Source organism: Plecotus auritus (genome assembly GCF_963455305.1).
Source record: "Plecotus auritus genome assembly, chromosome: 9".
NCBI classification, from domain to species: Eukaryota; Metazoa; Chordata; class Mammalia; order Chiroptera; family Vespertilionidae; genus Plecotus; species Plecotus auritus.
Genome location: NC_137783.1, coordinates 151789960 through 151913338, shown reverse-complemented (window position 1 = coordinate 151913338; position 123379 = coordinate 151789960). Strand labels below are relative to the sequence as shown.

At 45.1% G+C, this 123379-nt stretch overlaps 3 protein-coding genes and 1 pseudogene across 7 annotated transcripts; 1 reads left to right on the top strand and 3 right to left on the bottom strand.

The window, feature by feature from the left end:
- Nucleotides 1–9427: 9427 nt before the first annotated feature.
- Nucleotides 9428–42135, bottom strand: ATL3 (atlastin GTPase 3). The gene is made up of 13 exons (XM_080641096.1): nucleotides 41821–42135; nucleotides 31289–31503; nucleotides 31006–31149; nucleotides 25304–25408; nucleotides 24771–24821; nucleotides 20146–20202; nucleotides 19372–19464; nucleotides 18082–18220; nucleotides 14571–14698; nucleotides 13927–13983; nucleotides 12150–12221; nucleotides 11123–11554; nucleotides 9428–10270 (listed from the first exon to the last, which is right to left on the bottom strand). The coding sequence occupies exons 1-13, from the start codon at nucleotides 41864–41866 to the stop codon at nucleotides 10184–10186; spliced, it is 1626 nt and encodes a 541-aa protein (XP_080497222.1). The 5' UTR covers nucleotides 41867–42135; the 3' UTR covers nucleotides 9428–10183.
- LOC308257770 (large ribosomal subunit protein eL34-like) lies at nucleotides 35917–36254 on the bottom strand (annotated as a pseudogene). The gene has a single exon. The product of its transcript is annotated as a large ribosomal subunit protein eL34-like (transcript).
- A 9913-nt stretch (nucleotides 42136–52048) lies between the features above and the next one.
- Nucleotides 52049–98748, top strand: RTN3 (reticulon 3). Of its 3 annotated transcripts, XM_080641470.1 has the most exons (9): nucleotides 52132–52416; nucleotides 60705–60761; nucleotides 72880–75237; nucleotides 90887–91094; nucleotides 94265–94403; nucleotides 94819–94888; nucleotides 95310–95356; nucleotides 96175–96233; nucleotides 97774–98748. In XM_080641470.1, the coding sequence occupies exons 1-9, from the start codon at nucleotides 52275–52277 to the stop codon at nucleotides 97817–97819; spliced, it is 3126 nt and encodes a 1041-aa protein (XP_080497596.1). In that variant the 5' UTR covers nucleotides 52132–52274; the 3' UTR covers nucleotides 97820–98748. The 3 variants fall into 3 exon arrangements, with proteins under 3 accessions (XP_080497597.1, XP_080497596.1, XP_080497598.1); XM_080641471.1 differs by lacking the exons at nucleotides 60705–60761; nucleotides 72880–75237 and having other exon boundaries at nucleotides 52049–52416; XM_080641472.1 differs by lacking the exons at nucleotides 60705–60761; nucleotides 72880–75237; nucleotides 96175–96233 and having other exon boundaries at nucleotides 52135–52416.
- A 2012-nt stretch (nucleotides 98749–100760) lies between these two features.
- Nucleotides 100761–108521, bottom strand: ZFTA (zinc finger translocation associated). Of its 2 annotated transcripts, XM_080641468.1 has the most exons (5): nucleotides 107966–108521; nucleotides 105392–105889; nucleotides 104507–104893; nucleotides 103777–104313; nucleotides 100761–103556 (listed from the first exon to the last, which is right to left on the bottom strand). In XM_080641468.1, the coding sequence occupies exons 1-5, from the start codon at nucleotides 108102–108104 to the stop codon at nucleotides 103093–103095; spliced, it is 2025 nt and encodes a 674-aa protein (XP_080497594.1). In that variant the 5' UTR covers nucleotides 108105–108521; the 3' UTR covers nucleotides 100761–103092. The 2 variants fall into 2 exon arrangements, with proteins under 2 accessions (XP_080497594.1, XP_080497595.1); XM_080641469.1 differs by lacking the exons at nucleotides 103777–104313; nucleotides 104507–104893.
- Nucleotides 108522–123379: the final 14858 nt, after the last annotated feature.

Here is a 123379-nt window from a genome sequence, read left to right as displayed (position 1 = left end):
ATCACACCGGAATGTAAGCAATTTACCTCCTCCACTAGAGCAGGCTTATAGTTTAAACCTATATTGAATTTTAAAGCAACGATCAGACCGGCAAACCTCAGAGGGAAGGTAGGGGAGGGTGGGGGTAAGGGGGAGAGATCAACCAAAGGACTTGTATGCATGGACACAGACAAGGGGGGTGAGGGAATGGGTAGGGGGGCGGGTAATGGGGGGATAAGGACACATGTAATACCTTAATCAATAAAGAAATTTTTAAAAAGATATTTAAAAAAAATATTAAAAGACAAGGGTCTAGCAGAGAGAAAGTACTTTTAACTATTGGGTCTTAAATCACCAGATATACCCTCAAACCTGGCACATAGTAGGCATCCTATGAATGAATGAATGAATGAATGAATGAACTGAATAACCAAACATAGGTCCTTTCTCACACTGGGCTGTGCCTCCACAAGAACAGAACCAGCTCCTGTCCATCTCCATGTTACCACCATCACTCCCCACTCCCAGCCTTGGAATCAGGATGCTTGGGCCAAACCCTGGCCCTGCCACTTGCTAGCTATAGGATCCAGGCACCTTCCCTCTCCGAGCCTCAGTTTGTTCATCTGTAAAATGGAGGGATGATGATCCTGTAAGATAATATATAAAACTACATTCCCCAGAGGGAGAGCAACAAATGGAATGATGCTTATAAAGTGCCAGACACGTGGCAAATCATGTTATTAACATGAGGTAAGGTATATGCTCATCAGCTTTACACGTTATTCACCAGCTTCCGGGCAGGGAGAGTCAGAGGCAACATAAATACCAGAGCTTTCTGTACGTTACCACCCACCCAAGTGCTGTGCTCGTGGAGCGAGGGAGCAGCTGAAAGGCAGCCCAGACCCAGCGTGCAGAGGTTCGGTTGGGAGGAAACCAGACTGCTTTCTGCCTCTCCTTACTCTCTGCTTCCAGAGTTGCTCAAACGTCATATCCCTCTTTTTTTTTTTTTTTCCTGTCCTATTCCTGCGCCAAGAAAAAACGAAAAACACGGGAGGGGCAGGGACGCCAGGGTTCTATAATATTGCTTTCCAAGCAGCTCTCCAAGGAGCAGCTCTGTAGGGAAGGCCCCAGGCGATGCCAGCAGCGCCAGCAGGACCGTCCTCCACCCCATTCCCCATGGTGAGCACCGAACAGGTGGACGGCCACGCCAGGATCCAGCTGTCACCTGCCTCCGGGCTTCTCGGCACCAGAGCTATGGGCCCTGCGGAGGCACCTGTTACTTCTGAATTATTCGCCATCTCTCCCAGTTGTTTTGGGGAGTCTCCGAGGAAGGAATAGCTGAGAAGTAGGAGAAAATGGCATAAGGCTGAATACTGTGTGGGGATTCTTTTTTTTTTTTTTTCACTTGTGAGCATTTAATGAACTTCCATGTGGCTTCAAGCTACCAGCATGCTGGCCCCCCCAACACCCTGTCTTCTCAGTCTTCGGCTGACGAACTTGGCCTTCACCACGACAGGCTGCTGGGGGAGCCATCCCTTCCCCAAACTCTGTAGTAGCCCGACCGCACCACGTCACTGACAGGAGCAGCTACCGTCTCGTCTTTGGCAGCATTTACCTGTCTGCTCACTGCCCGAGGTCCCCAGGTGACCAAGGTTGACAGTGGGGAAAAAGTCTGGGTCCCTTTAAGTGGCCATGACTCACTCCAACTTCCCCAAAGGAACCTGGCATATCTGTGGAAGCTGATCTTGTGATGATGCAAGTCACCAGCATGAGCTCGGCCCCGGGTGCTTGCCGACGTGGCCAGGGCTGTGGCTCACGTGGCCCCGAAGTTTCCGGGTCTTCCTTAGTCTGGCTGGCATGCCCATGGCCGAGATGCCCCGTGTGGGGATTCTGAGCAGGTAGGTAGGAGAGGAAGTGAGGCCAGGGCTGAGGAAAGGGGGTGGGGGTGAGGGGCAGGCAACTGCATTCACGGGAAGCTGTTTGCGATGCTTCCTCACACAAAAGGAACAGAAGCATGGGTCGTTTTGTGATAACGTGAGGGTTTGTGTTGCTAACAGCAACTCCCACAGTGGGAGCTCCTCGGGCAAGGCGCTCGTCAGCCACCTGTGCAGCTCTTTACACCCCCACAGGCGGCTCTGCCAGGGCTCTGAGCGTACCCCAGTTTTGACCGTTTGCTCCGAACAGAAAAGTCGGGGTTTTCTGAAAGAAAAGGAAGATGAAATAGAACTTCCTCCTGAAACCCCTCAGGTCCTACTGAAGCGACGAATCCCTGAGACCCTGAGAGCTTCCGCTGCATGTGTGCAGTCTAACCAGGCCCACTGGCCCTTAAAGGAACACCCCGGAACATCCCAGGCTCTCATTCCCGTGGTGAACGGCCAGTCCGGGGAACGGGGACTGTTGTGGACACTCGTCTGTCTGTCCAGCCGTCTTCACTGGGTGACTGTGGGGTTCTGGTGGGGCTGCCTCTCACAGTACCCCATCACCCCGACTAGAGAACATGTGACGTTGGTCTGGCTGGTTATTGTGCCCCAGCCCCAGACTAGGGATTGGCCCTGCAAGGAGCATATGCCCTGAGCCAGACCCATCAGCAGCTTTCTGTAGGGTGGAGCTATATATACACACATTTCTAAATAGGCAGTGGGTCAAAAAAAAGTCTCCTTCCTCCAGGGATATAAAAGGGGATGATGTAAGCCGGGAACCATTCGCGCCTGCCCTCCCCTGCAGCCGGAAGGAAACCCTTCTGCGAACAGATAATCTGGCTACTGCGACGAGAAAATAGCCTGTTGGCCTGTGAATTCTTCCAGTGCCTGATGTCACTTTCACTCCGTTGACAGCCAGTTTTCCCAGGCACCATTCCTTTTTTATGTTTATTAGGGTTGTCTTATTACTTTACTATTTAAAAATATTTTTATGACATGTACACATAAGGAACTGTTGGACATTGAAACAGGGACTCAGAACTGTTGGACATTGAAATTGGGACTCAAACATTTTTTGTTATTATATGTTTATTTCTAGTCTGCAGAGGCAAGATTTTTTAAAGGAAAGAAATGGGGGGGGGAAATAGATACAGAGGCAAAGAAGCATTGAACAGACTGTCAAACTACAGCGGGAAGGCAGGGGAGGTTGCGGGGGGGGGGGGGGGCGCTGTAAGAGATCAACCGAAGGACTCATACGCATACATATAAGCATAACCAATGGATACAAGACACTGGGCGGGGGGGCAGGTAAAGGCATGTACTGGGGGGTAGGTGAGGCCGGCGGGGGGAGGTCAATGGGGAAAAAAAAAAAAAAGGAGACATATGTACTACTATTTGTAATACTTCAAACAATTAAAAAAAAAGAATTTAAGGAAAAAATAAAAAAATAAAAATAAAAATATTTTTAATTACAGTTGACATACAGAATTGTATTATTTTCAGGTGTACAACATAGTGATTAGACATTTATATAACTTACGAAGTGATCTAGTTAGATCTATCTAACCCTGATAGATCTAGTCCTCATGACACCAGGCGTAGTTATTACGGTATTATTCACTATATTCCCTGTGCTGTACTTTACATCCCAGTCTACCTTTCCGTTTTTTAAAATCTAATGAAGTTGGCTTGATCTTTGGCAAACTGATATATGCTAATCCAAGGCAAGAATGTCAGTGTGCCCAAAGCAAGCCAGTTGGCTGGACTCCGCCCACCCGCCATGGCCCCTTCCCCAGCGTGGCCCTTCCTTCTCCCAGCTTAGAGTGAGGCAGCATCAACACCTGGCCAAGGTCCACAGGTGATCAAGGCTGACAGTGGGGAGCGCCCAAGTTTTCACCATATTCTTCAAGTCATACCAACTTGTGGGTTTGCCCCTTCCCTACTAACCTGTGATGAGCTCAGTGTCGCCCCTAGCCTGACACCTGACATAGGACCATCACTGGGGGCGGATGGATGGATGGATGGATGGAGGCTACTGACCCGACCCAGTGTTTCGAACTAGGGAGCCCTGTTTTACTGCAGGGCTAAGTAGCGCATATCTACTTAGTCAAGATATGGGAGGGTCAATGCAACCTCCCCACTGCGTCCAAGGTGGCCGATGAAAGGGAAAGCTTTCAGTAGAACTTGACCTCACCCCACCCCAAAGAGGAACCATTTAATTTAACCAGATGGGCCCAGATGGGACAACCACATGAAAGTGCCACAAATTCTGCCAAAACCGGTTTGGCTCAGTGGATAGAGCGTCGGCCTGCGGACTGAAGGGTCCCGGGTTCGATTCCGGTCAAGGGCATGTACCTTGGTTGCGGGCACATCCCCAGTGGGAGGTGTGCAGGAGGCAGCTGATCGATGCTTCTCTCTCATCGATGTTTCTAGCTCTCTATCCCTCTCCCTTCCTCTCTGTAAAATATCAATAAAATATATTAAAAAAAATAAAAAAGAAAGTGCCACATATTCAAGGGTCATCAGTCCATGTTACTATAAATAAAACTTGTATTGGGTTATAAGCAACACCACCAAAGGCACAGCCTTCTCCAGCCCGATGCCAGTGAGATACTGTTTTGCAGGACAGAGAAAGCTAACTCAGTCAAACCACATTATTACTCCATTTGACACCAAGTTGCTCATCCTCTGAGATATCCTGTTCACTTTGCCCAGCCCAAACCTGTTTTGCAGATCTTCCCACATTAAAGAGAAAAACACAAAGACAACATGAGGCTGTGATCTTTATTCCATTAAATGACTTACAGAAACAGAAACATGCTTTTAATGTACTAACAGCATCATCTCCTCCTATTGCACTTTTTAAAGTATATTAAATTTTAAAGCCATTTTTAAAGGGTGTAAGAGAAAAGTACTTTCAACAAATCATTGAAAAGAAATCTGAGAAGAAAAACTGTATATGTTCAAGATTATATCCACTCCTTTAAGGCTTTAGTCTATGACAGCATTTTTCATCTAAATTGGAAAGTTTTGGGAGTCAAAGTCCACCTTCCCTTAGTCACAAGAACACCACATTTAAATTTGTTCTGGCACATGAAATTCTTCCCAAGAAATAAGTATTTTTAATCTTTCTACTCCTAGATTTTGAAAAGTTCCGGATATGGGTTACTTTTGTTGCTAATTTTCAAAGTTATGGTCATCTCCTGTCTTTTTGTTCATTACTTTTATTTATGGTTTAAGGTTTTCTGTGTATGAGTTAGGGGTTCAAGTCACAGTGCTGAATTTTGTTTTTTAAAAGAAATACAACTTTTACCCTGGCCAGGTGGTTCAGTTAATTAGAGCGTCTCCCATACACCAAAAGATTGCTGGTTCGATCCCTGAACAGGGCATATACAGGAAGCAACCGATCAATGTTTCTCTCTCTCTAAAAATCAATGGAAACATATTCTTGGGTGAGAATTAAAAAAAAAAAAAAAAAAAAGCCCTAGCCGGTTTGGCTCAGTGGATAGAGCGTTGGCCTGCGGACGAAAGAGTCCCAGGTTCGATTCCGGTCAAGGGCACATGCCTGGGTTGCGGGCTCAGTCCAACGTGCAGGAGGCAGCCAATCAATGATTCCCTCTCGACATTGATGTTTCTATCTCTTCCTCTCCTTTCCTCTCTGAAATAAATAAAAGTATTTTTTTAAATATATTTTATTGATATTTCACAGAGAGGAAGGGAGAAGGATAGAGAGCTAGAAACATCGATGAGAGAGAAACATCGATCAGCTGCCTCCTGCACAGCCCCCACTGGGGATGTGCCCGCAACCAAGGTACATGCCCTTGACCGGAATCGAACCCAGGACCCTTCAGTCCGCAGGCCGACGCTCTATCCACTGAGCCAAACCGGTTTCGGCCAATAATAAAAATATTTTTTTAAAAACACACAACTTTCAAGTTTTTTTTAATCCTAATTACACCTGCTACAAGACAGGACACTTGTACATTCCTTTTTCGGAGAAGGCACTGTGACATCCTAATTTTGGGAAACAGCTTTAAGGAGCTTAGCTAACCCTCCGTTACAGGCACCTTCCTGTCTGAACTCTGCGCACTCTCCGTGACTGCATCTGGCAGGCCACCTCATCGGAGCTGCAGGGAAAAGCCATCCGCTGCCGCCAGGCCACCCTCAATTGCACCTGCCCACCGTGCAGTGCAGTCTGTCACTGCCGTCTGAGGCCGTGCAGTGCTGTATACAAAAACTGATTCTGGGCCCCAGACCAGACCAACTGAGGCAACCCCTGGGTAGAAAGCTGGTAATGTGAACTTTTTAAACAAGAGTTCCAGGTAAGTCTTATGTACTCCAAGATAGGTAAGAGCCAATACTCAAAACATAGCTACAGTATGATTTAACAAGGAAAACTATCCACTTGCAAATGGTCTTTTACAATGGGGACCTTAATGTTTTAAAAAACCACTTAAACAAACAGTTTGTACTTTCATAACTGAAGCTTGTCTTCATCCCTTAACTAAAATTTTGCTGGATCTAAATGTAAGCCGGAATGATATAGCCCATGTTGGCTACTTCAGTGGTAGCTATCCTAAATTACCCTAAATTAAATTTCAATAGTTCTATGGGGTAAAAAAAAAAAAGTTCCATGAAGCCGAGACAGGGTGACTCAATTGGTTGGAGTGTCGTCCAGCACACGAAAAAGGTTTCAGGTTCAATTCCTGGTCAGGGCACATACCCAGGTTGTAGGCTGTATCCCCGGTCGGGGCCCATATGGGGGGTAACAGATTAATGTTACTCTCACTCTCTCCTCACCTTCTCTCTCTCTAAAAAATCAATAAACATATACTCAGGTGAAAATTAAAAAGAAATAAGTTCCATGACGACTTCCATATAAACTATTTAAAAAAAAAAAAAAAAAAAACCTCTAGGAAAAATATAAAACCTTTTCACATCAATTTACTCAGCTTCTCTATAATTCATACATACATACTCTATCTGAGACACCCTTTTTATAACCACGAGAATGGTGGATATGATGCTAAAGAAACACACTGCCAGCACAAAGCAGTTTGTTTGCCTAAAGCATTTAACTTTATGTAAGAGAAAGAAGAAAAATAACAGGTAAAGCAAAAACAACATTCCCAGGCGATTTCACCACGTGTTATTACATAGCCCTCCATGGGACAGAGTTCTCAGGAGGCTGCTAATAAGGACTGAGTCTGAAGATGTTGCATCATCACACATAATAACATGACAGTCTGCCCTCAGTCTGTCTACAAACCAATCTAGAAAGACTTCTCCATGAAAGAATCAAAACTTTTATTCTATTATTTTTACTCTAAGCTTATTGGAAGTATTAAAAGACAACAAAAAACCTTAACATTTAACTTCTCCTGAAAAGAGTTCTTTTAAGAGGGAAGTTTGGAAGCCTCCTTCGGTAACAGGAGTCCCCACACACTGTTAGGAATGTGTAAGTAAACAATGCTGTGCGGAAAGGCGGGCCAGGAGTGCCAGAGCAACAAACACTAAGCAAACCATCTGAACTCCTAACGTCCCTGACCCACAAAGTAAAGGCCGAGGGAAGTTCCGAGGTAAAACACTTTCTTTCCAACCCGGTTATCAATCTCCCCAAGACTATTCGGGCCAGCAATGAGAACACATCTTTCATTGAAAAAGGTGATGTAAAGTCATCAGTTCACTGTTAAAGGAGAAGAGAGGTCAAAGAAAACTCGTAAGCATCCTCACTGAGAGAACTTTATGAACACTTTTCAGAGGCAGAACATGTTAACGAATAAAGACCCCAAAAACAAGGTTTCCCCCTCGGTAATTAAACCAAGTTATTCTTTTAAGATCAAAACAAAAATGGTGAATTTAAACAGTAAATCAATCCTAAGATTTCATTAAATCATACATTATCGTGTTTATTTTAAAAAATCTAATACTTTAGAATTAAAATAAGTTTTTTTAAAGTGGTTTCTTAAACCACTAAAAGGAGAAGGACCAATCTAGACAATTATTCTGAAATCTATAAATATGCTTATAAAATGCAGTGAGGCGCTTTTTTTTAGCAAAAAGTAAAGCATGTAAATAGTAGGTTTATTAAACCCAATATCATCAATTTAGTTCTAGCGAAACATCATCCATCACACTGATGTTTCAATCTGAACTATAGTGATTCTGTAGGTTTGTTTTTTGTTACTGTCTGTAAGGCCTTTCGCTGAGAAGGATGAGCCTGAAAGGAAGATGAGAGGCCCCTGAAAATGCACTAACTTTTCAAAGCTAAGCTTTCCATTTAACATTCAAAACTAAGCATCAATGATAAGCAAGGGAACGGTTTTTAGAACAACCTGGAATTTTTCTAAATCTGACAGCAAGTGAATAAAATAGCAAGAACTTTAGGGCAAGATAGCATGTAAATATGAAAAAATATATAAAATGCTTGGGATTAATTCAGGCCTTATAAAAATACTTAAATGGTTAAGTGTTAAAGTAGTAAAAAAAAATCTTTAATAGATTGTATGCCAGAAGAAACTTTGTTTTCCCACCTTCCACTCATACCTCATACAAATAGAATTTTCCCAGATTTTTCCTCAGCCTTCCTTACCACCCTCCTACAAAAATGAAATTATCTTAAGAATTAAGGCTCACATACCTGAATGTTTATATAAATATTTGCAGGCAAATTTTAGGTTTAAAATCCATAATAATTCACCATTATAAACCAAAGAAAAAGGCAACTACAGATAAAAATTTTTATCATACAATCAAGGTATATAAAGAAGAATTATTAGGTACTTGTGGGTATTGTCCATATTTGGATGGGGCTTTGGTCCTTACTAAGCCAAAGCTATTTCAAAGCTACCAGACAAGTCAAGTCGAGTTAAATAAAGGAAGAATCACTAAATAAAACGGACAGTTTAAGCTCCATTAGGAAAAATATCAAACAGTGCATAGGAGATAAGACCTGGTTCACTGCTAAGCCATGTGCAATAGGACATCACTTAAAGGCCATAATGTTTGGTACGGTTTTTCCTCTAATTAGTAATAAAGTTTTGTTCTTATGCAGAACTTTCAAAAACAAAACCTCTGAAATGACAACTGTGTGAGGGTAGTGTATAATACGTATACCAATATAATAAAGCCCTAATATGCATATTGTATTGACCGAACGGCAGAACGACCAGTCGCTATGACGCACACTGAACACCAGGGGGCAGACACTCCACCCAGGAGCTGCCCCTAGTGGTCAGTGCGCTCCCAGAGGGGGAGCGCCGCGAAGCCAGGTTCACGGCTGGCGAGCACAGCGTCGGTGGCGGGAGCCTCTCCGGCCTCCGCTGCAGGCAGAGCAGTAAGGAGCAAGGAGTCCCGGACTGCAAGAGGGCGCAAGCCAGGCTGAGGGACACCCCCCTTCCAGTGCACAAACTTCATGCACGGGCCTCTACTACCAACATAAACCTACAAACAGTGAATCTGGCCAAGGCACAAGTTCAAGTGACTTATCAGAGGTCACATGGTTCATTTAAACTCTAGCTTTTTTTCTTAAATTATCAAGTTCATTTCTTTTATTATGAGGCTCTGGCTTTTCAAGGCATATTTGCTCTTTTCTAGGAAGAAGGTATAGGAATAAAGGCAAAAGGAAAGAATATGTTCCAACAAAACGGACAGCCTGTCAGGTAACAGACCTTACAGTTCAGTGGATGGTAGATTTAAACGTGACAGTGGTTTTCCACACTACTGGCAGACAGGATTCTCTAATATTATAAGACTTTACGTAATGGCATCATTTCAGTCTTTAGTTCTAAAGCTTTTGCCAGTTTTGTAAACTTTTTAAAAAGGAATCCTTCTCAATAGAGTAAGGTACAAAGGAACTGGCAAGTTTCCCCCCAAACAGAACCTTTCTTCCTGAGGCTTCCTCGGTCCCTCCTATCATGCCTGCACAAGCACTGGTTCTATCTTAAAAGGCACTAAGTGGCGCATAAAGGACTTAAAACGGCATCTCCATTTCCTCCTTCCGCTTCCCCCGTAAAGTGCACAGAGCAGAGAGCAATAAGAAAACAGACACAGCTTGGATCTCTAGCATCAGCAAGGAAAAGAAACGCTTCCAACCGAAATGGAAGTGTGTCGAAGAGTTTGAAACCACAGGAAAGGTCTGTCTATTCATTTATTGGTGCCATGTGTCAGCTCTTCCTGGGTGGTCCCACATCTACATTCCTCTGGGCCTGTACCTGTGGCTACAGCAGAAACGCAGAAATCAGAAGGGGCTGGTTGGGTTCTTGTTGGATCCTCTTGTTAAGATGCTATTGAGCTTTTTTATCCATAGGGTGTCTCCCAACAACTGCATCCCTCACAGCAGCCTGAGTGGAATTGCCAATGTGAGAAGCAGCCTGCAAAAGTCCATGCGTCAACATGTAAGTTAACAAAATACAGCCCAGCATCAAGAAAATACGTCCTTGGAGATCAACTTTCAAAAATTTCTGTCTATATCATCAGTATGTTACAGAAAATAGGGGAATGAAAATGTGGGGGAGGGGAGCCTGTGACAGCAGCTGCCTCCCAGGAGCGTTAGCTGACCCTTTGCTTTGTTATTGCGTTATCAGAGGCTTGCCAAATGTTTATTCCTTTAGTAGAAAAAGTATCTTCACTTCAGGAAGCTAGAGTTTGGGATTGACATTGTAAAAATAATTTGTTTCCCTTCACAAGCCTCTAAGTTAACTGATCTGTTCAAGCAACTCAGAAAGAGAAACCACAGTCTCAAGGATCTATAAACCTAGAGATCATGTCAATGTCAAAAGCCACTGGCTTTTTGGAAGATTTTAAGGGGAAAAAATGCCATCCATTAATAAGATTCAAAACAAAAAAATTTTGTTACGTTCAGATTTTTCAAAGCTCTTGATTTTTAATAAAGCAAATTAATCTTGGATGAGGGAAAGAATCACACAGGAATTGTGTCTGACGAGCATATAGTTAAACGTTTCCCGCAAGGAACACAATTATGTCTAAGTTGAAAAACTTTTTGCTTTGAAGGGTAATCATTAGGCGTGAACACAAAATACCAAAATTAAACATTAAAATCCTAATAAAGGATAATAAACATAATGCTCATCAGAAAAAAAATAGTCAAGGAAATGTTCTCATGCCTTCTTTCACCAGGTGGCTCTTCCACGTGGAGATATCTTACAACAGAAACACAGCATCTGTCCACTGCCAAGCCTCCCACGCCCAGGGGCAGCACTTACCTGCTCTAGTACATACGCGGCTCCAGAATCGATAGCTCCGCCCAGCTCACGATACTGCCCAGAATACCGGATGTACCCCCAAGTGAGAAGCGCGATCAATAGCAGTCCAACTATACAGCTGAACAGCTGGGCCACGACCTCCAGACCAATAAAGCCGGTGAGGCCCGACGCTATGTACAAAGCCACGATGCCCGCGAAGAGCACCGCGGGGGTCCGGAAGGTGCTGAAGATGTTCTTGCTACTGTTGTGCTTGCAGAAGTTCTCGTAGAGTTCCCTGATCTCCTCCTCCAGCTCCTGCTGGTAGCGGAGGCTAAAATCCTTCCCGCCCATCTTCTTGGTCTTCTTAAACTGGTCCAGAGCAAGTTGTCTGAGCTCACAGTGCTTCTCCTCTAGAATGTCTGGAGACAAGTAAGGTTTCTCTCCCCCACACACCTAAAAAATAAAGAGTAAAGAGGCAATGTGGTGAAGACCCCTTTAAAAACAGGTGACAAGCCCTGACCGGTGTGGCTCAGTGGATAGAGCGTCGGCCTGCGGACTGAAGGGTCCCAGGTTCGATTCCGGTCAAGGGCATGTACCTGGGTTGCAGGCACATCCCCAGTAGGGGGTGTGCAGGAGGCAACTGATCAATGTTTCTCTCATTGATGTTTCTAACTCTCTATCCCTCTCCCTTCCTCTCAGTAAAAAAACAATAAAAAAAAAACAGGTGACAAATGAAATTTATAAAGTGAAAACGCTGAAAAGCTTCGACTATTTTGGTTAGAAATTAACGTTCCACGCTGACCTAGACCAACAGAGCTCAGCTGGCTGCCTCCGAAAGGACACTGAAGGGCCATGTTGCTCGGGGAGAGCAGTGACACAGCGACGCCTTGGCTGCAAACCTGGCAGCAGGCCCTCATCGCCAGGGGCTTGAGCACAGCTGTGTTGCCTCAGTGTCTTAAGACAGTCAAAGGATCAAGTTTGGGCTTCTACAGTCGGCTGCCATGTCCAGGTTACAGATATTTCAGAGTAAGACGTTCACCCAACATACCTCTTCCATGTTGTTGTAATAAATGTCCTTGGCAGAGGCTGCAGCTGCTAAATTGTTGGCTTCGGCGGTGGCCTTTTAAGAAAGGAAAGCGTAAGCTGTAAGTCCTTCCTCTTTAACATTCTTCTACAAATAACCACGTAACATTGTCCTCACCCCTTACTCACCATTCTTTCTTTCTTATTATGCTTCTGCTATTTTTTAAATTTCCATATAGCCCAGTTTATTAAATAAAATACATCTTTTCTGCCAAAAATGTTCCCATACAGAAGAATCTTTATCATAAATTAAACCTCTCAAAAGTCATTTCCTTTACTTCGATTTTTACTCACTGATTTTAGAGAAAGGGAGAGAGTGTGTGAAAAACATCAATGTGTTGTTCCACTTATACATGTATTCGCTGGTTGATTCTTGTATGTGCCCTGACGGGAGATCGAACCCAAAACCTTGGTTATCAGGACAATGCTCGAACGAACTGAGCTACCTAGCCAGGGCCCTTTGCTTTCATTTTAAATGTTAAAAAACAGATGTAAGTCAAAAAAGAAGGGAAACAGCCCAGCCAGCGTGGCTCACTGGTTGAGCGTCGACCCATGAACCTCGAGGTCATGGTTTGATTCCTAGCAAGGGCATATGCCCAGGTTGCTGGCTCAATCACTGGGGGGGGGGGGGAGGGGGGAGATGCGTGCAGAAGGTGGCCGATCCATGATTCTCTCTCATCATTGATGTTTCTCTCTCGCGCGCGCCCTTCCTCTCGGAAATCAATAAAAACGTATTTATTTTTTAAAAGAAGAAAGGAAGCCGAAACCGGTTTGGCTCAGTGGATAGAGCGTCGGCCTGCGGACTGAAAGGTCCCGGGTTCGATTCTGGTCAAGGGCATGTACCTTGGTTGTGGGCACATCCCCAGTGGGGGGTGTGCAGGAGGCAGCTGATCGATGTTACTCTCTCATCGATGTTTCTAACTCTCTATCCCTCTCCCTTCCTCTCTGTAAAAAATCAATAAAATATATTTTAAAAAGAAGAAGAAAGGAAACAAATTATCTTTATAATGTCAATCCCAAACTCTAGCTTCCTAAGTGAAAACACTTTTCTACCAAAGGAATAAGCATTTGGCAATAAATGGCCTTATGTTCAGCACATGAAAATCAGAATCATGTTTTAACAAAACAACACTTTGAAAATACCAAAATGTTGAAAATAAAACTCATTGGAAATTAAACGTTGGCTCATCGGTAAGCAGACACATGAGGGCATGTTCCAGTAAAGCAGACAGCAGGTAACAGAAAAACGGCCTGTCCGCATCGCTGGGGGTGTCTCCCTGGGGATAAGAAGGCGGCGGTTCCACACTATGTTTGGTGGGAAGACCAGGCCCAGGGAGAGGCCGTGCTGTTTAAGCTGAAGCACCACCAATACAGGTAAGAAAACCAGGGGCAACCACACTGCTGGAATGTGCTGGAAATTAAAAGCTCAGCATAATGGGAAAGGAGAGCAACAGCACCGTCTTCTTAAAGGACTCTGCTTACTGGATCCGGATCAACTTACGAAATCGAAGCTATCGCTTAGGCCAGGGGTGGGCAAACTTTTTGACTCGAGGGCCACAATGGGTTCTTAAACTGGACCGGAGGGCCGGAACAAAAGCATGGATGGAGTGTTTGTGTGAACTAATATAAATTCAAAGTAAAGGAGCGGAGGGGAGAGCAAGAGAACCGGATAGAACAGCCGGATCCGGCCCGCGGGCCGTAGTTTGCCCAAGGCTGGCTTAGGCTGTCCAACAACTGCATACCTGAAGCATGGATTTGGGGTGAGGCAGATCTTCTCCTTGGTAAATTTTAATATATGCCTAAAAATATAAACATAAAAATAATTACCAAAAATGTTATTCTGTCATAGCTAATCATACGTGGAATTGTAGAAGCAGTAACCAAACAACTGAATTTTCCTAAAGAGCTAGGTCACACCCAGGAATTAGCAAAAACACAACACAGCTGGTGCACGTTAGCATTTTTAGTTCACGAGCCGACCCAGGCTAAGGTTCCCGCCAGACTCCCCGTGCACTGGCCTCGCCACTACCTGTGGGCAGAGAGACCATCCGCCGTGAGGTAGCCATGTCACATCTAGGTGCCGTCTCCTACTCACAGCCACTTCCTAACCACCTCCTGTCCACACCATCTTCCTTGAGGAACCATCTTCCTTTAGCCACAGTCATCACTCCTCTGAGAGAGTGCAAAGAACATCCATTTGGTTCTTAGACCGACACTGCCACCCAGTGGCCCATTCCTGGAAGGACACTGAAGTCTGGAAATGCCTCTCATCATTTCCCCCATGAAGCTTTTCCCTAAGCTTTAAAATACTGAAATTCAAGTTAGCTTAAACCTAGACCAGTTTTACCAAAAGCCAAACATTTTAATAATTAAAACCCATAATTACCTTAAAATACTCCAACAGCCCCCGACAGGTGACTTTTGAGCCATTGATCTCCTTTTCCATTAAGTTCGCTGGGTTTAATATATACGGTATCAGGATCTGTAACTGCTCTTTGAATTCACTGGCAATATCTGTTCACAGGACCATGAAGAAGGAAACAATAAGCCAAACAGGCTTCACCACGGTAAGCACAAACACGGTCTTCAGGGCTGTTTTAACATATGCCAGGCAAGGTGGAGGGCAGGGCCCAGGGCAGGGGTCTGACACTTCCGGCTCTGACCACACAGCGGTCTGTTCTTACGTGCCTTGGCTGACCCTTCCCTCCTGCAGTGTTAAGTCCTCCCCAGTCGAGGAGAGAACATGCAGCACATCCTTGCCCTGGTTTTCATTCTGGGAGGCTCAGGTCTACTCCCTAGCCTTTCAAGAAATTTCACTTTTTTCAATCCTCACCAGAGGATATTTTTCCGTTTATTTTTTTTAGAGAGAGTGAAAGGGAGGGAAGAGGGGGAGAGAGAGAATCATTGATGTGAGAGACACACAGATTGGTTGCCTCCCACATGCACCCTGACTAGAGCCTGGGATCAAGTCTGCAACCGAGGTACATGCCCTTGACTAGAAATCAAACGCGAGACTCTCTGGCCTGAGGGCCAATGTTCTAACCACTGAGCAACTGGCCAGGGCAAGAAATTTCATTTTTTTAAGTGTTTCATTAACAAGGTCTTCAAAAGATCAATTATCAACCCCTCAAGTTCGCTCAGACAGGCCCTTGCTACACCCTCGTGCCCCCCGTACTTTTCTAGCAATCACTACTCACCCACTTCCTTGTTTTGTTCATTTTTTCCTGGTAAAAGGAGTAGAGCGCCTGTACTTCATATTTATTTCCCGGCACCCCCTCAGAGAGGCGCTCCGGGCCACCCCAGAGGGAAAAGCCGACTGTCTCGGAAAGGTGACAGCGTCTCTGCATTTCTACAAAGTTCCCCCAGAGGACTCGGGAGAGCCATTAAACGAGCTCTTTCCTCCAGGTGAGGACTAGCTGGTCCAACCATGAAGACACAAGGAACCTGATTTACATCTCCTGTCATCTTCCTGGGTTTCCAACTGACTCACACTATCAGCTGCAAAGAAAGTGCGTAGAAACCCACATCAAGGTAAGAACTCTTCAACACTCCATAACCCTAATTTATAAAATTGAAGTGTTCCTATTTCATTTATTGATTCAATGGTTTTTGAGCACCTTTTTGTGGCAGGCATTGTGCAAGAGTTGGGGATAGAGCAGTGAATAAAACAAAAGTGGTTTCTAAATTTTTCCAAATTACAAATATCTTTATAAAAATCTCTGTAAAGCCCTAGCTGGTGTGGCTCAGTGAATGGAGCGTCAGCCTGCGGACTGAAGGGTCCCAAGTTTGATTCCGATCAGGGAACAGGCCCAGTTTCGGGGCTCAATCCCATAGGTGGCGTGCAAGAGGCAGCCAGTCAATGTTTCCTTCTCCCCTTGAAGTTCCACTCTCACAATGTTTCTCTCTATCCCGCTCCCTTCCTCTCTCTCTCAAAATCAACCCATTAGCCAATCAATAATGAAAGAATTCCACTGAACAACTTCCCTACCGGTGAGGAACAAAGCCAGAGTGTAGGTCTGGGAAAAGTATGTCTAATAGTGGAGTGCTATAACCCTAAAAGACACATCACCTACACACTCAACTTCCTTTCCATACTCAACTCTGAAAAGTCGATCACAACTGCTTTTTATGGTAAAAAAAAAAAAAAAAATTGTAGTTCCAGTGTCGCCTAAGCAGATTTCTCTCCAAAGCCAGGCCACACACTTGGACTTCTGAGACGCCTTCCAAAGGCTCCGGAAGTCTGCTCAGGAAAGCTGCCACTACATAACAGTATCATACAGGTGGCAAATAGAAGGGGAAGGTGGGTCTCTCAAACGCAGTTTCTTTTGTATAAATCTTAAGCAAGTACATTAACTTGCTTGTATCAACTGAGTCAAGTTCTCTTGGTAACTAAGCAATATATGTCATCTCAATTGCTTCCCCAATGTAACAGAGGTCGTTTCTGTTTCAGCACAGTATGGATTTGGGGTAAGAAGAATCTGGATGTGAATCTCTGTCCCACCTCTTACTAACTGTTTACACTGCGCAGGTCACTTAACTTTCCTAAACCAGTGTCTTCATCTGTACAATAAAGAAAATATTATCAGTTTCATGGAATTGCTGGAAGCATTCGGTCCGAAAGTAACTAGTAGTGTTGGTGCTATGGTCTGAATGTTTTGTCTTCCCTCCCCTTGAAATCATATGTTGAAATCCTAACCCCTAAAGGTGATGGTGTTAGGAGGTGGGGCCTATGGGAGGCCATTAGGTCATGAGGGTGGAGCCCTCATGAATGGGATTAGTGCCCTTATAAAAGAAATCCCACAGAGCTCGCCAGCCCCTTCCAACATATGAATATACAGCCTCTGAGACCAGGAAGATAACCCTTTACACACCATGCTGGCACACTGATCTTGGGCTTCCAGCCTCCAGAATGACAAGAAATAAATTTCTGTTGTTCACAAGCTACCCAGTCTAGAGCAGCCCAAACAGACTAAGACAGTTGGGGACACAACTGGACACCTAAAAAAGGCAACTACTATTATTTCTACTTCACTGGGAACCTGAGAAGCTCAGCTAAGTTTATAAACAGAAGTGCTTAGTTTAACACAAGGGGAAACTGAGGTCTAGCCATTAAATGACTCAAGGTCTCAATGAATAAAGCACAAAAATAAGATAATGGAACCCATGAGTCCCAACTCTGAAACCCATGAGTCCCAACTCTGATTTCTCTAAGCTACTATTTAGTCAGCACTTCCTGATATTAACAAATGACTCAGCATCAGGTTTTTTTATAATCACAAATAAAATGAAAACAATAGCCATGCCACACATTGTGTTATCTTTTTGGGGGAAGTTAATTTTACTTGATAAACAGTAGCTGACTAATGTTTAGTCTTCTTTTACTTAGCATTTTCATCTTTTATAAACCAATAATCACAACACGTCTCTTAGAAAGATCATTAATGGATACTGCCAACACCGTTTCAGATGGAGAAACTAAGATGAGCTAATTCTAATTCTGATGGCAACAGTAAGGCAAGAGCAAAAACTGACCCAGACTCCAAATACTATTCTTCCTTAGAGAACATACTATTTCTCTTAAGCATTCACCAGATTCTTTTCTTTCTTTTTTAATATTTTTAATGATTTCAGAGAGGAAGAGAGATAGAAACAACAATGATGAGAGAGCATCACTGACCGGCTGCCTCCTGCACACCCCCTACTGGATATCGAGCCCACAACCCAGGCATGTGCCCTTGACCGGAATATTGAACCTGTGACCCTTCAGTCCGCAGGCTGATGCTCTATCCAGAGCCAAATAGGCTAGGGCAACACCAATTCTTAATTGACATTTTCTGGTCACTATTTAATTCCAAAGGTCAAATCACATGTTTAAAATAACATCATTTGTAACACACCTTTCAATTTCCCATCAAACTCAGGGCTTGTGGCCACCTGGAGTCCTGGATGTGGCAGAAGAAAACAGGAGACGCTCGAGAAACATGAGTGAATGTGATTCCGGACATTCTGAATTTCTTCATGCTGATGTTCCTTCACCTGCCAATGAAGACGCACCATTTACAAAAGACCATTTGTTTCTATTCACAGGAACCACTGGTATAAGACAAAGGAAAGAAGACTTCCCAACTCTGATGGGTCATAGTGGCCTATGTTTTTTCAATAAGAAAACACAGAACCCTAAGAAGCAATAAATGCATATATTTAATTAACCATGGCGTGGCTCCTATAGCTACCAAGAATAGGTACTAAAGAGTTTCTTTAAAAAAGGGTATTACAGCCGAAACCGGTTTGGCTCAGTGGATAGAGCGTCGGCCTGCGGACTGAAGGGTCCCGGGTTCGATTCCGGTCAGGGGCATGTACCTTGGTTGCGGGCACGTCCCCAGTGGGGGGTGTGCAGGAGGCAGCTGATCGATGTTTCTCTCTCATCGATGTTTCTAGCTCTCTATCCCTCTCCCTTCCTCTCTGTAAAAAATCAATAAAATATATTTAAAAAAAAAAAAAAAAAAAAAGGGTATTACACAATACTTAGGAAGAAAAACAGGTTTGTGGGCATGAAGGAGGATCTAACCAAATAGTAATGACTATCTGGTTAGATCCTCCTGTGTTTTAATTCTGGAGAAAAGCCTGTTTATATTCATCTTAAAACAAGTAAGAATTGCCCAGACGGTGTGGCTCAGTGGTTGAGCATCCACCTATGAACCAGGAGGTCGCGGTTTGATTCCCAGTCAGGGCATGTGCCCGGGTTGTGGGCTTGATCCCTAGTGTGGGGCGGGCAGGAGGCAGCCTATCAATGATTCTCTCTCATCACCGATGTTTCTATTTCTCTCTCCCTCTCCATTCCTCTCTTAGATCAATAAAAATACATATTTTTTAAAACAACAACACATAAGAATTTCGAGTAAGAAAAACAGACTGAAGTTCTGAATGTGACATTCTAAAGACCCTTGTAGAACCGACCTACATGTGAGATGGGATTACAATCAAAGCTGGGGCTTTCGCCCGCAGCCCCGTGCATTGTACACCAGGTGCTTTACCCTAAAACATGAGTGATGTTAGTGTGTGCTAACGTGCGTAAGCATTTAACAACTTAACATAATTTCCTGTAACCTGCCTGAAATACAATAGCTAAGGCAAATGAGAAAGTTACCACCGGTTTTCGGTAATTCCCATATTATATCTCTACTTACCTGTAGACGCTTATCCAAGAATGACATTCCTCCCTGTAGTCCATAGCTGTATTCGTAAGGGAAACTCCAGTCTCGAACCAAAAACATCAGTGTCTATTTAGGAAAAGAGTAGTACACATTGTAATGTTGCATAAATGCATTTTCAAAATAACCATTTCAGTACTCCTTTGCACAATGCCAGCTTCTTCAACAGAGACAAGGAAATGTGCTGAAGGACTGATCTATTCTGTGATGTCTTTGAAACCTTACAAACATGTAAGCCAAAGGCAAGGATGGGGAGTGTAGTGAAGGCCAAGAGAGAGAACAATATGGCACTAGCTAGTCATACATCAGATCTACTTTCCCCATTAGAAAGGAAAGGAAAACTAACTAATACTTAAAACTCCTCTAATCTTACTCAGGTTACTGTGCATTCCCATCCTCATGACATTATTAGCTAAAACAGGGTCAGTAAACTTTTTCTGTAAATGGCCAGAGAGTAAATATTTTAGGCCACTGTAGCACAAGGCAGCCATGGACAATACAAATAAGTATGGCTGTGTTCTAAATAAAACCTTAGCTATAGACACTGACATTTAAATTTCAGATAATTTACACGTCATAGAATAGTATTCCTCTTTTGATTTCTTTCAACCATTTAAAAACGTAAAAACCATTCCTAACTCATACGTCACATAAAAATAGGCAGCTGGCCAGAAATGGCCTGTGAGCTGTAGTTTACTGACCTCTGAACTAAAATAAAGATTTGAATGACATTTATAGTGAACATTCTACCTGGAAGGGTTTTTGGAAAATTTCATCCATTGCCAGACGACCATATTCTGTGAAGAGCTTTTAAAAAAAAGAAGAAGAGTTATGGCTTGTAAGGCAAAATTACTCAAAGTATTTCTGTGGCAATTTTTTTTTGGGGGGGGGGTCCCTCAGAGTTCAGGAGATGCAGGTTTGTGGGGGATGAAGTGGGGGAAGGGAAAGGTGCAGGCACCCTGGGAGAGAGGGTGCCTTCTGTGGCTATTCTTTATCAAAAGTATTCATTTAACAGACCTGACTCCTACTTACATGAAACCAAAGTTCTAGTTTCAAAAGCCCACAGGAGCCATGAACCTTAACATAATCTTGGATCTGTCTTACATCCCAATGCATTAGCAAATCCAGGATCCAACCACTCACCAATTCCATGTAGCGTGGAATATTACAATAGCTTCCTAACTGGTCTACCTGCCCCTCCTCTCCACCATTCCCAATACAACAGCCACCAGGGCTCTGTTACCAATAAGGTCAGTTAGATCACACCCTGCCTCTGCTCAAAACCCTCAACCACGTTCAGCACAAAAGGCCAGTTCTCATAATGTGATGCCACCACGCTGGCCCTCCTTGATGTTCCTCAACTGTGCTGGGCACACAGCTGCTTTAGATTCTTTGTTCTGACTTATCCTCCTACCTATAACGTTCTCCCCCTAAATAACTGTGCAATCAGGTCCCTCATTTCTTAATTTTTTGTTGTTGTTGTTAATCCGCACCCAAGGATATTTTTCCACTGATTTTGAGAGAGAGGAAAAGAGGGAGAGAGGGAGGGAGGAAAGAGAGAGGAGAGAGGAAAAAACATCCATGTGAGAGAGAGACATTGATTGAATGCCTCCCAAATGCTCCCCAACCAGGGCCAGGATCAAACCTGCAACCCAGGTACAGGTTCTTGACCAGGAATCGAACCAGCAGCCCTTCTGGGTGCAGAATGATGCTACAACTGCTGAGCAGCCAGCCAGGGCGGGTCCCTCATTCCCTAAGGTCTTTACTCACATGGCTCCTTCTCAATGAAGCCTTCCACCACCACCTACCTAAAAAGGTTACAATTCTCCACACAATAGTTCCTACCCATGCCTCTTCTTAATTTTTCTCCTTAACGTGTCCCACTAGCTGACATACTATACCTTTACTTATCTTGATCAATGCTTGTCTTCAGTACTAGCACTGAAACTCCATGAGCAGGAGTGTTTGCTTTGTGCACTATTGTACCTCCAGCAGCAAGAAAAGTACAGGACCCACAGTATGCACACCATTCAAATGACAGAATAAACAAATTCTTTAAGTTAGTGTTTACACAGACATTTCACTCTATTTCTTCATGAAGCCTCACTAAAAGTATAGCAAAAAGAAGTTAAAAGTTATAAATTTACAGGACAAAGATGATGCGAAATAATGTAACAGCAGACAAGAGTTGTCAAAAACACTGGAAGGAAAACAGACAAACAAGAAGTGCCTTGGGTTGTGGCTTTCTCTGCCTTAAGACATCTCCCAGAGGCAGGGGCCATCCAGAAATAAGCAGATTCTCTCAGCGGAACCCCTGAAAGGCTCAGAAACTGGAAGCAAGGGATGAGAGAGATAACTAAAGAAATGGTTGAAAGTCTTTAGAGAAAGCACCTAACATTCCCAGACCCTGTTCCCTCCCCCATGCTCTTCCTGCCCCCACAGAAGTTGGAATTACACTTTCTGGAGAGGATAAACCAGAAAGAATACAGATGTTGATTCCAAACTCAGCTGAATGAGAAGTCCCCTACCTTGTTGGAAACTAGTGGCCCAGTGCACGGATTCGTGCACACTGAAAGGAAATTAATTAGGAGAAATATTTTAACACATTGTGGACGGATCAGGAGAATTCTCATGTTTTCTGTTCTAAGGCCTATGGCCAATCACGAGAATACTTTAAAAAGATATTAGCTTGTAAGAATGTGTAATAAATAACTTCAAAATGCAATGGGTATTTAATTTTAAAGCGTGCCTTTAACATTTATGTAAAACGTTTTTTGTACTCGTTCAATAGAAACTTATCTGGCCACTGGGTAAAGCTAGCAATAAAACTACTGGTCTGCAATGTGTTAATATCACTATTCGCTCTTTTCTCTATAACGGAAGTGTCAACCAAATTCATGATCGACAATGACAGATGGAAACACCTGCATGCGATTGGTGCCAGCGAGAGCTTTATATGTATTGCACATGCGTGAGTCAACTTAGCCTTTTATAGATATAGCATAAACTTGCTTAATTAGACCTGCTTTCTGATGTAGCTAAACTTTTTCCAGCCCAGTGAAGCACCCCAACTACAGCAGTAAATATCAACACAAAGCGGATTATTATTGTAGATCACACGGGAGAACAAAGGGTAAATATGTAACTGCAGCAGTGTTTGACTATATTCTGTGCAGTGAGAAAACCTGAAGTCATTTTCAAGGGCCACCATTTCTTACTTTTTTTCAGTCGGGTCAAGTTTCAAAACTTTCTAAATCTCCATTTTTGGCTAATGAAAAGAAAATAGGATTCCACTGAGTCTCCTGTCTACCTACTCCAGGACTTGTGTGAGGATCAAATGAGATGAGGCACAGGAAAATGCTTCACAGACATTTGGTTAAAGTGTGAAATATTTGCACCTGGCTATAAAGCAAGTCGTGTTCCTGGGATGAAGAAACTCCAAGGAGGCTAGTCGCTAGGGAGAGGAAGCCGGGCATTGCTACGTGACGTGACGTCATTACCCAGCGCCCACAGCAACTGTTTCCGGGCTGGGCAGGGCTGGGCTGTGGGCCACATTTTGCACCACGGGGTCTCAGCAGTGTTGGCTGTAATTTGGTGGGCTGTTGCTCCAGGTGGTGGCGGGGCCTGTGTCCCACGTCGGGGAAGCCAAGTGTTGCTTTGTCAGTGCCAGGTCCACAGTATAGGTCCACGGTACCGTTTCTCTGTAAATGGCCAGTGCATGTCACGGCAGCTCCTGTGTTGAGCGTCTGCCCCCTGGAGGTCAGTGCACGTCATAGCGACCAGTCAGACAGTCGGAGGGACACTTAGCATATTGGCCTTTTATGTTATATATAGATTATATATGTAGATAGATAGGTACTTAAATCAAAGTCTACAAACATACTGAACAGAGAAAGAGAAACTCTTTAGCCCTCACACCCTGTTAGAGCCTCACAAGCTTTGACTCTCCCAATCCAGGCAGTTTAAAGAATTCTTCTCTGGGGAATTTGAGTCCAAGAATAACAGTCTGCACATACAGACATTTAGAGTTGCAACCAAATAGCTGAGTCATCTTTCCCAATCACCTCTCTGCGATCCAAAACAATATACAAGGCTGCCTCTTACCAAAGCTCCCCATCAGATTTTGGTGGCTCTCTGTTAACTACAGAGGGTCAAGGACCACACCTTTGAAAACAGCTCCTAGCAGAAAAGACAAAAACTCATGTCCTTCAATTCTAGATCATCTTATATTATTCCTTTCATAATTTCTTTCCCTCCATTTTCTGTTTTCTTTTACTAAAATACCTATTATTATGTTAACCCTCGCCTGAATTATCAGCACATTTTCCGTTTCTTCTGTGCCCTGCTGTTCTCCCTCTCCTCCACCTCCCCATCCCCACCTCTCCTTCTATCTCCCGTTCGCTTCTCTCTTGGCTTCCCTTCCTTCCCCCTTCCTATTTCTAGTGTTCTCGGCCACCCAGCTTGTGGTGCTGTTACACCACCCACACCTATTTACTTATGAATCTCTCTCACTGACTGGATCTCAAAATCCAAAAAGAATTATGTCTGCTTCGAGCACTATTGTATCTATAACATTATTATACACTTGTATCTTTGAATGCCCGCTACCTCACACAAGGTGGGCGTTCAAAGAAATGTGTGAGAGGAAGGAGCTTAGAAAGAAAATAGTTTCAGATAAAAAGGTGTCAAATTCAAGTTTGTTTGTTTTTTAAAATCTATTTTTATCGATTTCAGAGAGGGAGAGACAGGGAGAGAGAGACAGAAACAGCAATGATGAGAGAGAATCACAATTGGCCGCCTCCTACAAGCCTCACACTGGGATCCAGCCCACAACCCAGACATGTGCCTGGCCAGGAATCGAATCATGACCTCCTGGTTCAAAACGCTCAACCACTGAGCCATGCTGGCCGGGCTCAAATACAAGTTTTGATGGAAATGTTTTACAGAACAACAGCTCTCAACCACTGAGTCATGGCACTGGTGCAGAACCACTGATTATAAAGCATGAGTAATTTCTAGTAGTAATATTAAAGGCCAAAGTTTAGGAATTATTTTGTTTTTAGAGAAATATTATATTGCCATTTCTTGATCCTGCCAAGCACACTCCACCTCACAATCTTTCTTCTTGCTGTTCCCTCTCCTATACCACTTTCCCCCAGATATGTCTACACAACTTACTGGCCACCTTCTTTAGTTCCTGCTCAACTCATTAAGGCCTTCCCTGACCACTTCAGCGACAGATAGACAGAGGGTGGGATTATTATGAACAAAAACCTTCCTCCTATCTCAATCTTTTGCTAGAACTATTGAAGTAAAATTTTTCTGTCTTAAAACTTTTAAAAGATATATATGATGTTTAAATGAGGGATATATACCTGCAGCTGTTGAAGATCATCTTCCTGAATGTTCTGAGACAAGTTATAAATCTAGAAAACAAACATCCAAATTGATACTACTTTAGCTAATTTCAAACAAGCTCAAGTAAAGCCTAAAGCACTGCTTTGTACATGTAAAAGTCTGCATATAAAACTATGCAGTCTGTTCACAGTAATATTATCTGTCCTTTGCTTATATAACTATGCTTATATGGTTGAAATAACGTAATTCTTCCTTTACAGTTAAAATACAGTTTTCTTAAGTTCTTAACAAATCTACATTTCCTATATGATGTCATTTCAATTTCCACTTTCAGACTTTTATTAGAGACTTTTATATAAATTTATGACCAAAGTAGGAAAATAGTTTAGGTTCCTTCTTGAGCCTGTAAGAGGTTAACTGATATCTGTGGTCTATAAAGAACATTTATGTATCACCACAGAAATTCTGATAAGAAAACAATAACTAAAACTAGATGTAACCCCTTTATCTTATTTCCTCTAAAACGTGTTTTCCCAGCCGAGTGGTTTACCTGAACAGAACTAGTCATGGTGCTTAGAGCAAAGATGGTAGCACAATCTTTCACAGTGGACTGGCTGTCAAATGCCCCCTGGGTATCCATCAAAACAACTGCAACCTAAAAAAAGGAAAACGCAAACAAGATATGTTTAAGTGAGAAGGGGGAAATGTAAAGGGGAACTTGAGAAGTACAGGTAACATTTAAGCGAGGCTTAAGTGGCTGCTTATAGGTTCTATCAGAAAAGTATAATTATTTAGGTGCCTTGTTCTGAGCAAAGAACCTGCAACCTGGGCATTCGGCTCAGTTGGTTGGAGTGACATCCGTGCACCAGAAGGTCATAGATTCCAATCCTGGTCAGAGCACATGCCCGGTTGCCGGCTTGATCCCAGCTGGGGTGCATATATGAGGCAACCAATCCATGTTATCTCTCTCACATCGATGTTTCTTTCCCTCTCTCTCTCTCTCCCCTCCACTCTCTAAAATTAATAAAAGAAAAAATGAGAAGAGATTTTTAAAAAAGACCTAAACTGAACGTCTGGAGATGAAAATTGTGTCTGAAATGACAATACACGGAATGGTATTAACACAGATTATTAGGACTGGTGACTCCAAGACCTACAAAAAGAAACCATCCAAAAGGAAACAGAGCCCTAGCCAGTTCGCTCAGTGGACGGAGCACTGGCCCTCGGCGGACGGGTCCCAGATTCAGCTCCAGTCAAGGACACATACCTCGGTTGCAGGCTCAATCCCCAGCCCTAGTCGGGAAGCAACCAATCTATGTGTCTCTCTCACGTCAATATTTTTCTCTCTGTGTCTCTCTGGCTCCCTTCCACTCTCTCTAAAAAGAAAAATATCTTTGGGTGAGGATTAACAAAAAAAGAAGAAAGGAAGGGAGGAAGGGAGGGAGGAAGAAAAGAAAACAGAAAAATAAGAATTAAAATAAAAACAAGCCATGAGACAACTTCAAGCAGCCTGACATGTATGTAATGGAAGTCCCCAAAGGATATAAGAGGCAAAAATGTATTTGAAAAAATGAGTCCAGAAAATGTCCGATTTTAATAAAAATTCTAAACCTGCAGATTCAAGAAGCTCAACATGCTCCAAATACAAGAAACATGAAGAGAACTACACTAAGACATATTATAATCCAATTGCTAAAAAAAAATAATAGAGAAAAACCTTAAAAACCAGCAGACCAAAAAGATACGTTAGGCACCTGAGGATAACAGCAGGATTTCTTGTAAGGCACAATGGCAAAAAGTCAGGGGAGTGACATCTTCAAAGCACTGAAAGAAAAACCTATCAGCCTGGAATTCTATACGCAGCATATATATTTTTTAAAACAAAAACTTTTCAGAAATACGAAAGCTAAAAGATTTCAGCACCTGCAAAGCAGCACTATAAGAAATCTTAAAGACTTAGCTCGTTTGGCTCAGTGGATAGAGCGTCGGCTTGCGGACTGAAGGGTCCAGGGTTCGATTCCAGTCAAGGGCATATGCCCGGTTGTAGGCTCAATCCCCAGTGTGGGGTGTGCAGGAGGCAGCCGATCAATGATTCTCTCTCATCATTGATGTTTCTATCTCTCCCTCTTCCTTCCTCTCTCTCTAAAAAAATCAATATAAATATTTAAAAAAAAGAAAGAAATCTTAAAGGAAGTCCTTCAAACAGAAGAAAAAAAGTGGACAAAAAAATGGAAATATGGACACACAAAAAATGAAGAGCACAGTTAGCACAAATGAAGAGCTAACTACAGGGGTAACTATATGACTTTTTCTTATTATTTAAATACCTTTAAAAGATAGCCGACCATTAAAATAAAAATAAAAACAATGTTAAAGTAAAATATGTGACAATAGCACAAAAGCTAGGAATGGAGGAATGAAATGTCAATTATCTATACTAATAAAAGGGTAATATGCTAATTAGACCAGGACACCTTCCGGGCATCCTTCCGGACAAAGCCATGGTGGCAGGGCCAAGGCAGAGGCGGTTAGGGGCGATCAGGCCAGGAGGGGAGGCAGTTGGGAGTGATCAGGCCGGCGGAGCGGGGGCTGTTGCGGGGGAGCAGGCCGGCAGTGGAGGGCAGTTGGGGGCTATCAGGCTGGCAGAGGGGGCAGTTGGAGGCAAGCAGGCCGGCAAGGGGGGCAGTTGGGGGGCGAGCAGGCCGGCAGGGTGGGGGCACTTGGGGGTGAGAAGGCCGGCAGACAGAGTGGTTAGGGGTGATCAGGCAGGCAGGCAGGCAAGCCGTTAGGAGCCAGTGGTCCCGGATTGCGAGGGATGTCCGACTGCCGGTTTAGGCCCACAGGGATCAGGCCCAAGCCAGCAGTCGGACATCCCCTGAGGAGTCCCAGATTGGAGAGGGTGCAGGCCGGGCTGAGGGATACCCCCCGCCACCCCGCCCCCGTGCACAAATTTCGTGCACTGGGCCACTAGTAATTCAATAAAGCTGTTAAAAAAATTAAAGGTTGGAGGGAAACCAAGATGGCGGCATAGATAAACACCTAAACTGCTGCCTCGCACAACAATTTCAAAACTACAACTAAAAGACAAAACGGACACCATCCAGAACCACAGGAAAGCTGGCTGAGTGGAAATTCTACAACTAGAAGGAAAGAGAAAAGCACATTGAGACTCAGAGGAGCTGCAAAAGGCTGAGGTACGGAGATGCGCGCATGCGCAGAGAAGATTGACTGCTGAGTGCGCAGCTGGCTTTCTCAAGCGGGAGGGAGACGGAAGCTCCCGACTGCGCTGAACTCTAGTTCCGAGTGAGACTCTGTGAAACCAGACTCATTCAGGGGGAATCTGGACTGTCAGGAAAAGAGAAAAGCACAATGAGACTCAAGGGAGCTGCGGAAGGCAGAGGTCCAGAGGCGCGCGTGCACAGAGAGGACTGACAGCTGAGTGCGCGGCTGGCTTTGGCTTTCTCAAATGGGGGGGAGACAGAAGCTCCCGACTGCGCTGAACTCCAGTTCCGGGTGAGATTCTGGGGACCCAGACTCATTCGGGGAGAAACTGGACTGTCTGGCAGTGGGCAAAACTCGAGGGTGGCTTACTCTCAGAGGTGCTTGCAGTGATTACCACAGGACACTGAGACCCGGGGGCCTCATAGGGCAGGGCTGATGGGAAGCCAAGGCTGTCTGCTCCGCCCTGAGACTCCGCCCCATCCAAGCTGAGCACAGAGGCTTTTGCAATTTTGCAAGTCTTGTCTCATAAGGCTGTCTCCAGCACAGAAGTTCTCCCAGTGTAGACACAGCTGATCCTCACAGCCAATTGGCCTGGAGGTCAATTCCTCCTAGTGATACCAACAACAATCAAGACTTAACTACAACAAGGCTGTGCACACAGTCCACAAAGGGGTGCACCAAGAGTGTCCACTTCAGGTAACTGCGGAGGCTGAGCCACTGGGCCCTAGAGGACACCTAGCACACAAAGCTACTCGATCAACTCAGGGAAGCAGCCAAAATGCAGAGACAAAGAAACAGGTCACAAATGAAAGAAATGGAGGAAAGCAAACGACTGGATATAGAGTTCAAAACCACAGTTATAAGGTTTTTCAAGAATTTCCTAGAAAAGGCCGATAAATTTAGCGAGACGCTTGAGGATATGAAAAAGGACCAACTAGAAATTAAACATACACTGACTGAAATAAAAAATATTATACAGAGACCTAACAGCAGACTAGAGGATCGCAAGAATCAAGTCAAAGATTTGAAATACAAAGAAGCAAAAAACACTCAACCAGAAAAGCAAAAAGAAAAAAGAATCCAAAAATTTGAAGATAGTGTAAGGAGCCTCTGGGACAACTTCAAGTGTACCAACATCAGAATTATGGGGGTGCCAGAAGAAGAGAGAAAGCAAGATACTGAAAACCTATTTGAAGAAATAATAACCGAAAACTTCCCCCACCTGGTGAAAGAAATAGACTTACAAGTCCAGGAAGCGCACAGAACCCCAAACAAAAGGAATCCAAAGAGGACCACACCAAGACATATCATAATTAAAATGCCAAGGGCAAAAGACAAAGAGAGAATATTAAAAGCAGCAAGAGAAAAACAGTTAATTACCTACAAGGGAGCACCCATACGATTGTCAGCTGATTTCTCAACAGAAACTATGCAGGCCAGACGGGAGTGGCAAGAAATATTCAAAGTGATGAATAGCAAGAACCTACAACCAAGATTACTCTGCCCAGCAAAGCTATCATTCAGAATTGAAGGTCAGATAAAGAGCTTCACAGATAAGAAAAAGCTAGAGTTCATCACCACCAAACCAGTATTATATGAAATGCTGAAAGGCATTCTTTAAGAAGAGGAAGAGGAGAAAAAGGTAAAGATAAAAATTATGAACAACAAATACATATCTATCAACAAGTGAATTTAAAAATCAAGTGAATAAAAAATCTGATGAACAGAATAAATTGGTGAATATAATAGAATCAGGGGCATAGAAAGGGAGTGGACTGACAATTCTCGGGGGGAAAGGGGTCTAGGGGGTGCGGGAAGAGACTGGACAAAAATGGTACTCAATGGATGAGGACTGTGGGGGGGAGGTAAGGGCAGAGTGTAGGGTGGGAACCGGGTGAAGGGTGGCGGGAAAGAGGAACAATTGTAATAATCTAAACAATAAAGATTTATTAAATTTTTTAAAAAAAGAATTAAAACATTGGATAAAATAATATCTAAAGCTCCTTCTGTAAAAAAGCTACTGTTATATTTCAATGTTATAACTCTTCATTCTCCTAGATTATCTTTCTTTACAAAATGTGATAACCTCCTCATTGTGCTACACATTTTTTTGTATGTGTACTATACATTGTTAAAAAAGAGGGTTTTCCAATATACCTTTCTCCTGAAACCTCACTCAAAAAGAGAAATGAAATAATAAGGAAATGTATAAGAAAAAGGAATAGAAAATGTAAAAACAGCAATCAAGAGTTGTGCATCAACTCTTCAGCCCCCAAAATAATGAATGACTTAGCATTTAGGAAAAGGCTACAACTAAACAACCTGAAGGGGGGATTTGGAACCTTAAGTCCCAGAAAGACTCAAAAATGAGAGAAATGAACAGCTGTGAAGAGATGCTTTAGGAAGGAATGGGTTAAAGTTTGTTTAAAAAAAAGTAGTACTTCAAAGCCCGTCTTCCACTTTAAGACACACATGACTTGCCCCTCCTGACCCTTACAAATAAATTTGGGGATAGGTTCTACAACTGTAGCTTACTATTTTTTTTCAATCCTCACCTGAGGATATTTTTTCTTTGATTTTTAGAGAGAGTGGAGGACAGAGGGAAAGGCAGAGAGAAATATCCATGTGAGAGAAACACATCAATTGGTTGCCTCCTGCACACGCGCCGACCACGGCCTGGGCCGGGAAGGAGCCTGCAACTGAGTTATGGGTGCCCTTGGCTGGAATCGAACCCGGGGCCCTTGGGTCTGCGGGCCAAAGCTCTATCCACTAAGCCAGTGGTCAGCAAACTCATTAGTCAACAGAGCGGCAAACCGCACTGCACTAAGCCAAACCGGCTAGGGCTGTGGCTTACTATTTTTTGTTAGAAGCCTTATATTACTATTTGGCCTTTTAAACTATATTTATGCGTTATTTTTAAACCATAAACATATCATTCCAATAAAAGTTATTTTTAATTGGGTTATCAAAATACACATTAAAGTTCTAATTTTGTTGTGTTATTAATATGTAAGCCTTGCTCTTCCTTACCTTCTTCCCATCTGGCTTTTCCACAGTGAAAACTTCATTCCAGATCTGAATCCCATTAGTTTCTGGGTCAGAGCCCCCTCTCCATGAAAATCCTGTTAATGGTTCTTCTGAATCACCCAGCCAATTTGAATGGCCACCTTCTTTCTACAGGAGAAATAAGACACTTCCATTAAACCTAAAATTTTGAGTATTTTTAAACATCAAGAATAACATGTGAATTGATTTTGCTCTTTTGAACATAAACTCTCACTTTCTAATTTGAAATGAAATAATTCTACCTTACCTGGAAATATAAGTAGCGGAGCAGGAAGTCCAGAAAGAAAGACTTGCCCTTTCGGAAGGCACCAGCCACTGACACCACCACCACATCAAGGTCTCGAATGTGGTCCTGCAAGAGGATGCTGGCCAAGGCTTTCTCTTCTAACTCAAAGGAATGTTGGTCTTTCTGAACCAAAACCACCTGCACTGGACCAGGCTTTCCACTCTCCATGGCATCACCTATGTTGTTACAGAGAAAAACATTAGCGTCAACCTATTTTTAAATATGTATTTTTGAACAAGGAAAAAGCAAGAACTTCAGGTACAAAAGCACTAACCATTTGAAAAATGACAAGTTAGGCTTCATTAAAATCAAGAATTTTTGTTCATTAAAAAATACCATTGAGAGTGCAAATGCAAACCATAGGATAGGAGAAAATATCACAATACCCATATCCAAAGGACTCAGATCCAGAATCAATATAGAAATCCATAAGAAGAAGACACCAGGGCTGGTGTGGCTCAGGTAGTTGAGCATCGTCCCATGCACCCTGAGCTCACTGGCACATGCCCACGTTTCGAGCTTGATCCCAGTAGAAAATCCGTAGGAGGCAGCTGATCATGGAGGCAGCTGATCATGGATGTTTCTCTCTCCCTTTCCCTTCCTCTCTCTCTAAAATCAATAAAAAACATAGGGGCTTTTTTTTTTAAGACAAATATACCAATTTTTTAAATAGTAATGGGCAAAAGACTGAGAACAGAACTTCATATAAAAGGGATAGCTAAATGGTCAATCATCATATGGAAAGATTCTTCCATATCATTACTTATCAAAGAAATGTCAATTAAAACCATAATGAGAGAGCATCTGAGATCTTGCTCACAGGTATATGTTGCCAGTTTGGCTCAAATAAACTCATAAAAAGTTCTGGCAGGAGAGCCACTTGCTGTCCACCAGAATGGCTAAAATTTAAAAGAAGGACAGTAACTGTGGCAGAGGATGTGGTACACTGGAACTCTCATACATTCTGATGGGAATATAACCATTTTGGAAAACTGGCAGTATCTAGAAAGACTCAACAGCCCTGCCCGGTGTGGCTCATTGGGTAGCGCATCAGCCTGCATACCAGAAGGGTCTCTGGTTCGATTCCAGGTCAAGGCAAGTTCTATTCCCCAGACCCAGTCGGGGAGCTTGCAGGAGGCAACCAATGGATGTGCTCTCTCACATCAATGTTTCTCTCTCTCTCTCTCTCTCTCTCTCTCTTCCCCCCCACTCCTTTCCTCCCTCCCTCCCCCTCTTCTCTCCTCTCCTTCCCTCCCACTCTCTCTAAAAATCTATGGAAAAAATATCCTCGGTGAGGATTAGCCCCCCCAAAAAAGTAAACATATCTATGACCCAGCAATTCCACTCCTAGGTATGTCAGCTTTATTCAAAACTGGAAGTAACCCATACGTTCATCAACAGAAAGGGTGCCTGCCACTGCCACACCTTTTGCATATATTTCTTAATCCTCAGAACACTATGGAGTAAATAATACTGTCCTATTAATTATAAGAAAACTAAGGCCTACGAAAGTTAAGCATCTTGCCCAACAGGTCCTGGAGAAGACCTTGAAAAGGTGTTTAGGTGGCTATGTTTTACAGACCGCTCTTAATAATCTTATCAAGGTTTTAGGGGGCAATTCTTAGTTCTAAATTAAGCACTAGTAGTTTTCCTACCAGAGTTGAAAGCAAAACGATAATTCTTGGAAATTCAAAGCTACTTAACATCTATAGATATGTGGAAAGTTTACAAAAAAGTAGCAGTGGGGCCTCAGGACTGAAGCAAAGCACTATTTCCCTAAGTGAGCGTCTATCCCATTGATATTAGGAGATGTATTAGGCAGTTAAAAGGATATTTTATTTTCATAATTATGCATTTCAATGGATCACGGCTTAGAAAGAGGCTAAGTTTCAAGAATGAATCCATTTAAAGTAAACTGAAGGACAAGTATAAAGTAAAGCATACACAGGCAGGAAGATACGGTCAAAACCCTTAAGAATGGCCCCCAAATTACTGTGGTCTGGGAGGCACAAAAGGCTGCATGATCACAGCAGCCAAGGTCAACAACGCTTGACTGCCAGCCTAGCTACCCTTTAAGCTACGGAACTGCTGCTCACTTTTTATACTTTATCAGACAACAACGGGTTCTTGGCACTGTTTTTTACAAACTATTAGAAAACAATATATATTAAATGTCATGCTATTGTTGTAATAAATGTATACTAATACTTTTCTTTACCATTATTGGTGATAAGGAAACATTTCTGTGAATAATCTCTTAGGGTTCTTCTTATTACCACAACAGCAGGTGAATCCAGGACTTAAAAACCTCAGTGTTTCATATAAAAGAACCAAATGAGCCGAAACCGGTTTGGCTCAGTGGATAGAGCGTCGGCCTACAGACTGAAGGGTCCCGGGTTCGATTCCGGTCAAGGGCATGTACCTTGGTTGCGGGCACATCCCCAGTGGGGGGTGTGCAGGAGGCAGCTGATCGATGTTTCTCTCTCATCGATGTTTCTAGCTCTCTATCCCTCTCCCTTCCTCTCTGTAAAATGTCAATAAAATATATTTTAAAAAAAAAAAAAAAAAGAACCAAATGAGCCCTAACCAGTTTGGCTCAGTGGATAGAGCGTCGGCCTTCAGACTGAAGAGTCCCAGGTTCTATTCCGGTCAAGGGCATGTACCTTGGTTGCGGGCACATCCCCAGTAGTGGGTGTGCAGGAGGCAGCTGATCAATGTTTCTCTTTCATCAATGTTTCTAACTCTCTATCCTTCTCCCTTCCTCTCTGTAAAAAAAATCAATAAAATATATATATTTTTTAGCCCTGGCTGGTTTGGCTCAGTGGATAGAGCGTCGGCCTGTGAACTGAAGGGTCCCAGGTTCGATTCCAGTCAAGGGCATGTACCTTGGTTGCGGGCACATCCCCAGTGGGGGGTGTGCAAGAGGCAGCTGATCGATGTTTCTCTCTCATCGATGTTTCTAGCTCTCTATCCCTCTCCCTTCCTCTCTGTAAAAAATCAATAAAAAATGTATTTAAAAAAAAAAAAAACCAATGAGAACAATTTATTCAGACCTTATGGATAAACCCCTCAAAGCAGTACCAAAGTCTCTGAGATAGCTGGTTGCTTACCCAATATTTGTTTTCCCCTCCTGCTAAGTAATCGATTTTTAGCTGGGCAAATTAACTGCCCAAAAGAAACACATTTCCAAACCAACCTTGCAGCTACGGTGTCATCATGTGACTAAATTCTGGCTGGAAATGATATAGCAACTTCCAGGTCATGCATTTCCCCCTTCCTGCTGGCTAGATGGAGAAGTGAGAGTGAGTCATCCTGGACCAGGCACATGAGGGCAACACCCTAGGAATACCGGAGCAACAGGAGAGGTAGGACCTAGGACTTCATGTAATAGGGCTGCCATGCTGGCTCACTTTCATGTGAAAGAAAAGTTAAAATGCGCCTTGCTTGAATCACTCATCTGGAGGCTCAATCAGACATAGCCAAACCTAGAAACCAATACAGCAGTTACCCAGGACTTCACAATTAAGTTCACGATACTTTCAATTTCATCTACTTCGCTATGAAAGTTTCCTGAGCAACGTGAATGTACTGGTATGTAGCAGACACACAATAAACAATCGTAAAAAAGAATGAATATGCACTGTAGTACAGTGGAGGGCTGCAACCCTAAGGATGCAGGTGGTACTGTGAGAGCAAGGGGCATGGAAGATAGGGATACATGGGCCGCAGACAGGAGAGAATAATCCAATGACAAACATGTACGCAGCTATGCACAGAGTTGCTTTGCAGAAGTTGGAGACCACTGAGAAGTTTATAAAAAAAAAAACAGGTGATAAAGCCTTCACTGATGCCTTCCTCTCTGCCATTAACACAGTGAAAAGGAAGAGAAGCAGGCTGTGTTTAGTGAGATGATCCTGCACTTCTCTTCAAACAGTATAGTGGGCATACCGGATTTTTAAAAGATCTTGTTCTTTTGAGGAAGATCTTGAATTGTACCCAAAATTCAATGTAAACAAATAAGCTGCTCACTTCTCACCACACCATCTTTCTCTCTGACTTTCCAGGACAGTGGGACTGTATTTCTGAACTGCCAAGTAAAAACTTTACTTCTACTCATCTCTTTCCAGATGTCACGTGAATGTCCTTTGCTGACTTATCCTCACAACTCCGTCTCCCCAATCCCTTGGGCCCCTTAGTCCAAATTTTAGGGCCTATTCCCTTAGGCCAGTGGTCGGCAAACTCATTAGTCCACAGAGCCAAATATCAACAGTACAACCACTGAAATTTCTTTTGAGAGCCACATTTTTTTAAACTTAAACTTCTAACTCCACTTCTTCAAAATAGACTCGCCCAGGCCATGGTATTTTGTGGAAGAGCCACACTCAAGGGGCCAAAGAGCCGCATGTGGCTCGCGAGCCGCAGTTTGCCGACCACGGCCTTAGGCTAAGCCATCTTCCAACATTTCTTGCCTATGACGTTGACCATCCAAGTCACCATCCCCAAGTGGTTTTTGTTTTCTGAGGTGTTTTTTTTTTCCTTTTAATTGCTTTTATTAAAAAAAAAAAAAAGAAAAAAGCTTCATTTTTTATTTAGCTTTCTGACTCTGCTTGTGCCTTCAATACTTTCACAATGATTTTCTGCTCCTCAATAAGGAAAGCACCCTTGATCCTGTCCTGGACACAGCACACGTGGATCCACCACAGGCCCCGCTGACAAGTTTTTTCATTTTAGACAACCTCATTAGGTCTCACAGCATGAGATCCTCTAAGTCGGCGTGGGCATGCACCACATGGAGATTTTGGTGCTTTCCCAACCTTCTTGGTATAAAGGTAAACAATTCTATTAGCAGGGTTTGGGACAGCCTAGTTTTGTTAGAGGCTGTATTGTAGGACAGCCTCCGACGGTATGTCAAACGCTGGACCATGGGGAATGCCTGAAGTCACCGTCCCCGGAAGAGGGGCCCCAAGTGTCTCTTTGATGATGTTACCTCAGTCCCTTAGGGCTGAACTCCTTCATTACAGTACATGAACATATCATGACAGCAACTACATAAAGGCTATCGAAAACATTTTATGGACAACTCAAAACTGAAACCCCACCGCTCCGCGGCCTTAGTTCCTCTAATTTCTTATTCTCCTCATTCCCCCAGGCAAATTTATTCTTGTTGGTCTTTCTACTGGGAGAACGTTAGGACTCAGGTCCTATCCCAATTCCTAAACTCCAGTTCAACCTACTCACCCATTTGTTCTCACTGCCTAAAATGCTTCTTCCCCCTTCACTCCACACAAACACACCTGTTCATCCTTCAACACTCACCTTCACCCTCCCTTTGTCCTCATCCTCCCAGCCTATCCTCATCCTCCCAGCCTATCCTCATCCTCCCAGCCTATCCTCATCCTCCCAGCCTATCCTCTCAGAGAACACGTCACCTGTATGGGACGAGAAAACAGGCTCTGGAATGGAGACAAGGCAGGGCTTAAATCCTCACTTTCTCCCCTCTAGGGTGTAAGCTCCACGAGGGTAAGAATTTCTGTCTCTTGTTCAGTGCTTTAATTCCCCAACATCCTGGAACAGTGTCCACACCAAGTAGACATCCGATAAATATTTGTGGAATAAACAAACTCCACCACTTAGTCACAATGTGACTATGGATAAATTCCTAACCACTTACAGCTCCATATATTTATAAATCTAATACCCACCTCAAAGCCCAGTGTTGGACACGTTTTAGGGACTTAATAAAGTAGACGCACTTTCCCATTTCCACTAAAACCTTGTACATAGTTATGCTACTCGTTACAATTATTATATTGTAATTCTGATTTACAGCCCAGACTGGGAACCCCTGCGGAGTAGAGAAACGAGGAGGCATTCAGCCTCAGTACCTAACACAGGAAGAATAATAGTTTCCCAGTGTTGTGAACACTAAACCCAAGAGTATACCTCAGTGAAGATCAGTTTCTTCCCTTCCCCGTCCAGTCTTTCTTTCACTGTCAAACTCCTTGAAGGTATGTCTTCATCTACAAATGGAACCATTCCCCTTAGCACCTTGCTGATTTTCCTCTCAGTCTCTCCAGTTTATTTATGATCTCTCTTGCCAAATTTGACAGCCCTTTCTTGATTCTCATTCAATCCTATCTCTCTGACAAAACACAACTGCCTCCCACTTCTGAAACCTAAAACCTACGGACTCGGTGACAGTGTACATTCCTAGTTCCCTTCCAGCCGCTCTATCACCTCCTTTCACTTTTTTCTTTTTTCAGCCTCCTATGATATACACCAAGGCTCTGCTTCAATCTTTTTCGAAGTTCTCATTCACTCCCTCCGCTACGTTGGTGACGCCACTTCATTCATTTCTACCCTGCATTCAGGTCCAAATGTCCAACTGCCGAAGGGACAGATTCACCCGGATATTCCACTATCACCTCTAAGGAGTAATATGTAGAAATATATGGGCGTAAGAGTCAGGACACAAGATCCTGTTCCAGTTCTACCACAAACAACCTGTGTGATCCTGGGCATGTCTAGTCTGTTTCAACAGAAAAATGAGTCAAGATTTAAGCTCTAGAAACCCTTCCAATACTAACATTTTCAAAATCTACATTTAGTATCTTCAAAATGAATCCTCAGCCCTAACTGGTTTGGCTCAGTGGATAGAGCATCAGCCTGCGGACTGAAGGGTCCCAGGTTCGATTCCGGTCAAGGGCATGTACCTGGGTTGCGGGCACATCCCCAGTAGGGGGCGTGCAGGAGGCAGCTGATCGATGTCTCTCTCTCATCGATGTTTCTAACTTTCTATTCCTCTCTCTTCCTCTCTGTAAAAAATCAATAAAATATATTTTTTTAAAAAAATGAATCCTCAGTTAATCCACTTCTCTCAGATCTCCATGGTTCAGACTCCACATCTGCCCTATCTTCCTGTATGCAATATACCATCAAATCCTCTCCTATCTTCCAGGATTTAAGCTCCTGCTTTGGCAAAGGTTGTTATTCTAGTGAGGCAATTTGTATAGGGGAAAGGCCTTCTCAACAACCAGGAAGACCAGAGTGTGGGGCCCAGGTGAGCACTGAATGTAACAGCCTGAGAAAACCACTTGATTCTCGGTGTCTTGGTTTTCCCTACAAAATCAGGCGGAACCACTGGGGTGGACCAGCCTCGGTGCTCGTCCTTATTGTCCAATGAGTTCCAAAAAGCACATTAACTACAGTTGGAAACATCTCACTGGGCAGGGGACATGACTCAGGGTAAAGGTATGGCCCGAGTTTTCCACTCTCCTTTTGAAATCCATTCGCTAAAGTGAAAAAGCAACACACTCAAAACCAGAAGCATACCGTTTTCATGCTTTGTTCTTGCGGGCAGTTTTTAAAGCTCCCAATTCACGAACCAGGCCACAGAAAACATCATCATAAGAGAAAGTACTAAGCCCTCAGCCAACTCTGCGTAGAACTGCTGGGTGTGGTTCCTTTGTGGTGATGGCGAGTAAGTAGTTTTATGTGCTCTACTTTGTCTCAAGGTAGGAGTATGATGGTAGAGACACGATAATTTTTAAGACTGTTTCAGTGAAAACACTACTTAAACCCAACTAAACAGAATATCAGGGGAAATATTATATCCTAATTAATTAAAGGATTTTGGAAGCTTTTTCTCAGTTCATCTGTTATAAAAAAAAAAACCTTTGTATTTTATTTTAGCACAGAATGCTGAACAAAATCATTTTCTCTGTCAATTAAGAATTTAGTAGTGCTTCATGATTTATGAAGATCGATTATGACTAAACAGTACTGAAGATTCAGAAATGCACAGACCCAACTGAATCTAAAAATGATGCTAGGCTATATGTACTACAGGGGGAGGCAGGGGATCTTTTTAATAGAGAATGAGTTAATAGTCATCTTATTTGACTTTTCCCTAAAAATGAGACCATCACTAAAATCATTCTCATTACCTGAAGGTTTTAATTATGTGTTCCAGTTTAGTAAGGCTTTCTTATTTGGCAGTATTTATTGGCCTGAGATTCCTTATCATTTCAAGGCATAAGAAGAGTTAATCATTTGCTTATTTGCCTCCGATACCAGTAACATTCCTTAGCTGTCAACATGTTCTAACAATCAAAATGCCAACAAAAAACTTTTTTTTTTTAGAAATTTGCAATGAAGAGCATCCACTTCTAATACAAATATTGAATTACAAATTATACTTCCTATATAGTAACAAACCAATTCAAACATAAGCAACCACCTATAGGGAAATTTTATTATAAATTAGTATGAAAATTAGATTTGGATTTTTTTTAACTGTTGCCTAACCGCTCAATGAATTAAATCAGAATCTGTGGGTGGGTCCCAAGCATCCACAGGTTTTAAAAACCCCAGGTTATTCTAATGCGCAGCAGGGCCCAGAACTGCAACGCTATGGCAACTAAAAGATTTTTCTTTTAAATAAAAGCTTTCCCCCCTTGATATATCTTAGAGAATATGCTTCTAAAACGTCAAAGACAACTTGGGGAAATGTTTTAGAATTGAGACTCACTTTAAAATGTAGCTGTGTTATTTGAACCATTTCCCAAAATGAAAAAGTAGGCCGTAAAACTTTAACAGGCACGCCTAGTCATTAAAGGTAAATCCTAAACCAGTTCTCAGACAAGTTCATACAACCTAGGGTTCTCTAAGATACTTCAGAGGAACCTTAAAAGATGTGACCCCCAAAAATAAATAACAATATGTGACCAAACTGTTAATAATGACCACTGGGGAACAGGAGAGGTCGAATAAACTTTATATTTCTTGCTCCTTACAATTCTCTATTTTTTTTTAAATATATTTGATTGATATTTTACAGAGAGGAAGGGAGAGGGATAGAGAGCTAGAAACATCGATGAGAGAGAAACATCGATCAGCTGCCTCCTGCACACCTCCCACTGGGGATGTGCCCGCAACCAAGGTACATGCCCTTTACCGGAATCGAACCCGGGACCCTTCAGTCCGCAGGCCGACGCTCTATCCACTGAGCCAAACCGGTTTCGGCTACAATTCTCTATTTTAAATAATCACCATGACTATATTCTTTATTCTATGATTTAGAAATCATAAAAATGAAAAAGTGCTGTACCAATTTTTTTAAAAGCCTATTCTTAAAAACCTATTTAGTGAAAACTAAGAAAATTATGTTAGTACACCTCATCACACTTATCCTCTATTTATTATTACTTTTCTGAATTGCATGTTTACTCCAATGAGATAAACCCTAGCTAATGAAACAGTGTGCTGTACTAGAGTAACGCTTCATTATGGAGAGAACTTTTCATCCAAGTGTTTCATTTGTAGGTGGTTAACGCAGAAACAACAGGGATTTCTAGACTGCAGTACAAGCTAGTTTCTATGGGGGTTGGAAAAAAAGTACTAATTTTAGAATTTCGGTGCATGGCAATTCATGTTCCATACTTGCCGCAGATTAAAACTATGTGGGTTTTGCTTCTCCAAAAGCAAGTCAAAATGTGCAATCGCGTTCTTGGTCCGTTAGTTCTCTCCTCCCCTTCACAAAACATTCCACCCAGCTCCGTCTTCAAACTTGGGGGCTGGGACTTATTTACTAAACGATTCTCCAATGTTATTTTCTGCTCCTGCCTTTCGATTTCGCAAGTGAAACCTCTGGCAATTTCAACAGCCTACACGTTAAACAACAAAGCCAGGTAAGTGACAGGTGAAGTCGCACCCGTGACTTATGGTGACTTCTATTCGGTTTTCATTTAACGCTTTTACTTTTGTTTTTCTTTCTTTCTTTCTCGTCTTCAGGAAAGCCAAAAAACAACGGTGCAGGACCAAACGGACTAAAAGAACTTCCCTAACAAATAATGTAGGCTACATTCTTTTATCTCCTTTATGGTCATAACGTGTGGGTTCAACATCAACTTTCTGAAGACTCCTTGCTGTGCCTCAAGGTCGTTAGGATAAAAATAAGGCGTCCACCCCTAAGCAGCTTCGCGGTCCTTCCTCCAAGGTCTTCTCAAAGGCTGAACGGTCATCAAGCCCCTGCCTGCCCGCTCCCTCGGCCGGTGAGCAAGGCCGCAGCCCCCCGGCCCAAGGTTCCCGGGCCCCAGGCGTGCGAAGCGCTCGGGCAGGAAACGGGCACACGTCCTTGCGCGCCGGGCTCTGCCCAGAGCGGGGCTGAAGCCTCTGGACGCCGCCCCAGGGGTGCGGGGGGGCGCCAGACACGCAGCAACAGCCCGGAGGAGCACGAGCGGCCACCCCCGGGCGCAGGGCCCGACCCCCGAAGGCGGCCGCTCCCAGCCTGGGGCCGAGTAAGACGCCGCCCGCGCCCGACCCACCGGGCCCAGCGAGCAGCCCCCCGGCTCCGAATTCAGGGACATGCGGTCCCAGCCCCGGGACAAGGAAGAACGGCGGCACCGACGGGCGGTCTCCTTCGAGTTCTAGCAGGAAGGGCAGCGGGGGTGGCCATAAAGTGGGCCCGGGGAGGGGGGGATTAGACGCCTCACCTGCTCCTCCCGAGGCAGCCGCTACCGCTCGATGAGGAGACAACATGGAGCCTCCGCCTTTAGCAGAAGCAGCAGGGCTCAGAGAGGGAAGGGCTTGGGCGGGAACAAACTTGGCCTTGGCCTTGGAGGCGGGAAACAGGCGGGGCCTGGGCTCTGGAAGAAACTGGGGAGAAGGAGGGGAGCGCGGAGCCGCGAGGGAGCGAGCACAGGGCGGGTGGGCGAGGCCCGACGGGAGGATGCAGGCGCGGCGAGCCCTAGACCTAGCTGGAGCGGGAAAGCGCACGCGGCCCAATCCCGCCACCGCCCGACCTGTGTGCGCCTGCGCGGGAGCGCGAAGCGCGCCGCCGTCTACCTGGGACTGCGCACTGGGGCCGGCGGTCCGTTGGGAATTGTAGTCCTATGCTCTCTGGGTCCCAGCCAGGGCTCCGGGTTCTGCGCACTCATCCCGGGCGGGGAGGAAGCAGAAGAGGGGGATGGGCTCCTCTGGGCTTTTCGATAACTGAACTACAATTCCCAGCAGGCCTTGCGGGGAGGTGAGGGCCGGCAGGGGCGGGAGCCCGCCAGCCAGTCCCGCCTGGAGCCTAGCCTGGAGACCAGGCCCGGGAGCCAGCCCTTGGGAGAACCGGCATCGAGCTCCTGTCGGCCTTGCGTTTGAGACGGTTTTGGTGTTTAACACTGCTCGGGGCCACAGGTGGGCGGCACTCTGCCCTAAGGACCCAAAGAAGGCCTTAACCGTGGGTGACGTGAGCGACGCCGGTTTTTCAACGATTTTGACTTCACAAGGGGAGGAGGCTGTGACTTCATTACCACCATTATTAGCTTCACCCATAGTCCCGTCCCCGGCCAAGCCCGATGGTGCACCATCGCCACTCTAATAGCTAATGAAAGCAGTGAATCCCTTCCACCAGCTTTGCCAGCCTAAGCCGTGGCCATCTTTTGTTAACCTCAGGTTTACAGGAGCTTTTTTTGAAGCTGCTTTGCAAGCACACAAGATTCTCCGGAAATGCTTTTATTCACACTTCACATATGATTGAGGAAATGTTCGTTGCCACACTTGAATAAATAGTGTTGTTATTTTGGATTTATTGAGGTAGGGGCAGTTCTCTTGGGGGTAAGTAGCTGGTGAGGCTTATGGGAGGCTAAAGCATCCATCACACCACCACCTCTTGGCATCACCATGGCCTCATTCACTTAAAAAAATTATTCACTTTTTTTCTTCTGCCTCTGAACTATTATAACCTACCTACCTAGCTACCTAGGCCTTGCCAAGCCCTTAAGCTGTTAACAGTGATTAGATCAGAGGTGAAGAGGTAAAGATAATTCTACCTAATCTTACCTAAAAGGTCCTCTTTTGATTTATTTCCCCCTGGCCCTTTTGATTCTCCCCAAACTCTCAAGATTATTTGAATATCTTCCTCTAGATTTTAGATTTAAGAGTCTTAGATTAGATCTGGACCAACTGGGGCCAGAAGGAACTAGACATGAACATCAGGGCAAGTGTTTACTGGGGTTTCACCCAGTGCAGAAGGCAGGACCTGCAGGGTGAGAGACAAATCCAGGACATCAATCATCTGGCAGGCTCAGAGAGAGAGCAAGGTTAAAAGCCAATGATGTCACAATTGCATTATACAGTGTAAGAATTTAAAACTGCATTTTCTATTTCCTTTCCCCATCTGTCTCCATAAGACTTCTTACCATAAGACTGCTTTTTTTTAAAATAAATCTTTATTGTTCAGATTATTACAGATGTTCCTCTTTTTTTTCCCCCATAGCTCCCCTCCACCTGATTCCCCACCCCACCCCACCCCATGCCCTTACCCCCCGCCACTGTCTTCATCCATAGGTGTAAGATTTTTGTCCAATCTCTTCCCGCACCCCTCACACCCCCTCCCCCCCAAGAATTGTCAGTCCACTCCCTTTCTATGTCCCTGATTCTATTATATTCATCAGTTTATTCTGTTCATCAGATTTTTTATTCACTTGATTTTTAGATTCACTTGTTGATAGGTATGTATTTGTTGTCATTTTGTTGTTCATAATTTTTATCTTTACCTTTTTCTTCTTCCTCTTCTTAAAGAATACCCTTCAGCATTTCATGTAATCCTGGTTTGGTGGTGATGAACTCCTTTAGCTTTTTCTTATCTGTGAAGCTCTTTATCTGACCTTCAATTCTAAATGATAGCTTTGCTGGGTAGAGTAATCTTGGTTGTAGGTTCTTGCTATTCATCACTTTGAATATTTCTTGCCACTCCCATCTGGCCTGCATAGTTTCTGTTGAGAAATCAGCTGACAGTCGTATGGGTGCTCCCTTGTAGGTAACTGTTTTTCTCTTGCTGCTTTCAAGATTCTCTCTTTGTCTTTTGCCGTTGGCATTTTAGTTATGATATGTCTTGGTGTGGTCCTCTTTGGATTCCTCTTGTTTGGGGTTCTCTGCACTTCCTGGACTTGTAAGTCTATTTCTTTCACCAGGTAGGGGCAGTTTTCTGTCATTATTTCTTCTAATAGGTTTTCAATATTTTGCTCTCTCTCTTCTTCTGGCACCCCAATAATTCAGATGTTGGTACGCTTGAAGTTGTCCCAGAGGCTCCTTACACTATCTTCATATTTTTTGATTATTTTTTCTTTTTGTTTTTCTGGTTGGGTGTTTTTTGTTTCCTCATATTTCAGATCTTTGGTTTGATTTTTGGGGTCCTTTGATCTACTGTTGAATTTCTGTATATTCTTTATTTCAGACAGTATTATGCTTAATTTCTGACTGGTCCTTTTCCAATTTTTTGGCATTCTCATTAAGATCCTTAAAGGTCTCACTAAGTTCCTCAGAGGTTTTTAGAATATTCTTGAGTAACCTTATAAATGTGGTTTTGAACTCTATGTCCAGTAGTTTGCTTTCCTCCATTTCTTTCATTCGTGACATGTTTCTTTGTCTCCACATTTCGGTTGCTTCCCTGTGTTGATGGAGTGGCTTTGTGTGGTAGATGACCTATAGGGCCCAGTGGTTCAGCTCCCCTATCACCTGAGGTGGACACTCTTGGTGCACCCCTTTGTGGGCTGAGTGCAAGTCTTGTAGTTAAGCCTTGATTGCTGTTGGTACACTGGGAGGAATGACCTCCAGGCCAATTGGCTGTGAGGACCCACTGTGTCTATAATGGAAGAACTGCTGTGCTGGAAACACCCTTATGGGGCAGGACTTGTTTCAGTGGGGCTTTGGTGCTCACTGAGTCTGCCTCTTGAATGTGTCACTTATGGATATAAGGAGTTGAAATCTGGTGTCATCTCACACTGACGACTAGGTACACTGCCTTCTGGATCTCCAACAGGGTGCAGGTCAGCTACTGTCTGAGGCCACCCAGCAGAAGCTACAGCAAGATCTGCAGATTTCTCCTCTTTGCTTGGAGGTTTTGGAGCTGTCTGACCAGAGCTGCAGTTCGTTAGGTTAAGCTGCGATAGGGCAGGCCATTTATATGCAAAAGCCGCTGCGCAGGGCTTGGGTGGGTTTGTAAATTGTGCGGGGCGGGGTCTCAGGGAGTCACTGGGCTAGTGCGTGGCAAACAGCAATGGCTGCCAGTCAGCCGTCTCTGCGTCTCTGAGTCCCCGTGTCCTGCGCCCCAGCGCAGTAAAAAATGATTCCTGCACGCACCTCTGCAAGAAAGCCACCCCTTGCCAAAACCGGTTTGGCTCAGTGGATAGAGCGTCAGCCTGTGGACTGAAGGGTCCCAGGTTCGATTCCGGTCAAGGGCACGTAACTTGGTTGCGGGCACATCCCCAGTAGGGGGTGTGCAAGAGGCAGCTGATCGATGTTTCTCTCTCATCGATGTTTCTAACTCTCTATCCCTCTTCCTTCCTCTCTGTAAAAAATCAATAAAATATATTTTTTTAAAAAAAAAGAAAGCCACCCTTACTTTCCAACCCGATGGCAGACAGTCCAGCTTCTCCCCATAGGAGTCTGGTTCCCCAGAGTCTCGCCAGAAACTGGAGTTCAGAGTAATCGGGAGCTTGTGTCTCCCTTCAGGTTGAAAAAAAACAGCGCAGCCGAAACCAGTTTGGCTCAGTGGATAGAGCGTCGGCCTGCGGACTGAGGGGTCCCGGGTTCGATTCCGGTCAAGGGCGTGTGCCTTGGTTGCGGGCACATCCTCAGTGGGGAGTGTGCAGGAGGCAGCTGATCGGTGTTTCTCTCTCATCGATGTTTCTGGCTCTCTGTCCCTCTCCCTTCCTCTCTGTAAAATACCAATAAAATATATTTAAAAAAAAAAAAAAAAGAAAAAAAACAGTGCACCCAGTCGCCCACCGCCAGCCCGATTCACGCGATTCGCCCGCCTCCTGTACCTCAGCTTTTCAGCGCTTGTGCACGTCTCAATGCTCTTTTCTCTTTCCTTCTGGTTGTAGAACTTCCACTCCGCCAGCTTTCCCGTGGTTCTGGGTGGCAGACGTTTTGTCGTTTAGTTGTAGTTTTGGTGTGCTTGTGAGAGGCAGCATGTACAGGTGTTTACCTATGCTGCCATCTTGGTTTCCTACCATAAGACTTCTTACTATAAGACTTCTTACCTGATGATGCACCATCTAACTACTTTTCCTTTTTTTTTTTTTAAGTATATTTCATTGATTTTTTACAGAGAGGAAGGGAGAGGGAGAGAGAGTCAGAAACACTGATGAGAGAGAAACATCAATCAGCTGCCTCCAGCACACCCCCTACTGGGGACGTGCCTGCAACCAAGGTACATGCCCTTGACTGGAATCGAACCTGGGACCCTTGAGTCTGCAGGCCGACGCTCTATCCACTGAGCCAAACCGATTAGGGCCTTTTCCTTTTCTTTTTGTTTATCTTTTCCCATTAGAATGTATATTCTAAACCAGCCATGGGCAAACTACGGCCCGCGGGCCGGATCCAGCCCATTTGGCTGTTCTATCCAGCCCGCGGAGCCGAAAGAGCAGAGGGTTCTCTTGCTCTCCCCTCCACTCCTTTACTTTGAATTTATATTAGTTCACACAAACACTCCATCCATGCTTTTGTTCCGGCCCTCCGGTCCAGTTTAAGAATCCATTGTGGCCCTCGAGTCAAAAAGTTTGCCCACCCCTGTTCTAAACAGACAATTTTTTGTCTGTTTTGTTCACTGCTATATTCCCGTGCCTCAACAGTGCCAGGCAGATAATAAAAACTCAAAGATAGATAGATAGATTTAATTTCAGAGAGGAAGGGGGATGAGAATCACTGATTGGCTGCCTCCTGCACATCCAACACTGGGGATCAAGCCCACAGCCTGGGCCCATGCCACAACCGGGAATCAAACCATGACCTCCTAGTGCATAGATTCAACCACTGAACTACACCAGCTGGGCAACACTCAAATATTTATTGAATGGATGAATAAAGAAGGTATATGTCACACCTCAGCCATTCACTCACTTTCTTGTTACTTTAATATAAAGTATCTACTTTTGCATTTGAACAAAATACCCTATTCTTTTATAAGGGCTACCACGAGAGATCCACTGAAATCCATCCTTCAGGAAGTTACCGGCAAATACTGATGTAACATCTGTCTCAATATAACATTATCAAGGTCAGCGTTAGCAACATCAGCCTTCCCCATACCTTGTAGAAGCTTTGGACATTTGGAACAACACAGTACAAATGATAGGTACTGTTTAATGAGAAACATGTTTTGTTGTTATTGTTGCTGTTTCCTTCTCAACTATTCAGGGTCATCAAAACAGTGGACATTCAAAATGCTAAATATTGGTGTTACTGATTACAGCCTGCCTTCAGCCATCTCATTCCGAATTGAGTCATGTGGTATGACCGGAGGCTGAGCTTCTCTTGTGGTTTTCCCTAAGTAGGTGACAGGTAGACATGTTTGAATGGTTAAGGCCATTGGCGTTGACCTGGCTTTGAATTCTGACTCTGAGGCTCACTAGCTGTGCAAACTTGAGTTACTTAACTTCTTTGAACTCATTTCATCATTGTCAAATGATTTGCCTACTCAACTCACAGTATTGTAAGTTAAATGAGATGTGTTTGGCAATTGTGACTGATGCCTAGTTAGTGCTCAAAAATTGGTAATCACCATTCTGGAAAAGCAAAACAAAGCCATAAATATTCAAGCTACTCACGTATTTTTATGAAGCACAAAAATTGCAAAGTTGTTTTCCGTGGTGATATCCACCGTGACTCAGGTTCCAAGGCACAGCTCTAGGCAGTGATGCTGCAGGGCGCGTAAGAAACAGTCCTGTCTTCCAGAGACTCACAGTTTTATGGGGTAAATGGCCAAGTAAATAGTCACTCGCTGTGACTGCGCCAGGACACCATTCAGCCTTCTGTCCTTCCACCTACTTGCAAAATCCATGTTTAAGCAACAGTATGGGCACTCGGAGGGACAGACGGGACTGCTTGCGTCCTTTGTTGTCACTTAAGGATGTGTTCCTTACTTTGCTCGTGTATAAAATGAGGTAATGACTTGGTGTCCTAGTTTATAAAAAGAAAATAGTCAACCCCAACTCACAGGGTATTATGAAGCTGAATATCTGCCCTTCACATGGTAACACAGTAAAAGCGCAAGACCTGCCAGCTGCTTCCCTGTTGTTATTTCAACCAACAGCACAGCTGCCTAACACTTCAGAAAGACAGAAGGAAAGAGCACTAGAATTTACTCGTAAGGAAAGGAAGCAAGATACTTGACGGTGTATAGCATGCGCTCGTTTGTATTAAAAAGGGTGGATGAAGATACAGATTTGCTTTATTCACCTTTGCACTTGCCACAAAAAGCTCCTAACAGTTACCTACGTGTACGTAGAGGGAGAAACTGGTGGGTGTGGGGGGGGGGGGGTTAGTATAGAAGAAACTTTACAGTGTATTGTATATACTTTTGAAAAATATGTGTGGGCATGTAAGTGTAAATGAACGTATATAGGACATGTGAGTATATTTTTTTAAATGTTTACTTAAAATACATACTTTTAGAGGGAAGGTAGGGGAGGGTGGGGGTAAGGGGGAGAGATCAACCAAAGGACTTGTATGCATGCATATAAGCCTAACCAGTGGTCACGGACAACAGGGGGGTGGGGGCATGCGTGGGGAGGGGTTTGGGATGGGAATGGGGGGATGAGGACAAATATGTGATACCTTAATCAATAAAGAAATTAAAAAAAAATACATACTTTTTTCTAAAAGACAAGAAACAAAATGGGGCCCTAACCGGTTTGGCTCAGTGGATAGAGCATCGGCCTGCGGACTGAAGGGTCCCAGGTTCGATTCCGGTCAAGGGCATGTACCTTGGTTGCGGGCACATCCCCGGTAGAGGGTGTGCAGAAGGCGGCTGATCGATGTTTCTCTCTCATCGATGTTTCTAACTCTATCCCTCTCCCTTCCTCTCTGTAAAAAATCAATAAAATATGTTATAAAAAAAAGAAAGAAAGAAAATGGGGTAATGAGATGGCCTGGAAGCCGAGGTGGTAAATTAGCTGTGAAATACCAGTCCTGTAAGGGCAGGGCCAAGGGAGAAGAGGCCCAGCTCAGTGCCTCGGCATTAAAAATCACTCAGCAGTTCTGAGGAATGACTCCGCTACAGGGAGCACTTTAAAAATCCCATCGGGGCCCTGACTGGTGTGGCTCAGTGGATAGAGCATCGACTGCGGACTGAAGGATCCGGGTTCGATTCCAGTCAAGGGCATGTACCTTGGTTGCGGGCACATCCCCAGTAGGAGGTGTGCAAGAGGCAGCTGATCGATGTTTCTCTCCCATCAATGTTTCTAACTCTCTATCCCTCTGCCTTCCTCTCTGTAAAAAATCAATAAAATATATTTTTTTAAAAAAATCCCATGGGGGCCCTTCCCTGCCTGTAACTTACACGGAATCCCCATTAGTCTTAAGACAAAGCCTCAGTTCTTTAGTTCTATATTATAGCTTCTCCACACTCTGATCCCAATGTATCTTTCCCATTTAACTCCCTCTTATCCCCGCACAAGCCCTTGGCTCTAGCCAACTTGGGTGAACCACACTCAAAACACCTTATACACAGACACACGTCTGAGCGTCCAGCCACTTCAGGTGGCCTAGGCAGCCTGTGAAGGGGAGAGGTTAGAGGGGATCAAATCTCAGTTTCTTCTGCTAGACAAGCCAGCACTGAAGAGCATCATGGACTGGGCTGGGAGGAGGGTTCTGATTGGTCTGCCCAGAAGGAGGTCTTACTGTGTATTTGCTTCACACCATTCTTCCCCTGCCTTCAACGACCCCTTTACCACTCCAAACCCGTCAGACTTTGGGCTTCTTCATAAAACCTCCCCAAACCACCGCAACTCCATAGTGACCTCCTGCCCTCTTAAATTCTTACAGTTCATTTGCCATCTAATTATAGCATCATAGTTTTGTGTTGTTTGGGATTGTTTGGGGTTGCTATTTAATTTGTATTTTTTAACTTTATGTGAGTAATGTCCTAAGCCCCAACTAGCTTGTAAGCTCATTGAAGACAGGATAAACTTTTTTTTTTTTTGATCCCTCCAGATTTCCCAGGACAGTGTCACACACACAGCAGGTGATCAGTAAACATGTGTGGGACAAATCATGTATACAAATAACATCCCAACTCAGTCTTGCTTACTGGGAAGTTTGCTGGTAAAGTAAGAGAGATCAGGAAGGAAAGGCAGCTTCAAGAATTGGACCTGGCACAAAGGTCTCATATATATTTTTTTTTAAAAAAAGGTCTCTTTTATTAAAAAATCTGAAGGGTCTGAAGAGACCACCAAGACCACGTCAGTGTCTTGATTTTTAGCTTCTTTTCTCTGCTTCTGCATATCATGGAAATGGGTTTCCTTTCCGGCCAGGGACTCCGGATTCTAGCAATTGCTGTCAGGGTTAGGGACTAGGATCATTCATTTCCTTATCGGGCACCTATGGTCGTAAATTTTTAAGCTTTATCCATTTATCAGGATGGGCTTGGTCACCCGTTGGCTGGTATTTCCTCTTGCCATCTAAAGGACAGAGTGCTGCGTTATCAACTGGTGCCGGAGTAAGATGTCTGCCACAAAGTTATTTTGGGAAATATGCTTCTGTGCCTTTTTTCAGAGTGTTGCAACAGCCAGGAGTTTTTCGCCTGTCGGGGCTTTACCTGACCTTAAAAACTGTCAAGGGCAGATGTAGTCCACTGTTCCAGAATATTTCCACTGGTCAGATTGCTTTTCCTTTCAGTGGCCACCTGGCTGAGTACCTTGACCTTCGTGAGGCAGCATCTTTACAGGATCTGCTGATCCTGCAATTGCCCTTCGGGTCATCAATTGCTGCTTTAGCAATAGCAAAGCCTACTGCCTTGGTTTTTATTATTTCCAGTCTATGTTCCCCTTTGTAAAGGGGTTATGCACATTTCAAATATTTTGACCAAATGTAGGGAGAAGGCTTTGAATTTTGCAGACCAACTGAAGTAAAGCCAAAAAAAATCAACAAAATCTAATAGGAGCTAGATATTTGGTTTCAAATACATTTTCTGCTAATGACCCCTCTGAATAAAATTCAATCGTGTATTATGTACCATATTCTCAATTTTCAGTACCTCATTTTACCATCCCCTCTAACCACAGCCAGGATGCTATCTTCTGGCTCCTTTTCTCAGTAGCTCAGGTTTTTATCCATCAAAATTTGCCTTCTTTACCTGACAGACTATTCGCAGGAAAGGACGATCTTAAGACCCAAGGCGGTCTAGACCCCTCTTTGGGAACAGTAATGAGAGAAGAATTTGAAGCAGGTTCTGCAGCTGCATTGCAATGTGATCGGAATGAGTAATCGTTTTTCATTCTGCACAGCATCTTTCTCCACCTACCAACTGGGAGACCGTGCCGTCTCTGCCTCATGGTGAAAATACATCATGACACATCCAGAAAAATTCCTAAAGCACCTTGCGGAGTGGGCCTACTCCACTCGGTGGTTTGCACGTTTCATTGGTGTCACAGGTGGAAACGCGTCGGACGAAAGACGAGGGCTCTGGAGGTGATGGGGAAGGGATTGCACCTGATGAAAGCAAACAGCAACGTCTGTCGTTAAAACACATAATCTGCCGACCCTGAAACATCCACACCGTTACGAAGGAACACGAATTCGCAGACCCCCCTCCCACTTCAGCCTCGGTGGTGGGCGGGACTTGGCACTTGGCCACGCCCCTTTGCGGCTGCTTTCCTTCCCCGCCCCCCCCAGGGGCGTGGCGTGAAGAACGCGAAGGGACAATTCTTGCGCCTGCGTCCTGCGTCGCTGGGCACCTCGACGCGGCCGCCGCCCGCCCGAGGGCCCTTTGTGCGCCTGCGCGCTCGCGCTCCCGCCCTCTCGCTGTGCCCGGCTGAGTCAGTCTGTCGGAGTCTGTCCTCGGAGCAGGAGGAGCGAAAGGCTTTCGCAGAGCCCCCCTGTCCTATTATTTTCTTTCCCCTCCCTCTCTCCCGCCCCACATCTCTCTTCACCCCTCTCTCGCCCTTGCGCAGCCATGGCGGACCTGTCGGCGGCCACTCAGTCCCCGTCAGTCTCCTCGACGTCCTCCGGGGCCGAGCCTTCTGCGCCCGGCGGGGCCGGGAGCCCGGGAGCCTGTCCCGCCCTGGGGACGAAGAGCTGCGGCTCCTCCTGTGCGGGTGAGGCGCCGGGGGACCCGTCCTCGGGAGCGGGTGTAGGGGGGCCTCGGGGAAGGCAGAGCGCCCTCCCTCCCGGCGGCGGCCGCCCCGGGACCGGCGTCTGGAAATGGGCTAAGGGGGAGGGGAGCGTAGGTCGCGCGGGCGTGAGGAAATAACGGGGTGTGAGGAAAACAGGTTGCGGGCGGGGAGCTGTTCTAGAGAGTGGGCGTGGGCCAGGGCCAGGTGCGGGGGACCCAGCCCGGGGAGCAGCCCACTGAACCGGGGCGACTTAGGGGAGGAGGACTGAGGAGATGGAGAGGACGGCGCAGGCTGGTCGTCGGAGGAACGAGGAGTGACGATCGTAAGGGGATGGTGGTGAAAGGGCTGCATTGCAGGTTGGCAGCAGGTGTTGACATAATCAGACGATCCTGGTACGCATCCAAAAAAAATCTTTTTTTTTTGTTACCCGTCGGGGAGGACGAGGAAGTTTAGTGGACGCAGTGGAGCCGTTTTCTATACCGTTTTTATCTGCCTTTGATTTTCCGTCGCTAGACTCCCTCCGTGCCCGAATTCTCGGAGGCTCCGAGCTAGAGGGAGGCGTGATGAGAGCAGCGCAGGGAAGATTGCGGAGGGAGCTGCCGCCGGTCCAAGATGGATCCGGGGCTGCATCTGCAGCGCAGCCTGCTCTTCCCTGGCGCGGGGTGGGGGTGGGGCCGCGCCCGCAGTCGCTTATATGCTAGAAGGTAATAAATGGAGTCAGGCCCTGCCATCCACGTATTTTGATTTCATGCTTTCTGTGGGCTGCTGTTGATGGCAGTGTAACAAAAGGGGGTGTTTACCGCAGAAAAGGGGGAGGGGGAGACATTCAGACAAAGCTGGTGGAACCCCCTTCGTCCCTCTGTGAAAGACGAGGAGGGAGGCTGCAGGCCGCGTTTAGTTTCCATTGTATACGCGTCTGCCCGTTGGTGGGAGCTGGCTGGCAAGCTCCCCTAGGGCAGAGATCTGCAGTGCAGATGTCTTCCGGAGGAGAGAAAAACGCACCCGAGCAGGTGGTAAAGGAACTCAGTCTTCGAAGGAGGGGAAAAAATTAAAAAAAAAAAAAAAAAAAAAATATATATATATATATATATATATATATATATATATATATATGACAGATAATGTTGCTATTTAGTTACTTAAAGGATTTTTGAGGGATTTAAAAATGCTTTCTTGTCTCCTTTGTCAGAATCTTGGGTTGATGGTTATAAAGAACTCAACATTTCTGATCTCGGCTTTCGGTATATTCTCTACGTGTTTCTTGAACCGTGGGTTTCCCACGTGAGAGCTTTGGTGCCCTGTTGGATTGTCCAGTGTGGTTATGACCATTTCAGTAGAAGCAGTAGCAGAGGAAGCTTCTGCAAGGTCAAGATCAGCTGTCCAGCTGAAGGAATGAGGCAGCAGATTCAGAGCCCTTGTTCCCTTTACGCCATCAAGCATTTCGGCTCCCCATTTTTGTGTTCTGGGCAGAGGTCCAGGTGAACAGCAGCTTCCCTATAACTTAGCAGCTTGATTAGCCAAAGCTCATCCCTTGTCATTGCTTACTGTCTCCATCGCTGGCCCTTTTGTACATCCCTTTTGATTTTTCTTGATTTATTTTTTATTTTTTTTTTAAAGATATATATTTCTTTATTGATTTCAGAGAGGAAGGGAGAGGGAGAGAGAGATAGAAACATCAATGATGAGAGAGAATCACTGATCGGCTGCCTCCTGCACGCCCCCTACTGGGGATCGAGCCCTCAACCCCAGCATGTGCCCTTGGCTGGAATCGAACCTGGGACCTTTCAGTCCGCAGGCCAACGCTCTATCCACTGAGCCAAACCGGCCAGGGCTGATTTTTCTTGATTTAAAATGTTCTGTTCACCCGAAAAATAAACTAGATTCCCCATCTTAAATCCTATCCATTGGCAATGTGCATTGATACTGTCTGAAAATCATTAGCACAGCTTTGGCGGTCCCACTGTAAGATACTGTCATGCGTAGTTATTTCATTGCAGAAGCTTTTCCCTGTTGCACGATGTTTCTCCATCTCTCAAAGGAAATGTCTCAGGCTTCTGCACCGTGAAAATAAGATGGAGTTTGTTATTCCAAAATGTAACTCATTTAAAACGAATACTAAGAAACATCTTCCTTGATGGTTTAAAAATCTACGTGTGTTGATGATGTCGACCTTCACGTTATTTCACCAAGCTCCTCTTGGTTTTAGAGACTTTCAAAAAATAAGAGTTAGCCGAAACCGGTTTGGCTCAGTGGATAGAGCGTCGGCCTGCGGACTGAAGGATCCCGGGTTCGATTCCAGTCAAGGGCATGTACCTTGGTTGCGGGCACATCCCCAGTGGGGGGTGTGCAGGAGGCAGCTGATTGATGTTTCTCTCTCATCGATGTTTCTAGCTCTCTATCCCTCTCCCTTCCTCTCTGTAAAATATCAATAAACATATTTAAAAAAAAATAAAATAAAATATCAATAAAATATATTTTTTAAAAAATAAGAGTTAAATGGTCACTTGGTGTCCTTTAGGAAACAATTTTGCCTTGTCTGACCTGTTGAGTAAGTATTTTAGAAATACTAGTTTCTACCTACAGGTAGAGAATGTGTGATGGCACTCTCTGGTCCAGTGCCTCAGATGCAGTACAGCTGGCAATGCAGTATGCCTGCAGAAGAAGGTCAGGGGCCAGGATTGGCTTCCCAGATTTCTGCCTTTGGAGGAAATTGAAAATTTCAAGGCAGAAATCTGAAGTTGAGGTAAAAGAGATTTACATATTTAGTGTTCTTTTCAGGGTGAGAGTTGTATTTTTGCTGTGAAAATCATGATGCCAAAATAAAGCTGCATTTCTTGTATCTGTTCTTGGAAATTAGCTCAAAGCAAAAACAGCTTGGGCAGCTTTTAAGTTTATGCTTTAAATCTTCCTTCACTCATGAAACTTAGTTGTTCTATGTACTTTTGATGGCATCATTTTCACACTGTGTTCTAACAAGTCAATCAAATGTAAGCATATAATTTGTATTTTCAGTCTGAACCCTTAAATAAAAAGGAATCTGACTGACTACCTGTTCAACACTGACGTTATCTGTATTGTATTCATGCCAAGTCATCAGCGGCACTGTAATATGGTGATAAACACAGACTTGAGTCCCAGAGACATCTGGGGTTTAGTCTGACTCATTAACTCTATGGCCCAGTGTCAACCTGAGCCTCAGCAATGTGACCTAGACAAATTTGCCTTGCACCCTTAAATCCTTTTATTGAATTACAATACCTAATATTTTGTACATTTGTTTGCATATTACAAACTTTTGCACCTAGGTGCAAAATAGCAATTGAATTACAAGTGAGAAATCATAATCTTCCTCATAATAAAGGAAGATCTTAATACCTTTTTCTTCTTTCTAAAAGTGAGTTCTTTCAGCTTTTGACCCCTCACATTAATGTCAAAGCTGCTACCCCTTTCACTCAGCTGGTCTGTTAAAGAAGTGGTGGTTGGTCCAAGCTAGTTTGGCTCAGTGGATAGAACGTCAGCCTGCGGACTGAAGGGTCTCGGGTTCGATTCCAGTCAAGGGCACATTCTTGGGTTGCGGGCTCCATCCCCAGTAAGGGAGAAGTGCAGGAGGCAGCCAATCAATGAGTCTCCCTTTCTATCTCTGAAATCAATAAAAAAAACTTTTTTTTTAAGTGGTGGTTGGGGCAGGAAAAGGCAAGATGTTTCGTAGATGGCTTGGCATGACATCTGTATGCTTAAATATTAGCTACAGCATTCTGACCAGAACAAGTGTAGTGATGATACTTACGAAACGCCTATCAGTGGAAGCAAGAGTGGAGACTCCGACAGGAGACAGCAGGAGTGGTCCTGTCAATATAGTTCACAAAATGCCTTGTTTATTTGGAAGGTTTTCATTCCTCAGTAATAAAAGGTTTCTAATAATGCTGTTTTCTTTTAGGGTCAAATTCACGAGTAATTTAACCACTCTGATCAAACAAACCAGTTGGTATATATATTTAACAGGCATACTTTAAGCTGAAATTGAAATCCAGAGTATCAGTGTTTTTATTTTTTATTATTTTAGAGATGGTCTGAAAACAAAATAAAACTAATATAATTGCTTTTATTGTATTCTGTGGTGAGGAAATGGTATATTCTTCCTGATACAGGAGTCACCTGTTTAATCCTGTGTTTCAGGAACTTGTAAAAAAAAAAAAAAAAAGAACTTGTAAATTAAGATGAAGTTTGGTATTGAAGCAACTGGTGACATGTCATTGAAGGGAAAGGGAAAGTTAAGGTTTCCAGTTTTGTTTGAGCCAAGAGGTTCTGTAGAAAGGCATTTATTTTTAGACTAGCCATAATCCTAGAATTGATTAACTATGCATATTTTTATAAAGGAACAGAGAGTGGAAGTACTATTTCATTTTAGTTTTTTAATTAGTTAAATTTTTAATATATCTTTATTGATTTCAGAGAGGAAGGGAGAGTCAGAAACATAAATGATGAGAGAGAATCACTGATCAGCTGCCTCCTATCCGCCCCCACTGGGCATAGAGCCCACAACCCAGGCATGTGCCTTTGACCGGAATCGGACCCGGGGACCCTTCAGTCCACAGGCCGATGCTTCATCTACTGAGCCACACCAGCTAGGGCTAACTGTGCATATTTATTGTGTGTACTTAGCTTATAGTTTGTGTTCAAACTTAGCTTATAATTTATTGCCTGAACTGTATAGACTTGTGGCAAATATGTAAATTCCATAGTAAAACTTTCTAAAGCCCTTTTAGGAAAGGTATGTTAAATAAGTTTATCCATAATTAGTATTGCTTGAGATTGCATCATTGAAGTCTTTTACTACATGTCTACATTTCTTTGACTTATGTAAGACATGTTACTCTGTGATCTTGCAGTTTCAGAGAGAATCCCTTTAAATACTGTACTATAAGATTTGTATTTTACATTATTTGGGGGGGGGGTTGTCAGCAGGTAGCCCACTCTCGTGGTCTTTTAAAATTTCAAATAAATATTCTTAATCTGTTTTCTCCCTATAAAAATTAACTCATTCCTTTTTTCTCCCTGTAAGAGGTCACATCATCATAACCTAACCAAGACGGGACATGTGAGCTTTTTGACATGTTTCTCATTTGCAGCTTGCCCTTGAGGGTATATTGAAGGGTAAACTAATACAAAGCTCTTTTTGTCCTGTTACTTGAAAGCATTTCAACAGTGAGCATTGTCTTCATTTTACATAGGAAGTAGAAATATTTAATTTTTATTTGTTATATCTTATATTTGTGTATTGCTTTATGGTTTACTAGTAAATTGTGCCCATATATTAACTTAATTCAACAAATATTCAAGCAAACGTTAAAGCTCTTTGTTAGGTGCCTTGGGAGATAGGAAGGTAAATAAAACCCAGATAACCCCTCTAAAGGCTATATTCCATAGAAAGACTTGTATAATGTTTATCTGTGCATTAGGTAGTGATATAAACCCCATTTCACAGATGAGAAATCAGACTCATATTAAGTGATATACACAAAGGTTTGTGGCTGTGAAGTTGAGGGTAGGATAAAACTAAGGGATTGAGGGCCTAATTCAGTTCTCTTGCAAATATACACAATACCTCTCTTTAAAATTTGACATGTGATAAAAGGTGGTTCTCTCGCCCTCTTGAATTAAGTTATCAGTTTTAACTTTGAGTGCATTTCTGGCCCCATGGTTTCTAAGCCAGGTGCCCTTTTGCTCTGCTGTTCTACAGAAACTTTCCTCAGGTTCACCAGTTACTTTCCACATTGGTAAATCCAGCGGTCACTTCTCAGTCCTCATCTTAAATGTTCTTTCAGCAGCTTTTGGTAAAATTCATCACTCCCTCCTCTTTGAAACACCTTTTTCAATGTGTCCGCCATGTCTTTAACTAGCTGCTCCTCCTGTGTCTCCTTTGCTAGCTGTTTTGTGGTGTGTTTGTGGTTTTTTTTTTGTTGTTGTTATTTTGAGACATAAATTCACATAACATAAACACCATTTAAAAGTGGTTTTAGTATATATACCAGGTTGTGCAACCATCATCACAGTCTTATTTCAAAATTTTTATCACTCCAAAAGAAGTCCCATACCTATTAGCAGTCACTCCCCATTTGTCTCTTCCCCCATCCCTTGGCAAACACTAATCTTTGAGTCTAGATTTTCTTCTTCTTGGGATTTTATAATGCTAATTCTTTATCTTCACAACATCTAAGATTTAGTCTTCTAGGACTCACTTCTTATAACTTCTTTTCTACCTGCTTTCATTTGTCTCATTTATGACATCCATCTTGTGGTTTGAAGTACCATTGATGACTTCCAAATCTTTGTCTTCAGCCTCCACATCTCATAGGCATCTCAAGCTTACTATGTCTGAACTGAACTCCTGATCTTCCCTTTTTAGTCCGTTTCTCTCACAGCCTTTTCCATCTCAATAAATGGTGATTTTATCTACCTTGTCTGCCCTAATCAGAAAGCTGGGAGTCATCCTGGACTTCCTTTCCCTCATACAACTGTCAGCAGATCCTACAGATTCTACCTTCAAAATATGTCCAGCGTCTGGCCACTTTTCTTAGCTTCCATTGCTACACCCTGCGCTTACAGCTCTCCTGGATTGTCGCAGTGCCTCCTAACGTCTCCACGCTTTCTCCCTGGCCTTTCCTCAGTCTAGTCTCCGCACAGCAGCTGGTGTAAATCTGTGAAAATTTTAAGTCCGATCATGTCACTCGGGCACGTGCTCCGTTGGCTTCCCATCATAGAGTGAATGCCATAGTCCTTAGAGGGCGTACGTGGCCCTGTATTATCTGGCCCCAACCTCTCCGCCTCCATCATCCAGCTTCGGTCACACTGATCTCCTTGCTATTCTTCACACCAAAATACCCCTCTGCTTCAGAGGCCTGTTTGCTGTTCCCTCTGCCCGGGTGCTCTTCTCCCATATAACCCTCCCAGCTCTTCACTCTCCCTCGCCTTCGTTCGGTCTTTGCCTGGTCAGATTATTTAAAGGGCACAAGCGGGGGAAAACACAAACCACCTTGTAGGCCTCCCGTTTTATTTTTGTTATTACTTGTCATAATCTATCTTACTGTATTTGACTTACTTTGTTTGTCTTCTGCACCGGAATATGAATTCCATCAGAGTGAAGATTTTTGCTGTTGTTTTCACTGTTCTATACCTAATGCCTGAACGGGATCTGGCACAAAGCTGGCCTCTGGATATTTTTGAATGAGAGCAGAAGTTTTAACCATTTAAAAAATTTTTAAATTGATTTCAGAGAGGAAGGGAGAGGGAGAGAGATAGAAACTTCAATGATGAGAGAGAATCATCGATTGGCTGCCCCCTGCACGCCCCCTACCGACGATCAAGCCTGCAACCCTGGCATGTGCTTTTACCAGGAATTGAACCACAACCTCCTGTTTCATGGGTCAGTCCTCAACCACTGAGTCACACTGGTGGGGCCTGCACTTTGCTTTTTAATTTAATGTATCGAGATACATATCAGCATCCATACCTGAACCTCATTCTTTTTCACAACAGCAAGTATTACATAGTTTTCTATTGGTGGTCATTTAGATTATTTCTAGTACTTATCACCAGTGCTCTTCAGAATATCCTCATACACATGTCTTTGTACATATACGTACATATATCTGTAGGTTAAATTTCTAGACGTTAAAGAACATGTGGGGGGTGGGAGGTACCTTTAAATTTTTGATACATGTTGCCAAATTTAGAGGAGTATAATTTTAAAAGATGAAGATTTCTCATGTAGTCCTATTTTCCCTGTGAATTGTGTTTTGTGGGTTGTTTTTTTAAGTATTCAGGGTCAACTTTCCATATTTGCCAGCTGTGTATGTTTAAATGCTCATATTTTCGTGACTGACTTCACAAAATGCAGTTTAAAATGGTTAAAAGCAAATATCAGTTAATAATCAGATACCTATTTTTCCTTCCCCACGAAGAGCTGCGGGGAGCATCATCTTTCTTGAGGCTGTACTTGTTTAACAATGCTAGGAGTCCCTCTCTGCTTCCTATGGAGGTGAGACTATTTGATTCCCCCCCTCATCCCCCCAAAATGGATTAACTTTTAGAAATGCATCTCAGAATGAAAAAAGATTTTGCTGCCAGGTGAGTGAAAACAGTAATTGGAAATAAAGACTTGGGTTTTTCTCTCTTGCTCAAACCCAATGAAGTGACGATGCTTGGCCAAAATAAAAGTTAAAATTCTTGTGTGAGGTTGTCACATTCTCACGCTGTATATTTTCTTTCAGATTCCTTTGTTTCTTCCTCTTCCTCTCAGCCTGTATCTCTATTTTCGACCTCACAAGGCAAGTCTGTCATTTTTTTATGTACATTAATAAAAGAAAAATGTTGAGAAAGAGGCTGTAACTGGGGATATATGGCACAATCTCTTAAAATAAAAACTAATTACAAGCCAGTTCTTTATACTATTTAGCAGTTTCCAATGGATTTTCTGTAAAGGTTAATCAAGTAGAATGAGGCTAGGTGGACCCTTGAACATAGCCTAAGCTTGAGTTCTGGCGTTGAGTATTTCTTAAAAATTAAAAACGCGCCATAGAATTTGGAACAGATAGAATTGTGGCTCAGAAAACAACCCTCCCCCAGACTGCATTTAACTTACCGATTTGCAGTTATGTAACTGCTCTGGAGAGGTATTGGAATTGGGGGGGAAAAAACACAACAGGATAAAAGTGTGCTTCCACTGAACGAGTATACTGTCTTAGCTAGTTTTTTAGTGTGAACTTCTCTGAGATTTGTCCAAAGATCTAGGCGAGTTCCAAATTGCCTAGAAACATTGAACAAGTCAGTTGACTTTTTGGCAAGCGAGGCTTGTTTTCCTACAGATTAAGCTGTGGCTTTTTTTTTTTTTTTTTTTTTTTTTTTAGAGCTGCCAGCCAATAAGGAAGGGAACCTGAGAGAGCTAGCTGTAGGTTTGTGGAGGCAGTGGCGCTGCTAGGAAAACTGGAAGAGAGAGTGTTGTGTGCTGTGTTGATTTGCACTAATAATAAAGTGCTGTTTTGTTTGTGCTCTTGTACTTGACATCAAATACAGGTCAGTGGAAAACCCTTATTTTAAAAAAGGAATTAAACTCACTAGATAGGTCTAAGAAAACCCCTTTGCGGTTTATTGTCCCCGCTGAATTCTCTAGATGCAAAGTCTGGATGCCGGCTTGTTAGAAAGACTGACCTTAAAAGAATAAAAACATAACGAGGTAATATGAACCCCACAAAAATTTTTTTCAGAGTTTAATCTGCTTCGTAAGAAACATGATAAATCATTTGTTGCTTTTAAGTGATAATTTGTTACTTTTAAAGGCTGCTAATATTGGAGCCCAGACATTTTATAATTTGCCTCACTGTTTTGATATTTTGTGGGTCAAATTACATTAAAAAAATAGGTATTTTCTGAGTGTTAGAAAGTAACTGAAACCTACCAAGTGATTCTTGACATCTGGAACCCCACCAGAATATTTTTTAAGGGTTTTTTCCCCCCTCGTTGGAAATTAAATAATTTAGGTAAATAGATACTATATTTATTCCACTGCAGAAAATAAACCAGTAAAAACACAGTGTAAATAGAACAAATAATTGTATTTCTCTACTGTAAATATTTCAGAGCTTTTATTTTTTTTTAAATATTGATATTTTACAGAGAGGAAGGGAGAGGGATAGAGAGCCAGAAACATCGATGAGAGAGAAACATCGATCAGCTGCCTCCTGCACACCCCCCTCTGGGGATGTGCCCGCAACCAAGGTACATGCCCTTGACCGGAATCGAACCCGGGACCCCTCAGTCCGCAGGCCGACGCTCTATCCACTGAGCCAAACCGGTTTCGGCTATTTCAGAGCTTTTAAAAGACATTCTTTGTAGTTACAACTTTCAGTCACTTTTTAATGTAGAAACGATAGTTGATATCCTACGCAGTGTAACAGTGCAACCCAAGCAGAGCATACCCATGTCTGGGATGGTGAGAAGATAACTGTCACAGACTTAAACGTTATTTTAATCCCTGTTAGAAAAAGTTACACATACAAAGAGTTACTTTGAAATCAATAAGCATGTCCTTGGATGAGGGTGTAGGGGGAAAAAGTTATTTTGACCAGTGCAGATTCAGGATAGGGTTATTGCTAAAAGGGTATTGTACAAAGTCAGTTAAAAAGTCAGATCCCTGGAGGTGTTCCAGTCCAGCCTCTATTATGGCATTTTCTTTTGCAAAACATAGACACACGCGCGCACACCTGTGCTCCTTGCCCGCATAATGGAAAAGTAACCCAGTTAGTGCTCTGCTTCGTTGGCAGGCCTAAAGATCGGCCTGTTCAGTTGTTTGAGGTAACGCCTTGGCAGGTGACTAGGTGTGCTCTAGGAGAGCCAAGACTGGTGCGTCTAGTGTACCTTCGTAAAAATAAGGAAGCCCTGGCTGGGTAGCTCAGGTGGTTAGAGTTCGTCCTGATAAGCCAAGGTTGAGGGTTCAATTCCTGGTCAGGGCACATATAAGAATCAACCAATGAATACATAAATAAGTGGAACAACAAAGTTGATTTTTCTTACTCTCAAATCAATAAATAAAAATAAAATTTTAAAATAAGGGAAGAGTGGGCTAGAAGAGGTCAACAGGAAAAGGGGGGGCATAGGTAGTACTTTTAACAATAACGATTTTAAAAAAATAATAAGGGAAGAGGAAGTTGATCGTGTACTTGATTAAAACTCCCGGAAGAAGAGCGGAGACCCGTCCACCCAATGAAGGCCTTTCACTGCGTAGGATATCAACTATCGTTTCTACATTAAAAAAGTGACTGGAAGTTGCTGCCACCAACAGGCACGTGAGTCCATCACTGGCACTAACCCAACTAACATCTCTGGCTTCCATCTCCGGAGCCTAATGCCTTGGAGAACTGTGCCTCACTTGTATGTAAATCTAAGCCATATTAAGCAATATGTAGCAATAATTAAATGAGACGTTTTCATATTTAAGAATGACATTTTTAATCCTGAAATAAATACTTACCATTATTGGGCTTCAATGAGATGCCTGTACCAAAAACTTATTAATTTGGACCGTGTAAAGAAAGGCAGTTTAATATTTTAAAAAGAAATTATGTAATATTTATTAAGTTGTACTACTTTGAGGTATACCGCTACTTAAGCTAGCAGTTTACAGTTTTGGAAAGCTGATGAATAGATTTGTGATGAGAATGTCAGTGGAATAATCCTGCTGAGTAGGTCTTTTGCTTACTGACTCCTTTTTTCTCTTTAAAGAATTAAATTTCAGCCTCAGCTCTGAGCCTTTCAGAATAGGGAAGTAAGTTTTGATAATGTTTTCCTGTTCTGTAAAATAAAGATATTAACAGATGTATAGATATAGTATGTGGCTAATTTTTATTGAGCTTATACAATGTTCAGTACTTTATTATTTTTTTATTGATTTTAGAGAGAGGAAGGGAGAGACAGACAGACACACATTGATTTTGTTGTTCCACTTATTCATGCATTCATTGGTTGATTTTTATCTGTGCCATGACCAGGATCAAACCCAAAACCTTATTAGCGTATCAGGACGATGCTCTGACCAACTAAAATATCAGGCCAGGGTGTAGTACTTTATGTGAATTATCTCATTTAATCTTCATATATAGCCCATTTTATGGAGTAAAGATACTAGTTTTTCTACCAGTTGAGGAACCTGGAGTTTAAAATGGTGAAATAACTTGCTCAAGGTCACACTGTAAGTGACAGACGTAGGATTCAAAGCCCAGGCCCACAACCACTACCTAATGTAAAGATGATAAAGTATGTTAGTTGTATTTCAGGGTTTACCGGTATTTTTAGAAATGTCATTTTGAGGTTAATGTTAAAATCGTGAGAGCAGAAGAAGCAGAAATTACTATTTTAACCTTACTGCTTTTAGTTAGGCAATTTAGTATCATTTGAGGGATGTGTTCCTTTCATCAGACACAAAATAAAACTGAAATTTGGTTTCTACTTTTGAAACCTTTGATAAAAGTGTAGGCTTACTATGATTTTATTTAGAAAACATTGGAAGAAAAGTAGGTAAAAATAAGATTGGAGAGGATTTTTTATCTACATGCAGAATTGGCAGTGCATTTGCAATAATCAACATTTATATTCAATTTGAGTAACGCAGTAGGCATCTGCAATAGGAAGTTATACACTGAACTTTGGGGCAAGCATTGAGGGGGAAATTTTGCCAGTTACAGCCTTTTTTTTAACAAAAGCAAAACATTTTTCTTTGTACAAAGAGACTTTTTGTTTAGGATCTAGCTTGGCTGCAAAGTGTCTGCTGGCTAACTTCCTATTTTGATGCTGCTGTGGCTGAAAGTTGCTGGTGTTGTTTTGCACGAAAATTTGTCTTTCTTGTTTTGTGAACGTGAGAAAATTCAAGTGTAGGAAAACCTATACCTGAATATTTCAAGCCTCCCTTGTCTGAATATGCATATAGTATGTATGTTGAAAAAGTAACTTAGTGGCTACTTAGAGGCTGGCAGTTTTTCTTCACTGATGTGTATGGTTTTTCCAAGTCACAGGTATGCTTTTAATTAAAAGTAATGAATGCCTAGGAGAGGGGGCAGTAACTAGTAACCAAATGGCAATTGTAACAGACTTCTAAGCTATTCATTCTTTTTAGGGAAAACTAAGGGACAGTTTGGGGAACAAGAAACAGTAAAGAGAACATATTTTGAATTGTAGAGTGAATGTATATGGTTTTCTTTAATTTGAATAATTTACTTGATGTTATAAAGCATTCACTTGGAAGTTTTTTCGTAATGTCATTTTTAACTCCCACCTTGTTCTGTAAGATAAAATACTCTGGGCATAGAAGAGGAAAAATTCTTCAATTCTCATACTGTATTTTCTAGCTAAATGGCACTCTTCTTATCCCAAGCAAAATTTCAAGTTACTGTACTTTCCAATTAGTATCTATCTATATATATAAGCCTAAGCAACCATTACGACCGAACGACCAGAATGACCCAGTCGACCAGTCGCTATGATGTGCACTGACCACCAGGGGGCAGACACTCAATGCAGGAGCTGCCCCCTGGTGGTCAGTGCACTCCCATAGCCAACTTTCTGTGGCCCCTCCCCCAACCGGCTGGCCAACCTCCCTCAGCCCCTCCCTCTGGCCAGCCCCCCAATAGGCCCCAATCTGGGGGGCCGGCCAGTCAACCTCCCGTGGTCCCTCCCCCCAGCCAGCCACCCCCCCCTCCCCAATAGGCCTCCATCGCTGGCCAGGCCAAGGGACCCCACCTGTGCATGAATTCGTGCACCGGGCCTCTAGTATAGATATATTTAAAGCAGCACCAAGGACAACACCTGTCCCATCCCCTACTAACCTGCAAGTTGTGCTCCTGGACAAAGATGACTGGTGAAGAGTGAGAGTGTCAGTGTCATCTCTGGGATTTTTACAGGACTAGAGTTCTGACATGCAGCTCGATCTTTCTGTTCTTTTAGAAACTAATAAAATACAGTCAAGGTGTGGTTCTCAAACCAGGTTCATTATCTGGGAAACTTGTCATGCAGATTCCTGAGCTTTATCCTCCGCTGGAATCTCTGAGTCAGTAAGTCAGAGATTAAACCAATGAAGTACTAGTGCAGTACCAGTTGTTGCTCTGAAGTTTGAAAGGGACTGTAAAAAATGGTGTCAAAGGCTAGTTTTGTGCTAGGTTATTAAATCGTTCAGCTAGTCGGACATTGAACTAACATTAACTTTGACCTTGATAGTGATAAAGATCATTTGCGGAAATATTTTGTTAAGGGAACATTTTGTTCAGGAAACTTTTTCAACATTGGCTTACAATTTTTTTTTTTTAATATTGGGCAACCTTAAATGTCTTTATCCATATAGAACCTAGCAGTTCTTGGAATGTCATAGGTATTTGGTTTGTACTAACTGATTTAGACGTTGCATCACCCAAAAGTTGATATAGATCAGTGGTTGGCAAACTGCGGCTCGGGAGCCGCGGTTTGCCGCTCTGTTGACTAATGAGTTTGCCGACCACTGACCTAGACTCTCGATTCCAATAATTACAGGCTGTTGTTGTTCCTTGTGATTAAGCCCTAGATGAAAGCTCTTTAAATTCCTTTTTTTTTTATTTGTGAACTAGAGGCTCAGTGCACGGGGCGGGGGGCGTCCCTCAGCCCAGCCTGCACCCTCTCCAATCTGGGACCCCATGAGGTCCTGTGGGATCGGGCCTAAAAGGGCAGTCGGACATCCCTCTCACAATCCAGGACTGCTGGCTCCCAACTGCTCGCCTGCCTGCCTGCCTGCCTTCCTGATTGCCCCTAACCGCTTCTGCCTGCCAGCCTGATCACCCCCTAACCACACCCCTGCCAGCCTGATTGATGTCTGACTGCTCCCCTGCCAGCCTGTTTGCCCCCAACTTCCCTCCTCTGCCAGCCTGGTCACCCCTAACTGCCCTCCCCTGCAGGCTTGATTGCCCTCAACTGCCCTCCCTTGCAGGCCTGGTCCCTCCCAACTGCCCTCCCCTGCTGGCCTGATCACCCACAACTGCCCTCCCTTGCAGGCCTGGTCCCTCCCAACTGCCCTCCCCTGCAGGACATCTTGTCACAGCCATCTTGTGTCCACATGGGGGCAGGATCTTTAACCACATGGGGGCAGCCATCTTGTGTGTTGGAGTGATGGTCAGTCTGCATATTACTCTTTTATTAGATAGGATAGAGGCCTGTGCATGGGTGGGGGCCAGCTGGTTTGCCCTGAAGGGTGTCCTGGATCAGGGTGGGGGTTCCCTCGGGGCATGGAGCAGCCTGGGCGAGGGGCCTGTGGTGGTTTGCAGGCCGGCCACACCCCCCGGCGACCCAAGCGGAGGCCCTGGTATCTGGGATTTATTTATCTTCTACAATTGAAACTTTGTAGCCTGGAGCAGAGCCAAGCCTTCTGCTCGCTCCGTGGCAGCAGCCATTTCTGCTGGGATTTATTTATCTTCCATAATTGAAACTCTGTAGCCTTAAGCAGAGGCCAAAGCAAGCCAGGGCTTCAGAAGCTTGGCTTCCTCCGTCGCCGGGGGCAACCCTAGCCTCCTGCTCTCTCCAGCTCCGTGGCTGCCACCATTTTTGTTGGGATTTATTTATCTTCTATAATTGAAACTTTGTAGCCTTAAGCAGAGGCCTGGGGCGACCAGGGTGTGGGGAAAGCTTGGATTCCTCCATTGCCAGGGAAACCCAAGCCTCCCTCCTGCTCTCTCTGTGGCCGCAGCCATCTTGGTTGGGTTAATTTGCATACTCGCTCCTGATGGGCTTTGTGGGTGTGGCTTGTGGGTGTAGCGGAGTGATGGTTAATTTGCATATTACTCCTTTATTAGATAGGATGGTAGGAGGGAAAGTGTCCAAAGCCCGGAATGAGGATTTTCTGTATTATATACCAGGTGAAGGTGGTTATGATTTGACAATATGTCTTTTTCTCTCCCCTAATAAAAAGGCAGCTGGGCCCTAACCAGTTTGGCTCAGTGGATAGAGCATCGGCCTGCGGACTGAAGGGTCCCAGGTTCAATTCTGGTCAAGGGCATGTACCTTGGTTGTGGGCATATCCCCGGTAGGGGGTGTGTAGAAGGCAGCTGATCGATGTTTCTCTCTCATTGATGTTTCTAACTCTCTATCCCTCTCCTTTCCTCTCTGTAGAAAATCAATAAAATATATCTTTAAAAAGGGCAGTTGGTCTGGAGTCTCTATGTCAGGAGATTTTTTTTTTTAGAATGTGGTGTTTGGGGACATTTATTGAGAATTTGATAAGTGTCAAATACTGTTCTAAGCACTTCACTTGTATTGACTCATTTAATCCTGACAGCAGTTCTTGAGTTAGGTACTTAAATATCCCCCCTTTTTAGATGAGATTAAGCAATTTGCCAAGGCCACATGATTAGTAAGTGTGATGAAAGGATCTTGCATTTTTGGCCTGGGTGTGGTCTAGAAATTTAGACTGTGACTGCCAACTTAATTTCCTAGTCTTATTTCAGAAATGGAGACTTACAAGAACTTAGAGTTTAAGAAGGTAAGGGTAACCAAGGAGCTCAGTACTGGGTCATTTGGGGGACATTCTATGATCATTATAGAGTTAGGACATTTTTATCTCTTACCATATGTTGATTCCCTTCTAGTAGATGTGTAACCCTTGTTTGTTAACAGAGTAGTGCCATATTTTTAAGTGATTAGCATTTTTGAAGATGAATGTGCACAGTAAATCTCATTATAGCAAATAACTAGAATAAATTCATAATGGAATTTTTTGACAGACATTTGCTCTGAGTAGTGTTGAAAGTCTCTTATATTACATGTGAAGGGCTATCTTTTGAAAGAGGAAAGGGTAGTGGACATTTTCTGAGATGTAAGATAACCCGGAGTTATTTCATCAGGCAGTTTTACAATGTATAGTATTAAAAACTAACAATTTTCAAACTCCCTAGAGTTTTCTGCCATTTTATCAGGACAGACTTGGACAACACCAATGACTTAAGTGCCATACTGACTAATTGGAAGAGTCTTTGCTTATGGTAGCTGTTCTAAAAGGCTTATTACATTCCGGCCTTCATTCTATTTAATGTTTTCATTTCTTAATAAACTCTTTACTTCCGGCCCATTTTTCCCATCGTCTTGGTACAACTCAGGTCTGTCCAAGTTTGTTAGGGAAATGTGTGGTTGTTTTTTTAAAAAATATATTTTATTGATATTTTACAGAGAGGAAGGGAGAGGAATAGAGAGTTAGAAACATCGATGAGAGAGAAACATCCATCAGCTGCCTCCTGCACACCCCCTACTGGGGATGTGCTCGCAACCAAGGTACATGCCCTTGACCGGAATCGAACCTGGGACCCTTCAGTCCGCAGGCCAACGCTCTATCCACTGAGCCAAACCGGTTTCGGCGAAATGTTTTTTCATATTATAGAATCTTTGGTAAAATGCTTCCAATCGCCCTGGCCGGTTTGATTCAGTGGATAGAGCATCGGCCTATGGACTGAAGGGCCGCAGATTCGATTCTGGTCAGGTCAAGGGCAAGTACCTCAATTGAAGGCTCAGCCCCTGTCAGGGCTCATGCAGGATGCAACCAATCGATATGTCTTGATTTCCTCTCTCTGTCTCTCTCCCTCCCTCCCTTCCACTCTCTCTAAAAAGTTAGGGTTTTTTTGTTTCTTTGTTTTGTTTTTTAAATATATTCTCGTTGATTTCAGAGAGGAAGAGAGAGGGAGAGACAGAAACATCAATGATGAGAGAAAATCATTGATCGGCTGCTTCCTGCACGCGCCTGACCCTTCAGTCCACAAGCCGATGCTCTATCCACCAAGCCAACCCTAAAAAGTTAGGATCAACAGCCACCACAACAGAAATGCTTGCAGTCTGTCAGGCAGTCATGGCATTCAGAATAGGACTTGTTTGTTGGTATTGTGAGAGAAAGATTTCTGACCTAATCTAACTTTATTTCAGATTATTATACACTTCACTCAAAACTTTTGGAGTATTAAGAATTCAAGAAAGATAGGAGAGAAGCAAGGCTTGGGAAACTGACAAATTTGTGTCCTGACAAAGCATAGAATGCTTCTACCATGCTTGCCATCCCTCCGCCCCTGGCAAAGTGTGTCTTCTTTGATTAGCAATCAGTATAAATTGCTTTCTTTTTCATTTCATCAAGGCCACCACCAGATCATCCTCATTTTACTTACTGGCTTTGCTTATTGTTGGTCTCCTGCTCTGTATTGTAAGCTCCACAAAGACAAATATATTTTCTGTTTTGTTCAACTGTTTTTAACCTAGTTTCTAAAACAGTGTCTGGTACATGATAGGCACTCAAATTTTTGTTGAGTTATTACTAATTCATTTTGCTCACTCTGGCCTGTAAGATGACAGGTCTGAATCATCTGAAATCTCAATCTCTGTAGAACAGATAGGCTGAGCATTCTCTGACGTGGAGTCAGTTTTACACACCTCAGAGTTGTATTCCTGTTTGAAGGGAGGGGTCCCAGTTTTACCTAATCCAGATTTAGTACATTGAATGTTTCTTTTTTTTTTTTTTTTTAATATATTTTATTGATATTTTACAGAGAGGAAGGGAGAGGGATAGAGAGCTAGAAACATGGATGAGAGAGAAACATCCATCAGCTGCCTCCTGCACACCTCCCACTGGGGATGTGCCCGCAACCAAGGCACATGCCCCTGACCGGAATCGAACCCAGGACCCTTCAGTCCGCAGGCCGACGCTCTAGCCACTGAGCCAAACCGGTTTCGGCTACATTGAATGTTTCTTGACAGAAATAGTAACTAGTAAATTCAATAACAATACATAGCTCATATTGTGGAATATTTCTGACTTAAATGTAGCCTATAGTTTTTTAAATTTCAGGGTTTTGAACCTTTTAACCTATAATGCTGAGTTCTTTTATATCCTTAATCCAGTCTTGCTGATTATCATACTTTATAATGATAGATGTGACCATGTTTATTTACTACATTAAAACTAAATTTGAATTGCAGCTTATTTCAAATATTTTCTGTACCACCACACTTTTCTTTAAAATACTCTATTTATATATATGTATGTATACACGTATATATATGTACATATATGTACTTTTTTTTTCCTGGAGAGAGAGTGAGTTAGAAACATCAATGATGAGAGATGCCCCATACTGGGGATCAAACCCACAACCTGCACATGAGCCCTGACCGGAATTGAACTGTGTCCTCCTGGTTCATAGGTCGATGCTCAACCATTGAGCCACTGAGTCATAGAATAGTATGCCTGTACCCAGATTACAGTCATACTATTCTAAAGGCCCAATTCCTATTACATCAAATTTTAGTGCTGTCTTCAAATAGGGGAATGTTATCTGGCATTTGGGAACACTTTTATAATAGTGGAATTTATTCATTGCAGTAAGATATTCTTATTTATTTTTGAGTTTATAAAATTATCCTACATAATAAAGAGCTAATATGCTAATTAGACCAGAAGGCAGAATGACCTTCCTGAATGACCAGTGGGCAGGGCTGAGGCAGCTGGCGCACAAGGGCTAAGCCCCTCGCATGGATTTCGTGCATCGGGCCTCTGGTTTTGAATAAAGGAATAATTTTTATCTTGTCTAATTATTTAGCTTCTCACATGAAAAAGAATATAAGCTGAATACGGGTAATCCCGAAGGTCTTTCTCTTTCCCATCTTCCCAGTTACTCACACTCAAGGCTTTGCTACCCTGAGTCTATTTAGGTCTCACCTGTTCAACCTGAACCTTTGATTCATTCATATGGAATGACTTAAGACCTATTTTGTTCCAACTCTAAAGATCCAACAGCGTGGAAGAATGCACCAAGCAACGCCTGCCCTTGGAACAGTTGCTTTTCATCTTTTCCCCAGTAAAAACCAGCTGGGTTGGGCAGTTGGAAAGCGGTGTGCTAAATCAATGGCTACAGTGGTATTAATAACTGGTGACCTTAATGTATACTTTTTAGAATGACATTTTCTGTCTTAAAAGGATTTCTGGAGTTATCTTTTAAGACAGTGGTCGGCAAACTCATTAGTCCACAGAGCCAAATATCAACAGTACAACGATTGAAATTTCTTTGGAGAGCCAAATTTTTTAAACTTCTTCTAACGCCACTTCTTCAAAATAGACTCGCCCAGGCCGTGGTGTTTTTTGGAAGAGCCACACTCAAGGAGCCAAAGAGCCGCATGTGGCTCACGAGCTGCAGTTTGCCGACCACTGTCTTAAGAGATCAATTTGCATAGTTCAGTTTTAGTTGAATTGGCAAATTGGTGCTAGGATTTTTGAGCCGGCAAGCTTTTTCAGCACCTTTAGCTTAAAATGTTGAGGCCATCTGTACATGGGACCAGTCTTCCCAGTGGGTGGAACAGAATAATTCTAGTCTGATTTTTAGGCTCAGGGGATTCACTGTATCTCCTAAAAATCAAAAAGAACTCTGGTCACTGTCAGTTCTTCTCAGATTCTCAGACTGTAGCAGTGGATTTATAGAAGCAGTGTCTCCTGAATTGTTCAGTTTACAGATGGGAGTATATCAGTACTTCATAACATCAAGTTATTTTGTATGGATTGCGTTATTTCTGTTAAAATAGCTCTACCAAAACTCTCCCAGGTGTCCCGGTCTCTTCTCTTCTTTATGCTTTCCCTTTACAATGGAAAAAGCAGACTGAAAAGTATTGGTCATGAACTTTTTTGTCATTTGCAATTTGCAGCATGATGTGGCTTTTCTGTTTCACCACGGGCAATTTTATGCATGTTTTATAGGGTAACTGTTGGCATTGTTTTTGTTAAATATTTGTGTGTGTATATATACATCCTGTGTGTATATATGTACTTTAAAAAATAAACGCATGCTGCTTGGCCTGACTAGCTAATGTGTAATTGTACTTGGTAAACAATTCTTTTCTTTCAAATTTCAATCATAGAGGGATTGAGCTCTCTCTGCTCTGATGAGCCACCTTCAGAAATTAGGACTTCCTCCTCTTTTGCATCTTCTGAAATATTTAACACTGACCTTACAATACTCCATGGAGAGCAAAGCAAAGAGTTAGGCAGCCAGCCTGTTTTAGCCAAAGAAGGAAAAGGAAAAGACTGCTTGGCTCATCTAGATGTGAAAACGATGGAAAAGCCTCAGGGGACCAGTAAAGACGGAGCCAACTCCCCAGTTTCTGTTGCAGAAGGAGGTCACTGTAACCACCCTTCCATTCCAGCCAGTTTCCCAGATCGTCCTGCTTTTCTCTCAAAGAAAGTTGTTCAGATGGAAGAGCAAACAAATAAAGATCAAGAGTCCAAGAACCCAAATGAGATACCAAGTAGGGACGACAGAACTGCCCTGGACGCTGGTGACAAGTTCATTTTGCTAACTGCCCAGAAACCGCCCACTGAGCAGTCTAAGGCAGAAGGCATTTGTACATACTCCTTGTCCCCATGCAAAGTTTCAGGAGGTGGTGTTATTGAAAAGGATTCCCCTGAATCACCATTTGAAGTAATTATTGACAAAGCAGCATTTGACAAAGAATTTAAAGATACATATAAGGAGAGCGCAAATGATTTTGGTAGTTGGGCAATGCACACCGACAGAGAATCATCTGCAGACATTTCAGAGTCTGATGACAAAGTTTTTCCACTAAGAACTAAAGAGGCAGGGTGTTACCCCACCTCTGCATTGCTCACTAGACAGTTTTCACACACAACTGCAGCACTGGAAGAGGTGTCTAGATGTGTGAGTGATATGCATAACTTTACTAATGAGATACTGACTTGGGATTTGGTTCCCCAAGTGAAACAGCAGAGTGATAAATCTGACTACATCACAAAAACTACAGGACTTGACATGAGTGAATATAATTCAAAAATTCCAGTTATAAATCTTAAAACGAACACTCATCAGAAAACTTCTGTATGTTCTATTAATGGGAGCACTCCCATCAGTAAATCAACAAGTGACAGGGCAGAATCATCTCTCTCTCAAGAAAATGCTGTCATTGGAAAATCTGTACCAGACTGCCTCAATTCCAGAGCAGATGTCAATGGTAAAGGTGTGCGAGGCAATGTGCAGAAACAAGATGGCACACTCTCAGAGTTACCTGTGTCTCCGCTTGAGAAATGGGTCTCTCTGGGTTCCGGAGTGGCCACAGAGAAGGCGCTTTTACCTGATGGCCACCTGAAAGGCGAAATGAGCTGGCCGAGCTCTCTGCTGGGAGAAGGGACAGAGGCTGATAGTTCTGGTGAGTCTGATGACACAGTAATAGAAGACATCACAGCCGATGTTTCATTTGAAAGTAGCAAAATTCAGACTGAGAAACCTGTCTCCACTTCAAGTGCTATTGTAAAAGCAGATGAAAGAGAAGTCAAAGAAATTCTCAATTATAATAGGGAAACCAACGCACCTGAAAACTTTGAAGGGTCGGTCAGTGACTCTGAGCCAAAAGTTCAGCCTGACTTTCTTAAAAGGAGTCCTGCCGGTATGGTGGCATGTTCCCAAGTACACGATACGATTGTCCTGTCAGGAGATGTGAAGCAGTCAGATAGAATGAGTGAAATTACTCCTGCTGAAAAGGTGGTTATAACCGAGGACCCAAAACTTCCTTCAGCAGCATCTTCAAATAATTTTAATGAGAGAGAATTCTCACTAAACATGACAGCCTCTGCCTATTTGGAGTCATTACATGAAAAAAATATTACATATATAGATGATTCTTCCCCAGAGGACCTGATAGCAGCCTTTACAGAAACCAGGGAGAAAGGAATAGTAGAGAAAGGTGAAGGAAATGTATTTGAAGCAACAGAAGAGAAGACTATGGATTTCAGAACAGCTTTTCCTGGAGAAGTCTTGCATGAAAGTGAGTCAGGTGGTTCTGAAATTAAAGACCTAAAAAGCAAACACTCTGAACAAAACAAAGAAACAAGTGGAAGCGAGCTTTTGGGTGTTTTCCCCACCCACAGTACTTCAGTAGCATCCCTCGACTTGGAACAGGAACAGCTCACAATCAAAGCCCTAAAAGAACTGAGTGAAAGGCAGGTGGAGACGTTACAAGATAAAATAGAATCTCCTTCTGAAGAAATACTCAAGCAGACTTCCACATTTGCTCCAGAATATTCTCAGCCACAGAGATCGCACGATGTCCTAGAACACACTGATGTCAAGACTGGATCTGACCTTGGGATTTCTGAAAAGCCCACTGTTATCAAAGAAACTACTAGTATAGGTTTTATTTCCAGCCTGAACAAGACTGAACTGGTAAACAAGCATGTCCTAGCAAGACTTCTGACAGACTTCTCAGGTAACCGTTTCTATTTGAAATACTGCATGTGGTTAATTCTGCTATGATTACTTTATCAGAGTGCCGTTTTTCTTAGTCTCTGATTTATATCACCAGATTATGGCTAGGATCAAAACACACTATAAACTTGGGAGAGGAAGGGTTGTTTTTTTGTGTTTCTTTTTTTTTTTTTTTTTTTTTTTTATTGATTTTATACAGAGAGGAAGGGAGAGGGATAGAGAGTTAGAAACATCGAAGAGAGAGAAACACCGATCAGCTGCCTCCTGCACACCCCCCACCGGGGATGTGCCCGCAACCAAGGTACATGCCCTTGACCGGAATCGAACCTGGGACCCTTGAGTCCGCAGGCCGACGCTCTATCCACTGAGCCAAACCGGTTAGGGCTGTGTTTCGTTTTTTTAATGTTTGCTTGGTTTTCTTATATAAATATTTCCCAAAGCAGACCAATTATTAAAGTTAATTTTCTAGCCCTGGCCAGCTTGGCTCGGTGGATGGAGCAGTGGCCTGCGGGCTGAGGGGTCCCGGGTTCGATTCCGGCCAAGGGCACATGCCTGAGTTGCGGGCTCAATCGGTGATTCTCTGTCATCATTGATGTTTCTCTCTCTCTCTCATTCTCCCTTCCTCTCTGAAGTCAGTAAAGAAGTATATTAAGAAAAAAAAAAAGTTAATAGTCTAAAAAAATATATTTTTTATTCCAGTTTTTTCTATGTTCTCCTTTCCTTATTGGTTGACCCTAGAGTAAACACTTCTTTTAAGACTCTCTTGCTCAGCAGGCATGGCTGGTGGTTGAGGGTCAACCTATAAACCAGGAGGTCATGGTTCGATTCCCGGTCAGGGCACATGCCCGGGTTAGGGGCTCAATCCCCAGTGTGGGGTGTGCAGGAAGGAGGCAGCCGATCAATGATTCTCTCTCATCATTGATGTCTCTCTCTCTCTCTCCCTCTCCCTTCCTCTCTGAAATCAATAGAAATATACTAAATATATATATTTTTTAAAAAGAATCTCTTTATACCCAACCAGTGTGGCTCAGTGGTTGAGCATAGAGCTATGAACCAGGCGTTCGTTCACAGTTCGATTCCTGGTCAGAGCACATGCCTGCGTTGCTAGTTGGATCCCCAGTGGGAGGCATGCAGGAGGTGGCCTATCAGTGATTGTCATCATTGATGTTTCTATCTATCTCTCCCTCCCTCTCCATCTCCCTCTCTGAAATCAGTACAAAAATACATATTTTAAAAAGAATATCTTTAGGCTCTTATTTACTTACAAAGCTTATTTAAATCTCCATAATAATAATACTACTCAGCACTTGAGTTTTTTGCTATGGGCCTTGTACAATCTATTTGGCAATCAAAGATAAAAGAATTCCTGCCGGGATAGACACTAAATGAGACTTTTAATTAATTTGATCTTATACCATAGAGATTTTATGCTCTGAAAGTAGGTAACCTGTATTGTAGTACTATTTTGTGAGTAATACTCATTATATGGTACTAGAAGCCTTTCCCCTAATCTTCTGTTTATTAAATGATTACTTTCCTAGCAATTGACCTTCAGTTAAAATGCTGTCTTTTCTGGAGTCTTGGGAAGTGTAAGAAAAAAGGATATTTAAGGCCCTCCAACAGGGACATCAGCCTCTAATCTGATACCAAGTTCTGTACTTCCTTTTTTCAAATGAAGTCATACGGAGAGTTATCTTAAACAAAAGTGAGATTTCTGTTAGTGTAAACTTACGTGTGATTCTACCGCTCACTTTTCTTTCTGTAAGGCTTTTTTATGCAGAGTGGGGAGGGGGCTCAGACCTTAGCAGCTGGTTTCCCCTTCTTCTTCCAGCCAGAACACTGCTCAGCTCCTCCTCCTGGGCTGCCCTTCCTGAGGAGCAAATCACATAACTCTTGGACCTTGTCCCTCACCAACTTGCGCCCCTTGGGTGTGCTTGGTGAGGTGCCCATGTTCCTGGCTGTGCCTCGGCTCCCTGACATTCTTGGTCACTTTGTGGCCCTTGTTGAGGGCCGATGGCCATAGGGTACCACAGAGCCATGGCTGCTGTGGCAGAAGGGCATCATTTACCTTTTATCAAGGCATTTCTTTACTAAAAAACATGGGCAGATAACTTGATCTTCCTAAATTTTAATCCTTGCCCAGTTGGTGTGGCTAAGTGGTTGAGTGTCAACCCAGGAACCAAGAGGTTACTGGTTCTACCCCAGTAGAAGGTGTGCAGGGGGCAGCCAATTGATGTTTCTGTGTCATCAGTGTTTCTATCTCTATCCCTCTCCCTTCCTCTCTCTCAAAAAAAATCAATAAAAACATACTTTTTAAAATAATTTTATTCCTTAAAATAGAGATAGTAATTTATAATATTTTGAAGATTAAATGTGAAATGCAAGTAACAGTGCCTATGACATAGTAAATACTCATTTAACACCAAGTATAGGACCTGGTCAGATAATTAATTAATTAATCATTGATTAAGTGAATGCATTGTTCATAATTATCAATGAAAACATCGAGGCTTTTTTATAAACTCAAGAATTTGAAATGGCAGTGAAGGATAGCTGTTATTCTCGAGTAATTGAAGATTATTGAACTTGCATTTAGGAGTGCCAAATTCTCCTTTTACTGTGTCTAGAAGTGTGACATTGAACAATCTGTAAAGTGAGGATGTTGAAGTAGATGATCTTTAATATCATTTCAGTAATATGATTCTCTGACTGGTATTTCTTAGGTTTCTTCGTGAGTTGTTACAATTCTTACAGTAGTTCCTTTAAGTGATGAGGCATATGATAATTAGACTATAAGAACTCCAGTGTCTAATTCTGGCAAGTTCCTGCTTTAGTGTGACCTTAGACAACTGGCCTAACTGGTTCAGCATCTTCCTTGTTAATATGGTGATAATTATTTTGCTTTACTTTATAGTGTTGTAGTATTTAAAGTTGTTTGTAACTACTAAGTAATTCTCAACTGAGTTATTTAATCCAGTGTGAGCAGTGAAAAGGGCTATGGAAATTTAGGATATTTGTCACTGACCAAATCCTATGATTAGTAGATATTTTTAGATGATAATTAAGGAAGACCAGTATAATTAGACCAAGAACATGACAGATCTTCCTTTGTGGGTTTCAGAATTGAAAACCTTTTAAAATTGTCTTACTTCATGAATAAATCTTTTCAAATACTTCAGTCAGATGTATCAGTCTCTAGTTCTTTTCCAGGTGTACAAGGTATACACTCATCAATATAGATAGTATGCTAGGCCAGTGGTCGGCAAACTCATTAGTCAACAGAGCCAAATATCAACAGGACAACGATTGAAATTTCTTTTGAGAGCCAAATTTTTTAAACTTAAACTTCTTCTAACGCCACTTCTTCAAAATAGACTCACCCAGGCCATGGTATTTTGTGGAAGAGCCACACTCAAGGGGCCAAAGAGCCGCATGTGGCTCGCGAGCCGCAGTTTGCCGACCATGGTGCTAGGTCATAAAACAACTCAGTAAATTTAAAGGATTAAGATAATAATCAAATACTTTCTAAGACCATAATGAAATTAAATTTTAAAACAGGAAAATAAGATACCTAGGAAAATTCCCAAATATTTGGAAATTAAGCAAAGACACTTTTATATAATCTATGGCTTAATGAAATCACAAGGAAAATTTTTAAATATTTTAAACTGAATGACAATGAAAATACAACACAGTATATCAAAATTGTGGAACACAGTGCCAAAAGGGAAACTTATAGCTCTTAATACTTAGATTAGGAAAGAAAAATATCTAACCCCATGTCTAAGGTTTCAGTGTAAGAAACTAGAAAAAGGCCCGGCCAGCGCGGCTCAGTGGCTGAGTGTCATCCTGTGAACTATGAGGTCATGGTCCGATTCCTGATAAAGGCACCTGCTCACGTTGCCAGCTCGATCCCCAGTTGGGGGGGGCGGTGTCAGGAGGCAGCCAGTCAATGATTCTCTCTCATCATTGATGTTTCTCTCTCTCCCTCTCCTCTCTGAAATTAATAAAAATTATTTTTTTAAAAAGAAGCTAGAAAGAGAAGAACAAAGTAAACCCAGAGTAAATAGAAGGAAGGAAATTTTAAAGGTAAGGGCAGAAATTAATGAAATAAAAAAACAAAATTAACGACGCCAAAATTTGGTTTTTGGAAAAGATCAACAAAGTTGATTTCTTGATTAATCAAGAAAAAAAGAGAAAACAGATTACCAATATCAAGCATGATAAAGGGATTATCACTTAAGATCCTACAGCTATATTAAAAGGATAATAGAATATTATGAACTTTATGCCAACGAATCCATCAATTTAAATGATATGGACAAATTCCTTGAAAATTATAACCTTACCAAAGCTAACACAATTTCTATTGTTTGTTTTCAAAAATCTTACCCAAAAAAATGTCCAGGCCCAGAGGTTTTACTAGATTCTTCCAGGCATTTAAGGAAAAAGAACACTGTCCAACTCAGGCTAGTATATAGTAACACCAAAACTGGACAAAGATATTACAAAAAAATTTATAGACTAATGTCCTTTGTGAACATAAGATAAAAAATTCTTAAAACATTATTAGCAAATCAAATCCAACAATATACCAAAAGGCTAATACATCATGGCTAAGCAGGGTTTGTTCCAGGAATACAAGCTAGTTTTAATTGGAAATTTAATAAACATAATTTACCACATTAACATAACAAGAATAAAAACAATGTGATTATTTCAATTAATACAGAAAAGGCATGTGAAAAACATCCTTAGCTGCTTTAAAAAAAGGCTTGGGTTTGTTTTCGTTTGGTTGTGGGGGTTTTGTGTGTGTTGTTTCATTGTTTTTGTTTGTTTTTTAGCAAACTAGGAATAGAAGGTAATCTCAATCTAATAAATTGCATCTATTTTTTTGTTTTGTTAATCCTTACCAAAGGATATTTGCCCCCATTGATTTTCAGAGAGAGAGAGAGAGAGATGAGAGAGACACATCAATTGGTTGTCTCCTGCACAGGGACAGAGCATGCAACCAAGTATGTGCCCTTGACTGGAATTAAACCCGAGACCCTTGACTCCACCAGCCAACATTGTAACCACAGAGCCAAACTGGCAAGGGCTAAGTGGCATCTACTGAAAAGTACAACTGATGTGTTTAATGCCAAAATATTGAATATTTCATCCTAAGATTGGGTAAGGCAAGGGTGCTCACTCTGGCCATTTGTATTCAACATCACACTGGAAGTCCTACCCGTTGAGTTACAATAAGAAATAGAAATCAAAGGAATGAAGTCTGGAAAAGAAATTGTTAAACTGTCTTAATTTACAGATGACACATGATGGTTTACATAGAAAATCCTAAGGAATCTACAAAGCAACTAGGAGTAATAAGTGAATTTAGCAAGGTTACAGGATATTGCAGTACACAAAACTCAGTGTTTTAATCGTTACTAGAGGCCGGGTACTCCCTCCCTTCCCCCGGCCATCTGCTGTTGCTGCCGCCACTGGCTGGCTGGGGCCTCCATCCCTTCCCCCGGCCAGCCCCACCCCCAGGTCGAACTCCGGGTTGAGGAGACAATTTGCATACTATGCTTTTATTATATAGGATATACACTAGCAGAAAATAATCAAATGAATTTTTTTTAACTTTCATTTACAATGGCATCAAAAGCATAAAATAGGAATAAATTTAACCAAAAAAAATGTGCAAGACCTCTATACTGAAAACTACGAAACTGCAGAGAAAAGCTGAAGAACTGTCTAAGGGGAGAGCTATGCTGTGTCATGGATTGGAAGACGATATTGTTAACATCTAGTCCTGCCCAGATTTTCATCTATGGATTCAAGGCAATTCAAAGTCCACGAAGAATTTTTCTTTAGAAATCAACAGGCTTATTCTAAAATGTCTATAGAAATACATAGAACCTAGCAAATACAAAGCCATCTTGAAAAAACAAAATTGGAGGACTTGGAATACTCACATCAACACATAAAACTTCAACCCTGCCTGCGTGACTCAGTGGTTGAGCGTGGACCTATGAACAAGGAGGTTCCCGTTCAATTCCCGCTCAGGGCACCTGCCTGGGTTGGGTTTCAGTAGGGGGCTTCCGGAGGCTGCCATTGACAATTCTCTCATCATTGATGTTTCCAACCCCCTCCTCCCTTTCTCTCTCTGAAATCAGTAAAAATATTTTTAAAAAGACAGTTGGCCTTTGGGAATGACTGAAGTTGGAGTCAAATCAAGAGCTTCCCCAAAATCCAGTAATAAAAATCAATGGATAGAGAATCAACAAGGTTTGCTGCTGTTTTCTCTAAAATGGCAGGAACCAGTATCTTTTTCCTTAACCTTGAGATTACCATTGGGTGTGTTAGTGCCCTCTTTTGGTGTAAGAAGGGTACTGCAGCGGGCATCTTTTATTAAGGGTAAGAGATAGGCACCCTTTGAAGTTTTTATTTATTTTTTATTAAATTATTGGTGAGAACTTGGTCAACATGAACATAAAGGTTTCAGGTGTGGGTTTCTATGTTATAAGATCTGTATATTCCACCATGTGCCCACACCCAAAGTCAAATCTCTCACCATATGTCAGGACCCGCTTCTCCCCGTTTTATAGTTTTAAAAATAAAACTAATAAGGTCACATTATAGAAGATTTGAAAAATAAAAGGAAGGAATCACTCATAATTCCACCAGCAATAGAAACGCTCTGGTGAATATAGATAGTCTTTGATACTTCATCTACCATTGGCAAAATAAGATAACTGAGAAGTGATTGGTTTTTCTGACATAAAGTTATAAAAAGGGGCTGTGCTATGTATTGAAATGGATTCTAAGAAAATAAAAGGCGTAATTAGTACAGCACAAGACTTGAAACATTGAAACACAACAGTAGGTCTTTTGCATTTCCATAGGAATTTTAGAATCACTTTGTCCATTTTTTACAACAACAATAAAAACCCTACAAAAATTCTGATTGGAATTCCATTGAATTATAGATAAATTTGGGGACAGTTAACATCTTAGCAATTTTTAGTTTTTTAACCCATGAAAACAGTATAGCATTCTATTAATTTAAGACTTCATTAGTTTCTCAGCATGTTCTATAGATTTAAGTGTACAGGTCTTATAGAGCTTTAGCTAGAATCTATGCCTAAGTGTTTTCAGGCTATTTTAAATGGTATTTTTAACTCAATTTCTGAGTGGTTAATGCCAATATGTAGAAATATAATTGATTTTGTATATTGACCTTATATTCTGCAACCTTGCTAAACTCATTCTATAGCTTTCATGTAGATTCCGTCAGATCTTCGCATAGGCAGTCATGCCATCTGTGACTAATGACAGTTTTACTGCTTCCTTTCCAGTTTGGGTGCCTTATATTTTTATTGACTTACTGTACTGACTAGAACCTTTAATGCAATGTTTAATAGAAGTTCTAGGAGATAACATCCTTGTCTTCTTTTATTAAATCCTAGAGGCCCGGTGCACAAATTCATGCACAGGTGGGGTCCCTCTGGGTGGCCTGCAGGGATCAGGCTGAAACCCACAGTCCAACGTCACCTGCAGCTCCTACCTACCTACCGCTCATCCTGGCCCCACTGTGCCTGCCATGGGCGCGCCCAATCAGGAGAGGCTCGTGCTGCCGCAGCAGTGCTCACCAGCAATAAGCCCTGCACCTGGAGCCCTCCCAAGGGGAGTGGCCCACGAGAAGGGGTCTCGGATTGCAAGAGGGTGCAGGCCAGGCTGAGGGACCCCACTGGTGCACGATCGGGCCGGGGAGGGACCGCGGGAGAGCTCTAGGGCGTGTCCGGCCCATCTCGCTCAGTCCCAATCAACCAGACCCCAGCAGCAAGCTAACCTACTGGTCAGAGCATCTGCCCCCTGATGGTCAGTGCACATCATAGCGAGCTGTTGAGCAGCCTTAGCATATCATTAGCATATTACACTTGAATTGGTTGTTTGGCTGTTTGGTCTATTTGCATATTACCTTTTTATTATATAGGACTGGGGGCCCAGTGCATGAAGATTCATGCACGAGCCCTAGCCAGTTTGGCTCTGTGGATAGAGCATCAGCCTGTGGACTGAAGGGTCTGGGGTTTGATTCTGGTCAAGGGCACATGCTCAGGTTGCGGGCTCGATCCCCAGTAGGGTGCATGCAGGAGGCAACCCATCAATGATTCTCTCTCATCATTGATCTTTCTATGTCTCCCTCTCCCTTCTTCTCTGAAATCAATAAAATAAAAAAAAGATTCGTGCACGGGGCATGGGTCCCTCAGCGCAGCCTGCACCCTCTCCAATCTGGGAGCCCTCTCCAATCCGGGAGTTTGTGTCTGTCTTTGCAATCATATGAGTGAATTGTCTGAGACCCTAACCCAGTTTGGTTTGGTGCTCACAGAATAAAGAGGTCTTTATTTTTCTTTGCTCCATTGGTGGAGATTTTCTAGAAGTTGCAGGATATCTTCCCTTTAATTTTTCCTCGTCACTGTGACTTTACTTATGTCTTTCACCTTTGCTTTCCCTCCATCCCCCACCCGCAACAGTAACTTGCTCCAGGCTTACTTTGCTCTAGTGTCTAGGACAGGGGTCCTCAAACTTTTTAAACAGGGGGCCAGTTCACTGTCCCTCAGACCGTTGGAGGGCCAGAATATAGTTAAAAAAAAAAAACTATGAACAAATTCCTATGCGCACTGCAGGCCCAGGATGAGTCGGCTGCTAAGCAGGACAGGCAGCGGCACCCGGCGGGCCAGATAAATGTCCTCGGCGGGCTGTATGTGGCCCGCGGGCCATAGTTTGAGGACCCCTGGGGAGATCCTGCAACGCATCTGCCACCAGAACTACGATTCCCAGAATTCCTGGTGCTTCCCGCACTCTTGGTTTCCGCTTCCAGTCCAGGGGCTGCACAAACAAAAAGGACTGTGAACTCCAGCCGCCCCCAGGCCGGGCTGACAGGACCAGACACACCAGTGGCATCCCCAGGACCCAGCTGCTTGGCGCCGGCACACGCGTGCGCTGGCCACAGGCTCGAAGTGGGCAGGGTCCTGGGGACACCCACCCCACACTCAGCGCCAGCGTACCTCCATGACGCCAACAGGCCCGCCATCTTGGTCAGGTTAATTTGCATACTCACTCCTGATTGGCTGTGGGCGTCGCAGAGGTACAGTCAATTTACATATCTGTCTATTATTAGTATAGATGTTAGCTCTGGGTTCCCTTTATCAAGTTGAGGACATTTCCTTCTTTAACCTAGTTTGCTGAGAGATTTTATCTGAAGGGGTATTGGATTTTTGTTAAATGCCTTTTCTGTATCTTTTAAGATGATCATATGGTTATTCTTTTTCAGTTTGTTGACAGGATGGATTATATTGAATGATTTATGAATGTTAAACCAATCTTGCCTTTTCTTTTTATTTGTTTTTTCCTCACCTGAGGATATACTTTTTTTTAAAAAATTTATTTTAGACAGAGGGAGTGAGGTGGGGGGAGAGAGAGAGAGAGAAACATCAATGTGAGAGAGAAACATCAATCGCTTGTCTCCTGTATGTGCCCCGACCAGGATCAAACCAGCAACCTAGATATGTGCCCTAACTGGGAATCAAACCTGCCACCTCTCAGTGTACAGGACAATGCTGCAGCTGGCCACACCAGCCAGAGCCCAGTTTATCCATTTCTTTATTTTATTTTATTTTAATATATTTGTATTGATTTCAGAGAGAAAGGGAGAGGGAGAGCGCGATAGAAACATCAATGATGAGAGAGAATCATTGATTGGCTGCCTCCTGCATGCCCCCCACTGGGGATTGAGCCGTCCCCCAGGCATGTGCCCTGACCGGTAATCAAACCGTGACCTCCTGGTTCATAGGTCGATGCTCATCCACTGAGCCACTCCAGCCAGGCTGGCATAACATTTTTGAAAATATTCTCTTGTCCTTGTAATGTCTGTAGACTCTGTAATGATGTCATTTCTCTCATTCTTGATATTGGCAATTTGTGTATTTCACTTTTTCTTGGTCAGTCTAGCTAGAGTTTTATCTATTTTGTTGTTCTCAAAGAACTAGCTTTTATTTTATTAATTTTGTTTTTTATTGATGAGAGAGAGAGAGAGATCTATTTGTTGTTTCACTTATTTTTGCACTTACTGGTTGATTCGTGTATCAGCCCTGACCAGGGATCGAACACGAAACCTTGGCGTATTCTGGACAACACCCTAACCAACTGAGTTACCTGGCCACGGCCTCGTTGATTTTTCTGTGTTTTTCTGTTATCTGTTCCATTGATGTCTGCTCTGATTTTTATTAATTCCTTTCTTCTATTTACTTGGTTCAGGTTGTTCTTTTTCTAGCTTTTAAGGTTGAAACTCAGATTGCTGATTTGTCATCTTTTCTAATTACAGGCACTTTCATACTATGTACTGTTTTAGCTGGATCCGACAAATTTTTATTTTCACTCAGTTCAAAATATTTTCTGGTTTTTCTGTTAATTTTTCTTTTTTGATTCATGGATTGTTTAGAAGTGTTGTTTAATTTACAAATATTAGGGGTTTTCCCAAGATCTTTCTGTTACTGTCCTTAATGTCAGAAAACATATGCAAGTGACTTGAATCCTTTCAAATTTATTGGGGCTGTTTCATGGCCCAGGATTTGTTTTATCATGGTAAATGTTCCACATGTACTTGAAAAGAATGTGTATATTCTGTTGTTGTGTGGAATATTCTGTAAATGTCAAATTGGATAATAGTGTTCAAGTCTTCTATATCCTAATTGATTTTCTGGCTACTCTATTAATTATTATTAACCCCTGACTATAATTGCAAATTTGTCTATTTCCTTTTTTTAACACCTTTATTGAGCTATATTTTACATACTACCAATTCATCCATTTAAAGTGTACAGCTAAATGTTTTTTATCATTAGCACTATTCAATTTTAGGACATTTTAGTCCCCCCACCACTTACCCCATTCCTATTAGTGGCCACTCCCCATTTTCCACCATCACCACAGCCATAAACAACTAATAATCTACTTTCTGTCTCTATAGATTTGCTTATTACTGATTTTTTATATAAATAAAATCATATAACATATGGCTTCTGTAATTGGCTTTTGTATTTAGCCTAATGTCTTCAAGCTTTGTAGCGTCAGAACTTCATTCCTTTTTATTGCCAAATAACAATCCCGTTGTATGGCTATGCTACCCTTTATTTGTGCACTCATCAGTTCTTGGTGCTTGGATTGTTTCCACTTTGGGGCTCTTATGAATAATGTCTCTGTGAACACTGGTGTGTGCAATTTTTTGTGTTGTATGTTTTCATTTCTCTTGGGCATTTGCCTATGAGTGGAATTGCTGGGTCATATAATGACTATGTTTAACTCTTTGAGGAGCTGTCAAATTGTTACCCAAAGTGGCTGCACCGTTTTTCATTCCCATTAGGAAGGTCGGCTCCAGTTTCAGCACATTCTTGCCAATATTGGTTATTGTACTTCTTTATTCTAGCCATCCGAGAGGGTTCAGTGTGGGATTGATTTGCATTTCCCTAATGACTGATGATGTTGAGCATCTTTTATGTACTTATTGGCCATTTGTATATCTTTGGAGAAGTGTCTCTTCAGATCCTTTGTTCAGTTTTCAATTGGACTAATTTTTTTATTGAGTCGTATATAATTCTTTATATATCTGGATATAAATACTTTACCAGATATATAATTTGCAAATATACTGTTACTTTATGAGTATCTTGTCACTTTCTTGGTACCATTTATGGCACAGAGATTTTTAATTTTGATAAAGCCCAATTTCTCCTTTGTTGTTTTTTGTTTTGGTCATTTGTGCTTTTGGTATCATATCTGAGAAGCCATCGCCTAAGGTCACAAAGATACACTGTGTGTTCTTCTAAGAGCTTTAGCACACTTTCTCGCTTTTCTGAAATAACCATTTTATATCTTTCCTCTCTCTATAAACCTTCTTTGCTCCCCTGACCCCACCCAGCCAGTGATCTCAGCTCTTTCTTATTGAGAAAATAGAAGCATTCAGAAAGAAGTCCCTCTTCCAATCTTCAGGTCTACGAATGGGCCTCAGAATTGGGCCTTCTTCCCTATCAATACTAGGTAACCTCATCCATTTCGTATCTCCAGTTCAGACTTGCCCTGTGTACTCCACACTGGTGGATCTAACCACCTCTTTAATAATGGTATCTGTAGGCATCCATCCCAAAATTAACATACTCTGTACTCTACTCTTCCTCTTCTCCGCAAATGACACCACATCCATCCATTTGCTCAGGCCCCAAGCCTAGGTGTCATTCATATTTCATCACCTTCTGCATCCAGTCCATCAAGTTCTGCCTGTTCTACCTCAAAAATATAGCTCAAATCTGTCTACTCATCTCCATCCTTATCTAAATGACCATCGTCTCTCACTTGAACCCCCATGTTAGCCTCCTAGGGAGCCTTTCTGTTTTCACGCCTGCCCCATCGCAATCCATTTTCTCTTTACAGCAGTAAAAGGGTTTCTCTTGTTAAAATATGTTACCCCCTGCTTGACATTCTTTAGTGGCTTCGCATTTCGTCTGCGGTAAAATCCAAGGCCTTTTCCTAGCTCTATGAAAGTGCTCCATCCCCTCCCTCAGCTCCAGCCTCATCTCAGGCCACGCTCCCCTTCCCTCACTAGATACATGTCAGCCAAGTTGTGTCCTGCACACCTCTAGGGGGCACCACTCACATGTGTTAACCATTGTAGTTGGCTATTCCTATGACAGTTTTCCAGCAGATGGCAGTAAAGGCATGAGGACAGGGTGTTTTTCTGAAGTGCACAAAGGTAGATTTATTTGCCTTTGGAGACTCGCTTTCCCTTCTCTGATACAGCATGGTCTTCTACTCTCTGGGGCCCAGCCTTATTCTCTAAGAGTTTCTTTTCCTTTTTCTTTCTTTCAAATATTTCAGATTTAAAGACTAGCCTGCATGGTACAAAAAAACTCCCATAAACCCTTGGTCTAGTTTACCAATGTTAACATTTAGTCACTTTTGCGTTATCACTCCCTCCCTCCTCTCTGTAGATGCACGGTTTTTCCTGACCACTTAAGAGCTGGTTGCAAACACCCTGCCCCTTTATCCCTCAATCAGTGGTTCCCAACATGGAGCACATGCCCCACAGGGAGACGATTTGACTTTTAAGGGGAGCAATTCGAGAATGAGTTATTAATATTGAATTTTTTGCATTTCTTATGGTTCTAGGGGCCTCATTTACAGTATATAAATATATATTGTGACATATGCATGCATTTCGGTTCTCTATTATGTTTTGAAACTTTATTTGCTGTTTTCCATATCACTTCATATTACAATTTTTAAAACAATTTCTTAGTGATTTCTTCCTCAGATCTTCCACTGTCCTTTCGTTCTTTTATTTTTCTCGTTCATGGACGCCATGTTCTTTGGAAGCTTGTTTAGACCAAGTTCATGGCCTTTTATTACTTCCTCCATGAATAGGAGTTCACTTTTTGAATAATAAGAATTATATGTCACGGGGGGCATCAGGATGTTAGAGATGCTTTAGGTGGGACATGGCCAAAAAAAAAGGGTTGGGAACCACTGCCCTAAATACTTCGGAGTGTGTCTCTTTTGAATGGTAACTTTCCTTTGTTTGATGGTACACTTAAGTTCTTACCACATTTAGGAATGTACCATGGCACAGTACTTTTGTCAGTTACATATTCACACCCACGTTTTGTCAGTTGTCCCCATGATGTTCTTCGTAGCTATTTCACCCTGGTAGCCAGTGTCCATCTGTGATCTCACTTTGCGTTTACGTGTGGTCAGTCTCCCGTCTTTCACACCATGGATATCTTTTAAGAATACAGGCTAGCTGTTTTGTAGGCTATTTACCAGTCTGTGTTTGTCTAGTGTCTTCTCATCAGATTCAGTTTTTATGTTTTTGGCAAGAATACCATACAGGTGATGTGTCCTTCTCGGTACATTACATGAGGAGGCACATGGTATCAGTGTGTCCCATCGCTAAGCGTTCTGTGTTGAAATGTTCCTGTAGATATGTGGGAAATGACATACATGTACTTGGACTCCGGCTACAGGAATTGCTCTCATAAGCAGGCAGCATTGTGTTCAGCTTTCCTGCTCAGTCCGGTGAGCCTGAGTTGCCTCCCGTTTCTCTCTCTCCTTTGCAACGTCACTGTCTGGGACTCTCGACCTCCCCCAGCGATCCTAATCCCGACCTTCTCCTAAGAGTCACCTCACATCCCTTAACTGGATCTGGGCACCAGTGGTTATTTCTTTGTACAACGAGTTTATCTTGGTACCTTCTCCTAAGAGTCACCTCACATCCCTTAACTGGATCTGGGCACCAGTGGTTATTTCTTTGTACAACGAGTTTATCTTGGTACCTTCTCCTAAGAGTCACCTCACATCCCTTAACTGGATCTGGGCACCAGTGGTTATTTCTTCGATACAAGTTTATCTTGGTGTTTTCTCAGTTTCAAGTTAGGTTCCCTGGGCTCTAGCTGAGGTGCGGCTTCAGAGAAGGGTATTGGAGCCGAATATGGGGAAGAACTAGGTGCCGGTGGGTCCGCTGGAATCAGGTTCCAGTTCACTTCCCCTCAGTCACCGTCTTCCATATTTTGATTATAGTTCACATTTGCGTGGTCACTGTGTGTCATTTACAATGCTAAGCTTTCTACATGCATTAGCCATATTCCTTAAAACAACTTCGAAATAGGTGTCACTTTCTTCACTTTATAGATGAGAAAACAGAGGTTTAGGAAGGTTAATTAGGGTAATGTGACTAAAAATTACCAGGACTCATACTCATGTTTTTCCAGCTCCAAGCCCTTGCTCTCTTTTGTACAAGCGAAGAATAGCACAGAGGAAACTTGAAGTAGAGTTGCTAATGTGGAAGTCAGCCTTCAGAGATGGACATTCAAGTGTAGTATCATTGCTAGATGGAGGTCATTGCCAGCAGTTTACACCGGGGTCTTTGCGGCTTCTTCAGGTAGAAGAACTTCGATGTTTCCAGTTTGGATGTCCCCGACCATAAGACCCACTTGCTTGGGACAGCCTTGCTTTATTATACTTATTTCCTAACAATTACTAATAGTAGCCCCTCTTACTCTCAAAAGTACTGTTTTTTAGATAATTATATGGTCCCCTACCCATAATCCTTCCCAAGTACTCCTCAGATTAACAGAGACTGGTGTTTAATTTTAACTAACACTAATAGAGCTTGATAGATTTTTATTCACCACTCCCTCTGCCAGCCCAACTTATAAATTTCTCTTTAGCTTTGGTTTTATAGCCTGTGGACCAAATTAAACTGTAGGCACTGTTTGCTTAATTTAGTCAACAGTTATCAAGGTCTTACCACACTTGCTCTACCGTCCTTTCTGCTGAAACATTGGAAGTAAATGATGCTTTACCCCTTTGTACTTCAAGAGCCACCTCTGAAAAATAAGTTCCCACGTTTTTATAACCCTGTTCAGAAACCAGAGGGACCTTGGCCGTGTGAATCATCACCCCTGACATCGGTGATTTTCACTGTTAGAGTCTCTGAGGGAGGGGGCGCCTGTAACTGAATGCTGGTGCCGCTTCTCGGGCGTGCAGGACACAGAGAGGACCGGCCTGGCCGTGGCTCCGTGTGGGTGTGACTTACGTGGCCTTTCTTTTGGCAGTGCACGATCTGATTTTCTGGAGAGATGTGAAGAAGACGGGGCTTGTCTTTGGCACCACGCTGGTCGTGCTGCTTTCCCTGGCAGCGTTCAGTGTCATCAGTGTGGTTTCTTACCTCATCCTGGCTCTCCTCTCTGTCACCATCAGCTTCAGGGTCTACAGGTCTGTCATCCAAGCTGTGCAGAAGTCAGAAGAAGGACATCCATTCAAGTGAGTTGAAGGATCACAAGTAACACTTTACAGTTTAGTAAAGGGGTTCACTGAGGCTGGGCAGGTGTAAAAATAAGACCTGATGAAAAGTCAAGCATTATAGGGTCCAACCGGTGACATGAAACATCAGCTAGACACCACGGGACCACTTTAAGAAATGGCCAAGGACTTCGTGACACGCTAGAGTCTCACACTTTAAGACCAAAGAGGACTGTCTGAATTCCTGAGCAGGGAAGGGTGGCGGTGAGGACAGCGCTCTGTTAGAGGGGGCCCGAGCACATGTGTAAGCCCCTCATAGTCAGGTCTTAAAACGACTTTGAAAGCTGGTGTTGAGGCTGCACTGTTGGTGATGATCAGAATTCGGTGTGTTACCCTTGGTTTTATGCTGATTTCCTTCTTCCCTTTTTTTGTTATATATATTTATTCTCTATATATATCATTAAAAACCTGACTCCATTTAACGGTGTATGATGCAAGGGAGAGTCTCGGTACAATAAAACTACAGGTATGATCTGCCGCCTCCCTCAGGCTAGCTGCCAGGGTTTCAGCACCATGGGGTTATCTGTCGTGTGAGGGTCTGCACCAGGCAGGTGGGCCCTGGCCGGGGCCTCAGGGCACGCAGCCCCCCCCCCCCCCCCGCCCCCTTATCTTTCCTTTCGTTTTCTTAATACCAGGGGTGAATGTAGGTCATGCATTTCTAAAATCCAGTTGCCAGCTTTTGTGACTGGGCTGTTAACATTAGCAGATGACAATGTTTTAAAAACCCTTTTCTCATGGAGAAAGAAACCCTGTTGTGACCGCTCAGAACTGTGACAGGATCGGTGTCCGGCTGAGCTCTGGTCCTTGTGTTTTCTCTTGGTGAAAATAGGAGGAATCATTTAAACTTCATGTGGCATTTGAAAAGTTATTGCAAACTAGCTTAACCAATCAATAGTTGTTAAATGAAGGTGTGAATACATTTTATTATTTTGCCATAAGCTCAGATGTCATGTCTCTTGCATGACACTGTCGTGGATTTGTAAAATGTGTTTTACCAAGTTGCATTAATTACAACTAATTTTTATAATTTTCGTATTCGGAGGTAAATTTTTTTTTTAATAAATAGGAAAGAAAAACATGCCTGTTACTCTGTTTTCCCCACAAGACTGTAGGCTCTCTAAGGCAAAGCAGTCTTATCTTTCCTGATGACCCAGCACCTCAAAGAGTGGCTCTCAGTAGGCACTCGGAGTCCTCAGTGAATGACAAGTTATAAGCAAATGTTTACATCTTGATTCTGTAGTGCCTCTGGGAACAGAACCAGGTCTTTCTTTTTCTGTAGTTTTCAACCCTATCAAACTCAATAACTCCCCTCCTTTTTTTTTTTAACAAATACGTTATAATGCCTCCCTTAACATTTTGAAATGAAAATTTTTTTAATATATTTTATTGATATTTTACAGAGAGGAAGGGAGAGGGATAGAGAGCTAGAAACATCGATGAGAGAGAAACATCGATCAGCTGCCTCCTGCACACCTCCCACTGGGGATGTGCCCGCAACCAAGGTACATGCCCTTGACCGGAATCGAACCCAGGACCCTTCAGTCCGCAGGCCGACGCTCTATCCACTGAGCCAAACTGGTTTCGGCTGAAATGAAATTTATTAATGATACTAGTGACCTGGGGCACGAAATTCATGCACATTAAAAGGGGATTAATTAGAGGAAATAATTTAATATTGCTATTTGCCCTTTCTCTATAATAGAAGTGTTAGAGATGAAAGAAAATTAGTAAAATGTATATGAAAACCTTCCTCCTGTCAGAGTCTGGGGCTCCCCACAGGACCCAGAGTCAAGTCCCCTGCCCATCCACATGCACCTCAAAATCGCATGAGACCCAGACCCAGCCAGCATCCCCCCTCCCAATGGGCTAGATCCAGACCCAGCCAGTCACACCCTTGTCAAGCCCTGCCAGGCAGGGGGCATAGCCTCAGGTCCCCTGGCCTGGCGCCAGGACGGGGGCGTGGCCTGAGGTCCCCCAGCCCAGACCTGAGCAGGGAGCGTGCCTTGAGGTCCTCCGTCAAGCCCCACCAGGTGGGGGACACGGCCTGAGATCCCCTGTCAGGCCCTGCTGGGCAGGGGTGCGGCCTGAGTTCCCCTGAGCCAGCACTGGTGGTGCACCTTGAGGTCCCCTGTCAAGCCCCATGGGGGCAGGGGAGGGCGTAGCCTCAGGTCCCCTGGCCTGGCACTGGGGCGGGGAGTGCGGCCTGAGGTCTCCCAGCCTGACACCAGGGTGGGGGGCGTGGCCTGAGGTCCCCTGTCAAGCCCCACGGGGGCGGGGGAGGGTGTAGCCTCAGGTCCCTGCTGATTGCTCATTAAGGCTCCTTAAGGGAACTTGGCCTCAGCTGTGGGTGCAGCCATCTTTGTGACAGAGTGATGGTCAATTAGCATATTCCCTCTTTATTATATAGGACAGTGGTCGGCAAACTCATTAGTTAACAGAGCCAAATATCAACAGTACAATTAAAATTTCTTTGGAGAGCCAAATTTTTTAAACTTAAACTTCTTCTAATGCCACTTCTTCAAAAAAGACTCGCCCAGGCCGTGGTACTTTGTGGAAGAGCCACACTCAAGGGGCCAAATGCTGCATGTGGCTCGCGAGCCGCAGTTTGCCGACCACGGATATAGGATATTTATAAACAAATTTTTAAAAATAGGTCCTAATTGTAATATAAAGAAATGACAAAATAGCCATGTATAATAAAATAATATGTGTTCCAGTCAATATATAATTGCTTGGAAATGAGTACACAAAAAAAAAAATAATAATAAAACATCAGATACTTGCACCTACATGTATAATCTCCAATACAATGTGCTTTTCCAAAATGGTGGGGGGGGGGGGACTTAGCAAAGTTTAGTAAACAAAATACAATTTTAGAAAATTCAAGATATGTTAAAACTGTGAGGAAAACACTTGTGGGCTGTTGTACACTTCGCAGACATCTGACATCTTTGCCTCTGCCACTAAATGGCAGTGGTGCCCCCACCCCATCCGTGACATCAAAATGTGCCCCAGAGATTTCTAAAGTGCGTCCTTGGGGGAATTTCACACTCTAAAGAACTGCTGTGCTCACAGAAAGAGGCCTTCTCCTTCCGTGTCAAATGTATGACTGTTGTTTCTTCTTCTGGAAGATCCTACCTGGATGTAGACATTACTCTGTCCTCAGAAGCTTTCCATAATTACGTGAATGCTGCCATGGTGCACGTCAACAGGGCCCTGAAGCTCATTATCCGTCTCTTTCTGGTGGAAGATCTGGTTGACTCCTTGAAGGTTCGTTCCGCTAACCTTTAAGCTTTTAGTGGTGAGGCTGGGGAAAACCAGAGACTAGGTTATGCTTCAGAGGAAAAACAATAAATAGGGTTTCCACAGATAAAAACAATTGTATGCTTATCTCCATCCCCCTGTAAAAACAAAGAGGGGAGTCCATGGAGAAGGTATCTCGTGAACCTGGAGGATAGTGTAATCTACAGAACTGCAATCACAGTCTTTGGGCCTAAGAGAACTACAGAATTCTTGGATCCACCCTCACATGTATAGTGCACATGGGGTAACCTTTACTTTGGAATTATTATGGCATACATCACTACGTTTATGTAGACTTAATTAGCTAGAGGAAAATGGCATTGGCTAACCTGATGTTAGTGTCATAATTATTCCTGCTTAACCCCGATGTTGGCCTTCGCAGCTGGCTGTCTTCATGTGGCTGATGACCTATGTTGGTGCCGTTTTCAATGGAATCACCCTTCTGATTCTTGGTAAGGTGGCAAGGAAAATGTCTCCGTGCTCTTTGAAGTCACTGGTAAGAGTTAAGAACGAAGAGAGGGCCCAGCATGGCTCCATTGCTGCCGAATGGCCCAGCCTTTAACACCCATGGAGGCCTTGAACCCAGCTATTGTGTGGCTGTAGGTTTATTAATTTGGTCCTAATTTTAATATCAGAACAGCTAGAAGCAAAGGAGAGTCATCTAGGTTTGATTTGAATGTGGGGATCTTAAATTTATAAAAATCAACGTACCTGTATCTAACTGTCCTTAATTGAGAGATCTAGACATTTCTCATATTGAAGATCTGCGCTTCCCTATATTTCATGAGGAAAAATCTGTGTGTTACTTGAGTCCTGAGACTTTGTGACTGTCTCACACTTACACGTGCCGTGTCCCATGATTCTGTCTTACAGCTGACCTGCTCGTTTTCAGTGTTCCCATTGTCTATGAGAAGTACAAGGTAAGCCTTGGCCTGCTTCAAATCAGATAAGCCACTTGATGTGTGACTAGTTTTAGTTCATTTTTTAGATATGGAAAGTTCAGAGCAATCGCTTCTGTTCTGCCGTCCGACTTTCTAAGTCAGGTGCCTGTTGAAACTGGTGACAGTGGCTTCCTAAGCAGACAGACTTCTAGGAGAGAGAGGGCAGGCAGACTTACTTCTTATGCGTAGTTCTGTGCCTTCGGTGTTTTTATCACATCGCTGCATTACCTGTTAAAATAAGTTGGAAAAATATTTAAATAAATAAAAGCTCATATCTAAAAAGAAAATATTAAGGCTAATATGGGACTCTATCAGTGTGAGCAGGTGTTTGCATTGTGGAATGGTGCCTAAAGAATATACTAGATTTATGAGGTTATTATTTATGGATTAAGTCATCCATCAGCAGACTTTTTGGTATTTTGGTATTAAATGAATTAGTCTTACCCAGGAGCCAAAATACACTTATGATTACAGGAAATAGATTATATACACATTATCTAGTATTCGGAAAATGCTACTGTAAGTCCAGGTTCTCTAAAGAAAACACTTAGCAAGTAAGACCCTGCAGAAGAAATTAGTGGTTTTTACTGCAACTAAATATGGGATGTTTGTGGTTTAATTTGAAGTCTGAAATCTGGAGTTTTAAAAATGCTCGTAAAAGCTGGGCAATATTTTTGTTTTCCAGAATATTCAGTAGTGTTTTGAAAAAATAGTTACACTTAGACAAAAGAACATTGCCTTCAGGAAAATTGTTAATCTTTGTGTTGCCACAACTAAGTCACTTTCCTTCCTTAAAGACCCAGATTGATCACTATGTTGGCATCGTGCGTGATCAGACCAAGTCGATTGTTGAGAAGTAAGTATGCTTCGGTTCCACATTTCCTCATAACGGGTGCTCCCCCCCCCCCCGCCCCCCAATGACTTTCCGTCCCCTGTGTAAAATGTTGATGCCAGTTTTTCACCCTGAAATGTGATTTTCACCCTGGCCCTGGGGGGGGGCGGGGAGGAGGACACCTTGGTTAATAGTTTGATTTTACAGGAAATTATTTCATCTCTCTCTTTTTAAATCCTCACCTGAGGATATGTTTTATTGATTTTTTTTTTTAAAGAGGAAGAAAGGGGGGATGTGTAGGGAGAGAAACACCCATTGGTTGGCAACACAGGACGACTCTCGACCTACTGAGCCACTCCGGCCAGGCTCTTCATGTTTTTTTTTTTTTAATATACATGGGTTTTTTTTTTAATTGATTTCAGAGAGAGAGAGAAACATCAATGATGAGAGGGAATCATTGATTAGCTGCCTCCTGCATGTTGGACTGAGCCTGCAACCCAGGCATGAGCCCTTGACTAGAATCGAACCTGGGACCCTTCAGTCCACAGGCGGACGCTCTATCCACTGAGCCAAACTGGTTAGGGCTCTTCATATTTTTTAAGAAACAAAACTTCAGCCCTGGCTGGTCAGCACCCGCCCAGGTTTCAGGCTCCATCCCCGGTGGGGGGTATGTAGGAGGCAGCCGATAGCTCTTTCCCTCTTCCTCTAAAAATCAATAAAAATACTGATTTAAATAATAAAAAGGAAACAACATCAGTTAAATCTACTGTTTGTGTCAGTCCCTTTCACACACCAGATTTTAGTACTTTTTCCAGCTTTAATAAGAGGAAATTGGTTATGTCCAGACAGCTCTGGCTCAATGCCAGGGTCTTTACCTGCTCTGGGTAGGTGTCCGTTGGAGCTAACATCAGGCAAGGACAGTTAACACAAACATGTATCTAGTTGCTGTTCACTCCTGATTTTGAAAGGTGATCCTTGCTTACTTGGCCTTGAACCTCATGTCTTGAATTGGTAGTCCTGGCTGACTCGGCCCCCTGCTCTGGGATGTAACACTTGTGGGGAATAGCTTTGGCATTAGCTGAGGGGTGTGAATGGCCTTAGTCATGGGGAAACTTAATAAACAAATAAAAGGCAGCTTGGTGTCCTATAGGGAATTGGGAACTGTTGCCAGCTCCTATAGTAGTTTACTATGTCTCCTGGACGCTGAGTCCTGGTGTCTTTGATGGTTCCAGTGGGTGAGGGGCATTTCCAGCGAAATGGGCTGAGAGTGTGTGGTCAGCAGTTGTTAGCCCAGGTACTGCTTATTCTTCTCTGGAAGCCCCAGGAAGGACCCAGGAGGTCCTGGCAGTGAAAGAGGCGGCAGGCAGCAGGCTTGGTGGCAGCGGCAGGGAATGGATCTTGGCAGACCCCTCACCTTGACCCACACCAGACTCTTCATCCAGAGGAAGCCTCCGGAAATGGGAGGGGTTTTCACACTGTCCAGCAAGTCTAGGACTGCCCGCCAGCATCACTGTTAAAACCTAGAACTGATGTCTACTTTTACCTCTTTTCCTCCCCTCAATAGGATCCAAGCAAAACTACCTGGAATCGCAAAGAAAAAGGCAGAATAAGTACATGGAAACCAGAACTGCCACAGTTACTAAAATACCATTTAATAGTTATACTGTTGTTACTTGTACTATGAAGGAAAGTGCTCAGTGTCAGCTTGAGCCTGCATTCCAAGCTTTTTTTTTTTTTTTTTTTTTTTTGCAATTTGGTGTTTCCCCCTCCTTTCCCTTTAAAGACCTGCAGAATCAAGCACAAGAATTATTGAACTAAAAAATGAACTGATATCTTAGAACATAAAAGAATAAAGACAGATTGAATAGGCAAAATCAATACCTTAATGATGGTGGAGCCTTAATGGTGATGTAGCTTGAAAGGGGAAAGATTGGAGGGGAAAGGGGAAAATAGAAAACACCCCTCCTGGGTTCTATTTAATTTTCAGAGCTATGTAATTTCCTTACATAGCTGCCCATCCTAATTCCCCCTTATTTTTAAGTTAAGAAATAATGGTTAACTTAAGAAACTATCTGGGGATAAGAGTGGGATTCCTTCCCACGAGCTTGTGGGGTTTTTTGCAGCCCTTGACCCCCTCTTCCTGCCCCACAATGTGAGCAGCTACTCTTCATATTCCTCTTCTTCGCTTATGGATAAAACTTCCAACTCTGAATAACTTATAGGTGGTAGTAATAATTCCTGGTTACCAGAATGCCATCTGGGAGCCGAAAACGGAAACAGCCAGTGGGATTGGAGCGGCAGCACCGCTCCCTCCCGCCGACCCAGGAAGGAGAGGCTCCGCCATTGGAAGGTGGTGTGTGGGTCCTTTTGGACACTAGTCCAAGCTTTAGTTTGAGAGCTTATTCCTGAATGTGCTTTCCTCCCTCTCCCCTACCCACCTCGCCTCAAGTTTAATAAATATGGTTGTACTTTTCTTATTCTGAAACAAATGTCTGTAACTGCTGTATACTGCTGTAAACTTGTTAGCGGAAAAACTCTGCATGTGGGCTCCTGGGTTGTTGAGTTATTGTGATCCTATCTCAGTCCGTGGAGGGGGGCGTGCTCCAGAGGCAAACTACAGAAACACAAAGGCTTTTTTTCTTTGTCTTTTCCCTACAGCCTCCCCCTTCACGGGCTACATCTCTAACCTGTGCTCAGCGTTTTACCCGGAGGGCCACAGCCAGCTGGCTTGGGAGGAGATGGTGTGTCTGTAGGGAGACCACAGATTAGCGTAGGGAAGTGCCTTTTGTGGTGCACAGGGAGTTTTAACGGAGGCTGGCTCCTGGGGTGTGATGTTTTGAGGGTTCCTTTGCTTATGGGGCACATAGAATGTCCTAGCACCTGTGTCATGGCCCAAGGCGCTCCTTTTGAGTGTTTTCCAGGAAGCCAGGTCAGGGCCCCCAGCAGGGTCAGATGTGTCGATGGGCTCTGCGCACAATTAAAAGACGACAGAACATCGGGTGAAGGGCGACGGGGGACCTTGGATTCCCGTTTGAGACCAAGTGTCTTCCTCCCCTTCCAGCATGAAAGTTCAGTGACCTTGAACGGCACCTGTGAGTTCCTTCCTTCAGGTTGTAACTGGTGGCAATCCAGAGGGACTCTGCACTGGTGACTTCAACGTGAGGGCCACGGTCTTGGATGGCCCCAAAGCAGTGCGGTGTAGACTAAGGTGGCAGAAGGAAAGTGTCGTTCTACTTCTGGGGCAATCACTTAGGAACTTAGATGGGTAAAAGGTACCCTTGCCTTACTCCATCCTGTTTCTTAGCCCCTTTCCTTTTGAAACTGTCAGCTGACTTCACGTCATGGTACAGGACATGCCTGCTCCGCCCCTCGGCCCTCCCAGAGGTGGTGCCCTGGCGGTCTTTTCGGGCTCCCCCTCCGAAGGACGTTGTCTGCACTGGACGCCTGCGCACCCAGCTCTCCGGTCTGCAGTGCTGTGTTTAGCTACTTGGGCAGATCTTCGTGCCACACGGGAATTTTTTTTTTTTTTTAAGGAAAGCCCATAGATGAAAAATTCATGAAACTGTGCGTGTGTGTGCGTGCAACATAAAATACAGTAGCACCTAAGGAGCTTGAATCTTGGTTCCTGTAAAACTTTAAATTGATGTGGTATTAATAAAAATTTAAAAAAAAGTCTGGTGTCATTCTGCTAACTTTATTCTTTATACACAGTTTGAATAAAGTAAGAACCAAACAAGGCTTCCACTGGCCCCGCCCCCACTCCACTTTTGCGGCTTTTAAAAGCAACTAACATGATACCAGTATTGATGCCCAAGACTGCAGAACTTCCCAAGTACAGCAAGGACGTGCATTTGGTTTCTGAAAGGAAGTGGGAGCCCCTCTAAGAGGTGAGCCTCAGGAGCAAGATGAGGGGTGGAAGGGGCGAGTGGGGTCTGCTGTCCCCGTTCAGTCTCACACCAACTGAGGAGGGTCCCGCCTACAACACAGGAAGCAGCCTCCAAATCACACGTGGCCACGGTGACTCGGTCAGTCGCCATGGAAAACGAAACTAAATACATCGGGTCTTTGCCGAAACACCTTGTCCCCTGGGACTCTCTCTCCTCCCAAACTAAGGCTGCCATGCCCCGTAAGCTGGATTTTTAAATTTACTCAACATACCTTACACAACTTAGGCTGAAACTTAAAAAAATAGTAACTGATGCAAACTTGACAAATACGCATACAAATGCTTGAATAATGTCACTAACATGGTACATAAATATGTGGAGCTAACATTTACATATTGGCCATAATAGCAAGCATACCATTAACAAAAAGTTCATGAAGAAACGTCACCTGTTCACGTCAGACTCCCGAGGCAAGGAGGTACACACCTAGAGATGAGGGCACCCTGACCCCTAGGCACTGAGGCCATAGCTCCAGCCAAAGCGGGAATCACCCCACTGGCACTTCCTAGATCACTGGTGGTCAGCGCTGAAGTGAGCTTCATTTGTGATCACTGAAGGGCTTATCGAAACTGCTGGGCCCCACCCTAGTGTCGGATTCAGTGAGGTGGGGCCCAATCATTTCCGTTTCTATTAGTTGCAATACAGTGCTGGTCTGTGGCTGCTCTGAGAATCACTGGAGTGCTTGGGGCTGCCCTGAAGCCTTTACTCCTGTCCCAAGGGCCCTCCCTCTCTTCCCATCAAGAGGAAATACCATTCCCAACCCGCGCTCTGCCCTGGCTTACCTGAACTTCGGCAGTGGGCCTGGGTGAGTAGAATAGGTTGCCCCAATATGCCTACTGTTTTTGAACAGGCAGAGTAGCAAAAGTGGTAGAATACTAATTCTAGGTTTGAAAACAGCTTGTGTGAAGGAAAATAAAAGAATGGCAGTGCCCAGCCTGGTGCCATCCATAATCCCTGGTCTCAAGCTTGTAATACTGTCTCAAAAACCCTGGAGTTGGTTCAAACACACTCGTTATTCACTTTCAACTGAGAGCCGTGCCCCCCAGGCCTGACTCCCCGAGGCTACACCACCAACGCACACAACGGCAGAGCCCTTGCCCTAGCGGGAGGACTGGGAGACCTGGGCCAGGCCGCAGCCAAACCCACTTGGGTTCTGATGGAGGGGGCTGCTGCCCACCTTCCTGCTGAGCCTGCGGTGGCAGGGCCCGCCTTAGAGTCATTGCAGGGAAGTGTGCCGTTCTGTTCTTCGCCGCCCCCGGGTCACAACTAACTGCTCGGGGATGGCCTGCAGCACCCAGCGCGAGCCGTCCTGCGGTGGGTCAGATGGGAACATTTTCATAACTTACCAGAGATTGGGAGGCAGCGTCATATAGTGCAAAGATACTGAATTGGACATTTTTTTTATTCTGGTTTTTGTACTGCTCCTAGCTGGCTGTGTGACAACTCCGTTTCTGGGCTTCGTTTGACCTATCTGTGAAAGGGGTGGAGGCAGATACTAGATCCTCTCCAAGGTCTTTCCAACTCCGACAACCTTGAATTATATAAAAATGCTATAAAATCCGTGGTATAAAATCCAATTCCCAAATCAGGAAGAGTCGAGGGGACCGGGCCTGCGGCACTTGAACCCTGGGCTCTGGCCTGGCGGGGCTGGGATGGGGGAAAGGCTTCCTCTTCGCTGTTCCCCGCCCCCAGAGGCAGCCGCCGACCTCCCCACTCTCAGGCCTTAAGACCCAAAGAACCGGCCTAAGTGAAGAGCAGACACGGGCCGGGAGAGTCACCGTGCGGGACGTTTGGGACCCTCTCATCCCCTCTGCCCTCCCTCCTTTCTTTCTCCACCACCTCGCAGCTTATGATACTCGCATAATAAATAAGACATTTGCACGCAAAGGTGACTGGGACAGCTCTCTCCCCGCCCCTCCCCTTCCATATAAAAGCATTAAATACAGTTTCAAAATAAAATACAAAGAGCAAAAAGGGCCTGATTTGGGGGCCACCTGTTCTCCACAGGAGAATGAATCTACACATCCCTCTCGGACCTGCCTGGGAGATCGCGGGGCCCCTCCCTGGCCCCGCCGCGGGGAAAAGAAAGGCCGAGGCCCGGCCCCAGGCCCTGGGCACTGAGAAGGGGCGGCGCGCCCACCGCGTACAAAGGGGGACAGGGAGGGAATGGGGATTCCGCCCAGGGCCGGGACCTCCAGAGCCCCGGGTTCGGACCCTCGGAGGCGCTCGGGGAAGCAGCAGCGCCTGAGCTGCGGGGTGAACGGAGGCCCCAGAGCAGGAGAGGAGCAAAGGAAAAAGTGCTAATCCCTTTAGAGATCTCGGTCCGCGGGCGCGCAGGGCGCCGGGAGGCGGGTGGGGCCGCCTGAGTGCTGTGCCCGCGGAGCCCGCAGCCCGGGGGGCCCCAGCCAGCTCCATCCCGCCCACGAACCGCCGCCAGCCCGGGTGCGACGCACCTTCCCCGCCGGGCGGGCCCAGGGCCCCGCCTCCGGAGCTGGCCTGCGTCTGCGTCCAGGCCTCCAAGCGGCCGAGACGAATAAGGCCAAGACGCCGGCCTGGCCCGGGCTCCTGCCTGCCGGCGTGCAACGCTGCTGAGCCGGGCTCCAGGCCAGGGAAGGAGCCGGCACGGCCTCCCTGCCCTTCCCGCAGCCCAGTCTCGGGGTCCTAATACTGACTGTCGGCGCCCCCATCCTGGTCCCGCACAGGACGCGGGACGGGGCTGCAACCTCTCGGTGCAAAAGCCTGGAGGCGGCTGTGGCTCCTCGGGAAACGCGGAGCCCTGTGGGGGGAGGGCCAGGGCGCGAGGTCCGACTACCACCGGGAACTCCAGGGCACCCCACCGATCCCCAACCTCCGCCCGGCCCGGCCAGCGGGGGGCAGCGGCAGCGCTCTCCCAGGCAAGGGCCGCCCCCGCCCGGCCCGCGGGTCCGCTGCTCCCATTACGCCCGACACACGGCGCCCGCCTTGAGGTCCGCGCCGCCATCACGCGGCGCTGGGGCGGGCGGCCCGAAGCCCTCGTGGCCGTAGCAGCGCAGCGCCGCCTCCTCGTAGGCCTCCAGGATGGTCTGGCGCTCCTCGGGCGTGAAGTCCATGGAAAAGGGGTGCACCTGCAGGATGTGCCGCTTGATGGTGCTGACCTTGAGCGTGGCCAGCGCGCCCCCGCACACCATGCACACCAGGCCGCGCCGGCTGCCGTCGTAATCCATCAGGTACTCGCCCCGCCAGCGCGGCTGGTAGTTTCGCCGCTGCTCGCGGCTGCGGGGCGGCGGCGGCGGAGGCGGCGGAGGCGGCGGCGGGGGCAGGGGCGGGAAGGCGAGTCCCCCGGGCTCCTGGCCGTCCTCCTCGTCTTCCTCTCCCTCGGCAGGCCGCTCCGACGGCTCCCCAGGAGAAGGCGGGGCGTCGCCTAGGAAGGGACAAAGACCGCATTGGAGCGCCTGGGCCGAAAGCCGCACCGTCCTGCGTCTCAGCTTCATAATCCCCCACCTTCGCTCTCCTGTCCCATCCTCCCCACTCTCTTCTCCAACCTTCCACTCTCACTGCCCCCTTCGGCCCAACCCGTTCTCCCTGCCTGGCCGGGCCTCGCCCCGCTCCCTCTCCACCTGCCCTGCGCTCCACCAGCTCACCCCACCACTCCTCCTCTGGGTCCCCTCCCCCCTCCTCGGAGGCTGCAGCTGTGCTGGGGGCGGCAGGGTCCTTGGGGGGCTCAGGGCAGGGCAGCCCCAGGGCCAGCAGGTGGGCGGCCTTCTCGCTCCACTCCTGGGCGATGAGGGCCTTGACAGGCCCGCTGAGGCGCGTGGAGCCCGGGTGGCGCTGGCGGATGTGCCGCTTGATGGTGCTCATCTTGAGCGAGGCCAGCGAGCCCCCGCACACCATGCACACCAGACCGCGCCGGCCGCCGTCCAGCTCCATGAGGTACTCCAGCCGCCAGCGCTCCTGGTAGTGGCGGCGATGGTCGCGGCCCCGTGGCCACCGGCCCGGGACCCCCACCCTCTCGCCCTCCTCCAGCTCCTCCTTCTTGTCTGCCGGCCCGGGCCTCTCAGGGACCCCACCAGCCTCTTCCTTTACGTCTGGGGGACTGAGATCCTGAGAGGAGGGGGCTCCAGCAGCGGGGGCCGAGTCCCGGCTTTTTCTGGTCAGGTCCTGGGGGACGAGGTCATCGTCTGTTGGGGAAGGGGTGAGGGAGAGGGGCTCAGCCTGCTGGCTAGGTTGTCCTTACCCACGCAGAAGGGGGCCCTGTTCCTCACCCCAGGCCCAAGCTAGAGGGCCGAGCCAGTGTGTGTGGGGGGGGAGGGAGGGGAAGAGGAACAGACCCCACTTTGCAGGGCCACCTGGGCCCTGGGATGGTCCTCGCACCTGGTGGGGGCTGAGTGAGCTCAGACAGTGTCTCGGGTTGGCCACCCCAGGCCTGCAGCAGGGCACTGCGCTGGGGGCCGCTGAGCCCCAGGGAGCTGGGGTGCACCTCCAGCACATGGGCACGGATGTCATCCAGATGCAGGCTGGGCAGTGCCCGGCCACATGCCATGCACACCAGCCGGTTCCCCCGAGGGTCATAGTCCATGAGACACTCTGCCCGGAACCAGTTCTGCAGGGACTCCTTCAGCCTCCGTTCCAGGCGCCGAGCCCCCAGCCCCCTGCTGCCCCTGGCCCTCCGGGAGGCCGAGTGGCGCTGACGCCGAGCCCGGGGTGCCACTGGGCCCCCTCGTCGCTGGCGCCTGCCGGCCCCACCAGCTGGGGCTTTGCCTGAAAGGTTGGAGGGAGGGAAGGAACTGAGATGCTGCCCTCTGAGGAGCCCCCCACCACCACAGCCAGGTCCTCCACAAGCCTCTGCCCACTGACTCTGAGCCCCTGGCCTAGCTGTTGTCCTCTTCTTCTCCCCTCATGTCTTCAGTGCCCCCACTAATCCTCCTGCACACAAACCGTAAGGCCCACCCACTCCTCCCCCAGACCCAGATTCGAGCACCTTCCCTGGACTTCACTTTCTAGCACCCTCAGTTCCCAGCCCTTCCCCTGCCTACCCTCCAGCCTCCACTCTCCTTAATCCTTCTAAAGCCACCGGAAGTCAAAGCTGCCTGGGATGCTGGAGACCCCCTGGTCCCGCTGTCCCTCCCCGACTCCTGTGCACTAAGGGCAGTGAGCAGACCCACCCAAAGGAAGTCAGGCAGTTGGCTGAGAAGCCAGGGTTGCCCCATTTGGCCCCACCCGCCTCCCAGGCCCCTGCCTCGCCATGTCCTACATTACCTGGGCCCTTGGATGGGCAAGCTTGGAGGTTAGCCCCCTCGTCTTCCTCGTCCTCTTCTTCCTCCTCCTCCTCCTCAGGCCCCTGGACCCCCAGGCCCTCAGCCTCTCCACAGGCCCCCAGCCCCAAATGGGCATCCCAGCTGTTGCTGATCACTTCCTTCTCCCGGGGACTCCAATGCAGGGAGTAGGGGTGCTTTTGGCGAATGTGCCGCTTGATGGTGCTGAGCTTGAGCGTGGCCAGGGAGCTGCCGCACACCATGCACACCATGCCATGCCGGGCAGGGTTGAAGTCCATCAGGTACTCCAGCCGCCAGTGGTCATGGTAGTATCGCCTGTGGTCACGGCCTGGGATGCGGCTCTTCCCAGGCCTGGAGGCCCGGGCCTCACAGTGGTCTGAGTATTTCCTGCCTGAAGATGGTGGTCCCCTGGACCTGGAGGAGGGTAGGGGGGCGCTCCCCCAGGACCCCAAGGTACCCCCTTCCAGATGAAGATCTTGCCCTGAAGAGGGGGAAAGGGAGATAGGCTTTGGTGTTTTGTAGCCCAAGAAAAGGAGGAGGGAGGGGTCGTTCAGGGGCAGGAAAACGATGACAACAGCAATAACAGGAATATGGGAGAGCAGGGAGTCAAAACAGTGGCCCTTTAGAGAGAGTGAGGGCCCTTTAAGAGAGGATCGAGAACAAAAGGATGCAGGGCACTGTGAGGGACTAGCTTTGACTTGTTAAAAAATAAGGTGAAGACCAAGGAAGCAGCCGGCGCAGTAAGGCACCCTTTCTGGACAAGAGCTGGAGGGGAAAGCCGGGAGAGCAGCACGCTGGGCGGTTACAGCTGAGGCAGAGCGGGCAGCGGGCGAGAACAAAGGGGGCATCTGTCTGTATCCAGGGCTGCACACAGGACCCACCCGCCGGAGGCCCCGGCCAGGAGGGCCCCACCCAAAGAGCTTCTTCCTTTTTCCAGTACAGCCTCCTGAGTGCCCCATTTTAGGGGTACTAAGCATTGTCAGTTCCCCAAATATAGGCAGCCACAGAAGGGATTCCCCATGACAAAGCTGTCAACACCTCCAGGGAAAGGCATTTTTAGGACCCTGACTTCCCTGGAGACTTTAAAAGGGGTCAGCAGGAGGGCCACCAGAGTGGCTACTGAAAATTCTGCAGCAAGGAGTGGCCCCCACCCATGGGGGCTTCAGCCCATTAAGTCTTTCTGTAGATTTGTTATTTGCTCTGTCAGGGAGCTGGCCAGTGCCCAGCAATCAGAGGGCGGGCACCAGAGCAGCCAGGAATGAGCCCAATAACCCAGCAACATTCCCTTTTGCCAAACGGACAGAGATCCAGAACAGTCCCCCACCCTAACTACAGTTTGGACCCAATTTTTATTGAAGCTGAAGAGACAGGTGTGATTATTATCCAAGTGGAGAATCTCAGGGTAGGGGAAACAAAAGACAGGATCAGAGAGGGCTCCCATCGCCACTGTATTTTGTTTAAATAGCTCCAAAGAAAAATTACAGGCTTCAGAGTTAAAGGCCTGGGTTCGAGTCCTGACTCCACTGGTAACTTGCTCTGCGACCTTTCATAGGTCATGTCGCTCTCCGGGCCTAAGCTCTTTGTCTGCAAAGGCACTGGGTAACTAGCTGGTCTCTTAAGCATCCTTCAGCGCTGGATCTATGATAGTCTACGGTGGATTGGCCCTTTAAGAGCCGAAAAAAAAGGGGAGGAGCCGAGATTTTTTAAAAACAAAAGGGGATGGGGAGAGTTTGGGAGGGTGGGGGGAGCTCCGAGGTTAGGACCATCTCCCTGCCCCTGACAGAGCCTTCACGGGTCTTAAGGCGTTGACCTTGCAGCAGGGAAATGAAGAAGCGGTCCCCTTTGAGAGCAAATGGGGAGGACTGGCTGATCCCCCTACAGCTGACAAATTGTGGCAAATTTTTCTGAAAAGACGGGAGATACGCGGACAGGAGGGGATGTCAGCCTTTGTGGGCGAGCCCATCCCTTTAAAACTGCCCGCGGTGGGGAAGTTAGGGGCAGCCCCCAGAGGCGCAAGCTATCCTCTTTCCTAGGGAGATCGTGGGGGTTAAAGAAAAAAGGATCCCGTCCCTAAGCAAAAGGAGAGGCACAGCCCGAATGAACACAGCGGAGCTCCCAGCTCCGCTCATCTCGGGGGAATCCCCAAAGGGACCCACAGTCTGGCAGACTTTTAAGAGACAGCGGATAAGGGAGACCACCTGGGAGTCTGAAACAGAAAGGGGCGGGGGCCGCAAGTCCGACAGCCTAGAGCGCGCGACCAGCTGCGCCCGGCCAAGCCCTTTGGGGCCCTCGGACCGGGCCTCCAAGGCGGGGGCCACGGGTCCCTTTAAGGGGGTGGGGATCCGCCCGAGCCCCGTGGGCCGACCCCGGGAGCTGGGCGGGGGGCTCCCCCGCTGGCCCTGCAGCCGCGACCTGCGCCCGCCAGGTGGCGCCCCCGGCCGCCCGGCCCGTGTCCCCCCCTTTGTTCGGCGGCGTAGAGGGGCCCGGAGCCCAGAGCCGCAGCCCTCCCATCCCCCATGCCGGGGCCCCCACCCCAGCCGCCGGCCCCAGCGCTTACCGCCGTCGTCGTCCTCGGGCTCCGCGCTGCCGCTCAATCCCGCGGGCGGCAGCCGTCGGCCCCGTGCCGAGGCCGCTGCTGGCCCGGGGCCGCCCCTGCCGCCACCGCTCCGGCTTCGGTGGTCCCCGCCGGGTTCCATGCGCCGCGCCGTGGAGCGGGGCCCCCGGGCGGCGGGGCGCGGGGCCGGCGGCGGCCCGCGCGGGGCACTCGGGGCACGGGGCGCCGATGCGCGGGGCGCATGCAGGGGCAGCGGCCGCACGGACGGCTGGCTGCTCGCTCGGCGGCGCGGGCTGGACCGGGGTGGGGATTCCTGTCTGGGGGCCCCTGGGGCTCCTTTAAGGGCTCCTGGGTAAATTTAAAGGGGCCGCGCGCTATTTCCTTCTGCCAGCTCGCGGGGGGCTCGGGGGGAGAGGCGGGAGGCAACGAGTCAGGCCGAGACTCCGCAGCCGGCGCCCGCCCCGGACGTTAGGAGACGGACCTCGCCACCCGCGCGGGCCCCACCGTCGCCTCCGGGGCTCCGGTCCCGGCTCCCGAAGGGTCACCGAGTTGGCGAGGGGCGCCGCGTCCGCTGCGACACGCTTCCAGCCGGGCTCGGCTCGCAGCCGCTGCACCCTCGGGGCATCGCGGCGCGCGGCGCCGGCAGGGGGTCGCCGGTGAGACAGCCTCTCCCGCGCAAGCTCGGCGCGGCCCCGGAGCGGACGCGACTGGCAGGGGCCCCAGAAGGCCGCGGCCCCGCGGAGAGGGTGGAGCCGTGGGGGCGGCCGCGCCCCCTCCCGCGGGAGCCGCCCGGGAGCGCTGGGAGCGCTGGCTGCTCCATGGGAGGAGCGGACGGGCGCAGCTCCTCGGGAGCCGACCGGGGCGGGACCGCGGCCGCGGAGACTCCGGCCGGGAACGGAGAAGCGGGAGCAGCAGCCGGCTATCCCCGGGCTCCACTCTGCCGGGTGGAGGGGGACCCAGGATGGACGCCGGGAGGAGAGGGCGTGCGCTGCGGTGACTCAGGCTCCTGCCCACGCAGGCCTGGGGGTGCCAGATGCGGCCCTCGATGCAGCCCCAGACCCCGCGCCCGGCCGGGGGAGGCGAAGAACGCTGGCCGCGGGCGGGGCGTCGGGCACCTGAGGACGCGCCACAAAGGCTGGGAAGTGCTGGGGCGAACTCTGGCTTTGAGCCTGGGGATGCCTCAGCCCCCAGCTCCCGGGAAGCGGAGAGAAGGGACTCGGAGAGGCAGCCGGGGGCGTGGCTGCCTGGGGTTCTTCCTCGTGTACCCGCTGGGGTAGCAGGTGCTTGGTCACCCACACAAAGGCGATTCCTACAGGTCCAAATGACAGGGTGCGGGAGTCCATGCGGGATCTTATTGTCCAGAGGTGGGTTCCTCTCTTCGCTGGGGAGGTCCCTGCTGGCAGAGGGAGAGAGAGAGAGAGAGAAACATCGATGTGAGAGAGAAACATCCATAGGTTACTTCCCGTATGTGCCCCAACCTGGGATCAAACCCACAACCTTTTGGTACATGGGGCGATGCCCCAGCCAACCAAGTCACCCGGCCAGGGTGTACTTAAATTTTCTTTTTAAAAATATTATTGAAAGTATTACATATGTCCCGCCTCCTCCCCCTCCCCATTGTCCCCTTCTAGCCCATTCCCGCCCAAACCCCGCAGGCCTTGGCCACCCTATTGTCTGTGTCCATGGGTTATGCATACAAGTTCTTGGTTAAGTGCCTAAAGGTGTCTGTCACCACTGGAGATGTCCCATCTCTGCCTCAGTCCCCTGAGTGTTTATGAGACATCACCTTGGGTAAACTGAGTCTCCTGCAGCCATGCACTCTCTGCTGCTGGCCTTGCTCTCAAGGTGGAGCAGCACCTCCTCTTACCCGCTTCCGATCAGAGCCCCTTCCCCCTAGGTGCCCCCCCTACTGATGGGGTGCCAGAGGAGGGGGTGAGTGGGGATTCCTTCACTCATTATGTCCTTCACTTTCCCTTGGTGCCAGGCCCAGGGACACAAAGAGAAAGTAAGACAGTCACCTGGCCTTCAGGGGCACCCGAGTATGTGTGTGTGTGTGTGTTTTTAATTACGAGGGTAACACACGCTCGGGGCTGGCCACCTTGAGCCACTTTGGTAAATGTCCTTGAACTGGGTAATTTTATGTATTACCGAAAGAAAGCTATCAAAGCCACCTGGAGCCGTTTTTAACGACCTCTGGTGAGCCTCTCTGTGCCCACATCCTGCAGAGCCTCAGGACCGGCTCCAAGCTCCACAGTCCCAAAGCCTTTCCCACTCACCATCTGATCCTCGCAGCCAGCCTACCAAAGTGACGCTTCACTTTGCATATGAAGAAAGGGAGGCTCAGGGGCTCTAGAGTCTCACCCCAAGCCCTTCATTCACTTTCTCCTCCCCCCTCTTCAGAAAGCTTTGACTGAGCCGGTCCTGAGTGCCTAGCCCTGGGGTGGGGATATAAAGGTTTAAAAAAAAAATAACAGCCCTGGGGGGGCTCAACCCTCCCTCCGCACCCCGCCGCCGCCACACACACACACACACACACACACACCCTAGAAGCTCTCCATCTACTGGGTCTGCTGTGGGACAGGGAGAAACAGTACAACCAGGGCCATATCATGATTTTCATGGATCCTGGGTACTTTTACCTCCATGGACATCTTCCTTTAAAAAAAAAAAAAAAAAAAAGTAAGCCCGGCTGGCTCAGTGGTTGAGCGTCGACCTATGAACCAGAAGGTCACAGTTCGATTCCTAGTCAGGGCACATGCCCAGGTTGTGGGCTCATTCCCCAGTGTGGGGTGTGCAAGAAGCAGCTGATCCGTGATTCTCTCTCATCATTGCTGTTTCTATCTCTCTCTTCCTCTCCCTTCCTCTCTGAAATCAATAAAAATATTTTAAAGTGATTTAATAAATTTTTGAGAGCCCTACAAATTTATTTTTACTGATGCGAGAAAAAGAACACATCTTCTTTGACCCTTAAAGTTCATGTTTGTCTTCTGATTTCAAAATAAATTAAGATGTTTTCGTGAGCCCCTAGCAGTATGGGGGGCTCTAGGCACTGTGCCCTGGCCCCAGAGGTTACCTGGCCTCGATTCCAACACAGGCGATCAGTGCTAAGGGAGCGGCCACCCAGCCCGGGGAGGTATTGCTGGAGCCAAGTCGGGAAAGACCAGGAGGAAAAAGACAAGGGCTCTTCAGGCCGAGGCCAGGGATCTGGGGTAAAGGAAGGTTTCAGGTGGGAGAGGCAGAAGAGGAGACAGAAATGAACAGGGTGAGAGTCCTGGCTGCAGCGCTGAGAGTCTGTTTGTCCTGGAGGCAGGGGAAGTGCCCGGAGTCGGTGTTCAGAGTATTCAGGCGGCGCCCTGAGAACACAGGGGGGCGGGAGAGAAGACTGTCCGCACCAGCAGGAACCACTTGAAGGCAGCAGCAGCGGGGCCGACCCAGAGGAAGCCAAAGATTTGAGCGGCGCCACAGCACGCGCGGTGCAACCTTCACTGACCACCAGGGGCGCCAGAGGGCCAGGGGCGATGAAGGGCCACCTGTGCCCTGGGCTGAGAGCCCCGGACACCTCGCCACTGAGCTATTTACTAGCCAAACGTGTATCTGAAAACTGCTTCTGCCCAAGGGGGCCTCTTTTCGTAATTCACTAGCCCAGAGGGGAACCTTTTAACTAATTTCTAACAAATTAGTTAGCCAGGAGAGCCCGCGGCGGTCCTGGGTTAGCCATATGAAGAGGGTGGAATCCACAGGAGATGGTGCCTGATGGGACATGATGATCACAGGAAGACCAGGCTGACTCAAATGATCTGGAATGGAGGGACAGGGATATAGAAGGAAAAATACATTTGGGGGTGGAGACACAATGAGGTGACAAGCTGGAAGCTTTGGAGCCTATATCAGGCCCAGAATCCTTCATTTTTGCACCCTGCCTCTTCCCCTCCATTCTCCGACTCGGATTCTGAGTCCACTGTCCAGTGTCTCCAACAGCGTGGGCTCCTTAGGGTCCCCACCCTGCAAGGCCTGGGTCCCTCCAGGCGGCGTCAGAGCTGTCCCCCAGTGCTTCCGTGGCTCCTCGGCAGTCCCGTGAACGGAAGGGCCTCGCGTAGGTCTGGAAGGGAGGGGCTGTGAATAGTGTCCCTAAAGGAAGCTCTTAGGGCAGTGTGTGTACAAACTAGATTTAAAGAAGCCGCGGTGCCGAAACCGGTTTGGCTCAGTGGATAGAGCGTCGGCCTGCGGACTGAAGGGTCCCGGGTTCGATTCCGGTCAAGGGCATGTACCTTGGTTGCTCTCTCATCGATGTTTCTAGCTCTCTATCCCTCTCCCTTCCTCTCTGTAAAATATATTTTTTTTTAAAAAAAGAAGAAGAAGCCTGGATTCCGGATTCCACTTCTCAATGTGTCCCAGAACCATGGAACTGGTTCTGAAAAGTAGCCTTTCAGCGTTCCCCAGAGGGCAGACCTAAACTCTTCCGAAGAACAAAAGTCCATTAGCCACAGAGCCCGTGAGTGTCAAAGGGACTGTGTATGGAGATTGCAAATTAAGTCATCCCGTGTAAAATTCCAAAGGAATTCCAAACCTAGGCTATCTCCAGGCATAAGCCAAAACTCCAAACATCCTATGTGTGTGTTGAGGGGAAAGGGCATGGAGGAATTTCGGCCCCAGTCACTTAAATTTGAAAGTAAAGCAGCCAGTGTCATATTTGTTTTTTAAATGTGTGTTTTTTATTGATTTTAGAGAGAGGGGAAGAGAGAGAGAGAGAAACATCTATTGGCTGCCTCCTGCACACCCTGCACCGGGGATCGAGCTTGCAACCCAGGCATGTGTCTGACTGGGGAATCGAACTGGCAACCTCTTGCTGCCCAGGATGATGCTCAGCCAACTGAGCCACACCAGCCAGGAGAACATTTATTTCTAGAAAGGAGAAAACTGGCAAGCTGTTTCCCGGTGTTAATTTAATCAGCGTTCAGAGCAGGTGAGTAGGGTGTGGCATGTCCCCTTGCCCCATGCCCTCAGGTGGTGGCACTGGGGGATGTGCCAGATGTTAGAAATTAGTTAAAAGGCACGGTCACAGATGGGAAAAGAAGTCATTTGTCCAAAACTACAGCTAGTAATTGGTGAAACGAAGGCTTAACCCCCAGCCTACCTATCTCCAAATCCTTGACACTTAGAAACACGGTTAAAATATTACAGAAAGAAACCTATTATATGTGTACACATATGTACTCAGACCTCTCCGCTTTAGCAAATCTCAACATTTTGACATATTTGCTACGTAACGTTTCTTTTTTTTTTTTTAATATATTTTATTGATTTTTTTTTAAATATATTTTATTGATTTTTTACAGAGAGGAAGGGAGAGGGAGAGTTAGAAACATCGATGAGAGAGAAACATCGATCAGCTGCCTCCTGCACACCCCCTACTGGGGACATGCCCGCAACCCAGGTACATGCCCTTGACCGGAATCGAACCTGGGACCTTTCAGTCCGCAGGCCGACGCTCTACCACTGAGCCAAACCGGTTTCGGCTTATTGATTTTTTTACAGAGAGGAAGGGAGAGGGATAGAGAGCTAGAAACATCGATGAGAGAGAAACATAGATCAGCTGCCTTCTGCACACCCCCCACTGGGGATGTGCCCGCAACCAAGGTACATGCCCTTGACCGGAATCAAACTCGGGACCCTTCAGTCCGCAGGCCGACGCTCTATCCACTGAGCCAAACCGGTTTCGGCCATAACGTTTCTTAAGAAACAAAATATCGCAGGCGGTTGCAGCTCCTACACAAGCCTTTGTGCTCCATGCTCCTCCCTCCCCAAACGAACACTTCCCGAGACGGGTGATCATTCCCACCCAGTTCTGATATTTCACTGCCCATGTACCCACAAGCAATATAAATCAGTGACTTTTTAAAATAACTCAATGACTTCCATGGTTTTTAATCTTAAATAAATGCCATCCCTTGTTCAATTAATTAAATAAGGAAGCCACGAGACTGAGGTGGCGCTAATGCCCAGGCTCCTACCAAGCGAACTGAAATCTAAAGCTTGTAGCTCCCTCAAGGTTCCCACAGTGACACCCAAGGACAGCCAATCACAGTCAGCCAACTAGGTTTGAGCTTAGCCAGTCAATCATTGCCTTACAGGAGGCCCCCTCATCCACAGGAATATGTTCCAAGACTCCAAGCAGATGCCTGAAACCTTGCATAGGACCATACCCTACATATACTATGCTTTTCTGGTACATACACACCTGTAATAAAGTTTAATTGAGAAATTAGGCACATTAAGAGATTAACAACAATAACTAATAATAAAATAGGACAATTATAACAATATATTGTCATAAAAGCTATGTGAATGCAGTCTCTCTCTGTATCTCTCTCTCTCTTAAACTATCTTTTTATAAAATATATATATTTTTTAAAATATATTTTATTGATTTTTTTACAGAGAGAAAGGGAGAGGGAGAGAGAGAGTTAGAAACATCGATGAGAGAGAAACATCAATCAGCTGCCTCCTGCACATCCCCTACTGGGGATGTGCCCGCAACCAACATACATGCCCTTGACCGGAATCGAACCTGGGACCCTTGAGTCCACAGGCCGACGCTCTATCCAATGAGCCAAACCGGTCAGGGCTTAAAATATATTTTTATTGAATTCAGAGAGGAAGGGTGAAGGAGAGAGAGATAGAAACACCAATGATGAGAGAAATCATTGATCAGCTGCCTCCTGCACCCCCTACTGGGGATCAAGCCCACAACCCAGGCATGTGCTCTTGACCGGAATTGAACCAGGGACCCTTCAGTCGGTAGGCTGATGCTCTATCCACTGCGCAAAACCAGCTATGGCTTAAACTATTTTATTGTACTATATGTACTGCATGAATACACTGGACAAAAGGGATGATTCAAATCCCAGGTATGGTGGAGTTGGACAGTGCAAAATTTTATCACACTACTCAGAAAAAGAGGCAATTTAAAACTCATAAATTATTTATTTCTGGAATTTTCCATTTAATAATTTTGGACCACAGTTGACCGCAGATAAATGAAACCACACAAAGTGAGACCATGGATAAGAGGGACTACTCTCACCATTTCTGGTTTGGTACTGCCTAATTCCAATGGATTTTTGCTCAAATAAATTCCTAATATTTTAATATGCCTCAACTTACCTTTGAACAGTTTTGGTGTCAGAAGTGGGATCCAGAGGAGGACACTCCCCCCCCCCCAAATAAAGCCCCAAGGAGCAGCATGCAGTTAGCCAAGTTGCAGAGTCCCTTGAGCCCACTGCTTTCTCCCTGCATCTGAAGATCACAGGTAAGTCCCTCTTAAATCTAAGCTCTGCAGTTTTTTATTTAAAAGAGCTCTCCAGCCCTAGCCAGTTTGGCTCAGTGGATAGAGTGTTGGTCCGTGGACTGAAGGGTCCTAGATTTGATTCTAGTCAAGGGCATGTATGTTGGTTGCAGGTTTGATCCCTCAATGTTTCTCTCTCTGTCTCTCCCCGTCCCTTCTACTCTCACTAAAAATCAATGGAAAAAAATATCCTTGGGTGAGGATTAACAAAAAATAAATAAAAGAGGAGAAACCAAGATGGCGGCATAGGTAAACACCTGAACTTGCTGTCTCGCACAACCACTTCAAAACTACAACTAAAAGACAAAATGGACATCATCCAGAACCACAGGAAGGCTGGCTGAGTGGAAATTCTACAACTAGAAGGAAAGAGAAAAGCACACCGAGACTCAGAGGAACTGCAGAAGTAAAGTGCAGAGGTATACAGGTGCGCGCATGGAAAGTGCTGGCAACTGAGTACGCGGTTGTCTTTTTTAATCCACAGGGAGACACAAGCTCCCGACTGCTCTGAACTGTTCCAGGCGAGACTCTGGGGTCCCAGACTCATACGGGGAGAAACTGGACTGTCTGGCAGCGGGTGGAACTCGAGGGCGGCTTTCTCTCAGAGGTGCTTGCAGTGATTACCAAGGGACACTGAGACCCGGGAGCCTCTTGGGGCAGGGCTGACGGGAAGCCACTGCTGTTTGCTCCACCCTGAGACTCCGCCCCATCCAAACTGTGCACAGATTGCATATGAATGGCCTGGTCCTTTGAAATCTAAACTTACCTAACAAACTCCAGCTGAGTCAGAGAGACCCAGAACATCCAAAAGAAGGCCCAAGGCCCCACAGCAGCTTGCATTGCTTCACAGCTGGGCCTCATGTGGGCACCTCCAAAACCCAAACAAAGAAGAGGAATCTGCAGATCTCTCTGTAGCTCCTGTTGGGTGGCCTCAGGCAGAGGCTAAATTAGCACCTCCTTGGAGATCCAAGAGCCAGTGTACCCAGGGGTCAGAGTGGGACCATCCAGATTACAACTCCTCAGATCCATAAGGGACACACTCAGGGGGCAGACTCAGTGAGCACCAAAGCCCCACTGAAGCAAGTCTTGCCTCATAAGGGTGTCTCCAGCACAGAAGTTCTCCCATCACAGACACAGCTGAGCCTCACAGCCAATTGGCCTGGAGGTCAATTCCTCCCAGTGATACCAACAACAATCAAGGCTTGACTACAACAAGACTGTGCACACAGCTCACAAAGGGTGCACCAAGAGTGTCCACCTCAGGTAACTGGGGAGGCTGGGCCACTGGGCCCTATAGGACACCTAGCACACAAAGCCAATCTATCAACTCAGGGAAGCAGCCAAAATGTGGAGACAAAGAAACAGGTCACAAATGAAAGAAATGGAAGAAAGCAAACGACTGGAAATAGAGTTCAAAACCACAGTTATGAGGTTTTTCAAGAATTTTCCAGAAAAGGCCGATAAATTTAGCAAGATCCTCAAGGATATGAAAAAGGACCAACTAGAAATTAAGCATACAGTGACTGAAATAAAAAATAATATACAGAGATCCAACAGCAGACTAGAGGATCACAAGAATCAAGTCAAAGATTTGAAATACAAAGAAGCAAAAAACACCCAACCGGAAAAGCAAAAAGAAAAAATAATCTAAAAGTATGAAGATAGTGTAAGGAGCCTCTGGGACAACTTCAAGCGTACTAACATCCAAATTATGGGGGTGCCAGAAGAAGAGAGAGAGCAAGATACTGAAAACCTATTTGAAGAAATAATGACAGAAAACTTCCCCCACCTGGTGAAAGAAATAGACTTACAAGTCCAGGAAGCGCAGAGAACCCCAAACAAAAGGAATCCAAAGAGGACCACACCAAGACACATCATAATTAAAATGCCAAGAGCAAAAGACAAAGAGAGAATATTAAAAGCAGCAAGAGAAAAACAGTTAGTTACCTACAAGGGAGCACCCATACGATTGTCAGCTGATTTCTCAACAGAAACTATGCAGGCCAGACGGGAGTGGCAAGAAATATTCAAAGTGATGAATAGCAAGAACCTACAACCAAGATTACTCTACCCAGCAAAGCTATCATTCAGAATTGAAGGTCAGATAAAGAGCTTCACAGATAAGAAAAAGCTAAAGGAGTTCATCAACACCAAACCAGTGTTATATGAAATGCTGAAAGGTATTCTTTAAGAAGAGGAAGAAGAAAAAAGTAAAGATAAAAATTATGAACAACAAATACATATCTATCAACAAGTGAATCTAAAAATCAAATGAATAAAAAATCTGATGAACAGAATAATCTGGTGAATATAATAGAATCAGGGGCATAGAAAGGGAGTGGACTGACAATCCTTGGGGGGAAAGAGGTGTGGGGGGTGCAGGAAGAGACTGGACAAAAATCATACACCTATGGATGAGGACAGTGGCGGCGGGGGAGGGGGGAGCAGTAAAGGCAGGGGGTGGGGTGGGAACCAGGTGGAGGGGAGCTATGGGGGGAAAAAAGAGGAACAACTGTAATAATCTGAACAATAAAGATTTAATAAAAATTAAACAAAACAAAACAAAACAAAACAAAAAAACTAAAAATAATAAACAAACAAACAAACAAACAAACTCCAAATTTATTTGAGCATTTGTTTCTCTGGACTGGGCCTTTGGTCAGCAACTTACAAGAAACTGGACTGGTGGGGAAAAAGAGAAAACGGGCTTCTCTCACCCAAACAATCTGGGACTCCTCCATCAGGGACCCCAGATAACTATATACATAAACATTAGGAATCCAGAACCTGTATTTTTCTGAATCTGTGAGTTAACCTTAACAAAAATAATTTTATTTAAAAAAAAAATTTTTTTTTTATTTCAGAGAGGAAGAGAGAGGGAGAGGGAGACAGAAACATCAATGATGAGAGAGAATCACTGATTGGCTGCTTCCTGCATGCCCCACACTGGGGATGGAGCCCACAACCCTGGCATGTGCCCTCACCGGGAATGGAACCGTGACCTCCTGGTTATAGGTCAATGCTCAACCACTGAGCCACGCCAGCTGGGCCCCAAAATAATTTTAAATTACAATGGCCACAGTGAGGAACTTTTAACCTAGATAAGCTATCCATTTATGAGGTGCTCTAGAGAAAAAAAAAAGTCCTGAATTTTCCCTGAAACAATGGGGTGCATTTTTTATTGGTATGCAGAAGCTTCTGAGGAACTAAATGAATAAAAAATTGTGTCTTTAAAAGATTCTTTACAAAAGACAGATGAAAAGCTTAAGCAACAAGCTGATGGTGAATCTAAAATGTGTACACTGACTAACTGGACCCTGACTGCTCCAAATGGTCCTTTCCTATACCCACCTCCCCCTAAATATTCTGAACCGACCAATCCCTTTACTTAATTGCCTTTTCACTCTGACGTGACTCAATGCTGTAAAGCTCGAATGCACTATGTCCAAGTGTATTTCACTAGGCAAAGGAAGCTCTCCAGGACCCTCCTACAGGTGATCGAACCTTCTACAACTTAAAACCTGGAGTGTGAGTCTTCTGGAAATGACACCTCAGAAAGACTAACTTTGAGCCTGGATTGAAGGGACCATTACCAGGTTCTCTTCCCCATCCGGATGGAAGCCAACCTTCAGGGACTTGAACTCTGGGCCCACATCTCCCACTTGAAAAGGGCTCTTCCAGATTCTTGGAACTGTATACCACACAGAGATCTAAAGTTAAAATTGATCAGGGAAGCCCTAACCGGTTTGGCTCAGTGGATAGAGTGTCGGCCTGCGGACTGAAGGGTCCCAGGTTCGATTCTGGTCAAGGGCATGTACCTTCGTTGCAGACACATCCCCAGTAGGAGGTGTGCAGAAGGCAGCTGATCAATGTTTCTCTCTCGTTGATGTTTCTAACTCTCTATCCTTCTCCCTTCCTCTCTGTAAAAAATCAATAAAATATATTAAAAAAAAATTTGATCAGGGAAGATTCCTCCCCAGGAGGAGACTACATTTTTTTAAGTGTTTTTTTTAAAAATATATTTTTATTGATTTCAGAGAGGGAAGGAGAAGGAAAGAGATAGAAACATCAACGATGAGCGAGAATCGTTGATAGGCTGCCTTCTGCACATCCCGCACTGGGAATCAAGCCGGCAACCCAGGCATGTGCCCTGACTGGGACTCGAACCGGGACCTCCCGGTTCATAGGTCAGCACTAACCCACGGAGCCATGCCGGCCGGGCTTTTTTCTGGAAAGAGAGATTGCCCGAGGTACAGATTACAGTGGTTCATGAAGCGTTAAGAAGGGCGTGGCGGTCAGGACCTGGTGAACATGGTTGGAAAACAGGATTGGGAGCGTCTTGGAAGGGAGGTCGTGGAAAGAAGCAGGGGATGGGCCTGTCTGCGGCGCACAGCTTGTGAAGGTATTTGCTCCCTGTGAGCGCTCACTGAGAAGGCAGCCCACTAAAAATGGGCAAAAGACCTAAACAAGGTCATAAGAAAAGGATACTCCGATGACTAAGAAATCGTTTTTAAATGTGTTCAGTGTCATTAGTCATCAGAGACGTAGACATAAAGGCACCACGGGATCCCGCTGCGCACTCACCAGAATGGCTCCAATGAAAACGACTGACGATCAAAAGTGCTGGTGAGGCCGAAACCGGTTTGGCTCAGTGGATAGAGCGTCGGCCTGCGGACTGAAAGGTCCCAGGTTCGATTCCGGTCAAGGGCATGTACCTTGGTTGCGGGCACGTCCCCAGTAAGGGGTGTGCAGGAGGCAGCTGATCCATGTTTCTCTCTCATCGATGTTTCTAACTCTCTATCCCTCTCCCTTCCTCTCTGTAAAAAATCAATAAAATATATTTAAAAAAAAAAAAAGTGCTGGTGAGGATGTAGACGGCTGGAACCCTCTTACATCGCTGGTGAGGATGTAAATTAGGTAACCACTTTGGGAAAATGTCTAGAAGGCCCCGGTAAAACTAAATATACCTACACACTATGGCCGGGCAATTCCACTAATGGGTCGATGCTCAACAAATCCATCTGTCCACCAAGAGATGTGTTCGAGAATGTTTTCCTTTCACGGATTCAAGATAGCCGCCATGCTCTAAGCTCCTCGCCTTCACATGGCAATATCCAGGAAAGAAAGAGGCGGGAAGAGGCTTTTCCTTGATGAACTCCTTGGTTTTCTCAGAGAGGAATGCCGTTCCCAGGAGCCCTCCAGCAGACAGCCCCTTCGGTTCTCATTGGCTAGAGCCAGGTCACATGCAGACCCGTAGACCAGACCCTACAAAAGCGGTGGGATGCTGGTGCTCGAGTTAGATCAACTACGGTTCATTCCCTGAGGCTGAGCAAGGGGCTCTCCTTCCCCTAGCACATTGCTGCTCTGCAAAATTTGAACTCTGCTAGCAAGGAAGAAGAGGGACACAGCTATTTGGTAGGTGATGGTGGTGCCACATCCTTCTTCTAGAATAATATCATCCCAGATAGATATCCTTTGGAAACGCCCATACTTCACTCTCAGAAAAGTAGATCAAATGGGGTGACCCCCCTCCCAAGCATCAGGAGTAGACAGTAAGAGTCACAGCGATGTTTTAAGGGTGGGTACATGACCGGCTCACTAACTGGAGACATTCTCTGAACTTCTATGGAATTTACTGGACACGTTGCAGTCGCTTTGAGTTTCTAAACTACCAAATACCAAACCTGAAGTTGCTGTGGTGTTCATCTCTGTCACCATATTGTGGATTGAGCCTGAAAATGAAGCCAAGGCAGAAGCCAAGGCAGAAGCCAGAGCAGGGGTGGGCAAACTTTTTGACTCGAGGGCCACAATGGGTTCTTAAACTGGACCGGAGGGCCGGAACAAAAGCATGGATGGAGTGTTTGTGTGAACTAATATAAATTCAAAGTAAAGGAGCGGAGGGGAGAGCAAGAGAACCCTCCACTCTTTCAGCTCCGCGGGCCGGATAGAACAGCCAAACAGGCCGGATCCGGCCCGCGGGCCGTAGTTTGCCCAGGCTGAGCCAGAGCCTGGATATGGTCGGGGGCCGGGGCGGGGGGAGGGGGAAGAATGCCATTCCTGAAAATACCACGTGCTCCTGAGTACCAGTGTAGCTCAGGACTTTTCAGACACATGAGCCAATACTTCCTCTTTTTCACTTGATTTTCTTTGTATTTGGTTTCTATCATCGTCAATGGAAGAGTCCTAAATCATACAAGAGACAAGCCGGGGCTAGAGGATGGAAGGTTTCAATATGAGCCTAACAAGTTTGGACTTCATTCTGGGGTAACTGGGAACCTTGGATGGGTTTTGTTTTTTTGTTTAATATATTTTATTGATTTTTTACAGAGAGGGAGGGAGAGGGATAGAGAGTTAGAAACATCGATGAGAGAGAAACATCGACCAGCTGCCTCCTGCACACCTCCTGCTGGGGATGTGCCCGCAACCAAGGTACATGCCCTTGACCGGAATCGAACCTGGGACCCTTCAGTCTTCAGGCCGATGCTCTATCCACTGAGCCAAACCAGTTAGGGCCCTTGGATGGGTTTTAAGCAAGGGAAAGACATGACCAGATATGTGAGACATGGTCCCCATTGTGGAAACTGGAGAGGCCATCCCTCTGTGCAGATCCACCAAGCAGGAAGAATTACCAAATCCCTCAACCCCTCCACTATCGACTTGGTCAGAGGGAGACTCGAAAGCAAAGGAATTTAATGAAAACTCGTGCTAGTCCCTGGTACTAGACCAAGTAGCCATTGAAAGTAGGTATGCGCCAAAACCGGTTTGGCTCAGTGGATAGAGCGTCGGCCTGCGGACTGAAAGGTCCCAGGTTCGATTCCGGTCAAGGGCATGTAACTTGGTTGCGGGCACATCCCCAGTAGGAGGTGTGCAAGAGGCAGCTGATCGATGTTTCTCTCTCATCGATGTTTCTAACTCTCTATCCCTCTTCCTTCCTCTCTGTAAAAAATCAATAAAATATATTTAAAAAAAAAAAAGAAAGAAAGTAGGTATGCATTTATGATGCCCCTAAGACCCAGGCAGTGCAGGAAGAAAGAGAAATGTCCGAAAAGATGGATTTAGGGCCATGCATACACGGGGGGGAAATGTCTTGTTAGACACACGTTATACTTCATTACCTCCAGAAACTTCTTTGCGGTTTTTGAAAGATGTGCTTACTTAAAACAAAACCTAATAAGGGAACAAGCAGGTCCCGCAGCTTTCACTCTTCAAGCTGCGGTAAACTCGGTGGGTCCTTCACACTCGATCTTGAGGCCGTTCATCACCCAGAGCTTGCAGGGCTGGCCGGAAGCGAACGCGATTGTGCTTCCCGCTGAAGCCCAGGACAGGATGCAGGAAGGAACCCAGGCGTGACACCTCCTCTTGTGGAAAGGGATGGAACCTTCCTGAAGAGAGACTACAAAGGAAGTTCATGGCACATGCAGGGTGAACCTGAGGACCAGAGGGCCAATCAGAAGAGGAGGAGCATTGCCGAAACCGGTTTGGCTCAGTGGATAGAGCATCGGCCTGCGGACTGAAAGGTCCCAGGTTCGATTCCGGTCAAGGGCACGTACCTTGGTTGCGGGCACATCCCCAGTAGGAGGTGTGCAGGAGGCAGCTGATCGATGTTTCTTTCTCATCGATGTTTCTAACTCTCTATCCCTCTCTCTTCCTCTCTGTAAAAAAATCAATAAAATATATTTAAAAAAAAGAAAAAAAAAAGAAAAAAAAAGAAGCCAGACAGGAGAAAACATTCTGTATAAAAAAAAAAAAAAAAAAAAAAAAAAAAAAAAAAAAAAAAAAAGAAGAGGAGGAGCATCCACAAAGATGGAGAGAAGACCCTGTCTTCTGTGTCAGACAAGGGGATGGTCAAGTTAGCCAGCATGGTAACCCCTGCTCCTCTTATCATGGAAATTCTTTCTGAAAATGCCGCAACTCAGCATTTTGCAAACTTTTTAGCGTGCATAGAAATAACCCGCAGGACTTGTTACAGACATAGATACCTGGAATTCTCTCGATTCTGACTTAGTAGAAAAAGTTGACAGCCGTTGCTTATACCTGGTCAGCATCCTTCACCCCTTCTTTTGGTATCCCGA

Coding starts and splice junctions, on each gene's coding strand:
- ATL3 (XM_080641096.1), bottom strand. CDS start 41,866: ATGTTGTCTCCTCATCGAGCGGTAGCGGCTGCCTCGGGAGGAGCAG. Junction 25,409..31,005: donor AAAAGCCAGATGGGAAGAAG/GTAAGGAAGAGC, acceptor TCCTTTTTTTAG/GTTGCAGTTGTTTTGATGGA. Junction 14,699..18,081: donor GTTTGATGGGAAATTGAAAG/GTGTGTTACAAA, acceptor TCCTGTGAACAG/ATATTGCCAGTGAATTCAAA.
- RTN3 (XM_080641470.1), top strand. CDS start 52,275: ATGGCGGACCTGTCGGCGGCCACTCAGTCCCCGTCAGTCTCCTCGACG. Junction 91,095..94,264: donor GAAGAAGGACATCCATTCAA/GTGAGTTGAAGG, acceptor TTCTTCTGGAAG/ATCCTACCTGGATGTAGACA. Junction 95,357..96,174: donor TTGTCTATGAGAAGTACAAG/GTAAGCCTTGGC, acceptor CCTTCCTTAAAG/ACCCAGATTGATCACTATGT.
- ZFTA (XM_080641468.1), bottom strand. CDS start 108,104: ATGGAACCCGGCGGGGACCACCGAAGCCGGAGCGGTGGCGGCAGGGGC. Junction 105,890..107,965: donor GCCCGAGGACGACGACGGCG/GTAAGCGCTGGG, acceptor CCCCCTCTTCAG/GGCAAGATCTTCATCTGGAA. Junction 104,314..104,506: donor GCTCACTCAGCCCCCACCAG/GTGCGAGGACCA, acceptor CTTCCCCAACAG/ACGATGACCTCGTCCCCCAG.